General features: G+C 37.0%; 5 protein-coding genes across 12 annotated transcripts; 3 read left to right on the top strand and 2 right to left on the bottom strand.

Moving 5' to 3' along the window:
* Positions 1-2,658: 2,658 nt before the first annotated feature.
* rasgrf2a (Ras protein-specific guanine nucleotide-releasing factor 2a) lies at positions 2,659-40,094 on the top strand. 2 transcript variants are annotated; one of them, XM_079599123.1, is made up of 28 exons: positions 2,659-3,254; positions 11,010-11,116; positions 12,916-13,063; positions 13,534-13,623; positions 13,919-14,172; positions 15,635-15,714; positions 16,408-16,601; positions 16,748-16,857; positions 17,590-17,708; positions 18,779-18,939; positions 20,041-20,107; positions 20,987-21,123; positions 22,845-22,927; positions 23,687-23,935; positions 24,935-25,027; positions 26,022-26,404; positions 27,252-27,371; positions 28,995-29,084; positions 29,160-29,266; positions 32,471-32,583; positions 34,086-34,146; positions 34,214-34,317; positions 34,401-34,485; positions 36,369-36,566; positions 36,652-36,731; positions 37,544-37,661; positions 37,767-37,835; positions 39,475-40,094. In XM_079599123.1, exons 1-28 carry the CDS (start codon positions 2,976-2,978, stop codon positions 39,571-39,573), a joined length of 3,798 nt encoding a protein of 1,265 aa, XP_079455249.1. In that variant the 5' UTR covers positions 2,659-2,975; the 3' UTR covers positions 39,574-40,094. The 2 variants fall into 2 exon arrangements, with proteins under 2 accessions (XP_079455249.1, XP_079455250.1); XM_079599124.1 differs by lacking the exon at positions 24,935-25,027 and having other exon boundaries at positions 2,691-3,254.
* Positions 40,095-43,276: 3,182 nt separating this feature from the next.
* ckmt2a (creatine kinase, mitochondrial 2a (sarcomeric)) lies at positions 43,277-50,737 on the top strand. 4 transcript variants are annotated; one of them, XM_079599157.1, is made up of 10 exons: positions 43,277-43,463; positions 44,809-44,992; positions 47,569-47,767; positions 48,107-48,202; positions 48,291-48,512; positions 49,391-49,476; positions 49,796-49,919; positions 50,057-50,191; positions 50,286-50,411; positions 50,494-50,737. In XM_079599157.1, exons 2-10 carry the CDS (start codon positions 44,850-44,852, stop codon positions 50,608-50,610), a joined length of 1,248 nt encoding a protein of 415 aa, XP_079455283.1. In that variant the 5' UTR covers positions 43,277-43,463; positions 44,809-44,849; the 3' UTR covers positions 50,611-50,737. The 4 variants fall into 4 exon arrangements, with proteins under 4 accessions (XP_079455283.1, XP_079455285.1, XP_079455284.1 ...); XM_079599159.1 differs by lacking the exon at positions 49,391-49,476 and adding an exon at positions 49,157-49,242 and having other exon boundaries at positions 43,280-43,463; XM_079599158.1 differs by having other exon boundaries at positions 43,412-43,549.
* A 1,585-nt stretch (positions 50,738-52,322) lies between these two features.
* ube2l3a (ubiquitin-conjugating enzyme E2L 3a) lies at positions 52,323-58,644 on the bottom strand. Its single transcript, XM_079599172.1, has 4 exons — positions 58,566-58,644; positions 57,564-57,659; positions 57,207-57,393; positions 52,323-53,595 (listed from the first exon to the last, which is right to left on the bottom strand). The coding sequence occupies exons 1-4, from the start codon at positions 58,590-58,592 to the stop codon at positions 53,441-53,443; spliced, it is 465 nt and encodes a 154-aa protein (XP_079455298.1). The 5' UTR covers positions 58,593-58,644; the 3' UTR covers positions 52,323-53,440.
* A 2,769-nt stretch (positions 58,645-61,413) lies between these two features.
* On the top strand, positions 61,414-72,268 carry hic2 (hypermethylated in cancer 2). The gene is made up of 2 exons (XM_079599152.1): positions 61,414-62,036; positions 67,576-72,268. The coding sequence occupies exon 2, from the start codon at positions 67,607-67,609 to the stop codon at positions 69,290-69,292; it is 1,686 nt and encodes a 561-aa protein (XP_079455278.1). The 5' UTR covers positions 61,414-62,036; positions 67,576-67,606; the 3' UTR covers positions 69,293-72,268.
* Positions 72,269-82,635: 10,367 nt separating this feature from the next.
* Positions 82,636-121,566, bottom strand: pi4kaa (phosphatidylinositol 4-kinase, catalytic, alpha a). 4 transcript variants are annotated; one of them, XM_079599119.1, is made up of 55 exons: positions 121,373-121,566; positions 119,916-120,032; positions 118,787-118,880; positions 118,617-118,705; positions 118,153-118,225; positions 117,059-117,321; positions 113,796-113,892; positions 113,530-113,681; positions 113,350-113,415; positions 113,165-113,261; positions 111,972-112,163; positions 111,765-111,865; positions 111,520-111,649; positions 110,739-110,868; positions 110,228-110,323; positions 109,305-109,488; positions 109,115-109,215; positions 107,959-108,127; positions 107,571-107,621; positions 106,939-107,047; positions 105,700-105,836; positions 104,837-104,970; positions 104,665-104,747; positions 103,812-103,882; positions 103,567-103,691; positions 103,258-103,339; positions 103,060-103,143; positions 102,424-102,513; positions 102,207-102,326; positions 102,012-102,104; positions 101,769-101,925; positions 100,969-101,096; positions 100,621-100,779; positions 99,719-99,870; positions 98,266-98,373; positions 97,855-98,075; positions 96,484-96,642; positions 95,924-96,003; positions 95,643-95,842; positions 94,726-94,816; positions 94,472-94,639; positions 93,467-93,520; positions 93,231-93,351; positions 92,244-92,373; positions 90,878-90,948; positions 90,696-90,768; positions 90,505-90,575; positions 90,316-90,425; positions 89,337-89,441; positions 89,122-89,247; positions 88,660-88,780; positions 86,788-86,947; positions 85,730-85,819; positions 85,556-85,639; positions 82,636-84,764 (listed from the first exon to the last, which is right to left on the bottom strand). In XM_079599119.1, exons 1-55 carry the CDS (start codon positions 121,466-121,468, stop codon positions 84,713-84,715), a joined length of 6,417 nt encoding a protein of 2,138 aa, XP_079455245.1. In that variant the 5' UTR covers positions 121,469-121,566; the 3' UTR covers positions 82,636-84,712. The 4 variants fall into 4 exon arrangements, with proteins under 4 accessions (XP_079455245.1, XP_079455247.1, XP_079455246.1 ...); XM_079599121.1 differs by having other exon boundaries at positions 97,948-98,075; XM_079599120.1 differs by having other exon boundaries at positions 113,826-113,892.
* Between the last annotated feature and the right edge of the window lie 1,668 nt (positions 121,567-123,234).

Genomic DNA, 123,234 nt, shown 5'->3' with positions numbered 1-123,234 from the left:
AATAATACCCAAAACAGAACACATGCATAGGCTCTGCTTGATTTATGTTCACTCTTAAAAATTAAGGGTCTTTATGGTCGGCATTGATGGTTCCATGAAGAACCTTTAATGGAAACTTTCCATTCCACAAAATGTTCTTTAGATTGTTAAAATGTTCTTAACTAAATATATATATATTTTAAGAACTGAAAGGTTTTTTACCTAGGACATTTTGGTAGCTTTATTTTGTTATAGTGTTGTTATTTGTTCTTGTATTCAACCTCTTTCAGACAGTTTTCACATGTCTAACATGTGTAAATATATATAGCCTATATATATATATATATATTTTTTTTTTTTTACAACATGTATATTTATGTTCTTGTTCCAATTGATGTTTACACAATTTTTGGATTAATGGAACGCAATTTACCTCATATTATCAACAAGCAACCAACAGGCCTTTATTATTTATATAATAATTTACATTAACGTGTTATTTATTAAAATCATGTCACATAGTTTTTATGAAATTGCATTTTTTTTATTCAAAATTACTTGTTAGATGACGTATTCAAATATCACAAACTCACTTAAATTTTGTTCAGATATTACACTCTCACTTTATGTTTAAGAGTGAGTTTGTAAGATTTGTTAGTATTGTCGATTATTTTCTCATCCAAATGCTTTCCCTTGCCTCTTCAATGTAATGTTGGCTTACACTAAATATGTCAAATCATGAGTATGAGGCGTTTCATTCTCGCTCCGTGTCCTAGTTCTGCCTTTGGCCTCTGGATGAAGCGCAATTTATCCCTGTTTTGCAGATCATGAGGCTTTTTGCGGCTTGTTGAGATGTTTAGGATGGATTTTCACTTTGTGACCATCACACACACCCATATGTTTGAAGATTAAGAGTTGAGGATATGCAATAATAGCAGCAAATATTAATGGTGCACTTTCAGCATGTTCCCAAGTAAGCCTCAAAGCATGCTGGGTAAGATCTTAATGTGGTTTCCCGCTCTGTTATGGGCCCTGCAGAGGTTGTGTTCAGGTGGGCGTCTGGTATCGCGGGCTCTTCCTCCGTGAGACACAAGTTCATAGCTTTGTAGGAGTGAAGTCAGCTATACAGCCAGGAGGAGGAGATGAAATTAGAACCGGTGTGAGTTTGCCCTTTTTTTCACGAGCACAAGCTTTCACGAAATATGAGTTTCTGGGCACAGACTTCTTATGAAACATTGGCTCTATTCCAAAACTCAGTTAGGTAATTTTTAAGGCATCAAATTGATCCTTTACAGAGAAGACAATCCCAGAATGCATCACTAGCTCGGTCAATTATTTATGCACAGCAACCAAATAATCATATTATTTATATGTAGGTCTATGTGTATATATTTAGTGCTCTGATCATAACAAGAGGTGATGTGTCAAATTTTGTACATTCGCCACCAGGGGGCGTAATTCACAATATTCGTACAGTGGTGGATCCAACTTTAAATTTAAAGTCCCCCTGTAGTCAATAATTGTATCCCTTAATACTAATCTTTGATCACCAAAAGGTTATATTTAACCATTTTTTCCTTGAATTTTTTTAAATTCATGACTTATAGCTTGAATGTAACTCTACACCCTTGCCTCATTTAGTATACGCGGTTCTATGAATATGCAAATGAGCCCCGCCTCCACTCACTCACTCACTCAGCTCAGAGATCCACTCGTTGACGATCACACGTTGATCTGATTGGATACAAGGTAGTTTGTGACGTCAGAAACACCAGCGATTTCAAACTGTGTTTTTGAGACTGTCTTTGGTTCACTGCCGTTTTAAGCAGAAAATACTCAGCAATGCTATTGACTTATGAATTTACACATGGTTTGTCTTAAAGCATATTAAAAACACGACAGACATATAAACAACATTAAGCTTGATATTCACCGCAGGAAAATGTATCTTGTTACAATCATTTCACATTAGGCCTACATAGTGGATGAAGCTTAAAAACTTAGAGCTATTGTAATAAAGTTTTAGGGGATTGAGGGGGATTGAGATCACCTGAATAAACCTGTATGAGCTTTTTATGATTTATAATCTTATTTTTTATGAAAAGTTGGATCAGTTTGAAAAGTCAGAACAACCCGAGTCAGAACAGTGTGAAGGTCTGAGCCGAGTTTGCTGGTTAGGTTGAAAGCTCAGGAGGAGATCTGTTTACATGTTGGCTCAGAAGTAGTAGTTTAAATAGTAGATCAGTACTTTTTCAAGCAAACATAACTAATACAATTAGAGAACACACTAATTTGTATAAATAAAAAACTGCAGTATTTAAATATTTTGATGCAAATGTGGGCAGCGAATCAAATACATTTTAAACCCCCGAACGCTATTGAGGGAGATTATAGGAAAACTTGTTTTTTGTTATTATCTTAGAGGAAAGCGTGTATTGTTTACCTCAGCTGACTTAACACATAACACAATAGCGGTGTAGTAGCACACCTCATTTTAAAGAAAAAAAAGCTCTTTGGAAAAAATACACTATTTTTCTTTCATGCTTCTGAACAAAGAGTTACATTCGTTCTAGCATCTGCAGTGTTTCCGATAAAAGCGTGAGAAAGATACCAGAGTGAGTCTCGTGACAGTGAGGTAAATAGAGACTGAGAGGGTAAATAGTTCTGTCTCTTTAAGTTGGTGTCAAAGCCGATTAGCGCTGATCTCGGTCGTGATTCTGTTGTGCCGTCTGCTCACTCTATTTATTTTTGGTTTTACGTCCCTCCGCGCAGTTTAGACCATATTTTATTAATATTTGTAAACTCTTTTAGTGTATTTTCGCCTTTTTTCCCCTACACGCGCATTCCTTATACAGCTGTGTGCGTAATTACGCGTTACGCGCGTCTGGATTCTCCTTTACGCGCTTTTGGCTGGACTTTCGATCATCATCTTTGGCTGCTGTGTGTGAGGATGAAGAAGATGATGATGGGCTCGGTGTGACAATCAGGACTTTAAGATGCAGAAGAGCGTGCGTTATAATGAAGGACACGCGCTCTTTCTGTCCATGGTCGCGCGTAAAGAGGGAATTAAACGTGGACTCTTGAGTAAAAAAGCCGCAGAAAACAACCGCTGGAACGAGAAGTACTTCGCGCTTTACCAGAACGTGCTTTTCTACTTTGAGAACGAGCAGAGCACCAGACCATCTGGGATTTATTTGCTGGAGGGATGCTCCTGCGAGAGGATTCCGGCTCCAAAAGTGTCCACCGTTGGGAAAGAGAGCTCGGATAAACAGCAGGTATGATCTGACCTCACATTCACTCTACATCGCATCTACTGCGGTCTAATTACTCGGGTTTACGGTTAAAGCCACATTTGTGGTGTGCATGTGCCAGCTGGGAGGAAGTTGGTTTCTACACACACACACACACACACACCACGTGTTTGTGTCTGTTTATCAGTGTTTGTGTGTCATTGGACACAGTTGTCAGTTTTTTACGCTGATGAAAGTTTCAAGGTCTTGTTTTTTACAAGTCAGCTTCTGTGTAGACTCAAAATGTATGAAATATAAATGTGTTTTGAGGACAAAAACATACGGTTAGTGTGATTCTATCGTGTTCAACAAATGTTACATAAACATAATGATATTAGAATGTTAGTTTGAAGGGCTGATTTTAAAAACAAAACAATATTTGTTTAAAAATATATAAAAGTAACATAAAAACTTGAAGGGCACAATTCACACACAAAAAAAAAACATTTTAAACTAGATTTGTGAAACCAAGAACACACAAAACCACTGCTCCAGTTATTCTAAACATTCCATTCCATTTTGCAAACGTTACTTTTGAACGTTCTTTGAACATTCTATAACAAGTGTTAATATTTAAATGAACAGTTAGATGAACCAGAGTTATTATCATTGTCTAAAACTATTAAAAACATTTATGTTCATTTATGGAAAGACACCCCAGGTGAATAGGGTAAAAACAAATGCTAATAAATATCACCATACTTAAGTTGATTGATTAAAATTGCAAACTTTTTTTTGTATTACAAGTTTTCTGAAATGTTTGTTTGTATGTTGAAATATGCAAATGAGGCATTATCTAATTAAATATGCACTTATTTGCATACATTTCTAGAACACAAATCTGAACATTGGATAAAGCATGTTCAAAATACTTGTTTAATATTTTTTTACATATTAGAGTAAAAGGTTTTTACAGAGGGGATTTTAAAATATATATTTTTTTATCAGAAAATACTGTCAACAATCTGAAAAAATGTTGTATAAAATCAGTAAAAAATTATATCAGAAAAAGTATGTCATATTTTAAACCTATGTAAAAAATTATATATGAACAAATCCCTCTGTAAAAAGCTTCAGAATATAGATAGGAATAAAACTGTAAAGTTTAGTGTATAAACTGAAGTGAAGATTTCTGGGCCTTTAAAGATATGCAGACGCAAATATGAAGTGCTACAGTATAAAAGTGCATTGTGGATGTTTTCTTTCCACTAGTCTGAAAAAACACTATCTCTAAATCTAAAAATCTAAAAAATAATCTAAAAACTGAAAGATGCATGAAAAAACAAAGTTTTTGCCTGTAGTGTCTCACTTTAAATAAAGCTGAAATAAAATAAAATTATTGGTTGAAAAACTTAAACTAATTGAAAATTAGAAATGTTGCCTCGACAATAAACTGAAGTAAGTGTGAGTTGAAGGATTAATTTATTAACTGGAAATGAATAAAAACTAAACTTAAACTGAAATAAAAATAAATTATAAGAAAAATGACAACTCGTGTGACAACTAGCCCCGGCCTTTCCTTTGTGTTGGTGAAATATGTTAAAACCAACAATAACAGCCCATATATTACAATGAAATATGTAAGCTTTTAAAGTAAATGTCTGTGCACTCATGTTACGCCTTCAAAATAGTATTTTATAAATGCAGTTTTTACTTAGGTCTTCATCAGAAAAAAAATAAATACAATGAAAATATACAAAATACAATTGTGGACCAATAATATTAGTGTACAGACATGGACATTTCTACCGTGAATAAGCAATTTTTTAGTTCTGCTCAGCTCTAAAACATTTCATTAAATTGTATAAAATCTTTATTAGTCTCAGACTGGTTTATTGAGAAAGTCTTTAGTTGACTGATATTTGTCTATTTGGACATCTTGAGCTGCTCATAACTCAGCTTGGCTGATTAACAAAGGTTTCTTCCCTTTCTGTACATATTGCATATTTGTGCTGTTATCATATCAAGGTCGAGGTAGCATTTATTGTCTCCCTTAGGAGAAATGTGTTTTAGATTAGGGAATGCCACATCAAGACATAACACATATAAACTACAACATAAAAAATGAAAATAAAAAGTAAAACACATTTCAAATCCCAAAATCCTACATCATAAAAACATTACATCATACATCATAACACAGCCGCCTCTTGTACCCTCTATTGCATTATTTATCTTCCTGCTGCAGTTTCTCATTAATTAATTTAATAGACAGTGGTAAAAATGTATATTTATATCGGTTATACTTGCATAATGTAACCCTGTATCTCCGACCAGAGTTCATCAGCATATACTCAAGATGCGAAGAGTCTAATATTGTACTAAATATTGTGTTATATTTGTTGATATTATATTGGAGAGAAACCCTGCCAATCCATGAATCACTGAAAAGTCTTGGAAATTGACTGGTCAAGAGGAGTGGGATGTAATATTTGAGGATATTGTCCGGGCCTGAAAACAAGCCTGCACATGTGCGCCGCTGGTGTTAAGCATCTCGCAGATTAATCACTCATCTTCTGCATATGAAGCATATATTCTGATCCCCGGGCGTTTGTTGGGACCACACGAGCCTTGAAAGGCCCTCATCAGTCCACATTAAACCTCAGAGTTTCCTGACACAGTTTTGTATGTGATTTCTTCTTTTATAACCCAAATCTCAAATTCAAATTATCCACTAAAATATAAGGGGTACAATTTATTTATTTTAATTCTAAAATATTTATTTATATGCTTTGATAGTGTACTACCTTTAAATTTGTGCTAATTAAAAAATAAAAATAAATCATTGTTTTAGGGTTTACTATATAAAATACGTTTACAGTATACGTTAAGCGGCACCCCCTTTTTTTAATAGAAAAATGCACAAAAATGCACATTCAGAACTTAAATGGTTGTAATTCAAGAATGCTTTGGAATATAGATGTAGATGTTTTAAAGAAGACATTTGGCAGATTTTTGTAGAAGTGAAATAAATTGAGAAAGTTAAAGAGAAAAAAAGTTATAGAAGTTTGAGTTTATGAAAATGTACAATGTTAAAAATTTAATTATTCATATTTTATATAAAATATATATTTTCAAAACCTGGTGGACTCTAAAAATGCACAAAAAAAATCAAAGCCAAAAATCTGAACAAGTTGTGTTTCAAATTTTAGGTTGATATCTCAAAAAATCAGCGTTCAGTGAGATTTAGTTTGCGCGCAGTGCCACACTTCTCCACTAGTGGACATTACTGCCCATATAAGGCCGCCTCCATTTCCATATGTGGTTTGAGTGATTATTTTTACAATTTTCATACAATTTATGAAGTAGACATCCTATTCAGAAGTAGTCTTGGAAGTTTGGCAGATTTTGAAATGAATTCACGTGACGTCACACACTTATGAGAGCAAAACAAGGCTTTCCTCAAACAAGGCTGCCTGTCAGGTACTTTACCAGGTCTGTACTAATGTAGTAAAAGTGCAAATTCAATATACACCTTATTAATGATAAATACAAAAAAAAGCAGATGAACCCAGAATATTATTGCAATACGCACTTTTTTTGTGAAGCGTTTTTGAAAAACTTTATAAAGAAACCATTAATGTTCATATTCTGGGCTCATCTGCTCGTCTGTATATAGTATGAATCCTCAATAAGGTTTAAATTGAAGACTTAGATCTTTTAATATCACTGTTTTAGTGCATTAAGGAACTTTAGGTGTTTTTCACGTTAAGTGTTGTTGTGATTCCCGCTGGTTTTAGAGACTGAAATACTGGTGCTGTTTATTCAATCAGAAAACTCACATTTTGTTCACATATTTGTATTCTTTTAAGATGGAAAATTGCAGTTGGATGTTTTGCCTGCAGGTCTCCCCGTGAAACTATGAATTAAGAATAGTGACAACTAAACAAATTCAGAAGTTAGTTAATTCATCAGTTAAATAAAAGGTGCAACACTCACTCTTGAAGAAAAAAGCAGGACTTTATTAGTTTAAAACAAGTAACGTTTGGCCAATGTCAGGCCTTCATCAAACATTAAACAGCGGTCACTGTAACTGTGGGATTGGCTTTATAACAAGATTAGAGTCATCAATAGAATATACCATATCTATTTCCTGATTAAGCTGTTTGGGAAACAATGTGTCTAAAGTAAAAATCCCATAATTCCTCGGGATTAATGACTCGCATCAATATCTCCTCCTTGGCCTAATAGTTGTGAATAACTGTCATGAAAATTAAAGTGTAAATTATAATTACTATAGCATAACCATTATACACGATATATATATATATAATAATTTTTTAGCATTTTTAAAATAATACTGAAAGAAATCTGTATTTATAAATTTTTCCAGTTAAGGACATCCTCTAAAGAGAAGTGTTGTCATATTTCGCTAAGCAAACCCATATGCACACACAATCTCTTCTGTTATATTATAGCAGATGTTGTCTACACACACACACACACACACACACACACACACACACACACACACACACACACACACACACACACACACACACGGATTATCAGCTGTTGGCTAAAACACACTCTGTGTGTGTGTGTGTGTGTGTGTGTGTGTGTGTGGGGATGCCCTCTGCACCACTGAATGTTTGACCTCTAAAGTGCAACATGCCTTATTATTATTTTTTGTTATGTGTAATTTTTTTCTTCTCGTTATTGCATCATGATAATTTACTTTGCATGGTATTCATTGTGCAATATTTTTATCTACACCCACTTGCATAATTCTTTCTGCTCTTTTATCGTTGCCCATCACCAGTCTGTATGAAATGATGGGTGTGTGTTGACGTTGAGTGTGTGTGTGTGGTTTTGCTGGCATAAAGCAGAAGGCATTTCGAACCGCGTCAGCATCAGAGAGCTTTCGTACACAAGTGCTGATTGAGCTTTGATTTCTGGGCCAACTCAATTAAACCAGCTTTTGTGATAAGCAAACTAACCTGGATATTTCTAAAACGTCATTTATTAATGGAAAAAAATAAATATTGGCTTGAAATGGCTGCTTTTAGTTTAAAATAACATTATAATTGATTATGGTAATGTTTTTAATGTGATTCCACTAAGTAGTTTGCTCATTGGCCGATTGGCCGATGTTTACTCTCGCTCTCCACTAGTAAGTTTATCTCCCGTTTAAACATGTACATGATTAAGATTCAGATGCAAATTAAATAAGCTTGAAACAAAGTGACTTGTGTTACCATGGAAATGGGGTTTGATGTCAATCATGTTGAAGTGCCACTGTATTGCAGCACTTACACAGGAGTGAGTTCGGTTCCCATTAAAGTCAACATTACAATGAAAACTCACGATTTATTTTATTGACCGCTCACTCCCTTGAAAAAAAGTACTCAAGTCTGCCTGCCAACACTCAGACTTTTAATATCATTAAATAAACTACTGTTCAAAAGTCCCTTCTGCCCACCAAGGCTGCATTTATTTGACCAAAAATACAGTCATTTTGTAAAAAATTATTACATTTTGAATGTATATTTAAATATATTTGAAATATATAATTTATTCTCCAGTCTTCAGTGTCACATGATCCTTCAGAAATCATTCTAATATTATTATCGATCAGTGCTGCTTCATATTTATGTGGAAACATGATGCATTTTTTTCTTTTCTCAATTAAAAAAAACAGCATTTATTGGAAATAAAAATATTACTTTACTATAACTTTTAATTGAATGCATCCTTGTTGAATAAAAGTTTAAATTTGTTTTTAAAAAAGTGCAAACGGTGGTGTTTATATGAATGTTTATGTCATTACTGTAAAAAAGTGGCTACCTTCATTTTTAAGTACAATCAACTTGATTGTTTAAGTCATTTCAACTTAAATTACATATAAAAAATTAGTTGAATTTTGTATAACTTATAATAAACTTAAAAAACTATAACTTAAAAATAAAAAAGTTGCTTATTTTGATGAGATAAAGCATATGTTAAAACACATAATTTGTCATAACTTATTGATAATATAATTGTTTATGTTGTGCTTTTATACTTATTAATCACTGTAAGTCAGTAGTTTTATACATTTTATATTTGTGTCGATAGTTATAAATTGTACTGATTTGATAATAGCGATATGTTAACCACTATGTAGGAATCAAGCTGCCATTCCCGCCGTTTTTAAATCTTTTTAAAAAATATAAAATATAAAAAAAAATATATATATTAAAATGAGTTGTGAATGCCATTGCATGTTGATTATATGATTTTCTGTATTCTTGCAGATGTAGTCAGTCTGTTTCATGAGCTCACACATGCGCGCACACACACACACACACACACACACACACACACACACACACACACACATGCGAGTGTCCTTTTATTGCACACACTGGGTTGCCTTTCTAAGAATAGTAGCCCTTCTGGCGGTGTGTTTCTCTCAGACATGGCTATTTCAATGAAAGTCTTCGGAAGGGCAATCTGTGTACCGTAGCCTACATGCATATAGAGATGCTAGAAGAAATTATGCAAACACGTCAGAAATGAATGTGAAATCTGACCCGTGAAGCATTGTTACTGTAATGTGACAGAGCAGATGCATATAAGTGGGGTTCAGTGGGAGATGATAGTTCTGTGGGTCAGTGAAAGTGAAACAGAATACAGTGTATTTGTGGGCCGGTCGAGTCTATTGTTATCGCTCGGTTTAAACAAGGCCTGAGGCTCAGGACAGCACATTAAAGACAGAGGAGAAGCTCTGCCGGTTACATAACCACACACACACACACACACACACACACACACACACACACACACACACACACACACACACACACACACACACACACACACACACACACACACACACACACACACACACACACCAGCCATGCATCATGAGAACACAAACGACCCTTAAGCGAGCCTACGTCCTATAAAACACTCACAGTCTCTCGCTCTTTCACTCCATCACTTATATGAGGGTAAACCTGTCAAGAACATGTGCAGGTCAGAAAATTAACACCTTTTTCTCTTATAGACGTGATCTAGGTGACCGATTATTATGACCAAAGTTTTTGTGCTCTACTAGAATAAGTTTTTCATGCTTGAATGTTGATTATTTTCCTCATATTCTCCATTGTTGCGGCTCCTCTCTTCCCAGTCTGTCAGTAACGCTCTGTTTACTTCCTGTCTCTATGAAGCCCCTCCTTCTGAGAGCACACTGTGCTCTGATTGGTCGGCTGGATCAGTGTGCTGTGATTGGTCAACCGTTACGAGAGTGTTTGGGAAATGTCCCGCCCCTTAACCGCCAGTTTAACACACTACTAACTAACTCAACCAGGCCCCGCCCCTTTATTCTGCGTATTAATTATTTAAATGAGGAATATTGTGACGTGTTCGTTCCCTGATGAAACTCAATGGAGGCGTTTCAGGAGTTCAGAAACACTGACACTGAATAACTCCCCCACAGCAACATTACACACTAAAGAAAGCTGAAAATGTTAAAAAGCATAATAGGTATAATATTTTTTTTCACTGTGTGTTGGCTCGATGTTTTGTTATTTTATCTTCTTCTTTTCACATGCTGCTTCATGATTTAGGGCAAAATTACTCCGTAACACGTCTACTGTCATTTCCGTTTAACGAGTGCATGCGAGTTCAAGCCAGTGGCCGCTGGAAGCGTCTCTATTTAGGTCAGAACTCGTGTAAAGCTGCCCACCGTGGACCAAATGCAATGCTGAACGTGTGGCGTTCACTCTCTGGTGTTTCATTTCTCATCTTTCCCAGCATTACTTCCTGGTGATCTTCGGCCACGATGGGCAGAAACCTTTGGAGCTGCGGACAGAAGAGGACTCTGATTGTAATGAGTGGCTGGAGGCCATTCAACAGGCCAGGTACAAACACACACACACACACACACACACACTCTCTCGAGTCTTTTCAGAACAAAAGTGATTTTGCTGAGCTGGTTAGCATCTGAAAATAACTTAATTGATTCTTCTAGATAGCAATGCACACGGAGACTTTTGCTTCTTTTTTGAGTCTTGAGAACAAATAGGCTACTTATATAATTTCACACTCATTTCAATAAGGCTACAAACTATGCTCAAATTTGACAAGATATTACAATTTATAATTGAAAGTCACAGATCTCAATATGAACCAAATTATCTGAGCTGCTATCCACATTAATGTCAAAAATTACGTCTGTTTTTATTCATCCAAAGGGATTTTAGGAGAAACATCTGAGATGAAGTTATTTAAATAAAAAATAACTTAAAGGATAACTCTCGTCAAAATTGAACCTAGGCTCTTTTTGTTAATCTACCATTCGTGTAAAAGTATAATTAGAATGGAAACGCCACTTTTAAGATTGACCGTATTTTCGTTTTAGTTCAAAATGCCTTTTGAATGGGAGTGCATGGGGCACTACTGTGATAGCATCAAAATCGCTATTTTTAAATCACTAATGCGGCTCGACACAACATGAAACTGTGTTCGAAGTGTCACCAGCGGCTATACACATAAACTCCAGCTTTGACTACATTGTTTGTGTACATAGAGTTTACTAAAAAGAAAGGTTTTGTACGAGTACGACTGAGTTTATCAGTTAGTGTTTCCGGTGGCTGGAATTTTGTCAGTCAAAAGTAGTCGATCTCCGAATGCAACATAACATGAGGAGAGTAAAGATGGAAAGCGCCTAAAGCTTGTTTCCATATAAATTCTAAGTGTCTAAGTTATCATGCTTTTCATCATTGGAATTACAAGTTCATGACATTTCCTCATATGGAGTCAGTTCATTACGTTGCATTCGGAGATCGACTACTTTTGACTGACAAAATTCCAGCCACCGGAAACACTGATAAAGTGAGTCGTACTCGTACAAAACCTTTCTTTTTACTAAACTTTGTGCACACAAACAATGGAGTCAATGCTGGAGTTCATGTGTAGAGCCGCTGGTGACACTTCGAACACAGTTTCATGTTGTGTCGAGCCGCATTAGTGTTTTAAAAATAGCGATTTTGATGCTATCACAGAAGTGCCCCATGCACTCCCATTCAAAAGGCATTTTGAACTAAAACGAAAATACGGTCAATCTTAAAAGTGGCGTTTCCATTCTAATTATGCTTTTACACGAATGTTTGACTCGGGTAGATTAACAAAAATAGCCTAGGTTAAATTTTGGCGACAGTTCCCCTTTAAGAACTCCACTGGTTTTCTTCTGGATTGGGTTTCAAAACAATCCCATGCAAAACGATACATAATATATAGACATAGACATGACATGATTGTAGCTCTTCTTTTATCCGTCAGCTCAATAAATGATTAGTTTGAGGCTTGTCAAGCAGTTTTGTTCAAAAGTCTGAAACCACTGAAAATGCATTCATTTTCTTTGCATTATTTTCAAATTTATTTATTTTTTAATTGAAAAAAATTATGCTGTATTTTAACAATACATCATTCATCACTTGGTAAATTTGATCAAATCAGACAGATGTAACATGGGCAGGTTGTGTGACATACCCTGATTCTCAAAAAAACATAAACATAACTACATAAGGTAAAAGAAGTTTGTTTGTATGAGTCTTTTAAAAGGCTCAAGTGGCTCATTCATTTATTTAGCTCTCTTTAAATAGCGTTTTCTCTTTAAAAATGTTTCTAACCAGCTTTGTTGTTCTGCTGTCGCTGGCAGTTATTCAGACCTGATCATCGAGCGGGAAGTTCTCATGCAGAAATACATCCATCTGGTGCAGATCATGGAGACGGAAAAAGTGGCGGCAAACCAACTGCGGACACAACTGGAAGACCAGGATACAGAGATCGAGAGACTGAAGACAGAGGTCAGTCCATCATCATGTGCATTCAACAGTTTACACTAAATGGTAAACAATAAATAATAAACGCCCTCATGAATAATTGTAACCACACCTTTAGAAAGTATAAAACACGACAAACTACCAATTTCAGATGTAACCAGGAATCTGTGAATATAATGCATTTTAACTTAAAATATATAATGCATTATGGTGTACGTTATGAATATGGTGCATTATAGTTAAAAGCTTTAAAGAAAGCGTTATTGTATTTTTTATGTTTTTTAAAGAAGGCTCACCAAGGCTGCATTTATTTGATTACAAATACAATAATTTTGTGAAAAAAATATTAAAATAACTCTTTTTCTATTTGAATATATTTTAAAATGTAATTTATTCCTGTGATGCAATGCTGAATTTTTAGCATTATTACTCTTCAGTGTCACATGATCCTTCAGAAATCATTCTAATATGATTTTCTGCATTATCTGATTTAGATTGTTGTTCTGAATAAAACGAAAGAGCGAATGTTGCCCTATCAGTCCAATCAAGAGGAAGAAGATCCAGATATCAAGAAAATCAAGAAGGTATATATGATTGTATACTGGCGAAATGCAAAAATTTTTGAATATCGTGCAAAAGTTCATTTATTTTAGTAATTCAACTTAAAAGGTGAAACCAATATATTATATAGACTCATTACAAGCAAAGTGAGATATTTCAAGCCTTTATTTGTTATAATTTTGATGATTATGGCTTCGGCTTATGAAAACCCCAAATTCAAAATTAGAATATTGTGAAAAGGTTTTCATAAGCTGTAAGCCATAATCATCAAAATTTTAACAAATAAAGGCTTGAAATATCTCACGTGTTTCCTCGCAGGTGCAAAGCTTCATGCGTGGTTGGCTGTGCAGGAGGAAGTGGAAGATTATCGTGCAGGACTACATCTGCTCACCTCACGCTGAGAGCATGAGGAAGAGAAACCAGATCGTCTTCAACATGGTGGAAGCTGAGACGGAGTACGTGCTCCAGCTCTCCATCCTGGTCAACTGTTTCCTGAGGCCGCTCCGGATGGCGGCCAGCTCCAAAAAACCCCCTATTAGTCACGACGATGTCAGCAGTGTCTTCCTCAATAGGTATATATGCACTTAACGGGCTCCTGTTGTGCTTTTCCTTTACAGCTGTTTGTGAATGTAAAAGGTATGCAAAGATCAATACGACAAATAAAGTTATTGTCTCCTAAAAGAAAGAATTGATTCTGAACTGCAGAAATGAGTCGCCAGCAATTCCAGTCTCACTTCCTGCTTATATATAACACATTTGCATAATGCCAGCCTATGGTCTTCATTGGCTGCCCGTGAACATCGTCTACTTTGCCCCGCCCTCAAATACTAGTTGTAGCTGAGACCGGATTGGATCTGTGTTGTCAACATGTCAAGTAGGCGCTGTTTTCGAATCCAGTCTGCATACACTTCAAAATGAGGACTTACACTGATGCTGAGGAAGCCTCTGGAGCTGAAGTTCAGATATAGAAGTTTTGTTTCCAATGCGTGATAGACCAATCACAACAGACCTGGCCATCTGACCAATCAGAGCAGAGTAGACCAATCACAACAGACTGGGTCATCTGACCAATCAGAGCAGAGTAGACCAATCACAACAGACTGGGCCATCTGACCAATCAGAGCAGAGTAGACCAATCACAACAGACTGGGCCATCTGACCAATCAGAGCAGAGTAGACCAATCACAACAGACTGGGCCATCTGACCAATCAGGGCAGAGTAGACCAATCACAACAGACTGGGTCATCTGACCAATCAGAGCAGAGTAGACCAATCACAACAGACTGGGTCATCTGACCAATCAGAGCAGAGTAGACCAATCACAACAGACTGGGCCATCTGACCAATCAGAGCAGAGTAGACCAATCACAACAGACTGGGCCATCTGACCAATCAGAGCAGAGTAGACCAATCACAACAGACTGGGTCATCTGACCAATCAGAGCAGAGTAGACCAATCACAACAGACTGGGTCATCTGACCAATCAGAGCAGAGTAGACCAATCACAACAGACTGGGCCATCTGACCAATCAGAGCAGAGTAGACCAATCACAACAGACTGGGCCATCTGACCAATCAGAGCAGAGTAGACCAATCACAACAGACTGGGTCATCTGACCAATCAGAGCAGAGTAGACCAATCACAACAGACAGGGCCATCTGACCAATCAGAGCAGAGTAGACCAATCACAACAGACTGGGTCATTGACCAATCAGAGCAGAGTAGTTTTGCAGAATGGCAGGGTTTAGAGAGACTGAATCTTCAAACAAACCATTTTCAGACTCTTTGAGAAATGAGGTGATGTGCAGTGTATGAGTAAACCTTGGATGCATGTAAACCTGTTGTAGGAAACTCCAAAATAAAATCTTTAAAATAGCATAATAGGGGCAGTTTAAAACAATTCAGCAATTCTGTTCTTTATTTAAAATTTGGGCACACCATTTTTTATTAATGCTGTTTTGAAAGTATAATATCTGTTTTGAAACTGATGCACTATGCATTTCTCTTCTTTGTTTTTTCTTTATTGTTAAGCGAGACGATAATGTTTCTCCATGAGATATTCCACCAAGGCTTGAAGGCTCGGATAGCCAACTGGCCAACCTTAGTTTTAGGTGAGTTTGTTCAAGCTGCATATTTTTATTCCATTCAAATTGACACATTTTTTATTATATTTAATTGTCAGACACAACCATAGTACGACGTGCAGTGAAGCGCTTCTCGACGCACACATAGAATAAAAATGAACATAATAACCAAAAAAAAAATGACAGTCAGATTTTCTTCCAGTGGCCATGACCATATATCACAGTTTTCTCTGACACATTTCACATATGTGACCCTGGACCACAAAACCAGTCACATGCGTCAATTAATGGAGATTTATACATCATATGAAAGCTGAATAAATAAGATTACAATTGATGTGTGGTTTGTTATATGACAATATTTGGTCGAGATACGACTATTTGAAAATCTGGAATCTGAGGATGCAAATAATCGAAACATTGAGAAAATCTCCTTTAAAGTTGTGCATTTATGTTCACGATTGTGCTGCATTCACTCACAAAAATACATGTTTTATATATTTACGGTAGGAAATCTACAAAATATCTTCATGGAACATGATCTTTACTTAATATCCTCATGATTTTTGGCATAAAAGAAAAATCAATAATTTTGACCCATACAATGTATTTGTCACAGATATACCCGTGCGACTCGTGACTGGGTTTGTGATCCAGGGTCACATATATTATATATATATATGTAATGCAAATGTCTAAAACCCAACTGTCATGTTTCAGCGGATCTCTTCGACATCTTGCTGCCGATGCTGAACATTTATCAGGAGTTTGTGCGAAACCACCAGTACAGTTTGCAGGTTCTGGCCAACTGTAAACAGAACCGGGACTTTGACAAGCTTCTGAAGCAGTATGAAGCAAACGCAGCCTGTGAGGGACGGATGCTGGAAACCTTCCTCACGTACCCCATGTTCCAGGTCCACCTTTGACCTTTCAGCAATGCCAGCTAATAAACAGTAGCAATTCTAGAGTACTGCATGTTGCATTTCTTTTAACCGTGGTTGATTGTGTAAAAATGAGTGTTTTTGCATTTTTAATTGTTGATTATTACCTTTATTATTAGATCCCACGATACATCATCACCCTTCACGAGCTCCTCGCACACACACCTCATGAACACGTCGAGCGCAAGAGTCTGGAATTTGCCAAATCCAAACTTGAGGAACTGTCCAAGTGAGTAAAAGCTTTTTAAACAAATCATGCCCTGTAGAGAAGGGTATAATATTCATTTGATTATATATGATTATTATTCATTTTATTATTATTATTTATTATCTTCAGATCAGTGTATTGACTTTTAAATGTTCTTTAAAGGACCAGATTATAGAACTAGAGAATTAAACGTTCTTTATGGCGTTCTTCTGTAAAAACTTTGTTTGTTCTAATTGGAATCTTTATTTTTGTGAAGAGTGAAGATTCTAAATGTTCTAAATTCAAATTTTTTTCTGTTTGTATCAGTTCAAATCAAAATGATACAAAATGACCAATATTTTTTAATTTTAAAATACAAATTATTTGTTTAAAATAAATATGAATTATTTATTTTACAATAATATTCTTTTTTAAATTATATATATTTTTCTATAATATTTTGTTCTTTTCTAATTTATATATGTATAAAATTAAAATATTGTTTTAAAATAATTAAAATATATATCATCTACTAAATTCTATTTGTTATGTCATTCTAACTCTGTGGAAAAAGGGATTCTTTTAATGCAAACTTTTGAATTTTATTTTGAACATTCATGTGATCACACTTGACTTGCTTCAATATTGTCCAATTCACATTTACATTGACTACCTTTCTGCCAAACAAACACCTAACTTTATAAGTATATATATTTTATACATTTAAATCTGTTTGATATGTATATTGAGATGTGTTTGCATGTTTCTTCTCAGAATGATGCATGATGAAGTGAGTGACACAGAAAACATCCGTAAGAACCTGGCGATCGAGCGGATGATCGTGGAGGGCTGTGATATTCTGCTGGACACCAGTCAGACGTTTATACGGCAGGGTGAGCCGGCTCATTATGGGTGTGAGCGGAGATGTCTTGATTTCAGGACACATCCTTCTCAAATAACTCATTTCCACCCCAATCCTCGATGAGTGCTTTCCATCCTGTGTGTTCTGATGTGCATCCGGGCTCTACCAGCTGAGCCATAGTAACTGTTTGTTTATTTATTTATTTTTTGATAGTTTGATTATTTAAATGAATAAATATAAGGAAAGTATTTTTTATGGGTCAGATGTTCAGTTTTATTAGATATTAATTATTTCTCTTTTTAAATAAACACACACACACACACACACACACACACACACACACACATATATATATTTTTTCAAATAAAAATGTAAAATAAGGTATTATTTAAATATAATAATATAATATAATAAAATATGTATTATTTATTTATTTTAAATATATAATATTTTTTCAATAATATTTAAAAGTATTGAAATGTATGTATATTATAAAAACAGACATAATATTTTATTTATTTTAAATGTAAAATTTATGTAAAATAAATATGTAATATTTATGTATTTAGAATTTGTATAAAAAAAATGTTTGTTTAATATTAATATTCTTTAAGAATATCATATTCTTTATATATACCGTATATATTTTTTTGTTGTTTTAATGTTTTTTTTTTATAAATATGTATTCATTTTAAATGAACATTATTATATATGTTATACATAATAACAATATATGTATTTATAAAAAATATAAATATGAATTTATTTGTTTTAAAATAAAAAATAAATTTATTTCAAATACGTATTATTGATATATTTTAAATGAATATATATATATTTTTTTATCAAAAGTTGAACAGCTGAACTGGAGTCAGTCAGTAGTTTTGTATGAATATCAGTGTATGCTTGTTTCAGCTTCACCCAAACACTGATCTCATTCAGCGGCTCCCACTGACAGGAAGCTGTGAATCTGCTCTAATGAGACCTAATGTGCCATTTCAGTGCATCATGTCTCGTAGAGAAGCTTTTCTCGATGAGACAGCGCTGCCCTCTCTCCCTGAAACGCTGTCTTTAATGTGTGTGTGTGTGTGTTTCCTGTAGGCTCTCTGATTCAGCTGCCCTCTGTGGAGAAGGGTAAACTGAGTAAGGTGCGTCTGGGCTCGCTGACGCTCAGGAAAGAAGCTGAACGCCAGTGTTTTCTGTTCACTAAACACTTCCTCATCTGCACACGTACATCCGGCGGCAAACTGCACCTGCTCAAAGTGAGTCGACTCTGAATAGCTCAGCAATTCAACGAATCAAAGTGAAGTTCACCCTAAAATATTAATTTACTCGCCCTCATGTTGTCCCTATCCCAAATATTGTCTTATTTATATTGTAAGTCTGTCCACCTTCATTGAAAAGATCAATTCAGGGTTAACTATTACTGTAACCAGGGCTTGACATTAACTTTTTTGCTCTCCAGCCACTGTGGCTAGTGGTTTTCCAAAGTTACTAGCCACTCAGCATTTTCACTGGCCACAATTTTGACATCGATACCATGGGGGAAAACGGCCATAAAGATATTTTTTATATTATCTCTTAATTTGGCAGCAGGAATATTAGGCTGCTGTCACTTTAAGACCTTACACACAGATCCATTATACTATTACATGCGCTTTCTTTCTCTACTGTTTACGTTCACTTACAACATAACTGTTTACGTGAATACTCGCCAAGAATGGCATTTTGACATTATTTGTGTTTATTTGACTTTTTAAGTGCAATAAGCAGCTAAAATTAACTAAATGTAGCACTGAGAGGTGGCTTTATGTGAACACACTTTGGGCTTGAGCACAAAATCTGTGGGAATGAGTAAAAATATGCGCAATACGTGCAATCCCACGCTGAAATTCAAGCCCTGTATCAGCAACAATATTCACCCGGTGCAAATGAAGCGATTGAGTGAGGAGAGGCGGGTTTGTGTGTCACTCGTTGACGGAGAGAGAGAGAGAGAGAGAGAGAGAGAGAGAGAGAGAGAGAGAGAGAGAGATATGAGAGAGAAAGAAAGAAAGTGCAACTGGTATTGTGTGTCTATTCTGCGAAAAATGTGTATTTAAAGTGTTTCAGATATTTCAGTATCGATATGTATCGAAAAAAATATTTTTTTGGACAACACTACATTGCACTAGTTGATAATTTTAGATGCCTTAAAAGAGTACAATTGGAAACTGTATAAATTATATGTAAAATTCAACCCGCCAAAATGGCTAGTAGGAGTAACACCCCACTGCTGAATACACCCGGTGTTAATGTCAAGCCCTGACTGTGACCGTTTCATGCAAAAGCATAAAATAACTGAGTACCTTTCCTCAAAACCACAGCAAGGAGGAACGTTGTCTCTGATAGAGTGTACGCTTATCGAGGATCTGGACGCCAGTGATGAAGACTGTAAGTGTGACGTCAGACCCAACAGTCAATCTTAAAGGAGCACTCCACTTTTTTTAGAAATAGGCTCATTTTCCAGCTCCCCGAGAGTTAAACAGTTTTACCGTTTTCGAATCCATTCAGCCGATCTCCGGGTCTGGCGCTAGCACTTTTAGCATAGCTTAGCATAGATCATTGAATCTGATTAGACCGTTAGCATCTCTCTCAAAAAAATGAGCAAAGAGTTTAGATATTTTTCCTATTTAAAACGTGACTCTTCTGTAGTTACATCGTGTACTAAGACCGACAGAAAATAAAAAGTTGTGATTTTCTAGGCCAATATGACTAGGAACTATACTCTCATTCCTGCGTAATAATCCAGGATCTGCTGCCGTACCAGCAGCGCAGTGATATTACACACTTAGTGCCGGTCACGTTGGAAGTTACTGAGCTGAGGACTATTTTCAGGCGCTGTCTAATATCATTGTGTCATATTGGCCTAGAAAATCGCAACTTTTCATTTTCTTAGTACATGTCTTAGTACACGATGTAACTACAGAAGAGTCAAGTTTTAAATAGGAAAAATATCGAAAATCTTTGCTCATTTTTTTGGAGAGAGATGCTAACGGTCCAATCAGATTCAATGATCTATGCTAAGCTATGCTAAAAGTGCTACCGCCAGACCCGGAGATCTGTAAAACTGTTAAAGTAAAACTGTTTTACTCTAGGGGAGCTGGAAAATGAGCCTATTTCCAACTAAAGTCAAGTGGAGTGTTCCTTTAATATAAACCATAGCAATACCAACAACCCGAAGCAAGCACAATATCCAAGATAAACCTTATATTAATGTGCACATTTATAAAGGAAGTAACTAGAGTTAATTTTGCTTCCGTATCTCCTCAGATAATGCGGCTGGTCAGGGATTCAATCGTCTGGAGTTTAAAATAGTGGTTGAACCTCCTGATGGTCCGTCGTTTTCTGTGGTTCTGCTCGCTCCGTCTCGGCAGGAGAAAGCTGCCTGGACCAGTGACATGAGCCAGGTACGATCCACACGCTACATGCGGGGAGTCCGTATGAAATGCATGCTATAGATCATATTGTGAACTATTCATCTGTGTATCCGTGTGTGATTATTCTTCAACCTCGTAATGTTTAAAGTAGACTTGGAGTGGATGTTGCAATAGACTTTTCTTCCCTATTGTGATGTATGTCCGAGTGAAACGGCTTCTGGAACAAGAACAAATGTGGGCGGGGCTTGATTGTGTCTGTGGGGAATTGATTGGATGGTTGTGGATCTCATGTGAGTGACAGGTTGCCCCACCCTCGTCATCAGAGAAGAGAAGAGATGTTATTTTGATTAAAGATTACGAGGTACATGAATTTGTGTACATTTAAATTATTTAAAATAGACATTGCAGTATTTCATAAAAAAAAAAAATTCCGATTTGATTTCATGGTGACTTTAAATGGTTAGGACACCCAACATTTTTAATTCTGTCATTAATTCCTCACCCTCATGTCGTTCCAAACCCGTAAGACTTTTGTTCATCTTCAGATCTTTTTGATGAAATCTGAGAGATTTCTGTCCCTCTATTGATTTAAAGGCCCATAAAGTTTTTTTCTCATAAATTAATTATGTTTTTTTTCCCCCCACGTCACTTCATAATATTAAAGGTTAAACCACTGGAGTCACATGGATTACTTTAATGATGTCTTTACTACCTTTCTGGACCTTGAAAGCGGTACAGTAGTTGCTTAGGCTGTCAATGGAGGGACAGAAATCTCTCAGATTTCATCAGAAAGATCTGAAGATGAACGAAAGTCTTACGGGTTTGGGACGACATGAGGGTGAGGAACTAATGACATAAATTTACATTTTTGGGTCAACTAACCCTTTAATCAAAATATCATATAGACCTTATGTGAAATTACAGACTTCTCTCTAGTGATGTATGCAGGATTTCTCCAATCATTTAGTGCGTTTAAACTCCGCCCCTGCAAGCTTGCTTTCATCTGCCACACCCACATCTCAACATCCAATCAGCAACTGATGCACAGAGCCATGCAACCCCACCCTACATTTATCTTTTTTTTTTTTTTATCCGTTATATTCGGATGTACGGTACGTCACAATACAGAAGAAAAGATCTGTTGCTTCTTCCATTTTATCATGACTTTAACTCTCTCTTTTAGACCTTTCACAATATGTACATCTATAGAACAAGCTGCAGATAATGATCTAAGAATATTACAACTTATTAGAAACATGAAAATGCATGGACAATAATTTGTATTAATTGAAGTGGAGAAATCATACAGAGATTCAGTCAAACCCAGTTTACACACAGCAGGGTGTTGTTCTCTAGCTAGAAAGCAACTCGAGTGAGAAGTTTCCATTATATTTGCATTGACACAAATAGTTTCACTGACTTGACGGTTTTTGCATATTATATTTAGCAAGAGCTGTCTGTTATACACTTTGCCCTAGAGATGAACCAGTATACAAATTTTAGATCTATTTATTTGTCTACAATTTTACATGCTTCAGATGAACTGTTTAATTTAAAAGAGTTTGAATTGGAAAAATAAGCCCTAATATGATCCGCTTTCAATATCTGCCTACAGACAGCTGATAACTGATCACGATTGTTTACTGCTCCTGTAGTTTGTTCATGTTGACTCCTATGACAGATGCTAGTGCATGAGAGTGAAGTCACTCCATACTGATGTATTTCTCTCCATTTTTATGATTTTTACACAGTGCATTGACAACATCCGCTGCAATGGCTTGATGACCAGCGTGTTTGAGGACAACTCCAAAGTCACCGTGCCTCACATGATCAAGTAAAACACAATCAGTCCAGTGGTATTTTAGTACATTTATATTTCACATGTATTCATTTAGTAGTAGTATTTATTGCGTTTATCAATTTTTTATTAATTTATTATTTTATTTTTATATTTTAATTTTATTAGCTTTTGTCATGTTTAGTAGTTAGTTTTTTTTGTTGCAAATATATCTTTTTAGCTTTCATTTATTTTTATATCGGTTTTTAGTCTTGTTAGTACTTCAACTTATTTTATTTCTGTTAGTTGCTAAGGCAACATTTCAAATTCTTGATGAAATTTAAGTTTTTCATCTAATAATTATATTTTGTTTTATTTTAGCATAATTTTTATTACCTAAAATGATAGATAGATAGACAGACAGACAGATAGATAGATAGATAGATAGATAGATAGATAGACAGATAGATAGATAGATAGATAGATAGATAGATAGATAGATAGATAGATAGATAGATAGATAGATAGATAGATAGATAGATAGATAGATGTAATAAACAGGTTGTTTTTTGCTACTGTACCTTTAAGATTTCTATATGTAAATGAAGCAGGGTTTTATTTTAAGGTTAATGTGTGCTTTTAAACATAAAATTGTATTTCTAGAGGGCAAGATCATCCAATAGTGTCCGTTTAAGCTAAAAATAACAACACTTAATCAGTCCAGATGAATTGACTGTAAATAGTTGGTTCAACTCAATTAGTTTGTTCTCGCGTCACTTTAAAATACAGGTGCTCATCCGCATCTCTGATCCACAGGTCTGACGCCCGCCTGCACAAAGACGACGTGGACATCTGCTTCAGTAAGACGCTGAACTCCTGCAAGGTGCCTCAGATCCGTTACGCCAGCGTGGAGAGACTCCTGGAAAGACTGACCGACCTGCGCTTTCTGTCCATCGACTTCCTCAACACCTTCCTCCACACCTACCGAATCTTCACCACTGCCGCTGTGGTGATGGACAAACTGGCCGACATCTACAAGAAACCCTTCACCTCCATCCCGGTCAGGTTAGGGTTCCTGTCACTCAGCAGTTTTTCTCAGTTTAAATGTGTTCTCCAATGCAAAGGAACGCGAAAAAATCCAATTCATTTCTGTATGTTTTTCTCACATTCAAAACATGTTCTTCATCCTTGTCTGAATGCCAATCATTATTGTGATGATTGTGATACCCTTAGATTGAAGTTCATTTTTATTGTGTACAGTACCGTTCAAAAGAATCACTGAATTTTTTTAAAAGAAATTGGTACTTTTATTCAGCATGGATGCATTAAACTGATTAATTTATAATTTAGTCAGTTTAGTTATTTATAATGTTTTCTAATAATAATAATGATCAAATAATTACCATTTCTATTTCAAACTGGAGTAATGGCTGCTGAAAATGGAGCTTTGCCATGACAGAAAATATTTAAAATGTTTTATATCGTAATATAGAAAACAGTCCTTTTAAATTGTAATAATATTTCATTAAATTACTTTTATTAAAAATATATAATTATCAAATAAATGGAGCCTTGGTGATAAGATTCTTCTTCCAAAGACGTACTGATCAAAAGCTTTTAAACGATTATTAATTAATTGAATATTAGTGCTGCAACTAAGAATTACTTTGATAAATTAATCCTTTAATTATTTATTTGATTTATCAGTTTTCAATTGGCTGCAAATACAAATTTGATAAAACATAAAACAAAAAAACTATTATTCAATGATATGCCAAATTCTATCTTCAAACATGCAAACTGAAGGCAGTAATAATAAGAAAAGATTTAAACATTATAATGTAAAATGCAAATAAATGCTCTGAATAACTGGTCTTGCTCAGTTTTTGTAATGTGTTTTCTCCTGTAAAGTGACGTCACTGATAAAAGTTCCTCATTTCGAAGCACACAAACCTGTGTTGATAATTGCTAATGATTGTAATTGATCAGTACAGTACACTTAAACGTCAGAAGTACTCACTCTTTCCCACAATCCTCCTGTTCCTGCCTCACTGTCACTCGCAGGGTTCAGTATCATTCCTCCGACCGCCTGTCCATCTCCTCCATCTGTCCAGACTACAGCCTGAAGATCACAAGGCTTGCGCTGGACCAGTCCAAGTAACTCATCCCTCGTCTCTCCCTTTTTCTCTTTTTGTTTTACATGTTTGTGAACATATCAGTCAAGGTTTCTTGTCATAATTTAGTTTTTCATGATCATTTCCCACTCTCTTTCTGACCCTTATAGTTAAACAGGTTGTTTTTGCTACTGTACCTTTAAGGCTTCTATATGTAGATTTTTATTTTGGATGGATGGATGGATGGATAGACAGACATACAGACAGACAGACAGATAGACAGACAGACAGATAGACAGACAGATAGATAGATAGATAGATAGATAGATAGACAGACAGATAGATAGATAGATAGACAGACAGATAGATAGATAGATAGATAGATAGATAGATAGACAGACAGACAGACAGACAGACAGACAGACAGACAGACAGACAGATAGATAGATAGATAGATAGATAGATAGATAGATAGATAGATAGATAGATAGATAGATAGATAGATAGATGGATAGATGGATAGACGGATGGACAGACAGATAGATAGATAGATAGATAGATAGATAGATAGATAGATAGATAGATAGATAGATAGATAGATAGATAGATAGATGGATGGATGGATGGATGGATGGATGGATGGATGGATGGATGGATGGATAGATAGGTAGATGGATAGATAGATAAATAAATAGATAGATAGATAGATGGATGGATGGATGGATGGATGGATGGATGGATGGATGGATGGATGGATGGATGGATGGATGGATGGATGGATGGATGGATAGGTAGATGGATGGATGGATGACAGACAGACAGATAGATAGATAGATAGATAGATAGATAGAGATAGAGATAGATGTAATAAACAGCTTGTTTTTGCTACTGTACCTTTAAGACTTCTATATGTAAATGACCTCCATTGTGAAGCAGGGTTTTATTTTAATATAAACATAAACTGGTATTTGTATAAGACATGTTCTGGTTGTGAGATGCATTTATTCACTTGTTTCCATCTCACGGTGATGCTTTAGGTCCCTCGAGCTCTTCTTCGCCACCAACCAAGGCCCCTGGAGCGGAGAGCACCTGAACAACAAATCCCCTCGTCTCTGTCGCAAGTTCTCCTCTCCTCCGCCCGTCTCCATCCCCTCACGCACCTCTTCCCCCATCCACTCCCGAAAGCTGTCCCTCAGCTCTCCTGTGAGCTTCAAGAGCGGCGCCTTGGACCTGTCGACGGCAAGCAGCCCGACGTCTACGTTTAACCCCGTCCTGTGCTCTCCTCCCCACACCTGCACTAAAGCCCCTCTGGACCTCAGCCGGGGCCCCGGCTCCCCCGAGCTCAGTCCCTCCACCCCGGAGGAGGAGATGCCACGTTTGGATGCGTTCTGTGGGAAGCTGCGGCGGAGCATTCGACGAGGTGAGCGCTGGTGTGGGTCCTCTATCGTTCAGCCTCAAATTCTCCCCATATGTGACCCTGGACCACAAAACCAGTCACATGCGTCAATTATTTTAAATGGAGATGTATGCATCATATGAAAGCTGAATAAATAAGCTTTCCATTGACATATGGTTTGTTATGATAGGACAATATTTGGCCGAGATACAACTATTTGAATATTGGAATCTGAGGATGCCAAAAAATCAAAACATTGAGAAAATCGTCTTTAAAGTTGTCCAATTATATTGCCGATTGTGCTGCACTCACTCACAAAAATACATGTTTTATATATTTATGGTAGGAAATGTATAAAACATCTTCATAGATCATGATCTTACTTAATATCCTAATGATTCTTGGCAAGAAAAGTCTATAATTTTGACCCATACAATGTATTGTTGGCTATTGCCACAGATATACCCGTGCGTCTCGTGGCTGGTTTTGTGATCCAGGGTCACATTTATGATTGGAGAACAGCTCGTCTGAAAGCCAGTGCGACATGATAACGTGTTTACTCGATGCTTAGAAGGATATTAAACATGGAACTGATTAAACATGGACGGCTCTTGTTGAGATCTTATGTGGTTTCCTCTCAGGGCTCTCGAGAGCAATTTTAGAGATAGATAGATAGATAGATAGATAGATAGATAGATAGATAGATAGATAGATAGATAGATAGATAGATAGATAGATAGATAGATAGACGGATAGATAGACGGATAGATAGACGGATAGATAGATAGAATTGTAAATGCTCTGTTTTCTTTGTTTATCAATGATAATAATCCCACATCACATGACTGTGGTTGTATGATGTTCCTGACAGCTGTTCTGGAGTCAGTGTCGATGGACAAGTTCATTCCTGAGACGCCCAGTGATTCTGCAGACATGTCTCCGTGCCGCTCGCCATCCACACCACGACACCTTCGCTACAGACAGCCTGCAGGTATCCTCAAACACACCGATCCTACGCGCGTCCCCTGAAGGTCACATGTTAGTCAATGTTTCTTAGAACAAATACAGCATCTAGTTTTAGTGCAAATTTAACATTGTTTTTTTCATACTTTACATTTAAAACATCTAATCTACCAGTCAAACTGTTGGACACAATTGACCGTTCGCAAAACCCCGCCCTCTAACGGTTCTCGTCCAATCCTAGCTCAGCAACTGTAACTAAGGAGAAGGACCTCCGTCAAACATTCCGATTCCAGCAGATAGTGCAACGATGCGCCTATGGCAGTGAGGTCTGCACGGGCTTAAAACTTGCTGTATTTTATGATTGCTTGCAACTATTATTTAAAAAAATAGGCTACATGTACAAACACCGTTTCACTGCGGCCCTCATCAGTCAGCAAACAAGAGGAAAAAAGAGAAAAAGCACGGACTTACTAATTACGAAACTTTGATGTGGTTTAACAGGTACAGTCACAAATTCCTCTGGAACTCTCAAACATTAAACTTCAAAACAAAGTTCGCGCAGTTGCACAACTATTCACACAAATATATCCTTCTCAGTCGGCTGAGTTATGAATGAAGAGAACATCACCGAGAGTTGATGGTTCAGCGCGTCCTCTGATTGCCGTGTTGTGAAATAGCGCGCGCGGGAGCACATGCGCAAAACAGTTTTGTAAAATGATATATGATCAAATAAAAATGATTAATATATAATTTTACAAAACTGTTTTGTGCATGTGCTCCCGTGCGCTATTCTGTCTATATATTTCTGTCGTGCCCTGGAGGATACTGCTGCATTACTCCAAAACCACTCACTTATGGATCTCAACCCAGCCATTGCTATGGTTCTCAATTGTTTGACGGGCGTAGTAACAATAACTAAGGGGCGTGGCTTTTGTGAACGGTCAATTGGCTGAATATGTTACTCATTTTCTCGTGACAAAAAATATTTATTTTAATTTAAATTTGTTTCTATTTAATTGGTTTATTAAACCCAGTGTCCAGCATACATGTGAACTTCTTCAATACGGTTTAAAAAGTGTCCCAGACTGCACATTATCTTAAAGTGTTAGTTCACCCAAAAATGAAAATAATGTCATTAATGACTCACCCTCATGTCGTTCTAAGCCCGTAAGACCTCCGTTCATCTTCGGAACACAGTTTAAGATATTTTAGATTTAGTCCGAGAGCTTTCTGTCCGTCCATTGAAGCTGTATATACAGTATACTGTCCATGTCCATAAAGGTAATAAAGACATCATCAAAGTAGTCCATGTGACATCAGTGGGTTAGTTAGAAGTTTTTGAAGCATCGAAAATACTTTTTGGTCCAAAAATAACACAAAATAAGACTTTATTCAGCATTGTATTCTCTCCCGGGTTAAATCAAATATCTCGCTTCTGTTAAATCAAATATCTCGCTTGGCATTGAACTTTGAGCTTTATAATTGTACAGGTATTATTTATGCTCTAACAGCAACATTACACACTAGCTAAAGTAAAAAAAATGGGATCACAAAGAACAGGACCTTTAATTTCAATGCATGATCTGCATGGATTGGGAAAAATGATTGGAGTTGTTGTTGACCAGTGCTTTCTCCCGCTGTGTCCTCACAGGTCAGTGTCCCGAGAGCTCCCGCTGTGCCGTGTCCCCCGCGTCCGCCTTCGCCATCGCCACGGCCGCCGCCGGACACAGCAGCCCACAGGGTTAGACACACTGACACTGATCTCCCAGTTCTCTCTCATCACGCTCACACACTTCTCCTGCTGTCTCTCGTTCAGGATTCACCAGCCCAGAGAAAGCGTACGATAAAGAGTTCCTCATCCGCAGGGCCGCCACCAACCGAGTGCTCAACGTTCTGCGCCACTGGGTTTCCAAACACTCGCAGGTTTGTGGGACTTTCACCATTTCCAGCCTGCCAGTTTCAGTTCCTTGAGCCATTTATCATTCAGACTTAAAAAGAGGACTACAGGTGAAGAGGGTATACATCTAAAACAGACACTTTACCCTGTTGATTAATCACAGTACAGTGCAGGTGAAACTGGGAAAATTAGAATATGGTGCAAAAGTTCATTTATTTCAGTAATTCAACTTAAAAGGTGAAACTAATATATTATATAGACTCATTACATGCAAAGTGAGATATTTCAAGCCTTTATTTGTTATAATTTTGATGATTATGGCTTACAGCTTATGAAAACCTCTTCACAATATTCTAATTTTGAATTTGTGGTTTTCATAAGCTGTAAGCCATAATCATCAAAATTATAACAAATAAAGGCTTGAAATATCTCACTTTGCATGTAATGAGTCTATATAATATATTAGTTTCACCTTTTAAGTTGAATTACTGAAATAAATGAACTTTTGCATGATATTCTTACATTAAGACAATTGTTTTGTATATCAAATTTGTTTTAATATCAAAATTGTGGAAGCACTTTATTTTACAGTCCTGTTCCACGTGTACATACTCTGTTCTCATTACAGTAATTATAATAACTGGGTTAGCTACTAACCCTAAACATAACCTTAACCCATGCAGTTACCTTATATTACCCAGTATTTTCTTAGACAAGAACACTGTGAGTACACATACTGTAAAATAAAGTGCAATTCAAATTGTTTATTGTAATAAAGCAATGGGTTTAACCTCAGACGTAAAATATTTACTTGAACCAACCTCTGAGATTTTATGTTAATATTTCAATAATTTAATGATAATATTGCATATTTGGGTGTAATGCATTACTAAGTAATTAATTATGTAATTTAATCACTTTACCCTTGAAAAAGTAAAGTAAGGCATTACTCCCTTTCCAATTTTCCTGTAATTGAACTACTTACTTCTGATATCATTGCATTAAACAGGATGGACTAGGACAATTATATATAAAACAAGTAGATGTAACATTAAATTTACCTCTAATGTTAAAATGTATGTTTTTAATGTGAGCTTCTATTATTTATTTCAAATAACTAAAAGCGCACTTTCATGTCTCTGAACTGGTATTCTTTAGAGAAAGTATTTGTATTTAATTATAATGAAATGCACAGCATGCTTCACTCTGAAACTATACAGTTGTTGAAATTGCACTATTTGATTTGATAATTATATTGCAAATATCACGGAACCCCGTTTATTTATTTTAATTTTACATTCAATATAACGAATTATTAACTTTTCATCAACTCAACAATCTATCTATCTATCTATCTATCTATCTATCTATCTATCTATCTATCTATCTATCTATCTATCTATCTATCTATCTATCTATCTATCTATCTATCTATCTATCTATCTATCTATCTCAACAAACCCTCTTTTTAAAAAGTTAACGAAATGTCATTAAACTCAAAACAGTAGATTATATTGTACCTGTGCATGATTATATGATTTATTAGTTGCATTTTCTGATGAGCGTTGAGCATGTGACTCTGTCAGGACCGGTCCGCTGTGACGTGTCCTCACACCTCAGTGTCAGTCCTGCTTTGCTCTTTGCTCTTGCGCTGAATGTCAGCGGACCCCCGAGGGCCCCGCGCTGTTAACATGCGTCCAGTCAAATCTATTGCATCCTTTAGCGTGGAGTGCATTTGAAGGAAGCTGGTGGTGATTTATCATATGTACCATACGTCTGGCTCACAGATGTTTGAGTAAGCAGGCAGTTATTTAGAAGATGCTTATCTAGTGATATATGAATAGTGCGTATTTGAATGACTGACGCTGGTATGATGTAACACCGATAAACTCAATCCCGTACTTTACAAACTAAGAGGTGATTATTTTTCAAGCTGCTTTGAATTATTACGTATATATTGTGAAAAGCACTATTCAAATAATACTGTCTTGGATATTTACTCAAATTCACTTGAAAATTGAAAACTGATTTTTTTTTTCTATTTAAATACACTACTTTTAAATAGTTTGGGGCCAGTGTTTTTTTATTTTTTAAGATATTAATACTTTTATTCAACAAAAATTATTATGGAAAGCTTGTTTCCACCATGGAATTAAACAAATTGAAAAGATAATTTGTCTCACAATTCAGATTTTTTTTACTTGGAATTGTGAGTTCATATCTTTTTACAACTTTTTACGAGTTTAAATCCCGTACATCCCTTTCTTCTCATAATTGCGAGTTATAAAGTGCAGTTCAGAGGAAAAGTGACCTCATAATTCTGATATTTTCTTACAATTATGAGTTTATATCTTGCAATTCTGTCTTTATAACTGCGATTGTATAATTGCGAGAGAAAAAAAATCTGATTGTGAGATAAAAGTCACGATTAACTTTTTTATTTGTTATTCAGTGGCAGAAACCAGCTTTCATATAATGTTGATCAAATTTGACAGTAGACATTTGTAATGGCGATCTGATGCATGAATACATAACTTGTCTTGTAAACTTAACTTTTTCGTTGTCAGGTTACATATGAAAAAGATTATACACTTATTCACGTTCCAATAACATCATTTTCACGGTCAAAATACTGTCTAGCACCAACCCTTTCTTCTTCCTTATTCTTCTTACACGTACGTAGCACGTAAACTAGTCAAAATCTCGCAATACCGTACAAATAACAAAAAATCTGCATTTATCAAAAAACATAATCACTAAGGTAAAATATTACAAAATTATTAATGTAGTCATGGCTCTAACAGTCGACATATAATGTTACAAAAGATTCTATTTCAAATAAATGCTGTTCTTTTGAACTTTCTATTCATCAAATAATCCAGATTTTTTTATTTATTCTAGAATACAAAAATGGTTTCTAGAAAAATATAAAACACAGCACAACTGTTTTCAACATTGATAATAATCAGAAATGTTTCTTTAGCAGCACCAGCATATTAGAATGATTTCTGAAGGATCCCGTGCAGACACTATTTTTGTGTTAAATTTGTAAAAATGCATCAGTAACGGTTGGGTTGGTTCTGAGTTCAGGTTTTATGACCATAAATGCATAAAGTACAGGAAACATCCAGCCTGGAGCAAAAGGCTCAACAGTGACTCTCAAGACTCACGAGTTTCGAACGGCGCTGAACGCTAGCATCATAAGTCCATGTGTTTGTCTGTGTGTGCAGGACTTCGAGATGAACATGGACCTGACGACGGCTGTGGTCGCTCTGCTGGAGGAGGTTCTGCGAGATCCAGATCTTCTGCCACAGGAGAGGAAGGCTGCCGCTAACATACTGAGGTGATGCTTGGAGGAATCCTTACAAATCTGAGAGTCTCTATGATAGATGGGTGGGATAATTCACCAAAAATATTAAAGGGTTAGTTCACCCAAAAATGAAAACTGTCAGTAATTACACACCATCATGTTGTTCAACCCCGTAAGACTTTCCTTCATCTTTGGAACACAAATGAAGATATTTTTGATGAAATCTGAGAGCTGGCTCCCTCCTTCATGGGCTTCTATTGTAATTGAAATCTGCCATCCAAGAAAAGTTAGGACTATTAACGATGTCTTTACTAACTGTTCTGGGATGGCAGATTTCAATACAATAGAAGCCTATGGAGCCGATTTAATAAAAAATATCGTAATTTGTGTTTCGAAGATGAACGAATGTCTTACGGGGTTGAACAACATGAGGGAGAGTAATTACTGACAGAGTTTCACATTTGAGTGAACTAACCCTTTAATAAACTACTCACCTTATGTTAGTTGAAGCGTGTACACTAGTGTTTAAAAGTCTGTAAGATTTTTCAAAGAATACAAAATACAGTAAAAATTGTGAAATATTATTACGATTTTTAAAAAATAGTTTTTTATGTGAATATATTTTCAAATGTTATTTATTCGTGTGATCAGTTTAATTTTCAGTGTCACATGATCCTTCAGATTTGCTGCTCAAGAAAGATTTCTGATTATCATTAGTGTTGAGAACAGTTGTGCTGGTTCATATTTTTGCAGACATGTGTTTTTTTTCCAGGATCTATACAAAGTTCAAAAGAACAGCATTTATTTGAAATTGAAATCTTTTCTTCTTGTCATTTTTTATCAATTTAATGGATCATTGCTCAATAAAAAGTACTTAAAGGTGCTGTATGGAGTTTTCAGCGGCATCTAGCGGTGATGTTTCAGATTGCAACCAATACGTTTACAAGCGAGTGCTCGTGCGCGTGCTTTCTTTTGTTTTTTATTATTATGTGGAGTTTGTGTTGGAGTCTGTGTTGTGCTGGTCGTTTCATAGTATTAGCAGACTCCATGTCATAAAGTTGCAGTGTCGTCGCTGTTGAGTGCAAAGTCAGTAGACGAGGCGAGAGGCGAGAGGCGAGACGCTCGGGAGCGCGCATGCAGGTCTCAGTCACGGCACTGGATTTCGCGGCAAATCCGACCCGGAGCATCACATAGAAATAGGAATACTTGCTTTCAGAGGTAATAGCAAAACCCGCCAAGACAAGTGGATCATTTTATTGTGAGATTACAACCCCTTCACACACAGGTAATAAAAAATGGATTCATTTAAGTAGAAAAACTCTATACAGCACCTTTAAAAAATAATTATTTTGTTTTGTTTTTATCGTAATGACCCCAAAATTTTGAATGGTAGTGTATGTGGAAGACAAGACTTGGGAGGAATTCTATGGGATTTTGTGAACTTGATTTAAATGATAAAATATATGTTTTATGGGGAGCAAGCATGGGTTGGATAAATAATGTGAATTGATTTGATCTTCTCCTTTACTCTTTAGTGCACTTTCTCAAGAAGAGCCAGATGATTCACAGTTGAAGATTGAGGATATCGTCCAAATGGTTAGTGTCACTGAAGTGTGTAGATGTTTCTCTTTCATCCTTGTGTAATTTTGCGCTTGTTTTCTAGTCCGAGTGTCCGAGGGTTGAATGCTTTGAGTCGCTGTCGGCGATGGAGCTGGCGGAACAAATTACTCTACTGGACCATATTGTGTTCCGGAATATTCCATACGAGTGAGTATTTCATCTCTGATTCATAAATTGTTGGTGATTTACTCTATAGTAGTGTTTGATAAAGATGTTGGATGTGTTTCTAGGGAGTTTCTTGGTCAAGGCTGGATGAAAAAGGACAAAAGTGAAAGGACTCCGTACATTATGAAGACCAGTCAGCACTTCAATGATGTGGGCAAAAATTATAATCTATAAACATTAAAAGATCAGACACACACCCTCAGATTTTAAAATAACAATGACAGAATGTGTTTGCGCAATTAAGATTAGTCTCCAAAGCTATTTTTTAGTCATTTAAGCATGAGCTTTTAGAATAAAATCACTCTAAAAAATGCTGGGTTGTTTTAACCCAATTTTAGGTCAAATATGGACAAACCCAAACGGTTAAAGGATAATTCCGGTATTTAACACCTTGAGTCTATATTGTAGTTTGTTTTGGATGAACAAGAGTGGTGGACAACATTTTTTTGACAATGGTTCCTCTCTCGAGTTTTTGACTATAAAAGAATTGGCCATGGACCCATTTAACATTGGAGTCAATGTGCATGTCCGAAAATGTAATTAAAACAACCTTTAACATTATTTTTCAAAACTGTGCAACTCACTGAGTGATTAGTGATGTTAGTTGATGTTCCAGAAACAAAAAGTGTTGCGAAATACAGTTTCTGTCGTGTTTTATTCGTCATTTTGTAAAATCCCATTGTTGAAAAAATAGTTCCACTATAGCAAAATAAACGGATTGGAATCATATATTGCGACGATATATTGTTTATAATCATCAACGAACACCACTAACCACTCGGTGAGTTTAACAGTTTTGTAAACGAACATTATTGGCTGTTTTAATGACATTTTCGGACATGCCCATTGACTCCAATGTTAAATGGGTTCATGGCCAATTCTATTATAGTCAAAAACTCGAGAGAGGAACCATTGTCAAAAAAATGTTGTCCACCACTCTTGTTCATCCAAAACAAACTACAATATAGACTCAAGGTGTTAAATACCGGAATTATCCTTTAAAGACTTTTGACAGGTTATAGTTGAAGTAAAAAAAAAAGAATAAAGTAATAGAGGTTTTAGTTTAGGAAAATGATTTATGAACATTATTTTATATAAATATATATATTTTATAAAACATGTTGAACTCAAAAACTGCAAGAAAATTTAAAGCCATAAATCTAAAAAAAGATTTTGATGCAGTACCAAACTTTTCCATTAGATCCCAGTAAAGCTCCAATGGTGGGTTTTGTGATATGTAATACAGTAGAATTTTTCTCTCTCAAATATCACACACACACACACACACACACACACACACACACACACACACAGTGTTTTGCTACCCTTGTGAGGACATTCCATAGGCGTAATGGTTTTTATACTGTACAAAATGTATATTCTATCCCCTTACACTGCCCCTATCCCTAAACCTACCCATCACAGGAGACATTCTGCATTTTTACATTTTCAAAAAAATATAATTTAGTATGTTCATTAACCCATACACACACACACACACACACACACACACACACACACACACACACAGAGTATATACAGTATATATATATATATATCTCAGTAAAGCTCCCAACAGCGCTGGGATTTGATATGTAATACAGTAGAATTTTTCGCACTCAAATAGCACACACACACACACACACGAGCTAGTATTTGCTTTATAGGCCAAGTCTGAGAAAATAGAAAATGGCACCATCCTTTGAAAAAAAAAATTTGTCCAATTTTTAATTTTGAAACCTCGCCAACAGAACGAAAGCCTATGAACAAAGACTGCCTTTAATGTCCTAAGTCTGACTATTTTGTGTTTCTAGTGTAAAATAGATATAGTAAAGAAAATGAAGGTAAAATAGCAAAATTCCAATAAAAATACACACTTTTGGCAAAATGTATTAACACAGGCAAAATGATCCCACAAACAAAACTGAAAAAGACAAAAAGTCCTTTAGGATGCACAAGGATGATGCCATTTTCCTTCATGTGATGTGTATCAGAGCAAGTCAACACGACTGAATGATCATTTGTGTCTATAGATGAGTAATCTGGTGGCGTCTCAGATCATGGCTCAATGCGACGTGAGCTCCAGAGCCAACTCGATCGAGAAGTGGCTGGCCGTGGCGGATATATGCCGCTGTCTCAACAACTACAACGGCGTCTTGGAGATCACGTCCGCTCTGAACCGCAGCGCCATCTTCAGGTTAAAGAAAACATGGGTCAAGGTCTGCAAACAGGTGGGTTGAGAACGCCTCAGACAGGACTGTAAGCATTAGACAAACACAGTATTAGTGCATTTTAACCGTGCATGTTTATCGTCAGACCAAAGCTCTCATGGACCGGCTGCAGAAGATAGTTTCATCTGAAGGGAGGTTTAAGAACCTGAGGGAAACTCTGAAAAAGTAAGTTTGTGTACACTGTAAAAAATGAAACCGTGATTTTTACGGTAAAAAAAACGGTAGCTGTGGTTGCCAGAACTTTACCGTCAAAAATAAGGTAGCAACGTTATTGGTTTTACAGACTTAACTTAAAATTTACAGTATTAAACCGTATTTTATTATCTGATATAATGTGAATTCACCGTCCTATTGAAGTATTAATATCTGTTTTGTACCTTTGTAATACACTGATAACCACCAATCACAGCAGTGATGAGAGTCACATGATCATTCAAAGCTCATCACAAGTAGCTTTTCCACAAGATAGTTAATACTAATATACAGAAGCTGCACATTAAACATTAAACAACATCATGGTAACACATGAAATTTAAAAAGTGCAATAAACATTAATTAACATAACAACATTAAATGTAACATAAATTAAGATTAGAAAAAACTAAGAAAACTATGAAGAAACACTTATTTCAACAAAAATACATCAAATGTGAAGTGGAATTGTGGGAATTGTGGGAATGTCAATTTCCTTTTTTCACCATAAATTATACAATGAGTTGTTCTTTTTCACTTTCAAAAACTGTAAATTTAACAGTATTTTACAGTAAAATTACATACCATTAGATATATCATAGTTATTTACCGTATATAGTACGGAAACTTTCTGTTAACCAATTAACAGTTTTTCACTGTCTGTTTTCACTGACATTTTACCGTCTTTTACCGTTAAAATCACGATAATTTTTTACAGTGGTTAGCTTTACACTGAATATAAACGCATACAGTGTCAAGTATATGGTGTGGTGTTTAATCCACAGCTGTAACCCTCCGTGTGTGCCCTATCTGGGCATGTACCTGACGGATTTGGCGTTCATCGAGGAAGGAACGCCCAACCTCACTGAGGAGGGGCTGGTCAACTTCTCTAAAATGAGGATGGTAAATGCTCACATTACTCTAGATGCTGTCAGGATTTTGAAAGACAACAGTTCACATTTTGTAGTCATCATCAGTAAAGAGCTGTGCTGTTGTTGTACTTCACAGATCTCACACATAATACGAGAGATCCGACAGTTTCAGCAGGCGCCCTACAGGATAGATCTGCAGCCCAAGGTACCTTATGGAAGATGTACAGATCAAACTGGAAAAAAATATCGTGCAAAAGTTCATTTATTTCAGTAATTCAACTTAATAGGTGAAACTTACACATATTATATTTTTTTACTTCTACTTTTTACGTTTTATACTTTTTACTTCTATTTCGTTTTACTTCTTCCTACTCCTTTTCGCATATGAGATAGAAGTATGTTCACACAGGAAAGTAAGATACTTTGTTTGCTGCTTTTTATATTTTTTTCTTTTCTTTCTTATTGTTTTGGACATTATTGTATCTTATTTTATATATTTTTTCTTCTCTCATGTTCAAAATAAAGATTTCAATCAAAAAAAGATATACTCATTACACGCAAAGTGAGATATTTCAAGCTTTTATTTGTTATAATTTTGATGATTATGGCTTACAGCTTATGAAAACCTTTTCACAATATTCTAATTTTGAATTTGGGGTTTTCATAAGCTGTAAGCCATCAAAATTATAACAAATAAAGGCTTGAAATGTCTCACTTTGCATGTAATGAGTCTATATAATATATTAGTTTCACCTTTTAAGTTGAATTACTGAAATAAATAAACTTTTGCACAATATTAAAATTTTTCGAGTTCCACCCGTATTATACAGAATTGTTTTTAGGTCAAGTACACACTCAATTGCTCATGCACACTTTTAACCCTGCACTGCCTGACTTATGAAAGAAGTCAGTATGTTTTCTGAAATTGAACTGTTTATTGAACCCTTAGACAAAAAAAAGTTTGCATGCATGTTTTTTTGTTTAGATTCATATTTTATGCATCAGGCTTTTATAGCTTATATAGTATGATATAGTGAAAATATGGAGGGAAAACAGCTAAATTTTATTCAGAGGCCAAAACTTAGCAAAAATATGCAATGCGGTGCCGATGCTGATATTTTATGGCCAGATAGTGAGATGAAATTCTTTATAACACAGTATAGACTACTTACATAAAATGCAATTGATATCAGTTCATATTAATATCAGTCGTCTCTCTATGTAATATGATATTTAAATGCTTAGTTTTATGATCAAATCTCTATTTTTATAATGCAATGCAACGATGATTGAGAGATGAACAAATACGTAAACATTCCTCAAAAGCCTGATGATCATATTTGATACTTACATTTTAACATGATTTTTCTAAAAAATAAATAAAAATAAGATGCATTTAGAATCAAGTAAACCTAAGTTACTTAAATCCAGTAAATATTCATCTTGAAATATTGCTAACAATATTGTTATTTGTATGTTTACTTAATAAAAATCAGTGAAGATTTCACAGCAAAAACTCACAAGCTGTTATTTTTTATACAATTACTTTTACTTTTAAAAAAGGCTTTTACTTGCTAAAAAGTATAAAGTGTCAATCAGACGCCAGAAGGCATGTAGTAGATTGTGTACAACAGCGTTTTTAACGTATTGATCATGTTAATAATTACAGGCCTTAGAAATTTGCGTGTGAAATATGATGCAATAGACTTTATAAGGTTAAAAACTTGGTTTTCAATTTATGCAACATATCGCTGACTAGACTTAAAACATGAAAGGAAGTGAGCTTGAGTCTGGTTGCTGAACCAAGTGTGTAATCCTGTTGTGATTGACTGTTCTTCTCTCAGGTTACACAGTTCCTCCTTGATAAGACTCTAGTTATGGATGAGGACACACTTTATGAACTATCTCTGAAGATTGAGCCAAGAATCCCTCCTGCCAACTAAACGTGACGATAATGTTTACACCAGACGCAGATTTCAAGTAAGAAGCTTTTGTGGGAATCTATACTTCCGTCTGAACTAAAGTCTGTCCATTATAGAAACGACAATCTATCCATTTATTTACTGCATTGCATTGAATTTCGTATTGTGAATTGTAAACTCAGGTATAAATGTGCCTTTTTTTAAATATGATGTACAGTTATAATATTCCGGAGTGCATATTTCTAGCATGATACATTTTAATATAAATTTGATAATCTCTTGAAATGTTTTTACCTGAATGCAAAATATCAGTTCCATTTTAAATGTCAGATCATTCCTTTAGTAAAGTATAATGAGACTCATTTTTGTATGTGTAGAAATATCTGTTCAGATATCAATAAATTACATCACAAGTGTGTGATTAATGTTCGCTGGTCCTATTTTGACAAGTAAGTTTCTTAATCGCTCCTCCATTAAAATCCGCCAGTATGAATGACAGACATGAAATGTCAAAGCTCAAACTATCACTGTTACTGTTCACCAAAAGAAATATCTGTCATTTGTTAATGTTAGGTGTCATTCGTTTACACAGCAGGTCAGCTGCATTTTCTCATTTAGCATGTTTTTGTTCCTAGAAATATTTGATATTTTTGGCATGTGTTTGCATGAATCTGTATTTAATATTTTTTTCAAAAATACTAAATTAATTTTCATTATATTTTAAAATGTTTTCTTCATCTTATGGATAAACAATAGCAGTTTCTATTGTTCGAAGCATTGTTCTACACTTAACTCTTGCGTTTTTTTCACTCTTTCCCCGCCGGCTTTCCAAGTTTTCACTGTTATACGGTAGGGGGCGCTATTACACATCTTCTGAAAGAGTACTGAATCTCCTGATCAAACCACAGGCGAAGAAGAAGAAGCAGAAACTAGCGATATCATATGCAGATCCATGTGTAAAAGAATCAGCAACATTAAACGGCATATAAATCAAAACTGCCTACGTTACTAAATGAAATGTCGACCCAGGATGAGATATAGGAGTGTGAAGCTTTAGGGGTGTTGATGTAGTCGATCTACTCCATCTTTGTTTTGATCATTGTTTTAATCCTATCTGGATTCTTTGACAAAAATGTGATTTTCTCAGCTTTTTGCTCCAAATGTTGTTTTTTTAATCAAACTTACCAAACTTAATAAAAAGAAAGCATGAAGCTAGAATAAAACAGGCACAGAGCAGAGGCTCTGTTCTTTATTTTGATATATTCCATATTCAAATATGAAAATTTTGTGAAGATGATCAAAATGCTGGTGGTGGCTCGCAACTTTTTTTTAAAACGCTGGTGAGGAAAGAGTTAAACAAAGTTGCCAGCCAGCGCTAAGATTTTTGATAATTTTCACAAAATGTTCATGGCCACCAGAATATTTAGTTGTAGTATCAATATCTGAACTCGCAATATATCAAAAGAAAAGAACAGAGCCTCTCTTTTAAACTACAACAAAAACATTGTATTCTAGCTTCGTGTATTCTTTTTATCAACACTTAAATGTGGATGGGTTTAAGCAACATTTTGAACAAAGAGCTGAGAAAATCGTCTACAGATGGAGTAGATCAAGTCCATAAACACCCACAAAGCTTCACAGCCGTTTCCACTTCATGGGTTCGACATGTCATTTAATAATGATATTCAGGTTTGATGATCACGTTAGCTTACATGTGTGAAACATCTCTTGTTTCTGCTTCTTCTTCGCTTGTTTTTGGAAACCATTTCATAAGATGTGTAATAGCGCCCCCTACCGCAGGTTCTTAAAGCTGCAGTCGGCAAGTCTGGCAGATTGAAGGGACTTAGGCCCAATCCCAATTCTACCCCTTTCCCCTTCGTCTACCCCTAACCCTTCGCCTTCCCCTTCCCCTTGACCCTTGAAACAGAGTGGCAAGGCGTAGGGGTGAAAATATTCCCCTAAGAAATGGGACACCACTACTACACCGTTACACGTCATTATACGTCGTCGCCTACGTCACAGGAGATGCGCCGATGTTTATCACAAACTTCCAAGATGCACAGGACTTGTTTTCTGTGGTGTTGTATTAACACGTTGGAGGTACAGACCTATGTTTGTCCTATTTTGACCTATTTATTTATTTACTGTGTGAAACTGTGTGAAATACCACATTGTGTGGCGTTCATGTGCGTTCAGCTCATAAATACGATCTTTACGAGATGACTTGAACGTACTAATAGCTTGTGTGCTTTGTTCGGGGGAGAAGAGATTTTTTTACAAACGTTTCTTTGAAGGAACTGACAGTAAATATGAACACAAGATTGAATGTAACATAAAGCAAATCATTATTTGTCGTTAAAATACTTATTAAAGTCAACAATTCTTACATTTATGGTCTAATTTTTTGCTTGGGCAGCCATTTTGCGTCTGTAGCCGGTGTATGCAGTGACACTTCTCATACCCCTTCGTTTGAAGTGTGGTCCCGAAAAATCTTCGTTTGAAGGGCTATCTGGCCCTTCCCCCTAGCCCTTCCCCTCCAACCAAAAGAGAATCGAGACAGCCCTACCCCTCCACGTGCACGAGCAAAACAGAGGGGAAGGGGTAAGTGAAGGGGTAAGGGGTAGAATTGGGATTGGCCCTTAGCCAACATTTTGAATGTTTACAACTCTAATGCCCCTCTCCCGACTACCACCGAGCACCCTCCCATCGAGTTCGTGCTCACCAGATTTTCTGTGAACGCACCCGTCTCTTCAGCATCGAACACTAAGTGTCTTCTTTTCCTTGGTTGTTTTGGACCTCCTATCTCTGTTTGTTAACCGAGGAATTGGAAGCTTGTTAGTAGATTTTCTCTCCGCCATCACGCTTCGTACAATCCAACACACCTGCGAACTTCAGGCGTGTGCATGTGATATTGTAACGTGTGCGAGGGGGTAGGGGGGATCTGTGGCGTGGTCCCGAACTGTGATTGACAGTCAGATCTCACACAGCCCTGCGCTGATTGGACCAGAAGAATCGGAAGCGGTGGATTTTTCCAAAACAAATAACAAGCTCTAGGTGGAGGTAGAAGCGCGGGTTTTTTTCTGAAACCGGCTGATTTATGTTGTTCTGTCGGAGCAAAGTGTCGGTTTCATTTAATATGATCAAAAAAATCTTGCCGACTGCAGCTTTAACTCTGGCCCTCGAGGTCCACTTTCCTGCAGAGTTTTCCTCAAACCTAATCAAACACACCCGAACAAGCTAATCAATAATAGTTTCAGAAGAATATGTGCAGTGCCCTGTCTATTTAATTGGTTATATATGCGTTTATTTTAACTTCTACCTGAAAAACAGTCCTTATGGAGAACTTTAAGCTGCCTGCGTTGTTGTTCTTATTTAAACAATATTTTTGACTCATGCACACTTCCTGAAGGAGTGTCTTTACCTCTTTTCATATATGAATTCACATACATGTCTTTTACATAAATGTACACCTATCCATTATGTAACTGTACATTTTGAAATAAAACTGTTTTGTCTTATCTCCTATATGCTTGTTTTCTATTATGCATTCAAAAGATCAATTAGATATATCAGTCTATCTATAATTCTAGCTGTCTTGTGCATCTACACGTTGTGATTGTGATTTCAAAAAAGGATTGTAGACGTCCACTTTTTCCAGGTAAGACTAAGAAGTTTTAAAGAGGTGATAGTGGTTCTATTTAAGAGGTTGCGTACAGTGCAAAATGCTGGACCATGGCGGCATGTCTCAAGGACAAGCCGGACGCCAGACATGGGTTATGACCTGGCAATTACGTGGAAGAGGATTGGCCATCAGGTCGGCTTCTAATCCCATATCCTGGGAGGAGCGCCAGCTTCACCCACAGACTGTGTGCTTTCTGACACAGCCTACTGTAACACAGGAGACTCTACAGGTAAAAATCTCTTCTACTTTATCATTACGAATCTTTATCCAGAGAGAACTAAAGCTAAGTTTGAGAATAAGGAATTCCATTGACTGGTAAGAAATAGTTTTCATTGATTTAGTTTTTTTTGCTTGGGAATTTACAAAGTGCACTACCGTGTATATTTAATCAATGGTTTTCATTCATTTTAAACCTTGACTGTAAAATGCATTGCAGATACCCATCCGGCACAGGTTACTTTTTCAACAAGAAGCATTTAGTGGACACACTGTGCCAGCTTTAAGGACATTATAGTGTAGTTCAAGCATCTTACATGTATGCATTTAGCAGATGCTTTTATCCAAAGCGACTTACAAAAGCAATTCACCAAAGAGCCAACAATATTTGTAAAGTACAATGTCAGGTTTTTCAGACAACTAGATTATACCATAACCCAGCTATAGCTATCAAACCCTAACAGCTAGATTATTATTTAATGGTGTTCTCCAAACATTTAGACTAATCCTTGAGTTAAAAGCCTAATAATCCCCCACAACTCCGCCAAAAGATAGACTTTAAAGCATAGTGGAGAGCTGATGGGCCACCTGTTCAGAAGTATCACAGAGTGTACTTGGTTTTGCTGTTTTATGAAGATCTGAGTTCAGGCTGCCAGATTTTAGTCGGGTCTTGTGTACACTTGTGTGACCGGTTCAGAATGTCACGGCTGAGCACGAGGACTCAGGATAGACCGACGCCAGTTGGGGCTTCGTTCCAAACATGTAGTGTGCTATAGTCTATAAATAACACTTTCACTTTCCCAGTAGTGTCAACGGGGTTGGATATGTCAAGTATGTCACCAAATGTTCTTAAAGTTTAAGAATATCTCTTAGATAGATAAACCTATATAGATTGACCAATGCTCTAAATATTTGAGGGATTGTCTTTAGTGTGGCTTGGTTCTCTTTTACAACATATGACACAATCATAGTTGGCTTGACTACTAAACTATGCCCTGTATTTAAGAAAATTCTCGGGAACATTATAAAACAATTTTTTTTTTTTTAAATGAACTGTCCATAACCTAAATTTTAACTCCATATCTGTCCTTTAGTAATGGATGAGTCTTTAAGATGTAACCAATGCAACCACCTATGCTAAATAGATGTAAGCATATTCAGGAAGTATTAATAAATCAGTCTCTTAATAAGGTAACCAGTCACAAACAAGTAAGCTGCCATATTAAATCAGGTGAAACTTTTCACCTTAGGGCACCATCGGTTAACTAACACAACATTTGTTTGATGATGGCTATAATCTGAAATTTAATATTCATTTCTATGATCATTTTGTAAACCTTGCCACTCTGTTCTTCCAGTGCTGACCCATCTGAACTTTTACACAAGAAACGTTGTGAAGATGGCAAGCTCATTCGCCAAGATGATGTCGAGCCGTGGCTTGTTCATGGCGAGCATTGGAGCCGGTGCGGTGGCAAGCGGTTATCTATTGAGTGACGGTGCTGCCATCTCGGCAGAACAGAGGAGGAAACTATATCCTCCCAGGTAAGCACTAGGAGTGGTGAATTCAATTATATCCCATTGATACTGCATGGACTATAGCAAGTCATTGTATAATGAATATCTTCTCTTGCTTGCTTTATTTGTCCCTTAACACATTGCTAATCATGTCTGAATAAAATGCACGAGAAGCTAATATGTTTTTAACTTTCATCAAGTGCACCCAGAAGGGTGCGGTACGTTTCTATTCCATCAGAGTTAACTTGCACCTGTTCTGTGATGGAAACAAATATGATATGACGTAGAGGTCATGATGTACTTTGTGATGAAGTGCCAATCGCTAACTAAGTGAAAGGTAAATGGGTGGGAACATGACACTTAAGCAGCTTATGTCCTTTTCCACACATCACACTCCTCCACGCTAATAGATGCCAAAGGTCAAATCAGATCAGCAGACCAAGACTGAAGTCTCTTGAAGGAACCTACTGTGAACCGAGTTGATCTTTTAGGTTGATCCAACACCCTGATTCATACCTTAACCTTCAACTGAGAAACTACATTAACTGATTCTGATTAGTCTTATGCCTTAAGCCTTATGTAGTCCTGCTCCTTTTCAGTGCTGTGCTCGTTGTGTTCTGTCTTTCGGCTTGTATTTCCACAATATAAAGATTATAAAGAACTTACAGATTTATGAATGAACTGTTCATTTAAAAAAATTCCAGGTCCACTGACATCTTTTATGTCATCCTCTTCAAACTACATAGCAATGCTCATATGATAACTTCTGTTAACTCTACGATAAGTAAATCCACTTCACCAGCTAATTACTCTTTGACAGTGATGCCATAGAAGTATACAAAATGGAGGTTCAAACATACAATTCTAAAGATGGCTGCACGCTTTCCAGCAAGCAATTTGACGTTTAAAAGACGTCTAATAGCCGTCCAAACACAGCACAGACGTCTAGGCTAATACAAGGCAAAATTTGGGCTATCAGCAAAAATTTTATAGACTTTTAAACCATCCCCCAAGAATAGACAAATCATCAATTAGAGCAGTGGTTCCCTATGTTTATGCACAAATAATAGCCTATAATATTGAAAATACAACAACAAAAACACCAGTAGGCCCTTTGTAATTTAAAAACGTAAATTGGCCCTATTTGAAATGTAATAACAAAAATATTCACACTGGTGTGTAGGTAAAAAAAATAAATGGCTATTGCTAAATGACTGCTGTCTGGTGCCTCAATACTTGTATGTTATTTGTGAGGCTTTATTTTTGAGGCTTTTGGCGCTATAGCGAGCGATAATAAACTTGCGTTTATAACAGAATAATGCGTCTTTCTGAAGAACATTGTAGCCGGAACTACTTCTCTCTGTGTGCGTCTATGACGAGTCACGCAGGTCCTGGGCTACTCCGCAGCGATCCGAACCAAAATAGTCCCAATGTAAACACTTATTATAGGTGTACCATAGTGATTCAGGATAAGACAAAAACACGGATTGGAAAATGGATTCATGATGAACTCGCTCATTATATACATTTTGTACATTTTGAACAGAAAAAAGTTAAGGACTTTTATTTAATGCTCATTGCTCAAAACTTTTCAAAATATGTCGCGACCCCCCACAGAGCTAGCTGAGGCCCCCTTGTGGGCCGCGACCCCCCGGTTGGGAACCGCTGAATTAGATAACAAAGAAATGAAACCAAACACCTTGTAATCACTGTTTACTTTGCTTACATGATTGGAATATCGTACATAACGCAAGTTATTTTTTGACATATAACCAAATTCAAGGTTATTTTGTCTAGAAGTGGGTTACTCATAGCTAGACTATTTCGGGTCTATAGTAAACCTAGACGATGAAATGACGGCTATTGCTTGCTGGGTTGTTTCTCTGGCATATAAGGGCTGTATATTTTGAATTTAGGCCCAGTTCACAAGGAGTCCATTTGCCCCAAATGCCACTCTCAGACTTTGCGATCCTCTAAGTCCACACTGACATAATCCTGGATATACTTTCGGGCAGTAATCCCACTATAAAGTCTACACTAGTGTAGTCTCGTGATATGACTGAATTATCATCAAGTGTGCCATTTGAGCCAGGGCCAATGGTTAGGGGTGTGCCTGAAGCCTAAATTCGTATTCGGAAAGGCACGGAAAATTAATAACGCGTTCTACGGAGCCCCTAGAGGGACATGGTTAGGCTTGCTGTGGTAGCCTGTTACAGAACATCAGATTTCACTTACCACATGAAGAGCGTAAGGAGAGATGACTGATAGGACGATGACAAATGATTTGCAGATCCTGAGCGCCACTGACAAATATATAATCTTACTGGTAATTACTGCCACTCCCTATTCACAGAGTACGTGTGATCGCGTATCTCGAAAGTGAAAGTAAAAAGCTGGTGTGCATTCAAAAGTGATTTCAATACCCCACATATTAATAGCGGCTCCCTGATGCCCGCCAACAAGATTGATTCACAACAAACTCCTAATTTCTACAAGAATGCCATGGCTGCCAACAACTTGGACATCATTTTCCTCTCAGTCACTTTTTCCGCAGGGTCAAAGACAGAACATGACTCAAGATGTGACATTGTGTTCCTCAACAGTGCTGACTTCCCTGACCTTCGCAAACACAACAACTGTATGTCCAGTGCACTGACCCCTGCCATCTATGCCAAGCTGAGGGACAAGATTACCCCAAACAACTGGACTCTTGACCAGTGCATTCAGACTGGTGTGGACAACCCCGGTCATCCCTTCATCAAGACAGTCGGCATGGTTGCTGGTGATGAGGAGAGCTATGAGGTACAGCAATACATTCAAAATACCTAAATGCATAAAATATCCAACTTCTCTTCTCAAGAAAGTTTTGTTCAACCCTTGATGAAAAGACCAGCTGGTCAACAGCATGCATTGTATTTGGGATGCTGGCTTCTTAAGTTTTGCTGGTGAATGTTATGACCATGTTGGTCTGCTATCTAGACCAAGCACCAAACCACTCCTAAACAACATAAACAAGCATGGCCAAGTCAAATTCATTATTGTATAAACTGGTCTTTTCTACAAGATCTGATTTTGCCTCTCCTGTCTTAATGTCTTGCAAACTAATTAGGAGAGACAACCCCCTTGACTTCTCTGTTGCAGGTGTTTGCTGAAATCTTTGATCCTGTAATCAAAGATAGGCACAATGGCTATGACCCAAAGACTATGAAGCATCCCACTGACCTGGATGCCTCCAAGGTGCATATCTGTTTTTATCTCATCATGTAAAATGAGTTCCTCAGAGTTACAGTTGATTCTATTTTCTTCCTGGTTGTTTATCTTGCAGATCCATTCGGCTGTATTTGACGAACAATACGTCCTGTCCTCCCGCGTGCGCACGGGCCGCAGCATCCGTGGCCTCAGCCTTCCCCCTGCCTGCAGCCGCTCTGAGCGACGTGAAGTGGAAAGAGTGACTGTCCAGGCCTTGGCTGGCTTAAAAGGAGACCTCTCTGGACGTTACTACAGCCTGACTGAAATGAGTGATGTTGAGCAGCAGAGACTTATCGATGTGAGTTGCTTCCATAAAGTTCTTTCTGTCATGGGATATTTTGGTTCCGACTGGGTTCTAGGTTGGGTTATAATAATAATACGTTTTATTTATATAGCGGCTTTCCAGGGCTCAAGGACGCTTTACAATAAACAAACAACAATAAAGGCAATTGACAAAAACAACAGACAAAACAACAGTAGGTAGATGAGAGTGTAAGTACAGTAAATGAGAATTAGGTAGATAGGGCGGCACCTAGCAGAATACAAACAGACAATGACTTTTTTACCTTTTTTTTTGGGAGAGAGTTCCACATTTTGGGTGCAACAACACTGAATGATCTGCCCCCCCCCCCCCCCCCCCCCCCCCCCCCATTGAAGCGATGCCGAGGGACGACGAGAAGGCTAGAGTCAGAGGATCGTAAAGTGCGAGTCGGGGTGTAGGGGAGGAGCAGGTTAAAGAGATAGGGGGGAGCCAAGCCGTGCAGAGATTTAAAAGTGAGGAGGAGAATATTTTATTTGATACGGTAAGCCACAGGAAGCCAGTGAAGATCATGCAGAATTGGGGTGATATGTGCATTGTGGTTGATAATGTGATTGGGTTTAATGGAGTTGCTTCCACACATCATGATGCTGAACTCTTCCTTTCATGCTGGCATGGCTTAGGAGCATTTTCTCTTTGACAAGCCAGTGTCTCCATTGCTCACTGCATCTGGGATGGCCAGGGATTGGCCAGATGCTCGTGGGATCTGGTAAGGCTAGAGTGAGAGAGAATAAGCCATGGTAGCACATCCCTAACAGTCCCCACTCTTCCAAGTTTTTTATAGGTTGCATTTTCCCCTTATTCTGCTCTACTTCTCCAGTTCCACCTACCTTTGTCTACCTTTCATCCTTCTGTAGGACCACTTCCTGTTTGACAAACCTGTGTCCCCCTTGTTGACTTGTGCCTTTATGGCCCGTGACTGGCCAGATGCGAGAGGCATCTGGTATGGCTTTACGAAGTTCTTAGCATGACTTGATCACCATTTGTGTAGCTAACAAGATTAGTCACATAAGATATATATAAAAATTCTCACTTTTGCCTGCAAGTAAAGAATTGTCTTCAGATAAACCGAAGCTTAAATTCAATGTAAGATTAAATGCATGTCATGGAACACTATTGCAAAATGCTCTTGACTTCATAAAGCATGAATGACTTACTGGCATGACTGATAGTACAGTAAAATTGCAATATATGGTTCCTACATGACATTTTGGTTTTGAGCAAGCTCCTTCTTGTCTCTTAAACATCCAATCATTTGCTAGGCATAACAATGAGAAGACCTTCTTAATATGGGTCAATGAGGAAGACCACACCCGTGTCATCTCCATGGAGAAGGGTGGCAACATGAAAAGGGTGTTTGAGAGGTTCTGCAGAGGACTCAAACAGGTAAAACCACACCACATGTACACTTTCACCATTAACCATGCTGACTGCACAAGAACGTGTCCAGAGCTGTATATTTGATAGTCTCATCTGTAAAATTGTACAATCTTTCATCCGTTGACTGCTTCTCTGTTGAACAGGTGGAACATTTGATTCAGGAGCGAGGCTGGGAGTTCATGTGGAATGAACGTCTTGGTTACGTACTGACCTGCCCATCTAACCTGGGCACTGGCCTCAGGGCTGGAGTACACGTCCGCTTGCCAAAGCTCAGCAAGGTAACAGTAATTAGCTTTATCTTATAGTGAAAGCTTTGGGAAAGAAGGGGTATTGAATGGCGGAAACCTGTCTAATTAAAACAATTGCCTGTAGGACCCTCGTTTTGGCAAGATCCTGGATAACTTGCGGCTGCAGAAGCGTGGCACTGGAGGTGTGGACACAGCTGCGGTTGGCGACACTTTCGACATCTCAAACAATGACCGCCTGGGAAAATCCGAGGTAGGTCATTCAAGCCAGTGGGTTAACAACATGGAGATTTACATGCATAAGATTCTGGTGTAACTCTGCTTTTCTTTACCAGGTGGAACTGGTGCAGCTGGTCGTCGATGGTGTCAACTACCTTATCGAGTGTGAGAAGAAGCTGGAGAAGGGCCAGGATATCAAGATCCCCGCCCCCATCCAACATTTTAAGAAGTGAGCAACAATCTTCTGATGAAGGTTGGATCCAGTACAGCAAAGAGAAACATGGACACTCCTTCCACCAATCACAGACCTGAAGGTCTTATATGTATAGAAAGCTCAATAAAATTAACCCTAAAACTATACATTTTTTCTTATCTCTTATCTCAACCACTAACATCATGTGCACACAGCAAGCAATTGCTACAACTCTGCTATTACAATCAACAAAGACGATTTACTTGGTAGCGGCATAGACTGTTAGTTGCTTGCTTTGTAGTGTAGACTGACTCATCTTATATTGCTGCCAGAAGCTCTTTACTCAGTATTTAGCAGCAGGATGTTACTAACAAAGTGAACACAGTTGCTCTGCTATCACAGACATGGGTATATCATAACAACACTGAGCTAAGATTCTAGGAACCCAGGGCCTCATTTATAAATTGTTGGGTAGAAACCGTCTTACATTTGATCTTACAATCATTTCTCAAATGCACGTACGTGTGATTTAGAGAACATTTAGCGTACATGCGTAGCACTCTCTTCCAGGTGTGAAATCTTTAAATCGCAAATGAACTTGAAATTGTGCGCAGCTGAATGGTTTCAGATCTCCGCCTTGTAAACAGCACCGAATTAATACAATTAACATGTAATTAGTATAATTAACATGCACCAGTCAACATCCAAATCCAAAAAATGGCGAGCGGCAAGAATTGTTTTGATTTTCAAATACCTGCAGTACTCAGACTTTCTGCCACAAAGAAAGTGCGTACGTCTGCACAGACCCTGACGTGGTGCTTATCACATCAAAGACCGTTTTTATAAATATGAATGTTAGCGTGGATTTTAGCATATGCACACTTTAAGATTAAATCTTAAACATTTTATAAATGATGCCCCCAGTGTCCCGGCACATGCGCAACACTGATCAAACCAAGACTCTTTTCTTGAAGATTTCTTAATAAGTCTGGGGTCTGACTTAATACAACGTCACCTCTTCAAAGTGTATTTATTCATCTGAGGCATTGATGCAATTAAAAATAATCATCTTTATATATGTGTAAACAGTGTTTGTCCAAACATAGTCTTTCGTCATTAGTAAAATGCTGAAAAATCCATTTGGTCAGAACCCTCTTTACATGGTTTAAACTAATTAATTGAACACCAGACACTGGCCTCTCGTTAGACTAATCCAGTGTGGCTAACTTCTCCACTTAGAGCTGCTTAGTGACGTATCTAATCATGCTAATCTTGGTTCTATACTTAAGAGAAAAGCGGGTTAGGGGTGAATGTGTGTGTGTGCACTTCTACAAAATGGTTTGTTGGCTGTAGAGGCCACTAAAAAAAAAGAGGGGTATTTTTACCTTCATTCTTCATGCAACCAAACCCCATATGTAGCCAATGATGAAAGTAATACATATAAAAATCATCACTGTACTTTGAAACCACTTTTTGTTTGAGCAGGAGAATGTAAACCATATACAAACTTGTTAATTTGTAAAAATTCAGTCAGGTTAAATTATCTAATCCCAGCACTTATAATATGCACTTAGGAACACAAGTGTTCACACAACTTCTTGTTCTGTAGTCTATGAAAATAAATATGTTGTAAAGGAATTTGTTCAAATTGACCCATTTACCTTGAAATTCTTAATCCAATATTTTAATCAGATCTTCTCCACAGTGGTTTGGCGGTTTATTTCAGCAAACACGTCTTCCTCGTTGGTTCAACCCATTCAAACGCACCAAATGGCGCCGCCTAATGGTCATTATGATGAAGCGCTTTATCGTTAGATGTACATGACGTTTTGAATTTTGCATGAACTGTAGAAATGGAAAATAGGGTAATTTTTTTTAATAAACAAACAAAAACACTAAATTAATTTTCATATTAACTCCATAACACTTTGATCTGAGAAAAAAAAAAGATGCTTCCTTAAAGATTGCTTTAACACGGTAAAGTGATTTTATTACAATATTCATTGCTTACAAAAAAAAACACTAAATAGTAAGTTAACCTTTGCCTAAGTTAACTAGTGAAAAGAGGTATTTCTATTCCTATGATTTCCTGACAAGTAGTCAGGAAGCATCAAACTTGTTTAGTTTCCTGAAATTTTAAAGGACAATCTTACTTGAAATGTTTGCGTCCCAGAAAGGTCTAGATATATATGAGGTTCAGTCAGACACAAAGTAATTTTTGCTTGACTTTTTATGACATCATAAACATTATATTGGTGACAGTGACTAGTTTGTGATTGAATGAGTTACAAACTGAGATTATGACGAACATGAAATCTTATTCCACAGAAAACAGTGCAACCTAAGAAAAAAAATAAAAAAAATTACAGAGATGAGAAATATAAAAGAAACATTTGCCACACACCTTTGACATATTATGTGTTTCCATTCAATGAACTATTGAGTTTGATTTCTTCAACGTCATAAATGTGAAAGTGAAAGACTTAACATTATACTCTGGTTCACCATTGTATTCTGCTATGAAAACGGTCAAGATTTATCACACAGCAGATTACATGACCTGAACACATCTCTGTGCAATTTAAGAACAAATTAAAAGGAACAACCTATCCTTCCCCACCCCCAAATCTCACCACTTTTATCAAGTTCTTATTCGCACATTCCCCTGATCACAATTTCAACACACTTCGACACCCAGAGGCTGAGAAGTCACGGGTCTTTCTGCCGAAGGTGAACTGCGTCTGGGATTCTGGATGCTGGATCCACGGGTGACCGAGAGTGAGGGCGGGCTGGCGGGGACTCGGATTGGGGGGGAAACGGTTTTGGAGGAGTGGGCAAAGCAGAAACATGGGAAACACACCCATGCGGTATCAGTCCACTGGCCGCTTCTCGCCGTGTTTCTTTGTAAACTCTTCTGCATTCTTAAAGAACTTTTTACGGTCTTTTGAATATTCCTCCGCTAGGTCGGCCCTCAGAGGGTGTTCTGGTTGGGGGTCATTGACGAGGGCGATGAGAGACTGGATTACTGGTGAAAGAGAGCAAAAAATTTATTTAATGACAATACGATGAGTAGGGGTGGACGGTATACCGGTAGAAATTTGTCAACCGGTGGAGATTTTGGACTATCATCTCTACCTCGTGACATTGCTGTGCGCCACGGCCATGAAAGTTTCCAAGCATTTTTAAGCTTTTTTTAAAGGGGTCATGACATGAGAAACCAAATTTGCCTTGATCTTTTGGTATATAAGAGGTCTTTGTACCATTAAAACGTCCTGCAAGTTTCATAGCTTAAGACGTCCTCCCCATTATAAACGAATCATTTATTTAATCAAGCTCTAAATACAGCTCGTTCTGGATCCATGGTAAGAAGTGACGTCACGGTACGAAGTGACGTACCAGCGTTTGCATATAGACCGCCTCCGGCAAAAGACAACTACGCTTAAAGCGCAAGACAACTACGCTCATTTCGTATCGTTGTCGCGCCCGCGCGCCGCGCGCCTCACAAGTGTTCAGTCGACGGACAGCGAGTGGGTCTGTGTACAGGGAAAGTACGATGCCGCAGATGTGCTGTTCCTGGCTGTGGACAAACAACATCTTTGAATACGCTGCAGAAAGATCCAGTCGTCAGGGAAAAATGGATGCACTTTATTTTTTACGGACGTCTCAGTCACGGCAGTGTTAGTTTAAGCGTTTGTTCTGTACATTTTAAGGATGACTGTTTTGAGCTTTGCCAGAAAACTGTTGCTCAAAGATAAGTCCGTGCCGACTATTCTGGGCTTAACATCGACGACGCAAACTGTAAGTAATGTATTTAAAACTTTAAACTACTTTTTAAATACGCTGAAAGATCCAGTCGTCAGGGAAAAATGGATGCACTTTATTTTTTGCGGACGTCCCAGTCACGGCAGTGTTCTATACATTTGAGGATGACTGTTTTGAGGAAAAAATCCCAATATGATGCTTGGCTTTGCCAGAAAACTGTTGCTCAAAGATAAGTCCGTGCTGACTATTCTGGGCTCAATAACGACGACGCAAACTTACTTTTTACCATGGCTAATATAAACACATTTGTATAAGAGAATCTTGAAAATATGTCGCCTTTCTAGTAGGCCTACATGTGATAGAAAATTAAAAATGTTGCCTTTATCAATGCTGCATCTTCAAAGATGGCCTGTCTGTGCATGCATTTTTGTCCGTGGTACACTCTATCATTTCATTGGAATTAGTTAAATAATGTTAAACTCTTAGCAAATTAAGCTATAGGATAATTATGCAACAATAATCCGTTTTCAAGTGTCTCGGGTTAATTTTTTTTTATTCATTTAAAATAGTTTCACTTTCCATGTGGACACGGGCTGATCCAGTCTTCGTTGTTGTGGTGATGGTTCATTTTCCGCTGATTCCGGCTTAAACATAATAAGGTTTTATCATTGCAAGAGCCATCGCTTCGCATGCATCACCCGCTATTAAACAGTTGCGCCGAATCCGCAAATGTTCTGGCTGGGGGCGTTAATAATTGATGCATAGGCACTGACGTTAGCCAATCATAACAGTGGGCGTTAACACTGAACTCTTAAAGGGGAAACACCCCCAAAACAGACTGTTTGAATCAGAGGATGAGAAACAGGGTGGGAAAAGGTCATAAATCACTACATTTTTAAAGTTTTTTGTAAAAAAAACTATAGTAATACTATAATTGCACCTAAGGGAACATAATAATAAAATAAAAAAACCCATGTCATGACCCCTTTAAGATTTGAAAAAAATATAAAGCACTCATAAAGCACTTGAGAACTGAACTGAGTGTTTTTTTGCTGCCTAATTGACCGTTCTCAAAGACCCGCCCCCCTAGTTACTGTCGCTATGTCCGACAAGCTACGCCGCTCTCACAAACACACCATGTTGTCACACAGTGAAAAATACATCACGGAGCAGAGAGGACTGACAACGCGCTGACAGACAGGACAGACCAGCTTGCTTTTGATATTAAACGTATTAAACAAAGTCTCACCTTTCAAATTTGGTCATTTTTTTAAAGAAATTAAAAAAAAAAAAAATACCGTTTTGTGGCTCTTTAATGTGTGTGACAGATCGCTGTAGAGCCTCAGTTAAAGCTGCTCGTGAACCGATCATCTCTTCCTTCTAGTTCATTTATAGCATCAAATAAACATGAATGAACATCAGAAGGAATGTTGTTTTAACCGCGGAAAGGAGTCAGTACACTCCGCTTCTCAAGTTCAAATCCTCCAATGTTAATCTACTAACTCTCCTGACTGCTTTGTCGGACAAAATGGCGGATGGCGAAGTATGATTGATCAGATCACCTGTCAATCAAGCTCCCTGCGAGGGGTCAATTGAGCTTGAATGGTTAAATTCACATACTTCTGTGTCCATGTATTTGCAAATAAACAGTCATTTATGTCATTAGTGAACAAAAAGTTGAGAAAGAAAACGCACAAGTATATTGGATCAGTGCAGTCGGCCTTAAAGAGAGAGCATCCAAATGTACCTGCTGTCGTTATTAAGTGCATCAAACAAAAAGAGAAAATCTCTTGACTGAGTCACTTTTGTAACTTTAACAAGGATAAATGTAAATTTAATTTACAGTGAAGACTATGCAGTTTTTTGTAAACATCTGATTATACAGTTTATGTAGTATATCTTAAGTTTTTCAGGTGGGTTTATTTCATTTGTGTCTTTGTTCTATTGTAGTTTCTTTTCCTATATACTTGTAATTAGTTTCTTTATTACTGTTACTTGTCTTCAGTAAGCTTGAGGTTTTTATTTTATTTTACTCAGGCTAGTATTAGTTTGTGATATTGAAAATAGTGATAATTATGAAATTTAAACACCTTATTTAAAGTAAAAATAACTATTTTGTTATATATAATTATTGTGAAATAAAATGACTCATATATCGTGATTTAAGATTTTGGTCAGACCACCCACCCCTAAAGGTGAGTGTAAATGCTGATTAGGGCTGCACGATATGAGGAAAAGCTGCGATGTGCGATAACATTGTTTAATATTGCGATGACGATATGACTTGCGATAAATGTGATTGTTAACTATACTGTTCCCATGTCTTAGTGCTTTAATAGGTTCTTTGCGTGATAGGTCAAACGTTTATTACCTGCCTGGTTCAAAATACACGATTTTAGCGCGATTTTGGCACGATCCGTTTGACGTATGGGTGTCGTGGAGATTCGTAATAACGACAACGGGCGAATATGTGAGCGAGGCGAGACTTGAGTGAGTGCAACAGTGAGTGTGTGTGTGCGCCAGTGAGCGTATGTGTGCGTGCGTGTGTGAGTGAGCGAGTGAGTGAGCGAGCGAGGGACAGTGTGTGTGTCTGTGCGTGCGAGTGAATGTTTGCGAGTGAATGTGTGTGTGTGACGGCACGCGATGACTGGTCGGAAAGCAACGTGTAGTCTGACATGTTTCTTGTCCACGACAAGATTTTAGGAGTCAAAAACGTGTAAGTTAGTGCTAATCTGAACCAGGCATTATTCATCGTGTCAGGCTGTCTGTTGCGATGTGTTCATCGCGGGAGTTCATATCGCGATGACGATGAAAATTCGATGTATCGTTCAGCCCTAATGCTGATCAAACAGCTTCGAGAGACGCATGCCGTACCTTGATCAGTTTTGGTTGCAGGTTTCCAGTTCTCAGCACTTATAACCGGCAGGCACACCTGACCTTTCTCATCAATGTTTGGGTGATAGATCTTTGTTTTAAATGTGATCTTCGGAGGTTTAAAAGGGTATTCTGCAGGGAATGTGATCTCAATCCGGAATGCACCTTTATCGTATGGAGGGTTGTCCTGAAAAACAAAACAGGGCACATGCAAAATGGATCAAAACAAAGAGCTTTTCAGATTGGCTTCTAAAGGAAAGCGAATGGTGAAAGTTAAATGCATGCAATTAATGCAAAAAAACACCTTTAGTGATATTAGAGAAACACATTAGCATTAATAAATGCCTTCAAACTTACAGGAACAATGAGTCCTTGCCAGGTCAGAATGTTCGACTCATCCACCTGAATGTTGCGGAAATTTTTCATCCCAGACTTGCGGATTTCATCAAGTTCCTGTAAAACAGAGATTATGATCCACTAGTGGTGACACTGTGAGGAAACCTGACACTTCTCGAATCGTTGAGAGATTTGAGAAACCATAAAGTGAGAACAAGACACTTTCGGTTTCACTGTGGTGGTCATGTGCACAATTGTAATAAACTCTATAGTCACATTTACATTATAAAAATTGAAGTTATTTTAATTAAAATGGCAGGGATTCAGGCAAAACGCTGAGAATTTTTCTTTTTTTATGTGTTTAACATTTAACAGGCTGCAAAGCCTTAGAGTTTGAAATATGACAATAATCATTAAAACTGAAAGAATTCCTTTATTTATCAAAGTGTCCTTAATCTCAAGAATATTTTGTAAATAAATTATAAACGATTTAAACAAAGACAACAGACATACTTCCTGTTTCTCTTTCTCATCATTACATCATAAACTAAATTACACATTTAGACCGCCCGGAAAACTCCCATCTGTCAAATTAAACGATTTATTTATCGCTATATTCTCATTGAATCATAATTCGAGGCTTGTTCTTAGTTGGTACACTTGCGGATACGGAAGTTTCTGTCTTATCTTTGGAACTAACATCGTCTGTCAACGAAACACTCATTAATAGACGAGCTAAAGTTTATTCTGATCCACATAATAAATTAGGCTCATCCAGAACACCGTTTACTTTATTTGCGCTTTATTTGACTGTTTATTTCAATTTTTTGTGTGTATTCGAACTACAGCTAAGCTCGTTAGCTTCTTCCTCATCATCCTCATCACATTTCCCACCAGAGTGCTCTAAAGTTTCAGGTTTCCGACCAACAGCGATTCAAGTCCGCGATACTTCTTTTTACTTAAGTAAAACTAGTAAAATCTGTATTTAGTAAGCATAAAAGTAGATTTTTTTGGAATATTTACCTTATGCAGTCGCCTGCTCGCTGCCATCTTGGATTTGCTTGTACCCACAATGCAAAGCGCGTTGAATTCACTTCAGTCAGTTCAAAGAAATAATAAAATATATGTTAAATAAATAATAATTATTAAATAAATAATTATCAATATATGTTGCAAATGATTTAGAGAGTTTTAAGGATTTCCTCTTTTCCCAGTTGCTTTAAGAATTGAAATGAAACTAGAGGCCGCTTTAAGAAATCTTCATTTAATAATGTATGAATAAACAGTTGTTGTTTTTTCATTAGGCTTACTCCCTCAAGTTGGTTACAATTGAATTCGTTTTATAAGCATGTTAATGTTATCTCATCTGACATACACTCGACAGTACAACGGCACAATTGATATATACACAATCAAATCAAATAAAACTCTTCTTCAACACTATCATCGCCTAATGAAACCGCAGACGTCAGGTGGTACAGCGGTCACGTGGTACACGTAGGAGTTCTCAGAAAACTCCTAGTTTACCAGTTGTAATTACGAGAATACTTCAACACTTTTAACAAGAAGTTACAGAACAATTAACAATTATGTTAATTGAATGGACAAATTAAAAATACAACGTTTTTCAGATGACAACGATTCTATCTTTTATATTATTACCTCTCTCTATATATACTATGTTATATAGAGAGAGATATATTGTGTATATTCTATATAAAAGAGAATATATAAAGAATATAAAAGAAAAGAAAAGAGTCCACTAGGGGGTGTAAGAGCACTTCGCTAGTGCTGCACATTCAGACCCAAACAAACACAAACTTCTACATGTGTGACAGAACATAATCACTCGAATCTTTAATTTTAGGTTGTTTATTGAAGTAGGCCTATATGTTGTGGGAAAACTGCAATGTGAAGGACAAAATAGATAGTAAAGAGGATTTTTAGCCAGATACATACAGTTGTGGTCAGAATTATTGGCACCCTGTTAAATTTGATCAATTATGGCTGTACAAATAAATCTGACTTGTTTATACTTTTGATCTTTCATTTTTTTTTAAATCCCTTTTTTTGGGGGGGGGGGAATCACATTGAGAAAACAAGTTGTCCACAATTATTTGCACCCTTTTATTAAATACATTTTGCAACCTCCCTTTGCCAAGACAACAGCTCTGAGTCTTCACCATGGGTCAGTTCAGCCCATTCATCTTCTGGGTTCAGGTCAGGGGACTGGGACGGCCATGACAGAAGCTTCATTTTGTGCTCAGTGACACATTTTTGTGTTGATTTTGATGTTTGTTTTGGATCAGAGGCCGTCAGGTTTTGATTTTTTATCTGTCGGCATTTGCTAGAATCCATGATGCCATGTATCCAGGTGATGTCCAGGACCTCCAGCAAAAAACAAATAGGCCCTCAACATTAAAGATCCAGCAGTATATTTAACCGTAGACATGGGTTACTTTTATCCCTGTTTGTACCAAAACACATCTAGTGGGTTTGCTGCCAAAAAGCTATTCTGTTTTGTTTAATTTGACAATTTGAAGTTCCAGTCGTGTCTGAAAACTGAGTTTGTTTTTGGATGAGGATTTTTCTTCTCCCCTCCCAAACTACATGTGTTGATGTTGGGGTTGTTTGATATATATATATTTTTAAGGCTTTCTGACCCCCAAGACTGCACTAATCTCTGTAATTCTCCATCTGTGATCCTTGGAGAGTCTTTGGCCACTCAAACTCTCCTCCTCACCGTGCATTAGGACGATATAGACACACGTCCTCTTCCTGGCAGATTCATAACATCTTTAGTTGATTGGATTATTGCCCTGATGGTCAAAATGGGGATTTGCAATTCTTTAGCTTTTTTCTTACAGCCACTTTCTATTTTGTGAAGCTCAACAATCTTTTGCTGCGCATCAGAACTATATTCTTTGGTTTTACTTATTGTGATGGATCATTAAGGGTATTTGTGTTTCTTCATATAATTTAAACTCCTGTGAAACAAGAAGTCATGGCTGGACAATTTCATGTTCCTAGATCAATGTTCCTAAATATGAATGGGAATAGATTTTTTACTCATAAAAAATTATACATGCGCAACTATACATGCGTATTTCCTTTTCTATAGATCTACACTTCCCTTTTCTATACTTTCCATAGTTTAACCTATAGTTTCACTTCTATGTTGTAACACCAGGGAACATGTTAACATATAGTCAGCATAAGTTTCTTTACAAACGCCTGCTGTTTTTGTTGGTCTCTCAAAAGCAGCAGAAGTATCAACACACAAAATAAGACAAAAAGTTTTGAAAATAATTCAAGCATAATCAACTGATTAAAAACAGGATGAATAAAAAAATTATTATTATTCTAATTAATTATTCTCTCACTAGAATCTAATCATAATTTGTATGATATTTTGAAAGATATTTTAAGGATATTTCTATGTAAGATGCACTTAATATATCACAATATTATACAACAATGATGTTATTGAATAACTTTTTCATTTTGAAATTGCAATTGTATGTCAATAGTTTATTGCTCCCTAAATATAACTTCTGTAGGTTTAAAAGTCTTTAATATATGAATTACATATTTTTCCTTGCAATAATTCCTCCCCATACACAAGACATAGCCTATGAAGATTGGTATAGCTGACAAATCATATTATTATGTTGTTTTCAGCATTAATATTTTAGGCTACAATTTATATAAATCAGTGTTGTCAAATCACATAATGGCATCTAACATAAACGTTTTTGTTTACAATATAGGCTATGTGTGTGTTTTATGTGTGTTATATATATATATATATATATATATATATATATATATATATATATATATATATACACACACACACACACACACACACACACACACACACACACACACACACACACACACACACACACACATATGCATACTGTATATGGGTCTGTGTGTGTGTATACACACATGTGTTACTATATAAACAAAAACTTTTTATGTTAGATTTGTCAGCAATAAACCTATATGTACATGGGTAAATGTGTGTTATAGATGCTGTAGCTGCACATTTTAAATGCTCTTCAGTTCACTTAGTACTACAGTGTAAAAAAAGCATTAGTCAAAATACAAATATCCCATTTAGTAAAATGCATGTATAATTATTAGAACTATAATAATCGATTACAGCAGCCCTACAACATGAAGATGCGCGTGCCAGAGTCACACGGGAGCATTTGGATTGCAAATGTGGCAGCAGCAGTGGCAGGTCATGGCACGTTACACCATTTCAGCAGCAGCCCTGGGCTGTTTAGGCAAATGAGAGTGTGTGGCTGGCAGAGGCAGGGCATTTACCCTCTCTCCCCCCTCTCTTTACTGCTTCTTATTCAAATTTGGGTCAGGGGTGAGGATTTCTCACGTCACACAAGCTTGCAGGCAAGATGGCGCTCGGAAAGCTGTGAGATGTGAAAACAGAATGACTGTTTGAAGAGCTTCTGTCGATGCTTTAAGGTACAGATACTTTATTATTACATACGCGTTTGTTTTTGTTGTTGTGAGGGGAACATGACTGCGATTTAACGGGGTTTGAGAGGGGTTTCTTATATTTTTTTTAAAGAAACACAGATTCTTCTAACATACTGCTCTTATCGCGTGCCCACTGGGCTTTTAATGCACACACCGCGCGAGCGCAGCCTGGCAGGGGCAGATATGTGTGTTTTATCCAAAAGCCCTATACCTGTTTCAGCATTGCTCATGCTATAACCAAATGCAATCTTTAAGACATGATTTAGGTGTATAGTGCATCTTTATACTGTGTACAAATGATCCGTCGTTACCTTAATGGCAATACCCGATCAGTGGCCCTTTATGTGGACAGCATTCCTGTTTCACCCCTCCCTCAGTCACTGTTTTAGCTTTTAACATGTATAATGTTCATAAGGGATATTGTGTTTTTTTTTTTTTTTTTTTGCATTGTTAATGCATGCATTAAACTATCGCTTTTTACATTTATAATGCTCTTATGTAATGTGTTCATTGTTAATGCATGCATTTAGATGAAGACTTCGGGTTACTAATGTTTGATTATTTAAATTGATAATTGCAATATCGCAATTTATGAGTGGAAAAAAGGGAAACCTAATTTATGGTGGTATCTGTCGAGTCTTGCCTGCTGTGTTTGTGTGCTTGTTCATTCGGATCATCATGAATGTGTGTAATAATAACCTAATGAGAATGAAGAAACGCTGGTGAAGTGATTGAGTTTGTTGTGAGACATATATATATAAGCCATACAGACATTAAGATGGATAACTTTTTACCCAGCATTTTATGTCACAGTTCATATGTAAATTCTAAGTGTTGTGACAGGTCACCATTGCCCCGTCTCTGTAGTTTTGCTTTGATACTGCATGCAATCAGATATTCCAGTGAAGATTTCAGGTTCTTATTTTTTGTTTCTTGTAATGCATGTATATGTGCATTTATTAAGGAAATAAATGTTAGGTGCTTTGTTGTTGCATTATAAAGTGCATCTGATAGTCTAAAGTGCTTGTGTGGTTCTTGGGATTTATTGTTATTTCAGTGATGCATGAATTTTATATTAAATTATTTTACTTCTATATCTTGAGGAGTGCTTGAAGGACCCTTTTAATCTCATCCATTTTAATGGGCTGGGGGAAGGGGCTTGTTTTACAGTGGTTGGTGGGTTTAGATCAGTGCCACACCATAAAGTAACTCCCTTTCTGGGTGACAGTTTGCTTGAATGAGCCATGCAAGAATTTTTAACTGATGTTATTGTGATTTTTGTACAAAACGGGCACATGAAACAGCCTGTTATGCCTCTTGTCCATGCTGTCGTGATGAATGTTTTCAAGGTAAGCAAACCTGCAGATGCATGCTTTGCTTTCCTTTGGGAATGAGGCGCTGTGATGTTTAGGTCCATGGTCCAGTGAGCCTTATCTTCAAATTGTAGAGCTTGCGTCCAGACGCTTCTCTGCGAGCTCAAACTGGCCCTGTCTGTCATAATTGTTTTGTTGTCCTCTACAAAGGTCAGAGAAAGCGAGAATAAAATATGTGTTTAACAGATGTAGTGGCATTCATGTTAACATCTAATCAATACTCGTATGAAAGGCAGCCCTCGGTTTCTTTCTGCTTTGAATAATGCAGATGATCAGATCTATTGAGTGGATGGGGCGGGAACGACGCTTGAAGACAGTTTATTTAGAGCCATTATCATTGAGAAGATCGTTAGTATTTGTGTTGTGGGTTTGCATTTTTATTGAATTCTTATTTGTTTGTTTGTTTTATTTTGTCTTTCAAAGGAAAACAATCTTCATGAAATTGACCATGTTTTTGACAGCTTATCTGTTCATCTAGTCATGTGTCTTGTCTGGTTGGGTGAGTAATAATGATGAAGTATGTTTGACTTATTCCTCAAATTCCCCTCATGGTAAATGAACTGTGGCTGTAAACATTGTTTGTTGGTTGATTGAAATGATTCGACTCGACTCGATTCTTCATCAGAATATAGGTTAGCCTCTTAATTGTTTAGTTTGAACCTTTTAGGCCAGTTAGATGTTCATACATATACCGTATGTCAATGCATGCATGGTGTGTATGTTGCGTAAGGCATCACCCTATGTCTGAATTCTCACCTAACATGCTTGGCATGTTTAATGACTAGATCCTTTTAACCTGGAACCTTTTAACCAGTTCTTGGGCAAAATAGCAGACATGATTGAGTAGATGTTGACGAATATGAATGTGATTTATCTATTGAGGGTTATTCCAGGGTTGCCCAATCTGGTTGAGTGGTTGGTTTTGCCCCAGATTCCCTAATTCTTGGTTTCCATCACAGATAAATAGTCTCTCTATGTTATATCGAACATTTCATGTGTTGTAATCTTCGGTAGGCTATAAGTAAAATTGTGAAACGCACATAAGTTTTGTGTAGAGTACATTTGAAACAGGTTTGTGAGAATGTGGTTGTTTGCTGTCCTCTCACAATTTTCGTCGGTTGGTAGTGAGTCCAGTTTCTCAGGTATTCCACAAATTTTTAGCCCAGCAGTGTATCCAGAAGCACTTTCACATGCCAAGAAATGCAAGATCGTTCAGCAGTTTTCAAGCATTATTCAAAATGATCATTGGTGTAATCACAGTGCAAGTGGTCTCTTTGTAAGAACTGTTTAAATACACATTATTGTCTTATCGTGCATGATTCATTGCAGCACGTTATTCCACATAAAAATCCTAATTGTATGCTCCACTTGTCAAGTAGCTTTCCTTCTCAAGCTATTTTGTTTAATATCCATTATGACATATATGTATGTTTACAGACCTAAAAATAGTTGACCGGCAGCAGCTAGTTGTTTTGTCATCATCATTGGGAAGGTTTTATGCATTTTGTTTGGGTTGGAAATCTTTTTTTGTAGCTCAAATAGCTTGTAACATTGAATAAAATGCACACAGACAGTGGATGAAGGCCTTGAATTCTTCAGATAAAGGATATTGTGTTATCTCTAAGTTGAGGTCATTCATCAGATTATTTGGATCGGGTTTGCTTGGCTTCCAGGTTGGCCCGGGTCTCTCGAGGCTGGTGGTTAGTTACAGTAAGCACTTCGGTATTAAAGTCTGTAGGCATCTATGAAAGTGTCTCTTATTAAGTTAACCCACCTGATATTTTTAAAACTAAACGTGCATCAATATTCTTGGAGATCCTAATGTTTTAGAAATTTTAGTTACCTTGAATCCTCACTGAAAGTTTCTGGCACTTTTGTTTATGGTTGTTTCTTGTTCTAGAACATTTGCTGTAGGGTAGGTATTATATCTGTGGATGCATCTCATGAATAATGTTTTGATTCGCGACGCAAATGCACGCTTTCATAAGAGCAAAAGTGCTTTCTGTGTTTTTATGGCATTAAGACAATAAAATCAGGGCCCCAGGGGTCCGTGCCACCGGATAAGCTTGTTTATGAGGTTAAAGCGCAGTCCTTGCCAGACTTGTTTACCCGTGTTGTTACTGGCCTCTTTTGCACTTTGACTTTTTTCAGGCAGCAATCTCTCTGATTAGAGTAGTTGTTTCATCTCTGGGACAGGACAGGACTGCTGGTCTTTGAGGAGAGGTCGGAATGTCTGCAAAGCAATTGAAATACCAGCAGCATCTTATCAAGAATTGTGTGCAACTTCTAGATAAATGTGTTTCTCAAAAGTCTTTTGTTTTTTTGGACAGTGGGTTTTGGGTGCTATCAAAGTTTTCCCCTAACTGTTGTGGTTTATTGTTATCTAGGCAGTTCTTTAACTGTACCACTGTACTTGTCTTGAGGCCTATAAATAAGCTGAGAGAGGGTATTGGTATCAGGCAAATAGGGTTTAGTTGTATGTCTGGGCATACTGGTTTTTATGTGACAAGTAACTGGAGATATGAGAGAAGCCATTTAGGGTTCAGACTTTGTTCAGATTGTAAACATGAAATAGTATAACAAATATTCAGTCTGTTATCCCTTTATAATGAAGTATGAAATGGCTGAATACTTAACAATTTGTCCCTTTATTTTTTGTGCATTCTTGAGTTTTTTTAAATTCATATTTAATTTAGTCATTCAAAGATGTTGCATTACAATTTTTTGCCCTTTTAGTGTACTACATTGGTGGGAATTAAATATCTTGTGAAGTTCACTTCATATTTATTTGATCAAAATTTCCTGAGTAATCATTAGTTTGCTTTAAACAGTCTTGAACTCTGCTGACTGGTTTCCTGTCTCCATTATTGGTTTTGTCTTGGTTGTACATTGCCATCATGAATTACCTATAAATAGTTAATCTGTGTAAGACTGACTTCACTGGAACAACTGATAAATATTCAGCATGGTTTGTAAACGCGTACAAAAGTAGGCTTAGTTATTTTTAGGCTTTCATTTAAATCTGTACCATTATGGATTCTGTTGACTCAAATATGCAAGGGAAACTTTTACAATAATAAAAGTTTTCAATTGGGTGTTGTTCAGGGGCGGGTACTCTAGGGTGCTAATTTATGTCGTCAATTGTTCTTGAAGAAGGCATTGAATATTCACAATGTTGTGAAATGTGAAAATGTGTTTGGGCATTGTGCAAAGATAATTGACACGCCAGTCTCGGTTGGTCTGAGTGCCAGAAACCTTCTTTGCCGCATTACAAAGATTCTGCTGCAAGCTGAGGCCTGTTCGTCCTGTGGAAAGGGTGCTGGTTTACCTGTTTCCCACCACACCCTTGGTGATATCCCAGCTCAGGTTTCAAGCTGTCTGTCACACAGGCCCGTCGTTGACGTTCACTAGCCTTTTTCACCCAACCCCCATATCACAACAAAGGGAATGACCCTGGAGGCTGGCATTAATGACTGCTGGCAGGGACGTTAAGCCGTAGTGGACGCCCTTAGAAGAAAAGAAATTGTGTTACTGTTCAAGCCTTTTATCCCATCACTGCTTTTAGCTGAAAGTTCAGAAATGTTAAAATTGTAAACACTTGAAGAATAACATGCCAGCTAACTTATGCATACTATCATACTATATGCTTTCTCCACAAGCATGCTGACAGCAGATACCATAGTTGCCATGGTCTGGATTTGTGCTCAAAAGTTTGAATTAAGAGCACAGAATTTCTAGACTTTATTTATGTGGATTGGATTGGTCATAAGAGTTTCGTGGCTTCACTTAATCTATATACTAGTGTTCTGAAACATTGACCATTTACTTTTAGCAGCTATACACACGTAATCTATACAATTATTCTTTGTTTGTAAAGTTAACCAAAAATATGTGTCCAAGAAATGTTGTCCAATCAGATCCTCCCCCTGCGACTGACCAGAAAGCTGTGATGTAACTATTGACTGTTTAAAATTAAGGGACGGGTGCTTCTGTATACCACACCCAATTGCAAATATGTCAACATGGGTCAGAAAACTAACAGAGTGTCAGAAACAAACATGTTTTTGCTACAAGTGTTTGCTGTAAAACTGAATGCCCCCCCCCCCCCCCCCCTTGACCATAACTTTTTTTTTTTTTTTTTTCTGTTTTAGGTTTCATAAGGTGAAGAAAAAGTTGGAGGAAATGGAATTGCCAAATCATGCCAAACAATTGCTGCTGCAGCTAAACCAACAAAGAGCCAAAGGTTATCTGTGTGATGTGATCATAGTAGTAGAAAATGCCCTTTTTCGGGCACACAAGAACATTCTGGCAGCCAGCAGTATCTATTTCAAATCCCTTATCCTTCATGACAACTTGATTAACCTCGATACAGACATGGTCAACCCGTCGGTTTTCCGGCAGGTTCTAGACTTCATTTACACTGGCAAGCTTTTGTCATCTGATCAGTTCAGTGACCAAAATTTCAATGCCCTTCTAACGGCAGCAAGCTACCTCCAACTTCATGACTTAGCTGCTCTCTGCAGGAAGAAGCTCAAGCGTAATGGGAGATCCCTTCTTAATAAACCCACCACGCCTACCAATGGAAGAACTTCTAGGAACCAAAGGCTATCCTCTACACCTGTAACTCCAAACCAAATGTCAGGGTTAAAAGACAGTGAGAAGACAAAGAGGCATGAGGAGCTACTCAAAGATGACTTGTCTGAGGACGAGATGTTTGCGAGAAATGCCCACTGTGCCACCTCTGTGAATTCGCTCAGTCCCTCAACGAGTAAGAACGGAAGCAACGGCAGTTGTGGCATGCAGGAACTTGGCCTAGACCTTTCCAAGAAAAGCCCCTCAGGGAGCACAGCCACTGAAGAAGTCAGTCCCAGCAGCATCCCACAAGAATCACCTCAATCTGCCTCAGAATCCACAGCCAACAGTGCCTCATTTGATGAGAACACCAACACGCCAAACCTCACCGCTGGAGAGCCCATGGAGCTGGGTGGAGGAGAATGTGAAGAAAGCCAACCACCTCCAGAAGTTGACCTGCATAAAAGCTCCCGGCAGGTTACCCGGCAGAGGCGGCAACCCAAAAGTGAAGGCAAAAAGGTTGAAGATGCAAAACTTAAAACTTTACCCAACGGAGTCGCCAAAAGATTGAAAGTGGCTGGAGAGAGGCTCCCTGGTGGAGGAAATGGCAAAACCAAAGCATCCTACCAGTGTAAAGATGAAGAGGAAGATTTAGAGAATGGACAGGAGCAAAGTGAAGAGAGCGGACAGAGCGAGAGCGAAGGTGGCCGGAATAGCGCCAATTACGTCTACCGCCAGGAAGGCTTTGAGCCTGCACTCGGTGACAACCTTTACGTTTGCATTCCCTGTGGTAAAGGCTTCCCGAGCTCTGAGGAGCTGAACGCCCATGTGGAGACCCACACAGAGGAAGAGTTGTACATCAAAGAGGAGGAGGATGATTCTTATCCAAAGGAAGATGAAGTAGAAGCAGAAGACTTGTCTTCGCAAATAACCCATATCCACGGCACAGAGTCACGTCGCTTTAGCTGCTCGGTCTGCAACAAGAGCTATAAAGATCCAGCCACTCTTCGTCAACATGAAAAGACCCACTGGCTCACCCGTCCCTTCCCCTGCAACATCTGCGGCAAGATGTTCACCCAACGTGGCACCATGACGCGCCACATGCGTAGCCACCTGGGCCTGAAGCCCTTTGCCTGTGAGGAGTGCGGCATGCGCTTTACCCGCCAGTACCGGCTCACGGAGCACATGCGGGTTCACTCAGGTGAGAAGCCGTACGAATGTCAGCTATGTGGGGGCAAATTTACTCAGCAGCGTAACCTCATTAGCCACCTACGAATGCATACCTCCCCGACATAAGCCAAAGACACCTTGAACAGGAGACCCTCAGCAAAAAGAGTCAATGCACACCTCTTCCTTTTTAAGTACACTGCAAGGAGCCGATAACCCAAAGCAGGATTCTCTTCTGCTGTAAATTACAGGAGGAGCCTTTCAAACAATGAGCCCCAATAATGGAAAGAATAAACCAACCGGTATGAGTTTATGGGCTTATGATTTTTTTTTTTTTTTTTTTTTGAATATTGCTGTGAATGTAAAAATTGGGTACCAATGTTGTTGTATGATTTCTTGGGATATTTTGACCACTCTCAACCACTGCTTTTGCTTTTACGATATATCTGGAGTCCATGTTGGCTGTCTGATTGTTTTTCTTGGTATCCCAGAAATATTCCTTCTTTCCAGTCTTGGTCCTTGTTAAAGTATCACTCTCTCGAGTTCTGGTGGTACAGTCCATGTAAAACTCTCAGCAAGGTTTGGGCTTGTAATGACCAGGTTATTCTATAAAGAAAGGTTAAATTCTTTGAAGTGTCTCCTAAGGGTCTCAAAGATATTGTTGTCAGACATGCAAGATGGCTTGTCTGTCATCATTTATGTGGTGTTTCATAAAAGCTTTGTGCATCCAACCAAACATATCCCAGTATACCTACTCTGCATCACATCCATTGGCTTTATTCTAGGTGTAGCTGGAATACAGGGTGTTTGATAAGTTTTGTACTACTGTGGTTGATTCAGTTATCAGATTTAGGATGGAAATACCATAATGTACCCTGCTCCTACATCTGGACGCAAGCCAATGGCAAAGTGGTGACGAGAGGCCGTGGGTGTCCTTTGTCGTTTACTCATATTAGCATATAGGGGTTTACTCTCAAAGAAAAGCCAAACTTAAAGGTACTTGTTTTTAGATTTCTTTAGATAACTTATTGATATGCCTCTGAATGTTTTAACTGGAAATTATTTCTTTTGGGATCAGAGAGGGTTGGTTTGGGTGATGGGTTGGGCAGGGTTCATTTTAGTGATGTTGAACTTCATAATTCTGTCGGTACTATTGTTTTTCACTTTTCTTTTAATTACATTTTTTCCCTTCACTGAACAAGGCGAGCCCGTATGGACTTGTCTCATTGCTACCTCTTAATTAAGAACAATACATTCATTGGAACTATGGAGGTCTCTGAATATAGATGTATAAAGTTTGCTGAGGCTTTCAAAGTAGTTGTCACCTGCCCATCAACAAAGTTTTTTTCTTTTTTAAAGCGTTAATGTAGAGAATAGCTTCTTTGGGCGCATGTATTTAAGGTATTGAGAGTTTTATGTCAGAGAAATCCAAAGATAAATTTAATATTGGGGAGAATGGCTTACCAACAAATGTTTCCTGTAGAATATCCCTACCAAAGGTTTTAGATTGCATTGCAGGAGGTAAGGATGTACTTTTGTCTTTTAGTTCTTGACAAAGAGCAATGTAGTGGGATGTTAGTTTGTACTTGACATTTTACTAAAAACCAATGAACTTCTGTCTTCTGGTGGATGGCGGGACGCTGGCTTTCCGTTTTTTAAAGTTTACAGTTAGTTTCTCAAGAGTGTCTTTTGGTTTCTTACTTTGTCTGCAGAGAGTCTTTGAAGAAGGACTAATTTGTTTTAGTTCGGAGCAAAAAAAAAAAAAAAACGTACGAGAGCATTACGAGTGTTGTAGGTTTTTGTTACATGTCGACCATACTTTGAAAGCTTACTGAGTGAGGAGGAATTGATGCACTGGATTGCTTATTAGTCATCAGCCCCAAAATAAAACCTTGTTCTATAACGAACGATGCTAAGTTATGTGGTGTCGCGTAAAAACCATTATCATCTATTCATTCGAGGTATATGTATTATGTAAAGTGTGCATGTTAAAAAGAATTTATGGTTATTCAAAATGCTGTCGAGTGAATGTTACATGGTCAGTGTTGGGTAAACGCTGATGGATGTATAGTTCAGTGCTGAATTCTTCGCTGCCATCTTCATTTCATAACTCTGTTACAGATAAATTATTTCGCCAATCCCAGTGTATCACATTCCATGGGTAATTCTTAGCCTTCTTAATGTAAAAGTCTTAATGGCATTCCTTTTTTTTTTTTTTTTTGTTCTTTCTCCAAAGGCTTGTGTTTGCTAACGATGAACTTTGGGGTGCAGCTATAGTCGTGTTAACGGAGCAATGTTTACAGACATCTTTTTCCTGGAATCCCATTGGTCTTTAATTTGCCTGCTCAAGCTTACTCAAGTTTAATTTGGAAGTGTCTCCATTAGTTATTCAAATTCAATACATTGGAGACATTTATAATAACTCATTCAGTTTACACTCAATATTCATGTCTTTGCAGCATTAACACCAAAGCTAACCCCAATAGCCAGTTATATATAACTTTTAACTGAATGCAAGACCGTCACCAAAAAGTCTAATTTTCAAAGTTGTGCATTTCTTGGATGTTTAAAACATTTTTGTTACAGTATAAGTGTGCTCTGGTGTTGATACGCATCTCAACTCAGGGAGACTTTTAAAATATTTTTGATGTTGCTGATGTCAGTTGTACTGATCCGGATTCCAGGAAAAAGTTCCCACTGATATCTCACTAATTTACAAGCTCTTCATTTGATTACCATCAAAGAACCAATGTCTTGGGTGATGCTGGGCTCTGTTGTCCATCCCAGCGTTCGAGACTATAGCTGAGAGAACTGGGAGAGCAGAAAAAGGATGACAAAAAGTTTCAAACTGTGACAATAATATTTCTACTTCAAATCTTCAGGGATAGTTCTGCATATTTTGAAATGCAGAGCTTTCGACTACATTTGTAAGACTGTGTCAATACTGTGTCAATTTCTGTATTTTATTGATGATGAAAAACAAAACGCTAGTTTCCTACGATATAGATTTTACGAGTGTGTTCCCATTTCAAAACGCCTTCAATTAAACGAAACAAAAACAAAGCCAGAGATGTTTTACCTTTAAGTTCCAGAGTGTTTTTGAACAAAAAAAAGAAAAAAGAAAAAGAAAAAAAAAGCATTCTAGTAAGCGCAAAATGTATAAACTAATAAGATAAAAGCTCATACCCAAATTTTCAGACTATTTTCTAAACCAAAGCACATTTTGAATGATTGATCGACATTAAAGATACTTGTGTATAATATCTCATTGTTTACATAAACTCTTTACAGTCATAGACCTCAGGTGAGGGGAGGCCAGTTTGATCCTGCTTCTGTGTAGGTCACCGCTTTAAACGAAAGCAAACCGACTCGTAACCGTGTGTCTTACCCTGTGAACGTAGCCACATGCTTTTGATTTCGGTGGGCTTCTACATTTATTGATTTGCGATTTGGCCCTTTAAGACGTGCCGAGACATCCCTTATGAAAATCATATTGTCGTTGACATGATTATTTTTATAAATCGCTGCTTTTTTTTAAAATATGTAAATACGCATGAAATAAAACTACATACACATTTACCTCAAAGTAACTTTTTAGGACTTGCTGCATATCTATCTATATATATATATAAATATAAATAAATATATTTTATTTTTTACGTTTTTTTTTAAAATCATCTCTTTTTTTGTTTATTTTAGTCTATTGTTTTAAACATGTGTTGTTTGTATTCTGAGCTGCCTGTTTTTTTCTTCAATTTTATTTAATTTTTGTCCACAAAAGAAGCAACTTAAAAACCGACTGGCCTCTCCTCCGTCTACATTGGTGCAAACACTTACTGACAGTGTTCACTTTTTTTATCAAATGTCTATTGTCAGTGATGAATGTATTTATTTGTTTGATCCTGTTTTCACTTTTAAGCGTTCACTTTGGGTGAGACGACGTGTCTTCAGGGTCTTGACTTTATTCTGTTGTAGTAAGCTGAGAGGTCGATTTAAAAAAAGAAAAGAAAAAAAGACACGACAGATCATTTTCAAAACCTGTGAAGACGTAGACATGAGGAATGTATTTCTCCATGAAGTGTCCATCATAAAGGATGTATCCCACATCGTTTTTGTAATTCTTATCTCACTCAAAGCATGCACGTGCTCTGGATCATGTGTTTTCTGTCACGGACACTTGAAGGCTGTTTGTCGATTTTGAATGTTCTCTGTCTGTACGCCTCTGCCCACTGATACAGGAAGGGACCCTTTAGAATTGTGTCAAAGGCATTCAAGGTTGTGTTTTGTGTACTGAAAGCTGCCATGTTGTCGCACGCTGTGATTCAAGGCTACCGGTCGATTCCGCTTTTTATTATTTGCAAGTGCCCAACAGAGCCAAAGGTTTTTCCTAAGAAATCTCTTCACTTTCTCATTTAATAGCGAACAGAATGCATTACTGTAAGATCTCATATCTTTTTAAGCTTTATAAAATGCACTTTCTAAGTTCTCACTGAGGTCCTTTACGCGAGATCTAGGCGATTACATCTTATCAGTTATTTACATATCGCAAACTTTTAGACCATTTTTATCTCACACTATTTTGCTGCTAATGTGTAGTTTTGTCCAATTCTACATATCCCAGATAGTATTATGTTTTTTTTTCTTGTTTTTTTCTGTCAACATAACTGGTAAGTGTTCGTAGGGACCTCAAGAAACCAAACCAACCCAAACAAACTAAACCAAAGCCAGATTTACAAGCATGTGCATAGCAGGTGGGCATGTTTCCCATATGTTTTCGCTTAAACGCCATATCACTTTTTAATGCTATAGCGTTAGTCATCCTAGCCTGTCCACTCCACCTTCATAAGCATTCCAATAACTTTATATGCTGATTAATATTTATTTTCAGTTTGAATGGAAGCAGGATGTCAGATTAGAGAGGAATTTGGGGAGAGAAAAAAAAAAAAAAGAAGAGTTTGGCACACTTGCGAAGGAAAACAAGTTGCGATTATTAGTTGGAATTACTGTTTTCGGTCAGCCTTGAACACGGTCCGCGAACAACACGGCGGTTTCGCCTTCCTCAGAGAGCTTGTATTCAGGTCAGAGCTTCATGCAGCTCGAATTCTGTCTCATGTGAATAAAACACGGTGTACAGAGCTCATCTCACGCTCACAGTCTTAATGTACAGCTACCAGAAGTCATTTTAGAATCTTTTCATTAAAATCTTGATCAAAAAAAGTCTGGTGTCCTGGTGTTTGAATTCTTCCCTGTTTGTTTGTTTTTGTCACTTGCAATGGAAGTAAATGCAGTAAACGTCACTTTTTGACCATGTCTGTGCAAAGATATACACTGATATTTCAACTATCTTGACTCTAGCTTTAATATGAACCATGCAATGCAGGAAAATAACTTTTTACATAAATCCAAACATTGGAATTAAATGAATAAATAAAGTTCATCTGCCTAGAAAAGTAGTCAGGGTTAGTTCACCCAAAAATGTAAATCATCCCATAGTTTGACACATGACGTAGGAGTAGTGTAAGCTTTAGACTCCTCTCGCGATTCAAACAAAATATCCTCTGCGCTTCCGCGTTCATCAATACGTCATGTGTGGGGTCAGAGGTCACCGGATCTTACCGGAAGCCAGTGATTATAGTTTATAAAGTTATACATATGGATATTTGTCTAACAAGATGCATGGCTTCGCTTCAGAAGGTCTTTATTAACCAATTGGAGCCGTATGGATGGGTGGATGCACTTTTTTTGGGCTAACAAAACTCAGGATATTATTTATTATAACTCAGTGTTCGTCTGAAAGAAGAAAGTCAAATACACCGAGGATGGTTTCAGAGTAAATTATGGGATAATATTATTTTTGTGAGAACTAACCATGATGTGGACAATTTTATGGCTCAAATTTTTTAAATGCTTAAACAAAAATGTCATACCTCGACTTTGTGTGCCCTAAAAGCGTTTTATTTAGAATTGCTTTAAAGGAAGAATCCATGTAAGTGCTTCTGCAATAATATATGGTAGTATTGTATGGCCTTAAAATGCCCCAATTTACATTCGTTGTAACTTTAATGCATTGCTGTATATTTATTATTGATTGAACTTGATTTTCTTGGAACATTCATTCCAAGTTCATTTAAGTCAACTCTACTTTCCAGTCCTGAACGCATTCAAACTGCACTTGAGTTTCTACGGCATCCGCAGCCGAACGCTGCGTCAGTGAGCCCGGGGGTCAGCGATGATTAATGACGATCCGGGCCCCTCCCCCAGACGGGCTCTTAACCGGCCGTGGCACAAGGGGTCCGTCTGCCATCTGGGAGTCCCTCTCAGAGCTTCACCAATCAGAGTTGGCGGCTTGCTCCTTCACCACTGCTTTTCTTTCTCTTTTGCTCTGCGTTTTTCGTGGCAGTTTAGACCGGCCCTCCTTTTGTTCCCTCCCCCCCCCTCCCTCCCTCCTCCAGGCTTGCCAGTGTATGTCAAGAGGCCAGCGTGCACCTCCCTACCCCAAGGGAAAAGAGGGTTGGCATTTTTATGGTCCTAGTGTGGCTGATTCTACAGGGCCATTAAGCCCCGCCTCAAGTGGTGTCACATGCCAAATGACCCTGAATGGGGTCAGTTTCAGGCACAATGAGTTGTATGTTGATGCCGCCTCCCCCCGCTCGCCCCGTCTGCTAAGTATAGATTAACTATAGACACATCTGCGAGGAGGCAAAATCACATGCAGATCTTGCAGGAAGCCCTTAAATGCATGAAAGGCCTTTCAGCGTCCCGTGCCCGTGGTCGTGGCATCTGCTGCGTGATGCACATTTGCATCCTGAAAATGTTGATGTTGGTTAAGGCAAGCTATTGCTGGTGGTTTGAACAAACTCCAGCACTTCATGAGCCATATCTAGACTTGTGACTGTAAGAAACCAACTAGGGAAAAAAAGTGCATCGCAACAGGCTGATAAGCAGTCCTAACACATATAGCATTAGGCAAGTGCTAATTGAAAAAATCCTGCATAGAGTTTTTTTTGTGCCTCTTGTGATATTCTCAAAGACGTTGCATGTCATTTATTTGGATGCAAAGTCCTCAAATGTTTGCCAAACACCTTCGGTTGGGCCTTTTCTCTCCGCGGTTTGCATAAGAAGTGTTGCACCAGGTGTCGGCCTCACCAGTACAGCAGCTGCCCCTCGAACCCTGGATTAATGCAGGAGGGGGGGTGGGGGGGAATACATGCGAGCCCGTCCGGCAGAATCGAGTCTATTCTTCTCTTTATTTCTTTCACTCTTTCTTTCACTGGGCTGAATGTAATGGCACAGACTGCCAGGCTGACAGTGCAACGGCCCAAAAGAAACGACCCTACAGGTGGTGGGCACTGCGAGAGTTTAGCATATTGATCCTTTCACATGGAATAGTACAGCAGCCTCTCAGAGAGAGAGAGAGAGAGAGAGAGAGAGGGAGAGAGAGAGGGAGAAAGACCGTCCCCCTGCTCTCTATTTACACTGTGCCATGGCGCTTTACAAAACAGGCTTTAGGGCAACACATAATGGGCTCTTTTGCCTGAGCTTGAAGGGCCACAAAGGAGAGGGAGAAGAAAAAAAAGGTTTAATGTGAAATTCTGATGCCTTTTTTCCCCTTTTTCTTTGTTCTTCGTTGCACATGATGATGCTGGACTGGGTAATTCAAAGGTACAGTTGATTTTTGAAAGATGCAGGATGCTGAGATTGCTGCTATACCTGGAAGAACGTTTTTGAATCATATGGTGTATTAATGTGGTGTATACACTTTATTTTAAGTTGGCGTAGTTACATTGTACTTGCTCAAATAAGTACTGAGTAATATTCATTAATAACTACAGGTGAAACTGGAAAAATGAGAATATTGTGCAAAAGTTTATTTATTTCAGTAATTCAACTTAAAAGGTGAAACTAATATATTATATAGACTCATTACATGCAAAGTGAGATATTTCAAGCCTTTATTTGTTATAATTTTGATGATTATGGCTTACAGCTTATGAAAACCCCAAATTCTAAATTGTAATATTGTGAAAAGGTTTTCATAAGTTGTAAGCCATAATCATCAAAATTATAACAAATAAAGGCTTGAAATATCTCACTTTGCATGTAATGAGTCTATATAATATATTAGTTTCATCTTTTAAGTTAAATTACTGAAATAAATGAACTTCTACATGATATTAAATTTTTTCGAGTTTCACTTGTACATGTACTTATAGAGTTACGGTTAGGGTTAGTTAATTGTAATTATGCATAATTTACTGTTATTACTACAGTAAGTGTGTAGTAATGTGTAACTACGTCACCTTAAAATAAATGTTTCATGTGAGGTTTGCAGATTTGATTAACTGGATTCACAAACCAACATTATGAATGTGTAAGAAGATTATGAAAATGTACAATAAGTCTTGGCAACAATGTAAATTAACTACAATTTTTGCAATAACAGAAAAGCAAAAAGTATAGCAGTATGTAATAATTTCCAGTCATACTACTGTTTAAAAGTTTTAGTTCAGTAATCTTTTTTTTTTAATATGCATACAAAAATATGAAGCAGCACAACTGTTTTTAACATTGATAATAATCAGAAATGAATCTTGAGCAGCAAATCATCATATTAGAATGATTTCTGAAGGATCATGTGACACTGAAGACTGCGTAATTATGTTGTAAATTCATCTTTGATCACAGGAATAAATTAGCCTACATTTTACAATTTAATACAATAGGAAAAGTTAAGATTTGTAATAATATTTCACAATATTTTTTTTTTTATCAAATAAACGTAGACTTTAAAAAAATCTTACCAACCCCAAACTTTTTGTTTAGTTTATTCTTCCTCATAATGGACCATAGACAGAATCATTAAGGAATCCGAATCATTATTATATTCCTCCTGATTACAGTGTGTTTATGTGCGGTGGACTCGAACCCTGGCTGTTTTACATGCAACGAATGTCCCTGCTCCAGTGAAGCCTGGCCTCTAGAACAACATTTTTAATCAGGAACTGTCAAGCCCGTTTGATTAACATTAATGGGTCACATGGGCCGAGACCCCCGCTGACTGTATGCAGATTCACTGAGGGTCCGACAGCACGAGCACGAGCACGTGCATCAGCGCGCTCTCGGCCCATTCATCACTGTCATGTTGCGTTAGTTTCGTGTGTGTGTGTGTGTGTGTTTGTGTGTCGGAGAGAGCAGAGGGTGTGTGATCAAGATCACGCTTACGGCCTCGTCTACGGTGAGTAGCAGCAGCGACTAATACTACAGTAATACTGGGATCTTTACTCACCATGACCTGTATTTTTCTCAAGCCGCAGGAAGAAATGTCTTGTGTCTTGGATGCAGAATGCCGTTGAGATTGCATTTTACTAAATATTTTACTAAATGGTGCGATTATGAACTTTGACATGTTTGGATTAGGTGACCAGACATGCACAAGCTGTCACGATGTACTTGAACTACAAGTGTGACCATTAAAGGCAGAGTAGGCGATCTCAAGAGCGAGCTAGCTTTGAAAGCATGAGATCCCAGCCTTCCTTCAGTGCGTTTACAAAGTGCTCCTTTAAACATGAATGCATCACGAGAGGAGAGAGCCATTAAACTATCGTGTCTCAAAGCACATAACATTACAATAATAATGAACATAAACCACTTATAGAGCTCGGACTTGTACCAGCTGACTGCAGTAAAGAGTTTCAACCATATAACAAAGTGTTTATAAAACAAATAGCCTATCTACCTTTAAAAGTGGGCGTTTCATATCTGAGCGGAGTCATGTGATTGGAGGAGAGGTATTGAAAAATGAGACTGGTTGATGTCAGCAGTGTTTTTTTTTATACAGTGCATGCAGAATTATTTGGAAAGTTGATTTTCTGATCATATTTTTTTTTTTCAGGCACATTTGACCAATTCCAAACCACATTAAAGGGACTAACCACCACAGACTAAAGGGTTCCTGGTGGGTTCACACTTAATTCTTCACCTTAATTCTTAAATATTTTGCAGTTAACGTGTCATTTCTTCTCCACCTGTTTTTGTCTGACCCTGCAATGAGCATTTCTGTCCAATATTGCTTTAGTATTGCATCCTACTCATGGGCATTTAATAATCAAAATATTTTAAATTTCAGATTTTTCAGTCTGTGTTAAATCTCTTTTTTTGGCTCATTTTATCTTTAAAATAAAATGTGCATAATAATTATGCACACCTGAATATAAAGCGATTTTCATTTTCAGCCTTCATGAACAATATTATATATCACTTATAAAGGATCAAATACAAAATTAATTGTAGTTATTAAGATGAATGTGGTTTGGAATTGGTCAAATGTGCCTGAAAAAAAAAAAGATCAGAAAAACAACTTGCCTAATAATTCTGCACGCACTGTATATATATTTTCTGTTTTCATTTAAATTAACGTTTTTTTTTTTTTCTCTGTATTTTATCATTGTTATTATTGTTAAAATGTGTCTGTATATTGTTTAAGTTGTAGTTTTAGTTAATTTACTTCAACTTAAACTAAATGAAAATGAGAACTTTTCCCTTGTCAACTAACTGAGATAAAATAAGTTTAATTTTTATTTATTTAATTTCAGCTGTTTATTTTATTTCAAATAATTTATTCTATTTTAATGAGGTATAATAATAACCCTGATGTCTGAAGTTGTTTCAGAAGTGGAGCAGGTTATTTTGATGAATAATTATGACAAACATTTACTTTTTTTAACATTTCATTTTTTAACGTCAGAGTAACGTCACTGATGAATCATTCAAAAAATAAAACCAGGAAGATTTATTAGAAAAGTAAGTTAAATTTGTTTACACTTCTGCGGTATAATTAGCTTTAGCATTGCAAAAGAATTGGTCATTAACTGAATTCTATGTCTACAGTAAATCAGTGTGCAATATTTCATGTCACATGAACAAACAAATTTTTTGACAGCAGCTCCATCACAAACTGTAAGTAATGTATTTCACAATGCTATGTCTGTAAATTATGGTTTTATATGGATCATGTTTTCAATAGCAAGTGAGTGTTGATACTGTTTCCTATGCATTGACGTTAGCCAATCAGAACAGTGTCTGTTACTGACACGCCTTAAAGGAGCCGCGCCTTAAAAACTGATCATTCCAGACAGAGGCTCAGAATAAAAGTTTTTTTTTGTGCAAAAAAAATTTATTAACATTGCAAGTGAACCTTAAGGAACACATAAAAAAATAATTGTAAAAATTCCATGTCATGACAAAATAGAACAATATCGTGCGTTGGTGTGAACGCTAATATAGTAATCGTTATCGTTATGGTTCTTGGTGTGACCAGGGCTTTAGTTTAAAGTATTCTTGGCACGTTGTCATGACGAGCAGCTACACATTAAAGCCCATAATCTCTAAGCTCATTAAAAATGAGAGTATCAGTAGGCTACTGGAGAGCTCGTGCCCAGGGCAATCCCATCATTCAGGACATCCCTCCTCTAAACACAGTGTAGTACACACACACACACACACACACACACACACACAGGATTCTGCTCACTTCACTGTGATGTTCAAGAAGTGCAGGTAATGCGCTTGATTCTGCTCATGAGTTGCAGAATCCTCTGTGGTCTCTGCGCCAAACCTGCAATGTAGCACACTGAGTGTTTTCTCCCCCGGACAGAAGGGAGGGCTTCAGTCGCGCTCGCTGAAAATTGCCCTGTCGAGAATAAATGGGCATGTTTCAGGAGACGGGAGAAATCAGTGGCAACACCTTTTTATTGCGGCCCACTCCCACCTCCCCCCTCCCCCACCCCTGAGTGCTGAGGGAACCGTTGCCGTGGCAACCCAGTATTTCCACTAATGTATGGATGTGGAAGTGGAATTCCTGGAGACAGTTGAGGCTTCTTGAGCTACAGTTCTCTTACAAAGCAGATCCAGCTCTCAGATCTCTCTCTCTCTCTCTCTCTCTGTTTAACTTACAGAAAACTACAGTAGTATGAACTGCTATTGGCCTATTTAAAGTCAAAGAATTGAAATCAAGGAATATACCGGTAAATAGTAAAAATACAGAAATATTGTATTACTATCTCTCAATACTATACTATAATTTAAAATTGTAATATTGTGAAAAGGTTTTCATAAGCTGTAAGCCATAATCATCATAATTATAACAAATAAAGGCTTGAAATATCTCACTTTGCATGTAATGAGTCTATATATTATATTAGTTTCACCTTTTAAGTCGAATTACTGAAATACATGAACTTTTGCACGATATTCAAATTTTTTACACACACACACACACACTGTAAAAAAAATTGCTGCGATTATTCAGCACAACTTAAAATCCAACATTGTTTCAACTTTAAAAAGTATGTTTTCAAGCTTGACTTAAAATATTAAGTTTAGTTTGGTTAAAGGTGGGGTATGTAATTCTCTTTTTTGGCCATTTTTTCAAAATCACTGAAAATCGTATTCCTAACCCACTTACAGCCACGGAGTTAGAAGCACTGAAAAAAAAATAAAGCAATTTAATCATCTGTGGAACGGGCAGGACTCGAAAAACTCCAGCCAATCATTTCCAAGACCACCTAGAATCATTGGACAGTAAGTGTGTCAATCAATCGGTCGTACCATCCCCCCTCCCCCCATCCATGTCCATGTTCTTTGAATGGGTGGAGTCAAAGGAAAGAAGGTAGGACCATTTGAGTTGTGTATTTTCAAAATCTGCCAGCCGTTTTGCAAATCACTTACCCCACCTTTAAGTTGGATATTTAAGTTATCTCAACAAATTTTAACTAATCGCAGCCACATTTTTTACAGTGCACACACACTTCCAACATTCATAATAAATCATCATATTATACTGATTTCTGAAGGATCATGTGACACTGAAGACTGGAGTAATGATACTGAAAATTCAGCTTTGATCACAGGAAAAAAATACATATTAAAGTATATTAAATATATACATAAGAGACTCCAAAAACACTAAATATGTTTCCAAACTTTTGACCGGTACTGTACATATACTGCATGAATATATGTACACACACACATATATTATGAACTTTTATGTTAGATGCGAAATATATATATATAGGACGTTTATGCCAATAAAACTGTAAACAATAAAACTGAACATTATGTCTTCATCATATTGCTAATCTGCATTACAGTTGTACAAGTAAGGAATTATCTTATACATTACGCAAAGACTCTTGTGGCTTATTGTTTTATTTTACAGTGTTAACGTGATATTTGAAGGGTTTAATAAGGAGTTTGTAAGTGTTGCATGAGTAAGCTTCATAAATGTGATGGTCACTCTTAGCTCAGCAGTTCTGCGGCCGGCTACAGCAAGCTATTCAATATTAATGTCTTCAGGACTCAGGAGTCATAGCATCGACAGCGTCCTCTAGGTGTAACACACACACACACACACACACACGGGTCAGGTTCCAGTGTCTACGATGAATAATGGAACGCACAAGAACATTTTTGTCCAAGTGTTTATATTTTAATAGGTCATTTCAGGTCCATTTCTCTTCACAAATACATTTGATTGATTACACTGACAGCAATGAAATGTTAAAAGTGCAAATGTGGACAAACGGCGTAAATCAGTAGCGGCGGCTTTTCGGGACGCCTCTCTCAAACGTGAATATTTCATGATTGAATTGCAAATGGATGTACACAGGACACAATTCAACAAGCAACATGATTGTCAATGATGCTAATGGTGATGCAAATCAATTAAAACACCAATTAAACAGATGAAACTTTAACAGACAGAGAAATAAAGTCTTTTCCGGCATATTTCTTATTGTCACAAATATCAGACGCACATATATATATATATATATATATACATACAGATGAACTGGAGTATAGCTTCTAGAGTCTATTGTTGCTAAAATAAGCTCTTATCTTTGAGTAACATTGAACGAAAAGTATTCATAGGACTAAAGCTTTTATCTCTAATGTGTAGAGATTATTTTATATCTATTCACTGACAGCGAGTAAAAAAACAGCAGAACTACGACAGCATTTGAGGAATAGCAACTATACAGCAAATCTCTCATCGACGAAATGAACAGAACACTCGCAGGTCCCTATTTAAACCACTATGAAATTAGATCTTTTTTTAAGAAAAGTACATGCCAAATGACACACGTAATGATCACCAGATATTCTGTAAGGTCAGTAAACGACATTTTCTTTTTGGGTTGAAGATCCCTGTTAGGAGTAAACGCACAAACAACATCCGAGTGAATCTCACGAAAACAGCAAGACTTCACCCTGAAAGCTGATTAACATGAAGAAAGGCCTATTTTCAGGAGCATTAAGATATCTTGCATTTGTTTTATTATTTGTATTAATTGCATTCTTATTTTTATTCCCTGTAATGCATTCAGACAGTGTACTAGTTTTTTTGTTGTTGTAATTCTCATTCTCTCAATCCGGATTCTCAGTACAATACAGTAAATATTTTTAGTATTATAGTAAAAAAAAATAAAACTGTAATTTTTCTTTATTTAAATCAACACAGGTGTGTGTGTGTGTGGCATAACAATTAAAGGCATAACATCATAACATAAATATTAATAAGTGACATTTTGCATTATATTGATAAAAAAAAATTGTGGTTAAAAATGTGCTATGCACAGTCACAATGCAATACAAAAACTTAACAGTCCAAAAAATAGACAATTTTCTAGAAAATCTCTAATTTCTATCATTTTCAGACCTCTTCCTGACAAGTTTCGTGAGATTCACCCATTCATCACTGCAAAAATATATATTTTCTTACTCATTGTCTTGTTTTCCAGCACAAATATGTATGTAATCAGGATGCATTTACTTGAGAAGCAAATTTTTTTTATAAACATTAAGTTTTTGCTTAAAACAAGAAAAAATATCTCCCAGTGGGGTCAGCAAGAACTGGTTTACTGACCCCACTGGCAGGTTTGGTTTCTTGTTTTTGGCATAGACTCACTTAACGTTCATCAAACTAGTCTCGAGTCATCGGCTTCTCCAGCTAACGTGTCTTGTTTGAAGAATGTTTCGATATTTTTTCTGGGAAAACGAGACAAAAATCATCTTTTGCAGTGCAGTGCCGAACACAACGTACAGACGAAACACAACGCACAAACACTGATGTATTGCATAACACAGGTCATTTGCTGACGGCACACAATCTACAGTGCAATTCGTGCCATAGTCTTAGAAATGGCTTCCTGGGTGACGCAACTGAACCCAGTACAGATTCAAGTAGAGTTAAAGGATGTATTCATACGCATGGAATGTCAGAACTCACGCACAAACCGTCATGGCGGATGCCTTAAAGGGAGATAAGAGGACATACATGCAGCTTTTGGAGTACAGCGGATCACTAGAGAGGCCCTGAGGACGCCGGACAGGAAGTGACGCACCTGGACGCTGCCATCTGAGCCAATCAGAGTGGGTGAATTATTCAGATCTATAAAGTGCTCATCATAAAGGATTGTAATAGACTGATAGTGACTACTGATCTCAATCTGAGGCCGGTGAAGAGAAGTGGGATGTGTGAGTCCGGTCTCAGTATGGGATCTGGTTCTGGTAGTATTGCAGCATGTCGTAGGTTTTGCTCCTGTATGGGAGAAACACAGGATTTCGGTACAATAAGGTTTGATTTGTTAACATGATCTAAAAATGAAAGATACCTCTTCTAACGCATTTATTATTTTAGTAAATGTTCAGTTTAACACTTCAATCAAAAGTGCTGTCTGTTCATTTCATGGAGCCACAGTAGTGGTCAAAAGTGATGTGCGGAGGGGATATTTGGTTTTAATGACTATGATTAAATGATTAAACCACCAAAAAATGAGGAAAATATTTGATATGTTTTAAATATTTTATATATGTGGGAAGATCAAAACACTAAACTTGGTTAAAGTATTTATCTGAGAAATTATTTGGCAAAAAAAAGGCAGACTACAGGTTTTATTTCACTATATAAAAAGACAAATATAGAAAAACAAAAAGCTCATACTGACCACAACATAATCAGTTATTAATATTTAATTGGTTCTCTCTTGTGTTTGCATGCGTTCATAATTTCTTTGTATGACAGCCTGGCCAACTATTTGTCATGTTTCATTGCATTATTATTACAAATAAAACAATCGACTTCAAGCACAACTATACTCATTTTAAAAATATTTTAATAAAAAGTGAAGATGTCAATTTTCCTAGGCCGGACACCACTTTTGGCCACAACTGTAACTTGAACTAACAATGAACATTTGGTTTAATCATTGAACTAATGTTAACAAAACAAATGTATTTCTCAATGTTAGGTAAAATGCAATAACCAATGTTGACTAAGAGTGTTACTACATTCACAATTAAAGATCATGTGACAAAAGTGATGTTTGTTACCTGCTACTGAGGAAGCAGCGCTCGATGACTTTAATCATGAAGGCCGCAGCTTCCTTCTCGCTCATATTGGGGTTGAACCTTTGCCTGCCGAACACAAGGAACGACGATCAGTGTTTCAGAGGAATAAATGACAGATGCGAGCATTAAATTATGATTTAATATTAAGTAATATACTTCAGGAGTTTGATAGTCTGTCCTCTGAAGCACGGCAACCCCGTGTCCAGCATCAACGTCACCAATGACACGACAGCATCCATATACGGCCTGAGATAAACCATTAAAACACAGACCGTCAAGTCACCTTTATTTCTATAGCGCTTTATACAATATAGATCGTTTCAAAGCAGTTTTAATTCAATAATAAAGCGGCTCTACACAAGATAATAGTGTCATTATTCAGCTCAATTTAGTTCAGGTTTTGTTCTCATCTAAAAGTGTCATTAAAGTCAAATTTAGAATATTAATGAATATCAAGAAGAGTATTTTATAAAAAATAATTGCAAAAACAGGCATGAAATGTACAATCTAATAATTATAAACCAGCTAATGATATAAAATATTCGATCATTAAAGTTGACCTATTACGCCTTTTTCAAAGTCTTGATATTTTTGGGCTCTACTAGAACAGGTTTTCCTGCTTGAATGTTGATTATTTTCCCCATATTCTCCATTGTTGCGGCTCCTCTCTTCCCAGTCTGTCAGTAACGCTCTGTTTACTTCCTGTCTCTATGAAGCCCCTCCTTCTGAAAAGCACACTGTGCTCTGATTGGTCGGCTGGATCAGTGTGTTGTGATTGGTCAAGAGCTTCGATTGTGTTGGGGAAATATCCCGCCCCTTACCATAACTGCCAGTTTAACACACTACTAACTAACTCAACCAGGCCCCGCCCCTTTATTCTGCGTATTAATTATTTAAATGAGGAATATTGTGACGTGTTCGTTCCCGGAAGAAACTCAAGACTATAATGGAGGCGTTTCAGGAGTTCAGAAACACTGATATATAGAGAAGAACTCCCGCTAGAGGGACTTTGTGCTTTAGAGATTTTTTATACTCAAACAGCAACATTACACATTTAAAGAAAGATGAACATAGAAAAAAGCAGAATAGGACCCTTTAAAATATTCGGGTGGTTTGCAGCCGAAATCCTTCCCAGACACACTCAAGTGTCAACACGTCTGACCTAATCTATCATCTCTGAGGATTCTGAAATATTGAACAGCGGCCCGTCTCACCTTACGGCCAGGTATCCGCGCACACACATCTCCATGAACCATTTAAAGGGTGTGGCCTCCATCTTGCCGCCCATGATCATCACCATCTCGTCCGTCAGCTTGATGTCGGGCTCCCAGCCCAGATTCCCACCCGGAGAACTCTCAAACATGAAGCCGAAGTCTACAAGATGAATAAATAAATAAATATATAAAACACAAACTCAGTCATTTCATCTTGTTTTTTTGTGTTTTTTTATAAATCAAATATATATATATTTTTAAATATATTATATGGAATGATTAAAATTTTATGAAATAAAAAATTGAATAATGATTGAGCTTATATAATGAAAATGTTTTTGTTTGATGTACTATAGATATAATATTAAAAAAATAATAATATGTAGTAGCTCCCAGGGATATTATCAAACTGTTAAAAACATTTTTGTTAATTGCTAAAATAAAACTAAATAAATATTAGAACTTAGAAAGGTTGCCTTGACAGTAAGTTGAAGCTCTAAATGGCAAACTGGAAATAAATGAAAGCAAAACCTGAACTGAAAAACAAAAACTAAAAAAGATACCTAATAAATAGAAAGCTTTTGTAACAAGCATAACCGTTTAAAAGTTAGGGATAGGGATCAGTATTTTTTTATTTTTTTATAAAATTTTAAAATAAAATATCTTTATTCAGCAATAATGCATTAAATTGATCAAAAGTGACAGTAAAGACATTTATGATGTTCAATTTCATTTCAAATAAATGCTGTTCTTTTGAACTTTCTATTCATCAAAGAATCCTGAAAAAAAAAAAAAAGTTTTCAACTGATAATAATAATAATCATAAATGTTTCTTGAGCATCAAATCCTCATATTATACTGATTTCTGAAGGATCATGTGACACTGAAGACTGGAGTAATGATGCTGAAAATTCAGTTATCAGTTATTCAGTTCAGTTATACAGTTATATAAAATTGTACAAATATTTCACAATATTGCTGTTTTTACTGTATTTTGATCAAATAAATGGAGCCTTGGTGAGCAGAAAGAGACTTCTTTCAAAAACATAAATAAATCGTACCGATCTAAACCTTTTAAACGGCAGTGTAAATATTAAAAATCCAATTCAAAATATTAATACTTTAACAGACTATAATAGAAAATAAATAATACTTAATTAACACTGGTAGGCTAGTTAGCCAATCATAAGAGGTCATATACATATCTTGACGCAGTGAGTTTGTTTACACCTGGTTGGCAGAGGTTATTTACATTAATCCACCCACCAATGTCTATTGAGCCTGACAAAATTACAAAAGAAATCCCACTTGTAACAAGAATAAGGCAGGTGGCATTAGCGTTTGACCCAAGTTTAAATCCGCCTTTTACCAAATTTGCTCTTCTCCCTTTTCCCATCGCATATCAGTTTATTTTAAATAAAAATATTTGAAAAGTGGAAATAAACGGGTATTTAATAGAAGGAATAAAGTGTTTATCAGGTAGTGTTAGGGCTAGGTGCAGGAGAGGTCTTTAGGGACAGGGACAAGTAATGTCTCAATAAGGATGCATCAAATTATTATGATTTTAATAAATATAATCATATGTACTGAATAATTTGTTATTATTGCATACTGTTTTATAATGTACAACAAAACACTGAGGTGCAAATAGTATCTGCCACTACTTGTACGATGTATAAACAGCATCTAACAGTAGCAAAAACAGTGTGTTTAACTTTGAATATAATGCTAAAAGAGCGAGAGGACAAGAGTCAAATGATGGTGCAAGAAACCATGACTAACATTATAAGTGGAATTTTTTTGGGGGGTTATAAAATGCTACAAAATAACGTAGCTTTTTTGAGTTAGCTAGTGTGGTTTAACCCGACTGACCGATGTGGATAAGATGGCCTTTGCTGTCCAGCATGATGTTGCCATTGTGTCTGTCTTTGATTTGTAACAGGAAGAGCAGCAGACTGTACGCGGCCATGCTGCGGATGAAGTTATATCGAGCCTTTAAAAGAGAGAAACGACAAAAGATGCATTAAAAATAAACCATCAGATGCATATGAAACTAATAAAAACACATTAGCTTCAGCAAAACCGGAAGAAAAGTATGATAATGATATTATTATCTCAAGTGTGAGTTTTTCATACACATCAGATGTTCATGTTCATGATCTGTGTACACACTTTTGATAAACACATTGATTTGAGGTCTATATGATGGTGCAGATTCACAGCTGTGCACTTGTGTGTATATATATATATATATATATGTGTGTGTGGAAGGATGGTTATATAGACGAAATAAAATATTAAGCTATGACATTTCCTGAAGCAAATGGTTGTCACCTTCTGGTAGGCCAGCGTGGACTCGTCCCCGTACTGGTTTCTGAAGTAGTCGTACATGCCGAAGTCGGTCTGCCGGCCGAGCTGGTCACGGGACTTGCAGTCGGGAATGCATTCGATCACGCCACACTGAAAACAATCAAACATGGAGTCCAGGTGAGCAGAACTTCAGCAGGATAGCAACATGAAGTCTCACAGGAAGCTCAAGGGTCACTCACTCCAGGAGCCGTGGCCACCACTCTGTACGGGAACACGAACAGGTCCAAACCCACGAGCTGAAAGATGTTCTTGAAGAGACCAATGATCTGAAGAGCGAGCATGTCCTGATACAAGAGAAACAAAATCAATCAATCTATTTGTTTGGGTGAATTTCATGAAAACCCATTTAGGTCACATTTTATCCCAAAATGCATTTGATATGCTTTTAACTAACAGTGCATTCATAGTATACATCATGACAATTACCAGTAAATATATTCTCAATTGTAATTTGTCCAAATGTTTTACTTTTACTTGTAATATATAGAAACATATACACACTACCATTCGAAGGTTTGGTGTCGGAACGTTTTTTTTTATGTTTTTGAAAGAAGTATTTTATGCTCACCAAGGCTGCATTTATTTAATCAAAATTTGTAATGTTGTAATATTGTGGATTTTTTTAAATATATTGATATATTTAAAAATGTAATTTATTCCTGTGATAAAAGCTGAATTTTCAGCATCAGTCTTCAGTGTCACATGATCCTTCAGAAATCACTCTAATATGATGCTCAAGAAACATTTATTATAATTATTATCAATGTTGAAAAAAGTTGTGCTGCATGATGAATAGTAATTTAAAAAGAACATCATTAATTTCAAATATAAATCTTTTGTAACATTATAAATGTTTTTACTGTCACTTTTTGTTGCATCATTCCTGAATAAAAGTATTAATTGCATTTTAAAAAAACATACTGACCCCCAAACTTTTAAAATGGTAGTGTATATATATAAAATAGTTATTATTATTTAATATTTTATAAATTATACATTTACTTTTTTTTTTCATCATTACAGTAATTGCGGGGTTTTTTCTGCAATACACTAATGATATTTTTAGGGGAAAATGTAAACCATCATTCGTGAGATTCACTCATTTACATTTAAATGTGTCCCAAAAAATAACTGATGCATGCTTCCCATGATACTGACCTGTCTGCAATCATCGCCCACTTTAAAGATGGCCGCCTGCCAGCAGACCTTTTGAGCCATCTCTGAACCCTCTTCCCCTTCATCTGGAGAGTCTGATGGGCAGCGCAGACCTGCAGACAGACAATGGGCCGCTCAGGAGGATGATGCAGAAACTGCATGTACATTACCATCACTGCATGTGTGACTCACCCTCTTTTTCAAGCTCGCTAACTCCACACCTCTTAACTTTGAATTTTGCCAGATAAGGGGCTTTGGCAGCACTGTAAAAACAAGCTAATGTTAACGACCTCATAAATCACATGTGCAATGTAAACACATGTTGTCAATACTGCAGATAGCATGTGAACAAAAGAACCAGTGTACATGGTGAGCTGGGATACCTCTGCATAGGTGTTCCTGACTTGTAGTCGATATCGAGGACGATGGCTTCTGGATTGCTTGGCAAATAGCATCCTGATAACAGTGTTAGCAGAGTTATGAACAGATCAATGAAAAATACCGAAGTAATATAAGAGCAATTAGTCTTATCACAAGTAACTATTCAGATATATTGTCAAATGACCTGGCTGAACTTTGATTTCTGACAGCGCCTTCAGACACGCTCTCTTCCTCTCATCTCCTTTTGGAACAGGCCTGGAAAACAAGAACAGCATTATTTAATTTCTATTCTATTTACACAGTGCATTATTCTTATAGGCATATTTTGCATAAAGAAAAGTATGCCTATTTTAAATTAAGGCCCATTCAACACAAGGACTATAACGATAAAGATATAACTGTAAAACATTTTTTTCTATAACGCTAATGACATGTCGTTGGAATCACTTTCAGAATTATTTTTTCCAGCTGATGAATGATAAAAACATTGACAGCCAATCAGCAATTTAAGTGATATTTCCCAATTCCCACGATACTGATCTGTCTGCAATCATGATTTGCAACAGGCTTGGAAAATAAGAACAGTTTCCAAAAATAAATCGCCGCCTAGCTAGACAACATTTTTAGGCATTATAAGCATCCTATGTAAAAGCTCTTTCAAACAGCAAATTTATAGTATCCTATAACAGGGATACACAATATTTTGGTAGGACTTTATTTTACAGTCCTGTTACATATTATCTACTTATTATAGTAATTGCAATAACTATGTAATAACTAGGCACTAACCCTGAACCTACCCCTAAACCTAACCCTAAGCCATGTAGTTACCTTACATTACCCAGTACTTTGTCAGGTAAGAGCACTGTAAGTACAGGTAAGTGCATGTACTGTAAAATAAAGTGCAACCAATTTTGTATCATCTAAACCTCTTTGAGCAAATTGTAAAATAGTGGTTGTACTTTATTGTACAGTACATGATCTTTCCATGTACTTACAGACTATAGAGTACTTGTCCACAAAAGTACTGGGTAATATAAGGTAACTACATGAGTTAAAGTCAGGGGAAGGTACAGGGTTTGTACCTAGTTATTACCCAGTTATTGTCATTCCTAAATAAGTACATAGCATGTACATGCCAAACAGGTCTGTCAAATAAAGTAAAGTGATGCCAAAATAATAAGTAAAACACTGACTTTAAGTACTCCCTTTGATTTTAAGTTAATATTTTAAGCATTTAACAACACATTTGTATTTTTATGCTTTTCTGTTGACATGCAAACCTTTTTTTAGTGTTTCATTTTAATTGTTTTTATTTTCGAAATTAAAATTATTATTAATTATTAGTTTTTTATCAACTTACAAACTGATTTTAATCTTAAGGCATCATCGTATGCATCCTTTAGGCATAACACAACCCCCATAATGCACTGTGATGAAATCAGTAAATAAATGATAGCAGATGGAGTTGAAAGAAATATAACCATTCTATGTTTTTAATCGGTTCCATCGCAGGCAGTAGTGTGACAGTTCATATGTGGTGAGCGTACTTGATAATGGCAGAGACGTTGGTGATCTTGTTGAAGAAGTCAAACTCGCGCTGGTAGAAGTCTTTAGCGGGGCCCGACAGAGAGTGTGTCATCTCTTCCACCATCTGCTCCAGAAGCTCACCGATGTCCGCTGCACCACAACACAAACCCAGCACTCAATAAATACACATCAACCTGTAAATCTGAGCATGTGTTCACACTTGCAGTTCGGTTCTCTTCGTTCAAAAAACTTAAATTATACATTTAGTCCTGTTTCCTGTGTCATTTTTAACACCGAGCCTAAAGATCCGAAGCCATGCGGTGTGTGGGCGCACATAAAATCTTATTTTTACTAGCTGAGAACTCATTAAGAGTTTAAATAATGTGTAAATGAGTCAAAACAGCAGTTTGAATTCCTCTGTTGCACACAAACAAAGATCTACTGAAAGGAGAAGTGGTCCTGACGCCTGTACTGAACTGTAATGGGCAACGTAGATCATGTGACAAGAGGTATGCTTGAGCATTCTGTCCTTTTTAGGGTTGCAGCTTGTGACAAAGTCCTGTTTTTGGTTCATTTAAATGTATTTGGTTCGTGTTACGTTCATATTTCAGTCAAACTGCATCAGAGTTCGTTTGGAAATGTGGGTCTCGGTCCGCTTGTTTGGTGCGCATCAGGGTTTGGATGGCAGCGTTCACACTTATTCAAATGAACCGCACTAACAGAGCAACTTTTAATTGAACCAAACCAGCAAAGTGTGAACACACCCTTAGACCCTAACATCTTATGTCATTTTAAACCTAATGTGCTACTATAAATATTAAAAATGTATGTATTTTCTGTATGAGTTGCTATGTGAACGAAAAAAATGCCTCCCAGTTTCTGATTGGCTAATGCATGAATCATGCTCAGATGCATTTCATTTTTGAATGGTAGTGTATGTAAATTTGAATTAATCTGCCCAATAACAGCAAGTAACTGGACACATTCAGACTGAACAGTTTACGTACGGTCTTTCTGATGGCCTTCCTCGTCCAGATAGATGTTGGTCTTCATGTTCCATATGAACTGATGAGCGAGGAGCTGGGACTTCTGCGCGGCCCACAGGATGTACTCACGCACATATCCCATCTATCAAAAATGGCAGGTAAGATGTTAATAACAGCCCAGGGGTGAATGAAATGACTGCTTTTGTTAACAAAAGGCAGAGGTAGCTCAGGAAAGGTCACAGTTCACTCTTTCTCACCTTGTCATAGCGCAGCGCTTGAACGATTTGAGGAATGTAAAACAAAATGGCGTCCTGTAAGAGAAACGCAAGAACATAACAATTTCAATCTGTTCCTCACACAAGAAATAAAGTGACATAAGGACCAATTTTATGACACGTTTGTGGTGTTTAAACATGAACACCCTTTAAAACATCTCATTTTGTGCTCCACAGAAGACAGTCAGTCATACGGGTTTGGAAAGACAAGTGTGTCTCATTTTTACAATGATCAAAGGGCTATATATACACATCAATGGAAACTGTAGCTAAAGCACAGCTATCAAATCACTGATATTGATAGAGAGCAAAAAAATTGCTGAGCATAATAACTAGGGTCACTTTGTTTATTAGTTCAGGTTGTTTTATGTGATATATCGAACACTTTCTTTGTCATCCAAACCCAGTTGAGCTAATTGTAAAATACTAAAACACTTTTGATCAGTTGAATGCATTCATGCTGAATAAAAGTATTAATTTATAATAATAATGATAATACAACAATTTAAAAGCTGTGATTGCTACTGGAAAAGTTATGGGAATTAATATTAAAAATATTAAATGAATAAAAATCAAGTAATTTTTTTTAATGAATATAATTTTTCTAGTTATGTGAAACTCATATAATCAAACTCGTATAATCAACTAAAATATTGTATTAGATATAAACTTTTATTTGTGAGTTTAAAAACCCTGTAATCACAAATCACTAGAAAAGTCAAGAAAATGAATTAGGGAAAAATATATATACCGTATATTATTTACAATTGTATAATATTTACTTAAATATTTAAATAAAAATATTATTATATTAATATTATATTATTAAATTAAACTAATTTAAATGCCACTCATAGTTTACGTAAATAAAATACGAGCAGCTTTGTCATAACAGCAGAAGACCAGAAATATCTTCAATATTGCATTTGACAATTGAGTCAGAGAGGTTGAGAACCATTGCTCTAGCGCCGCCCTGCTGGTACCTACAGGAGGGAAGGAGCGAAGGACTTTGACTCCATACTGAGCGGTGAGCGGATGAGGAGGGTACATGCTGGAGAAGTACGAGAGGCCGGTGGGAGGATCCGCAGGAGCCCAGCACAGAATATGGCTCAGTTCTGGAGAATCGGCATCAATGGTGTGCCATGTCACCAGGAACTATGGGAAAAACACATGCCACATTGAGAGTGATTTTTACCACACTGGCAGTTTATGTCCGGTGGTGGCAGAATGGCAGCTCTAACCTTCACTGCCTCCGGCACATCGCTAACAGCACCAGGATCCAGTCGAACCAGACGGGTCACTTCAGCCACGATGGCGTCTGCGTTTTTGAACCTACAAAAGCAAGAAAAGAGGTCATACGTTGACATCAAAACATGAGCACTGTAATAAAACCGTCTAGGCAGCATCCTGAACTGAAAAGAAACCTCATTTTGCTAATCAAATGACGCAACACAAAAATGCATTAGTAAAAAGTTTAAAACACAAATAATATGGTCCATTTTTAATTAGGCGACGCAGAGCTATTTTAAGCAACAATTATCAGTATTGAATGAATTATGTACATACAAGTGTATATGAATATACATTCATTTAAAATTACACTGACAGATTGCATTCTCCACAAATTATATACATTCCTGAAAAACTCTTTTGAGTTTACATTTGTAATTCTCAATATTCTTTAATTGATGATTCTCATTCGATTTTCAATAACAATCATATTGCAAATCTTTAAAATCATTCCAGATTTTATTTGGCAATTTATACGCAAAAGTTTCTTTATGTGTAAAAGTGTGAGGGCACTTTTTAATAATATAATATAATATAATATATAATATATAATATAATATAATATAATATAATATAATATAATATAATATAATATAATATAATATAATATAATATAATATAATATAATATAATATAATATAGTTCTGGAACAATGTGCATTACTGTCATTAAAAATAGGTTTCATTAATTCTGCCATTTAAAATATTTTTTTCCATCTGAATTGGACAGTACATTCTGGGATCATATTTTGCTCAAAGGATGCATGCCTGAAACATTGCTACAGTTGGTCAAAATGAGATGAAAGTGAAGATCAACACCAAGATGCCTTAAACGCTCACTAGAGTTTGGGACAGAGCTAATAGTGTACCTGGCTGGAAGCTGCATGGCCAGGTACGGAGCGATACTCCAGGCCAAATTAACATTGTCCTTCCATTGTTTCTCACTCAGGTTGATGTATTTGGATCTCCAGTTAGAGATGCTGGTTTCTACCGACTGCTCGGTGGCGATGGCCAGCTCCTGTGTTGATAGCGGGTTGTACCATGTGGTCAGTCGCTCGATCTCACTGGCCTGTTGAGAAAGCAGAGGCGCTCAAGATTTGTTTATCAGGAACTGAGGCTAAAATCAGGCTGGGGAAAAGGCGTCTCATACCAGTAAGGCCAACAGTAGCGTCCTGCGTTTCATGTAGTACTTGTGCAACTGGGTGCCTCTGTTGCTCTTTTTAGACAAGCCTATAGTGTACGGAAACAACAGAAGACATAGTACCAGATCTGAATAAAAGCCTAAACTCAATCATGTTCATCATATAAAGCGATTGTGTCTCTTCAGAAGATTTGGACTAAATATGGGTTAGTTTTACGATCTCTTTATTAACTTTTTGAAGCGTCAAAGTAGTTGCTTAGCTGTCAATGGAAGGACAGAAATCCCTCAAATTTCATAAAAAATATCTTCATTTGTGTTCTGAAAATAAATGAAAGTCTTACGGAAACCAAAAGACTCTTTAAAATGCAATGTTCATAATGCATGATGCTAAAAAAATAAAGAGTAATCAGTGAAACAATGGCCACTTGTTTGTTTCCAGTAGCTCAGAAAGCACTTATTGCTCATCTAAGTGTCCTGCTGACTCTTAACAATCAGGGAGATCATAGCATTAGCAGGTAGACATTGGCTAAGCAGATTAAACTATTAAAACGAATCTGGATGAGCGATACCTGATTTCTTAGAGGTGGTGGACATCCCGCTGGACAGGGGGTAGGTGTTAATCCAGCCCTGAGCGCTCTGCTGCCGGGAACCCATAGCCATGTCCATGTTATTCCTGGGGTCAGTGGCGTTCATCACCGACAAACTGTTCAGGGACGGATCCTGGTTGTCTGTGAAAGGAAACGTCGTCAAGCCAAGGACTTTGGAGAATTTGATTCTCCTTTCTGGTGCCAAACACCTAAACTATTAAGGGTGAATCTCATGAAGAGCATGTGCACATCATATTTCTCACTAAAATCACAAGAAAAAAAAAGTTATTATATTTAGCATAAAGAAAATGAGGCCAATTTATTTATCATTCATATTTGTATTGCATTGTGACATTATTTTTTGAAACATTTAAGCACATTTTCCCAAATTCTCATTACTTTCAATGATGAATCTCATTAGATTTTCATTTACATATTGCAATGACAATCATTTCAGATTTTATTTGGACTCGATTTAAACGATTTTACACATTTTTCAAATACTTTTTAAATACATATTTTAAGCAATTTCTTTGTGTAAAAAATGTTTGTTTTTTTACACATTTTTACGGAAAAATTAGTGTATAATATAATATAATATAATAATATAATATTTTGGTGCTAGTTTTGTTTTGGGAGAATGTGCATAATTGTCAAAAAAGAAATTTCACTGCAAAAATGGCCCTAAAATGGATTTCATATTTATTTCTTCTGATTTAGATGTGAAATATGACCTAGATATGTTCTTGACAGGTTCTGTGAAATTCACCCTTTAAGTGATTTGTAAATTAAACTAATTATTTTACCCCATTTCAACTTTCTTTCCCTTTTACTATTTGGTTGTTCCATCATTCCAGCACTTTTTCTCCTCTCCTATTTCCATTTTCTTTAATGAATTATTAACAACACAGCATTTCGAGGAAGTGAAGCCTGCAAATTATACATTCGACGAGTAAATACCAAGCGAAGCAGCTGATTTGTGGTGATGTCTGGCGATGTAGCACATCACACGATGGAGAGGCTTTAAGGGACGAATGAAGTCTCAATTAGTTCTCTGGTATTGAAATGATCATGCATTTTACATGAAAGCGCTAATGTTCTGATGAGATCATGTTTTCTACGATGGATAGAGAAGGGTGGTGGCGGTAAGGGAGTGGGGAGAGGGGGGGGGGTGTAGACGGGATGGATGCATTTGTCAATTTGCGCTTAGCAAACAAATTGATAAATTTGGACGTCTGGATGATTGCCGTGCATTTTTAGTATTGGTTTCAAATTTGCAGCCATGCAAATTCGAACCTCATAAACAAGCTCCTGCTGCACTGTAGTTGCACAGTTGTAGCAAGAGAGGCTTACTTAATATCGATAGCGGAGAAGTGCTGGAAACGATAAGCGATCCGAAAATCCCAGCAGATAGGGAGCTTTGAGGGGGATTGGAGCCAAGCTCACCAGGTGGCACGAGCTGACTAGCAGTTAGGTACTTCTTATCGGAGAGGATGTTGGCGTAGAAGCGGATCATTATGCTGATGTCCTCGCGCAGACGTTTGTCTCCCTGCGTGGGGAACTTCGATGCGACGCTGAAAAAAAAAAAAGATACATATAATTAAGATTCAATTAATTTACTAAAGAAGGACACAAGCAGACAAATACATAAATTAGCTTAACAGAGCGCTAACTTTTCCAGCAGCTCTGGTTCTGGAAGTATTTTCCCCATTTTCTCAACAAGCATTTATCATATCAAAAACTCCAATATTTTCTTTCCAGTACCTGAAATAATCAAAGGCGGTGGAGTAAATCTTTTCCCGCAGGACGTTACGGATGGTGGAGTTGGTCACTACGTCAGAATGCAGGAGGGCGAGACCGAGCGTCAGCAGCCTAAGTGCAGAGAAATGTTGTTAAAAAATGTTTTCTTGGTGTCAACTACAACAAAAAAGAAAAGTGTAAATGTAATGAACTACACTGAAAAAAAACTTATTGATGAAAACTTATATGAATACTTCTTTTTTTATTGGGGTTCTGAGAACTTCATCTTTGATCTAAAGTTTGACCGCCAAATAAATTCAGTTGTTAAAACTTGTTTTTATCAACTTTGTTTACTAGCAAAAGTTAAGCCGTTTGTTTCCTTTAAAGACCTTGAGAAATTAATTCACGTTTTTATTTCATCAAGGCTAGATTATTGCAACTCATTATATTTAGGAATCAATCAGCATACATTAGCTCGCTTGCAGTATGTACAGAATGCTACGGCACGCTTTTTGTGCGGCATAAAAAAAAAGGGAGCACATTACCCCTATTCTCCGCTCATTACATTGGCTACCAGTGCGGTTCAGAGTAGAATTCAAAGTACTTCTATTAGTCTATAAATCTTTAAATAACTTAGCACCAACTTATCTCTCTGAAATTATTACCGAATATAAACCGGCAAGATCACTCCGATCAAATAATCAGGCTCTGCTATCTAGCCCAAAATCGAGGCTCAAGTGTAGGGGAGACCGAGCTTTTCCCGTCGCTGCTCCAAGGCTTTGGAATACTTTACCTATTAGTTTAAGACAAGCTCAATCCCTGTTTACTTTTAAATCCAGACTTAAAACTTTTTTATTTTCAAAAGCCTTCGACAAATGTTTGTGATTCTATGTGCTTTTAAATTATTAAATTTTTTTGTGTGTTTCTGATGTTGTATACTTAAGTGAATTTTATGTGATTCAATGGTATGAAGATTATATGTGGAAAGCACATTGGTCAACAACTGTTGTTTTTAATTGTGCTATACAAATAAATTGTCATTGTCATTGTCATTAAAATCACAGGTTAAAATGTAAACTTATATATAAAGCTCAATATATAATATATTGTATATATAGTATACTTTTATTGCATACATACAGTACACTCACATAAAGTAATATAGCAAATTTCAACTTGATTTTTTTATTGGTCACTATGTCAGAAGGAGGGCAAGTTCGAGCATCAATCGACTGAATGTTTTACTACAAACTACCAAAAAAAAAAAAAACGGGTGTAAATGTAATGAAATACAATGAAAAAAAAAAATGGTGTAGGATTTCTGTACTTTGAATTTTCAGTCAGAAATCGACAAATAATGACAAAGAAAAGGCAAGTAACACACTGAATTAAACCAAGTAGGAAGACTCAAGTACTATTTAAGTAAAACATACTCCAATCATTTTTATTTAAATAAAAGTATAGTCTTCTTGCTAACCTGAAGCGAGGTCCAATGGCCGCCACATGGCGGTTCAAGCTGCTTTTTGGGCCACCAACATTGAGAGAGATAGACCTCTGCAAAAGACTGCCGAAAATCTCCACCTGATCCGCACTGCTGTACTTGGCGATCTCAAAGCGCTGGACCAGAAACTATACAAATAGGAAAAAAGACAATTAACTTGATGAAATAAATGCTATTTATGCCTTTATGCTTCCACTTTTTTAAACCCATCCCTGTTATAGCTTGTATGTACTATTCTGGACAATTTATGCTAGCCCTTCATATCTTATTGCCTCCTTAAAGTTGCCCTATCATGCTTTTTCGAATATGACCTTTCATGCAGTGTGCAATATAGCTGTTTGTAAATGTAAAAGGTCTGCAAAGTGCAAGACAAATAAAGTTAAAGAACCGGAGCACACAACGTTTTAAATGATTTTTATTAGTGCAAAACGACTAACGTTTCGACGCCCATGCGTCTTCTTCAGAGTCGCTCTGAACATTAGTCGTTTTGCACTAATAAAAATTATTTAAAACGTTGTGTGTTCCGGTTCTGCTCCTTGGTCCTAGCTAGACCTCGGGTCTCCTTGGTACATTTAAATGTAAATAAAATGTTTGTCATTTTGGGAAACAACAAAAAAAAAAATCAATCAACAAATTAAACAGAGCAAACTGTTTGCTCAGAGCAATTTTGTAGCAAAATGAAGTAAAAAGTTTACTGATGTAATTACACAACGGTCCTAGTTTAAGACCGACCCCATCACAATAGAGGAGAGTGAGATTTCCTCGCAAGGATTCTTCAAGCTATTTCTGGTGTGTATCATAAGAAGCTTTTGGGTGGGGTAAATCTACAGCTGTGGAAATGCCTGTAAGCTTGGACGGATAAACAAGGTAACAGTAACCTCAATCCAGATGTAGTGTGGCGAGACGTCGGGCGGGCAGGGGATGGGTTGGCTTTCCTCTGAGGCCGCCAGGGGATCCGCCTCCACCTGGGCGTCAGAGAACAGCCCCATCTTCAGCTCGACGGTCATCTGCCATGCACCAGCCATCTCCCGCATGAACTGAACACAGAATGCAGGGAAGACTTGGCAAAAAGCATTTTGTAATATAACATTTTGTAAGCTAAAATATGCACATAATATGGAACTATCTTCATCTAATATAACAGCAGTGATTTATAATTTTTTTATTGGACTTGGTATTGATATAATGAAATATTGGACAATGCTGCGTATACATGCGTGTCTTACCGGGACTTCAACACCTGTCCTTCCAGCCAGGAGCCATTCCCAGCAGGCTACAGCCGTTTCCATGCCGTTCTCCGTAAACATCTTTAATGGAGACCAGCACAGTTGATGCAGAAGCTGAGGGTCCCATTCTACACAATAAATACAACAATCAATACTCTATTTACTTTCTTAAAAGGGGTCCTATTATGCTTTTTACATGTTCAACTTTCTTTAGTGTGTAATGTTCCATGAAAAAGGCCTGCAAAGATACGAAGCACAAAGTCACTATTCTCTATATCAGTGTTTCTGAACTCCTGAAACGCCTCCATTGCAGTCTTGAGTTTCTTCCGGGAACGAACACGTCACAATATTCCTCATTTAAATAATTAATACGCAGAATAAAGGGGCGGGGCCTGGTTGAGTTAGTTAGTAGTGTGTTAAACATAATTGGTTATGGTAAGGAGTTTTTTTTTAGTAACACGCTCGAAACGCTTGACCAATCACAACACAATGTTCCAGCCGACCAATCAGAACACATTTTGCTTTTCAGAAGGAGGGGCTTCATAGAGACAGGAACTAAACAGAGCGTTACTGACAGACTGGGAAGAGAGGAGCCGCAACAATGGAGAATATGGGGAAAATTATGTTTTTTTCAACATTCAAGCATGAAAACTTATTCTAATAGACCCCAAAAAACTAAATCAGGACTTGTGAAATTTAACACAGTTTGTAGTATACTATAACAGTTAATTATGAAATGTACATTTTTGTTGTTATTGAAGATATACTGTTGGCGTATAGCTTGCAATGAAGTGACATGCCTTTGGAGCTGATCAACAGCGCAGCCATTTTGAACATGGCTTCAGTGAAGGCTTCAGGCTGGCCTCCGTCCAGAGCTTCATTCATCTGACGGATCATCAGCTTATTCAGGTCCGACGTGCTCCGTGTGGCCTCTGAGAAATGGATCATCCCTGCCACCTGCATACGAGACATGTGAGGAGTTAAGACTCTGATGCTTCTTTCATAAAATACCCAACAGCCTCTGCTTTATTATTTAGCACTACCTCTCCAGCATAGCGGTTTCTAAGGTTAAGGGAGGCCATGAAGTTAGAGTAGTCTTTCTTCACGCATGTTGGTCTCTCTGTGAGCTGAGTGGTCTGAAATGAGAGAAAACATACTTTCTGGTTATATAATCACTGAGGAACTATTTCATATCTCTTTAGCATGAACTAAAACACAACACAAGTCGTTCATCTTACACCCAGACTGGTGCTCTGGCGATTGTATCCGGCAAAGTGCAGGATACTCTCAGTGGCCATCGCCAGACCCGTGTGCTGAGACAGACCCGACACCCAGTTCTGATGCTTATTCAGGTATTCCTGTGGACAATACATAAATGATGTTACAAATCATTGCAGAGGATGATACTGTTGAAGTCAAATCTCTAATGTTGTTTTTTTTAATGGGAATCCAAACCTGTAGGTGAGATTTGGTGACCGATGGCGCCCATTTCATGGCCTCTTTAAGGATTTCTCCACAGCGGGCAGCGAAGTCTTTCACTATGCTCTACACGTGACATATGACATCCCAAATGTATCACTAACACATATGCAATAGCATGCTTTTTCATAAAAAGCCAAATTTCTATGCTTTTATGAGCACGTTTTTTTTAAGTAACAAAAAAAATCAAAGCAGATTTACATTTATTAATTATAAATGAATAAATAAATGTAAATATCACATAAATAAATATTGTTACAAGTACAGTACCGGTCAAACGTTTTGGAAACATGACTATTTTTAATGTTTTTGAAAGTCTCTCATGGTCATCAAGCCTGCATTTTTTTAATCAAAAATACAGAAAAAAACAGTAATATTGTGAAATATTACAATCTAAAATAATGTTTAACTATTTTAATTTGGAAACAGTTATGCTGCTTAATATTACTGTTTTTTCTGTATTATTGATCAAATAAAAGCAGGCTTGATGAGCATAAGACATCTTTTAAAAACATTAAAAACAGTAATGTTTCCAAACTTTTGAGTGGGAACTGTACATAATCCTGTGATTTAAATAAGTGTAAAATAAATAAATAAGTGAAGTAAACGTACCTCTCTGGCCTCGTATGTATCCGGCACTGTGATGCGATACGGGGTGTCCGGTATGTCATAATATGGCTGGTCTTTGTGGATGTCCTGAAGAACAGTTCAAGATTTTAAAATCAATAATGTATCATAAACATCTCCTGTAACAAACCCCCAAATGAGGAAACACATTAACTTGATCTGAGCAAAGGAAGAAGCACATACAGCGCTGAGTGAAAGAGACAGGGTCTGTAATATATCCAGCATGGTCCTCAGGACACGACCGCTCCACAACAAGTGTGGAAAACTAGAAGAAAAACAAAGAGACAAGGTTCCAACGTTCAAGAAATCAACCGAAGACACTTTTCTACTGTTTGTGAGATGACCGATAATCAACCAACCCACATAAAAACACCAACTCTACCAGTTCAAAGTTTAAAATTATTCTTAATCATATCAAAACAACATCTCAAGAGAATACGGTTTAATATATTCTGGAATCATTTTCTGTGATTGTAATGGAAAAGCACCCACGTCTCAGCGAGTCCTGACAGATATTTGTCAGCCACTCTTCGGATTCTCTTGTGAATGTGGTTGAAGTTGACCAACAGGAACTGAGCATGACTTTCTAACTCCTCCTCATGGGCTTTGGTCTTATCCTAGGGGGAAAAAAAATCTAATATTAGAGGACAACAACGAGTGGTTCATGTCCTTAATTTGAGTCTAGTTAGGAAGAGATGCTAAAGCTGTTCGCGTTAAGCACTTCAATTTTCATTTACCTTGTCAGCCATCATCTGAAGAAAGACATCAAAGACCTTGTCACCCACTGCAATGACACACTGCATCATTCCTGAGAGGAAATAACGAAGACATAATCACATCAAAGCTGTCAAATGAATAGATTTGCTAACTTGAATCTTTAGGCAAGACGCCACAGGTGAATAGCGCAAGTTTTAACTAAAATACACTTCCCCAATTGATCAATCACAGTACATTAAGGCATTTCATTTTATATTACAATTTCTCTGAAATGCTATATTTAATAGGCATAAATGTTTAATAAATGCATTATAGATGCATTCATTTACATAGATTGCCAGAACCGAAATCTGAAAATTGGATAAAGGCTCAAAATTGAAAATTGTTTATTTTTGTTGCTGACAGCTTTTTTGATTTCTTTTTATCTCTCCCTAAATCAGAAAATACTTTCAACAGCCAGACAAAAATAAATTCAGCATGTTTTCAGCAATAAAATGTAATATAAATGTGAGGTGAATGATATATGAACAAACCCCTCAGTAAAACCCTTCAGAATATAGATAGGAATAAAACTGTAAAGTTTGGTGTAAGTGCTGCTTAAGTGAAGAAAAATCTCACAGCCTTTAAAGACATGTATAATAACTGAAATCTACAGACAAAAATAGATAAAGTGTAATAAAATAGACATAAAACACTTGTATGTGTATTTTGAATGTTCCCACTAGCTTGAAAGAAGACATGTTATGGAAGCAAAATAGCCCGAAATCTCAAAACTGACCAGTGCATTAAAACACACATGGTTTTGACTGTAGTGAATAAACAGAGATTACAAAATATTCCTTAAATTGTCTAGAAACAGAAGGTCTAGCCCACCTGATTTATCCTTTTGGATAGCTCGGTCTTCAAAATAACGAAACATCACTTGGAAACGATCAGATTCCAGTGAGCGTAACACCCTGAGAAGTTACAAGAGGTCATGTGACTGTTCGCACAAAAAACAAATCATCAGACACAATAAGTCTAATAGCCTGGCGTTCCCTCGTACCTCATGTATTCCAGCCGGTAGACGGACAGGAGGTAGGTGGACATCGCAAAGTCCAGTTTATTGATGAGCGCAGCGACCTCAGGAGGAGGATCCAGGAGATTAATGATGGTCCCCCTCAAATCATTCAACTCGGCCTAGAAACACATACAGTTTGACAGGGTGAATCACGACAGAACTCAGTGTTATTTTACTATCATTGATATGATACTATAGATTTTGTATAAATATGTCTACATAGTTTAAGTTTTAGCTTTTTCTTTTAGTTGATTTATTTTTAGTTATTTATATGCGAGAGGTCCCGGTTTCAAATCCCGGACGAGCCCCCACATTTGTCACGACCGGCTCAAAGCTGTAGAAAATGAATGGAGGACATCAATGAACTTCTTATTACAAAACACATTTGCTGCTATTGAGGTGTGATACAGGTACGGTTAGGCACGGGTTTAGTGGCATGGGTAAGGTTAAGGGTGGGTTAAAGTGTAAGGGAAGTGAAATTATAGGTGTTATTTCAGAAATTAATCAAATCAAAGTTTATTTATAGAGCACTTTAAAAAAAAAAATTTTTTTTTTGCAGTGCTGTACAAGCATAATTACAGCTGTAAGTACATACAGGTAATTTGAAATAAAAGTACAATGTATAAAACATGTACAGTATGTACACAATAAATGCATTGTATCAAATTATTAATTAAAATAGTAGTTAAAGACACTTAATATAAAGGGGGTCCGAAAATGCTTTTATGGCTTTACTTTTAGTCAATGATAATAAGCCTGGTGATAATGTCGGAATTGACCAAAATGATCAGTCTGATTTGGCGATATTGGAACAATCTGAGATTTAATAACAAGAAATAAAGCAGTACCGGAGTGACAGTATCGTTCTTCAGGGCGGAGTTATACTGCAGTTCTGAGCGCAGCGGTTCTCCGCTGGGGAACGTCAGCAGGGGGGATTTGGTTGCGATCTCACACACTCCCTCATACCACTCCTCCGGCCACAAACCTGAAGAAGATTTCTCAAAATCAGCTGAAGACATCATCAATATTCGGACCAAAAAAATTGGACTCAATTCATTAATATTGGAGTATTATAAACACTGCATTAAGTAGCAGTATTATTACAAGGCTTCCTTCAAGGCCCAGATATACTTCAGGTGAAATCAAAGGATGAACTGGTGTGACGTCATTTCGAACTAAATCTGGCTAAAACGAAGTTCATTTCTGGAGTTCGAAGTAGCTCACCAAAGCAAACTTTAGGCTGGTAAACACCTTTAAATGAATGATGTAATAGGTGGGTGTGGCTCTGAGGCTCCGCCTTATTTGACATGGAATTTTCTCTGGTTCACTTCTGTTCAGTCCGTCAAGGTGAGAAACGAGTAATGCTGCGTTCACGCCATGTTGTAAATACCGAAATTTAGAGATGAGCCGTTGGACTGGGAATTATGCGTGCAATTATGGTACAAGTAGGAGCTCTCAGAAAATTCCCAGCCTACAAGTTGCATTAACAAGCTCTACGAGGACTTGAACGCTTTGTACAAGTTGAAATCTCACAATTACGGTAATTAAGACATGGCGTGTACGCACATTAAAAACTTGAACACACTGGAGAGCTGCTTAATAGTAAAATATTTAAGGTGAAATTCTAATTGAAAGTGACACTGACACTGTTTTTTATGTTTAATACTGTAAAGCTGCTTGCTTTGAAGCAATCTATTGTTTAAGGAGGTCCGAATTGCAGAGCTGGTGGAAATATATCCACATCGCTATGATCAGAAGCTTTCTCAAGTGCTGTCTCAATTTTTGTTGTGTTTATTTTGCAACAAATATTTACATATTCATCTAAACACCGCTCGCAGCAGTGTGGGCGGAGTCAGGATGTTTGCTAACAGTATAATCGCTCCAAAGGTTTTTCTAACGTCTTTTTATCCCTAAAGGAAGAACAAAAAAGATCTTCGCCGTGAGTATATCGGGGCCTTCGGTTATTTTTACTTGGTAATAATTTTATCACAAGTAATAGTATATTGTTTAATCTTCAACATATAAACAGAGAAAATAAACAGCTACAAATATATGTTGGCTTATATAAGTGATATAAGTGATCTGACCTGAGCCCTCAACAGCGAAGCCCATCACAACCGAATATAGCCAGAAATCTCTGAACAGCTTTTGAAGTCTAGGTTTGGCCTCTTTTATGGCCGGCAAACGTTTGGTCAGCTATAAGATAAAAAAACAGACGGATTAAATTATGAACAAAGTGACACAATCAGGATTTAACCAAAATAATTAAATGTGCAGACTGTGGGGAACCAAAGTAAAATACAGTGTGTTCATTTTATCAAATTTTGCAACAAATACAGTCTGATTTACCCCAAGTAAGCACTTTAAAAAAATTTAGAAATCGCAATTTTTATCATAATATTCAAGTTTGATTTATATAACTTTATGGTTCAACAGAACAACTGTTGGGTAAAAACAGTGACTTAAGTATAAATGCATCTTTTATTCTTTTTTAATAAATGTGATTGACTTAAATCTAATGTAAATAACAACCAAATATTCAATTCTAAATCATCAACTGGACATTAAAAAAACTGATCTGTGACATCAAGACCAATAGTGACCAATAGTGAGCGACTAAAATGTCAAAATATATGTAGCGTACTGCAATCTGCTGCTATTACACGCTTTGTAGACTGTACACAATTGTGTCACATTAGCAGAAATCCCATTCTCTTACCACAGCAATGACAGGAATGAGAACTCCTAAATTCCCAGCGCTGCTGGATGCCTGAGGAAAAATTAACATAAGATATATTATATATAAGCAGAAACACTACTTTACTCAAATAATCCATAAATATTTCATGACTTTTCATCAGTCACCTGTGAATACTAGGGACTAATCCTATTACAGCATTAACACTAATGATCTGAATTAAAACAATCCTTACTGTAGCAGACCACACTGCATTTCTACATTCCCTCTTTTATTATCATGTAACATTCAGAAAGTCTTCATTGACAACAGCAGTCCAATATAAAGAATGCAAGACATGCTACACATGCTTGTCCTACAATGAAGTAGAGAAATAACAATAAAGGACTTTAATCTGAAGACCCGATACCTTGAGGGCCGGGCCCTTCTCGCTGGCTCTCTCACTGGCTCGTTTCCCCTCCAGTCCCAGCTGCACAAACAACTCCAGCAGATTCACCAGCAGCTCATCCACCATCTGTTCTGTCTGCAGGTTCGCTGCGATGTTGGCCAGAGCGTTGATCACGGCCAGAGAACAGTGCCTGCACCAAACACGACAATACTGAGATAACTGACATGTTAAAGATGCACTTGGTAAATATGAAAAGCATTTATGTGCTGTGATGCGCTAGTGTCATCCTTACTATTATTGTCAGTACTTTTCATGTGCATGTCTATATATATATATATATATATATATATATATATATTCATGTCTTTATCTTAATTTATCACAAGTTTGAAATCATCATTTGATTAAGATTTTTTTTCTCTTATATTTAAAAATACAGTTAAAAAAGCAATATTGTGATGTTATTAAAATTTTAAATAACTGTTTTCTAAATTAATTTATCTTAAATATATTAATATTTAATATAATATTTATTCCTGTAAAGCTGAGTTTACAGCATCATTACTCCAGTCTTCAGTGTCACATGATCCTTCAGAAATCATTATAATATGAGGATTTGCTGCTCAATGTTGGAAAAAGTTGTGCTGCCTCATATTTTTGTAGAAACCATGTTTTCAGGATATTCTTATGATTAATTTAATGCGTCCTATTTAAAAAATATTTTTTTTAATCTGATAATTATGAATTGCAGTGTACCATGGTTTCAACAAATGCATGAAGCTTAAGCACTAAATCATCATATTATAATGATTTCTGAAGGATCATGTGACACTGAAGACTGGAGTAATGATGCTCACACACACGTATACAGTATATGTATATATATATATATATATATATATATATATATTTTTTTTTTTTTTAATTGAGCCAGAATTTGTTATTATTATTATTTATTTATATTGTTTGTTGCTGACACAGTGTTAGTTATTACTTCATCACTTGGGACAAGTTTTTTACTTTGTATTAAAGAAAACGTGAAAAAAAACTATGGAGAATACAGAATATTCAGGACAATTTAGGGCACAACTTGATATTATCTATTGATATGATTTTTCTCCATCCACACGCCCTTGGTAACGCCAAAAAACCGAAGAAATCCCAAGGGAATAATCACCTGTATCCATGATCCTTATAGTCTTTGGTGGAGTAAACCATCGAGCTGGCCTTCACACTTATCTGCTGGAACAAGTTCCAAACTTCCTGATAAATGTATTGCTGCCGGAGACAAACAGATATAAGGAGACGTTAGCACTAGTAGACTGACCGAAACACTCCCTATGACAGAAGACAGAACTGCGGCGTACGTTTCCGGTGATGACCATACAGCCCAGCTGATCTATGATGAGCACGTCCAGCTGGGACGGCGGCTGGCAGAACTTCTGCTGGAGGATCTGGAGGATGGGCTCCATCACACGGGGAGTGTCTCTCAGAGCCACGGCGATGTGCCCTAATGCTCGGATGGTGTGATCTGGGATGAGGTGGGCTTCCCTGCGGGAGAGAGAGACACACAATGTTTTTCTCACTTTTATACATTATGGAATATGCAGTATATATTTTAAATGATTTATCCGTGCACATCAATATATATTTTTTAATTCATGTGCCTCATAATCTTAGATCAGAATAACTTCCCCCTCCCTCTTGCAGTAACTCTTCTCTTCTCTGATGATGAGGGCGGGGCAACCCAACATTTTTTCTCCTTTCAGGAAGCCATTTCACTTCTTGAAAAATTAGAATATCGTGCAAAAGTTAATTTATTTCAACTTAAAAGGTGAAACTAATATATTATATAGACTCATTACAGCTGGCAACACACTTATGAAAACCCCAAATTCAAAATTAGAGTATTGTGAAAAGTTTTCATAAGCTGTAAGCCATAATCATCAAAATGATAACAAATAAAGGCTTGAAATATCTCACTTCGCATGTAATGAGTCTATATAATATATTAGTTTCACCTTTTAAGTTGAATTACTGAAATAAATGAACTTTTGCACCATATTCAAATTTTTTGAGTTTCACCTCTACGTCACAATACTAGGGAAGAAGAGACTATTGACTGTCTACTTCTGTTTCATGCCGACTTTAAAGACTACTTTAGATACTTTAGGCTACTTTTAGATGAGAGCTTCTGAAAACAATGATTTAAAAGACTAACTATTTAATGAACAATAAGAAAGAAAGTTGGATTAAGATGAATGAGATTTGATTCACTGTCAGAACATACTTGTCATTTTCCTGCGAGATGTACAGACGATTGGAAAGACTGGCAAGGAAAGCCTCAACGATGACCGAGTCCATGGACAACCCTGCTTTTAAACACCTGGATTAACAAAAATAGTTACTTATTAGTGTTCAGAGGTTGAATTGAAATAGAAATCTTGTGTAACATCAGATATGTCTTAAATTACACTTTTAAACAGTTTAATCGTTGATGTATAAAAGCATTAATTTCTTTAAAATAATAATTACTGACCCCACATTTTTAAACAGTAGCATGTCATAATCATAAAATTGTATGTCACAATTAAAGTCATAAAATTGCAAATGCTAAATTGCACAATGCAATCCAAAAGGAATTGTTGGCAATATTAGCAAAAAAACACACAAAAAAACATGCACAGATGCTCACTTTGAAAATCACAATAACTTTGCTTTCCGGACATCTTTGGCATACTATGATTTGGAACGCATAACTTTCATCTGAAAATATTTTCAAAAGTATAGAGGAGGTTTACCTGCAAATATTGTCGATGGAGATGTCTCGGAGCTGCTCGTACATGGACGGCTGAGTCTTCCTACTGGCGTGAGAACTGAAGGTGGACTGGGAATGCTCATTGGTCACATGGATCTTGATCTCACCTGTTACTGTTTAGTGGGAAAGGGAGTTAGACTACTTGCACTGAGCCAACTGTTTATATTTTTTAAAGAGCACCTATTATGCTTTTTTTTTACACATTCATCTTTCTTTAGTGTGTAATGTTGGTGTTTGAGCATGAAAAAAGTCAGAAAGCACAAAGTCCCTCCAGTGGGAGTTCTTCTCTATATCAGTGTCAGTGTTTCTGAACTCCTGATCGTTTCTTCCGGGAACAAACACGTCACAATATTCCACATTTAAATAATTAATACGCAGAATAAAGGGGCGGGGCCTGGTTGAGTTAGTTAGTAGTGTGTTAAACTGGCGGTTTTGGTAAGGGGCCGGACATTTCCCAAACACGCTCGAATCGCTTGACACAACACACTGATCCTGCCGACCAATCAGAGCACAGTGTACTTTTCAGTAGGAGGGGCTTCATAGAGACAGGAACTGAACAGAGCGTTACTGACAAACTGGGAAGAGAGGAGCCGCAACAATGGAGGATATGAGGAAAAGAATGTGTTTGTTTAACATTTAAGTATGAAAACCTGTTCCAGTTGAGTCCAAAATCAAGACTTTGTAATATGGTCTCTTTAATTTATATAAAAAATCTAGACACAATAAACATGTTAATGAGAACGAAATCAAGGGGAAGATCTCACCTGTGGGGTACTGACTGTGATATTTGTAGAGCTTCACCAGCACAGGTGAAGGTACAACCAAGAAATCTCTTAGAGACATGGTGACTGAGTGAGCCACCACAGGGAAACGCTCACACAACCGTCCGAGACCCTGTTTCGAGAACACAGGTAGCACAATAATACATGAAATATCCTATTTCACCCCAAAATGTTCAAAATAATAATTTCCTTAGCGCACTGTGAGAGGAGCAAAACTCAGGATGCACCTGTAAGCAGCAGATGAGCAGAGGCATGTGAGCGATGATGACTTTACTAGACGTCTTAGACTGCAGCTTCTCAGACAGTTTGGTGCAAAGGTTCTCCGCACCTGGCAGAAACAAGCCGATAAATGAATAAGCCGATAAATGAACAGTTAGAGTGTATCATGAGATACATGCAGAAAATGATCCCAGAATACTCCCTCAGTCTCTCACCCTGTTCCTCCGTGACGGCCCAAACCATGAGGTCCACGCAGGCGGCGTTGGCCTGGCAGCGCAGTTTGAGCGGGTTCAGCTCGCTGTGCAGATACTCCACGTCATGCAGGATCCTCTGCAGCTCCGACTGACTGCTGCTGAACTGCTCCAGAACAAAGTCATGAACCTCCTTCACGTACGACACCTGCAGGTCTGAGCACACAAACACAAATCACATTAACACAAACCGTAATAAGAGTTACTGGAGTTATTGAAAGCTGCAAGTCTTAGAGATGCTAAATATTTGTGTGAAATTCCCCAAAAACTAAAACAAAAAATATATATTTTTTTTTTTTTACAAGCATTTATTTTTCTTCTATGCCATTTATCTAAACATTTATAACCCTTTTCTACTATTCATTTAAATAATTGATTTATTTTATTTGTTTGATATTTATAATATTAAATATAATAGATTATTAATAATAATAACACAAAAATATTATATATTTTAAAAGGTTAATACATTGAAAATTTTATTTGTTTGTGATTTATAAATATAGATTAATATTAAGTATAAGAAGAACATGACAAAATATTATTTGATTGTATTGGTAATAAATTGTAGTTATTTTGTTATAATAAATATTTTAAAAGAATAATAATAATAATAATAGAACAATAATAATTATTATCATTAATAATAATTAACATACTATTTCAGTTTAATAATGACACTATTGTCTTTTTAGAGTTGCTATAGACCTTATGAGCCAGGCAAACAATGGCACAGCCATCTTTAGAGTATTGTCTTTGAACTATCGTTTTTGCGGTCGCTCTGTGTATCTCTGTGGCATTGCTGTCCAGGAGTAATTAGCTTATGAAGTGGATTTACTTAATGTAAAGTTATCATGAGGATTGTAATGTTTAAAGCAGATATCTTAACAAATGTCAGTAGACCGGGAAGATTTTAAAATGAGCCGTTCATTCATAAATACGCAAGATCGCTGTGAAAATACCAACCGAAAGACAAAAGACAACGAGCGCAGCGCTGAAAAGGGGCGGAGCTACAAAAGGTCTATACAGTAGAATTGAATTCTGTTTGCATCATTGAATCATTATTGTCCTGTTTATCACTGTGAAGCTGCTTTGAAACAGTCCGTATTGTATAAAGTGCTATAGAAATAAAGGTGACTTGACTGATTCTCATTTACCTTTCATGTAGTACAAAGTGTCCCTCAGCATTTTAAAAATGGCCACATACAGCGGATCACTGAACGTCTTGTAGTTCAGATTAGCTGCCGCATTGACCTGTAACAAAGCAAAGGTCCACAAATCAACACAGTGTCTTTTGAACAGAACAAACATAAAGCAGTTGGATCTGAATCAAAGCATGTACCTCTAGAACTGCAACCATATTCTGATCCAGTGTCTTCATAAAAGATTCTGACACAAAGTGCTCAACCTATCCAAGCAGATAAAGCAACAACAAAAATATCAACAGAGTAAACATAAAAACACCAGTGGCTTACGAGTACAACATAATAAACTTAAGCTGAAGGCACAGCAGAACATTGACCATTTCCAGAAGCTGCCTCAGTAAATCCAGTGGTACATCAAACTCTTTACTGTTGCTGCCCGTGAAGAGTGGCGAGACGGAGAAACTCGAGCTTATGGTGGAGAAATAGTAGTCTGGGTCCACAGCGCTGCCGTCGGGCAAGTATGAGCCAGCTGGAGCACAAAAACAAGACCACGTCAGGACACATCAAACCAAGACAGCATTCGTGGACATCAAAACCTTGTCCAAACATGTCAATTGTATTAATAAATACTAAGTAGGCAAACCTGTAAAAACGCTGTTCTTTTTAAAGTTACCTTCAAAATAAGGAGCAGAAGGGTCAGAAGGGGAACCTGGAGGAAGTCCGACACGCTCTGGACTGGCCTATAAAACACATTACAGACACAAAATCACAATTTCAACTAATGCTACACCTATTGACTAAATCATAGGCCTGGTTTCCCAGACAAGGCTTAGATTAGGCCAGGATTAGGTCACAGTTAACTGAATGATAACTTTTTAATGCTGAACTCAGCCAAGACTGAAACTTTAATAATTGCCCCTGAGCAGAGCATCCCTCAGATAAAACAGCATATCGGTGCCTTAGGTTCGTCTGTTCAGCCAAGTCTCAGGAGCTTAGGTGTTGTTTTGTTAGGTGTCTCTGGAGAAACACTCAAAACAACTTATTAAAAGCTGTTTCTTTCAATTAAGGAACATTTCTAAGATAAGAGCCTTGGTGTCAAAAGCCGAGTTGGAGATGATCATTCATGCTTTTATCTCGTCTCGTATAGACTATTGTAACAGTCTTTTTATTTGCCTGAATTAGAAAGGATCTTTGTCGTCTCCAGACTGTCCAGAGTTCTGCTGCTAGGCTTTTAACCCACACGAGTAAAAGGGCACATATTACTCCTGTTTTAGCTTCACTTCATTGGCTACCAGTGAAATTTAGAATGCACTTCAAAATTTTGGTTCTAACTTTTAGAGCCCTACAAGGACAGGCACCACCATACATCTCTGACCTGATACAGCTGCGTACGTCCTCACGTAGTCTGAGATCAACAGGCCAGAGATTTTTAGTTGCCCCCCTTACACATTTTAAAACTAGAGGGGACCGTTCATTTCAAGTTGTGGCACCTAGGTTGTGGAACGCTTTGCCTCCTTCCATACGCTGCTTGGATTGTGTGGAAAATTTTAAAACCCAGTTGAAAACTCTTCTTTTTAAAGAGGCTTTTAACTAGACTGTAGGGTGGTTAGGCTGGTCTAATGTGTACGTCTGTCTATTTTGATTATGTGCTGTAATGTATTTGTAAGAATTGTGAACTCTTCCTTTTGTTGTGAAGCACTTTGTGATTTTTATCTGTGAAATGTGCTATACAAATAAATTTTACTTTACTTACTTTACTACAGTTCAGTTAGGACATCTAAGTAGCTTTTGTAAACCTTCCTATGAAAAAAAACATTACTTGTGTGCATCTTGAGACATATTTTTAGATATGTCAGGGCAAGTTTCTTTAAGTTAAAACAGCTAAAACATGCATTTTAGTCTGGGACTAGGCTAAAGCCTTGTCTTTAAAAAAATGAATAATATTCTAGTATTTTTTTCCCAAAGTGTGTATGTGCTACTCTAGAGTATTTGATCACACTGGTTGGCATTATATAGCTTATGTCGTGATTGCTCCAGTCTCGTTTTAAAGATCCACACACCCTCTCATGAGGGGCATTCGCACCGGAGGAACCTTTTCATAGATACTCGAACTATTGGGCGGAAGTACCCGTTTTTTGGCGTGTTCACACCGCAGGAACTAGGAACTATTTTAGTTCTAGGAACTATTTTAGTTCTAGGAACTCCTTTTGGAGAAACTAATTTATGGCGCTTTTCCACTGCATGGTACGGTACGGTTCGGTACGGCACGGCACGCTTTGGCGCTTTTCCACTGCATGGTACGGTACGGCTCGGTTCGGTACGGCTCACTTATGGCACATTTCCACTGCATAGTACGATACTAAACGTGACGTGAAAACACTGCAGATCACTGATTGGTCAGTCACTTCAGCGTCATTGTATTTGCGATACGAGACACTAAACCCGCTAGATTTAAATAGCCAGACAACAGCCAACGCAGTAGCACCTGTTTTTAGAGTATTTACTTGACAAAATAAGTAAAAAAAGAAATCAAAAAAGAAATGGCTGAATCGTGGTCAGTGGACGAGGTGTCGACGTTCCTCTCGTTGATTGCCGCCGGACCTACAAACTGTGTAGGGACAAATTAGAGGCGACAACTATTAATGATCAGTCCCACCCACTTTGAAGCGGTACTAACTGCAGTGGAAAAGCAACCGATCTAAAGCAAACCGAACCGTGCCGTACCGAGTCGAGTCGTACCACGCAGTGGAAAAGCGAAGCGAGCCGAACCGCTCCGCGCCGAGACGGACCGTACCGAGCCGTACCATGCAGTGGAAAAGCGCCATTAGCTCCTACTTCAGAGTCGGGTCTAAACCAGCACTATAGGAACTACCCGTGACACACACAGATTATAGCCTATATATTTACACCACAAAATAACTCTACGAACATGGAAAACAGTGATAGATGGGACACTTAACCTTTACGCTAAGGAGAAAATCAACCAATGCAACTTTGAGGGGACCAAGAGAAACAAGATTATGTATTTCTGCTCAGCTAGTGACACTAGACAGCAAACACACAGCAAACGCTAATACCTTTTCATATGCTGTCTACTTTCTATGTATAACAGTTCTATCTAATAACGTATTAGAAAGGACTGGTAGACAGATCTTAAACTAATGAACACGGAGAATGCGAGCACTGTTAGTTTGCTAAGGCTCTGGCGTTCTCAGCGCCGTCAAAATAAAGTCACAACAACAAGCGTGGCTTCCGTCACTTCATATTCCTACTGGCGGTGCCAATGCAACCAGGAAAACGTTCTTAAGGAAACCATTAGTTCTCGTTGGCTAGTTCGCCCGACCGCAGTCCTCCAGATCCAGGCCGTATCCGGATCTGATGAAGGACCTGCGCCTGGACACGACGACACCGCAGTCCTGAAGTGTCAACTAGCCTCTCCCCTGTGAAGGCCTCCCTCCCTTCCCTTTACCTCTGTACAGATAAAACGCTGTCGGGATCATTCTGGTTCACGTGGCTACGTGGAAGCGATAAAAAAATCTGTATTATACATTTTTCAAGGCTTGTACCTTGGAACGTTTCACTGTTTTGTGCAAATGAGCGGCCGGATCGCATTAGGGTTTTCTGTTAGAACGCTGTCATGTTAGCGGCTCCTAAGTTAACAACTAATGATGGTTGCGACGGAAGCGAATCAATCAAAACTAACTTTAGCTGGACAATACATTTATTTTAGAGCTGCTATAAAGCCAAAACAATCTCTGTATCTTTAATATCCCATTATCACTGTAAAGCTGCTTTGAAACAATCTATATTGTTAAAAGCGCTATATAAATGAAGGTGACTTGACTAGTTCTCAGAACTACCCGGTGCGAAAGCCCCTATGGTGCAGGGAGAAGATGCATTCGGTACCTGTTGTGAGATGCTGGAAACACTGCTGGTTTTACGGCGTAAAGAGTCGCTCTGGTAGACGGCGAGGAACGAGGTGGGTAGGATGGAGCGGAAATCGTTAAAGGATCGTCGTCGGGTCACCTCCGTCCCCTCTCCTGTGCCCAAGGTCTGAGGGCTGACCCGTGGGAAGAGTTTAGACAGCAGTGGCTCCTCTGTGTTGCTGTAGCGGCCAAACGCTCGCACCACTCCCAGCAGACAGGGCACAGTGTATTTACACAGGTATTCTGGGTAGGAAAATCAGAAGAGAGGGTATTATTACTTCACCATTCAAAGTCAACATGAAATCAAAATTGACCCTATTAATTATTTAAAAGGTTTTTTATTTCATTTGAAATCATTTCTTGATTTTTAAATAAATGTATCTGGTCATTTATTTAAAAGTCTATTGTGATTATTCTAAAGAAAAAACAATAATTATATATATATATATATATATATATATATATATATATATATATATATATACATACATATATAAATTAATAATTTTATTCAGCAAGAATGCATTAAATTGGTCAAAAGTGATGTAATGTAATGCTGTTTTTTTTTTTTTTTTTTTTTTTTTGTCATTAAAAATCCTGAAATGAAATGCATCACGGTTTCCCAAAAAATATAAATGTTTTCAACAATAATTTTCAATAATAATCATAAATGTTTCTTGAGCAGCAAATCATCATATTAGAAGGATCATGTGACACTGAAGACTGGATTAATGATGCTGAAAATTCAGCTTTGATCACAGGAATAAATTACAGTTTAAAATATATAAAAACTTTTTAATTGTAATAATATTTCACAATATTATTGTTGTTACTGTATTTTTAATCAAATGCCACCTTGGTGAGCAGAAGAATCTTTCAAAAACTTCTTACACAGAAAACTTTAGTGTAATATTAACCAATGATTTGACAGTCCATGTTTCTTGATCCAATCAAATCCAAATGGATAAAATAAAATCACACTCTTCATTATTTCCAGGTGATTGCTTTGACTTCAATTTCACATGAACACCTTCATATAAGGAATGGCATTCAGGATAGGAAGAAAACACTGACCTTTATCTTGGCCTTCGATGTTCTGACACATTTCCTGTAGCACCTGCATGAGGTTCATCACAGCCTCCAAAATCTGAAAGAGATTCCTTAAATCTATTAGTTTTCTCTTTAGACCTCAATCAGGGCAGATGCACAGCATAATTCATTTGACATGAATGATAACGAGAGGCGTTGTACTGTTGTATTCACAGGTGTTAATTATTCAGTTAGTGATGTAATACAACCTATTAAACTTGTATTTGTAATATCAAATTATAACTGACATCTCTCAATATGATAATTTGTTATGTGGTGAGAAATTAAGCCTCTTTTTAAATACAATAGGATAGCAAATTAATCTAAAGCTTCTAATCAAAGAAACGCTAAAGGAAACAAGGAACTTCATATTTATGACAACGATTCTGGTTGAAAATTAATAAGATAATCATTGTAAATGACAGCAAGTTAAATCATCACGAACGCACCTGGATTCGCATGGACTCGTCCATCTGGGCAACATCTGAGAGCATCGTCACCAAACTGAAGGAGAAATTCTCCGCAATGGGGAGTGTGTCTGAAAACACCAGGACGAGAGACACGTAAGAGAAGGAACATTTGAGAATGAAATAAGGTAATGTGATAAAGAAGATTTTACCTCGTCCTTTCCTCTCTGAGCTCTCCTCGATCCATTGCACCCTGGGCAATCCCTTTAGCAAAACCAACAAGTACGGGACAATAGCGTCCCTGTGCTGAAGGAGTAAATGAACATATGATTCAGCACACAGACCAGCGTTGCTAAACAACACGACAAATGTTAAAGAACACGACAAATGAACACGACTAAATGCAAATGAGTTCGCTTTGATGAACATAAGATCCCATCAACTATCAAAATACACATCTTTTTTTTCCCGATTTTTAAATATATATATATATATTTTAAGAGATATAACCATTTAAACTAAATTTATTTTGGTTCAGTTATGACCTGGGAAGCTAACTGTGGCTTTACATATGAAATTGTTTTTGTTTTTTTTACATTTATTAATTAGATATGCAAAAATTACTTCTGAAATTATCCTCTTTCCCAAATGTCACACACTTTAAGGGCTGAATTGTATTGGTAATATGCATATGCAACTATAAACAGTAAACATATAAAAGATGTAACTGACATAAAAAAGAAACTACCATATATCTAATGAACGACCAATGCACAAAAAGCAAAGAGAGTTCTGCTGCCACCTACTGTTGATCATCTTTATCAAATGTATGCAAGTAAGATGAATATATTTTGTTTGAAAAAAAATTCCAGAGTAATATTTTTGTTGTTTTTGTGTTGTTTTGTTGGAAAAATTATACGTAGGTTTCATAAATTTAGACATTTTCCAATTCAATGAATACTGTAAAATTAAGTTTATGTGCTAACAAATTTCATATAGGCCTAATGATATATTCAAATACAATTTCTCATGAACATTTTCTTGCAGCACAGTGGATTTGCTCTAATTCTGTAATGTAATGAACATTTTCAAAGTATTTAATAAAAACGGGGGTAACTGTAGTAATAACAAAGTAAAACACGGAAACTTTTTTTTGCACATTCACTTATTAATAAGATGCTCCTGATCAGATTTAATATGATTGTTTTATAAGCTCACGTTTCACTCTGTCAAAGCTGACCCGGGATTGCGAAAGGTGTATAGGGTTAGGAGGCTTAATGTGTCCCGCTCTCCCTTATTTGAATGAAGAAAGCTGATATGTGACGGTGTTAAAACCAGTACCTGCAGCCCAGACTCCACCAGGAAGATGCCGAGAGCGATCACAGCATCTCTCCTCCGCTCATCCAGCTGGAAAACACCACGGATGTCCACGGGACACATGCATTGCAGCTTCAGGACCTGTATTATGCAAATGCATTTATAAAAAAACTCTACAATCTTCACCATGTAGAAGCTGCGAGAGCCAGTGTGCCATTTGTCTTTAATTTGTATAAATAATAACCATCATCTTTCATGTGTCAAACTAACTACAGAGTAAAACATGACACCAACAGAGTTATTATAGTTCACTAAAACTAAAACTTTTTGTTCATTTAAATAAAGAATGAAACAACATGTTTTTTTTATATCTCAACACAAAACTTCAAATAAATGAAAAAAAAAAAAACTTTAACAAAATCAAACTAAAAATTTAAATATGTGCACACAAATCATGAAAACTTCATGATGCAGTATTACAGCATGTAGAGAAGTTCACCAATGTGTAAGGAAGTTTATAACATACTTCCCTTTAAAACAGACTATTGATTAAATCACGTTATGTGGTCAAAAAGTGGCCAGAAAACCATCATACATAAAGAAGATAACATGCATAAATGAGTTTTAGGACAGCAGCATCACACACACTTGGTTTTAAAGGAGTGCACCTTTACACAGATTTACTAAGGCTCAGAAAAATGTTTTTGTTCTCAGAGTCACAAATGACTTTTCTATAGAGATCCACCCTTGCAACGCCTATCTGGTTTTTCACGTCCTGGCTGTCAGGCAGTAATAACATGTGTCAGGGTTATTATTGTATGCTTATTGTATATCTCAGTCTCTGAGCAAAAAGCTACTATAAAATGAGCAATTAAGATGAAACATCAGCCAGCACATCAGTGATATAAACTCATACTGTAAATCAATAAACAGTTATGCATCTGAACAAATATGAAATATAAAAGGTTATGCGTATTGTTTTGTGGATGTTATAAATTGATAGATTCTGCTCCTAAAAAACAAATATAACTTGTTATTGTCCATTTGAGTACTAGAGGATTGTTTATCGTTACCATTATTACTGTTGTTGTTGTTGTAAGATTAATAGTTTTATCCTGTCATTGTTGCCTTGTATTGTAACGGAGCAGTAAAGCACTTAATAAATAAACAATGATTACATTGCTTAATTAATTGAAATTGCTTTAAACTCAATATATAGATGATTACACATAGGGAATTATTCATAATGTAAATAATGTATCTTTATTTGAAGAGGGCGAACGTTAAACTAGTTACGTTAAAGCAATGGCTGTATAAAGATAACGTCAGCCGATTTGAATGAATGGTCTTCAACATTTGGATATACATGATACAAAAGGTTAAATAAATGAGAGTAAACATTAGGTACTCGATTAAACTATGGTTTGTTTTGGTCCTGTTAGCTGTTAGCTTCAGATGCTAATAGGAAGTAAAACTCTCACCTTGTCAATCGGAGCGGGTCGATGAGCAGCCAGAGAGCGCGCGAGAGACAGCACAGTATTAAAGTAAAAACCTCGCGACGTCCCTTTCGACGACATTTTTCATTTATATATTAAAACAACAAACCAATATCTACATCTTAAAATTAAATGTTCGTCCAGTGACAGCTGATGAGAGCTGCGACTACGGAAAGCCCGAGCGCACATTTGGCAAGGTCATTATCGCGATAGAATAGGGTCTGGCTGCAGACAACAGACGCAGTCTCAGCTTCACGCATGTGATATTTTCCAAGTAAGATCAAAAGTTGTATGGGTGTACTTCTGGAATCAGTGGAAAACAATCATGGCATCATACAGCAGGTCAACATGTATTCCAAACAATATAGAAATGATGAAGTAACGTTAAGAGACATCCACCCAAAAACCTCTCGATGATACGCATTCAAAGAAAAGATGGATCACCGATTCACATGAGTTTTCAATATCCAAATTGAAACGTTCAAGTAACTCCTTAACTCTCGACTCCTTAAATTATGTGTAAAACTTTAAAGGACACCTCTGTAACTTTATTATTTATAAAGAACTTATTTGTTATTGACCATACTTGCACAGCACAATATGAAAATATTTTCATATTTAGATTACCAAAACACTGTTGAACATTGCAAATAATTTCCATTTGATAAATTTCTAATGATACAAGAACAACTCCACTTGGGATTGCATCAAAGAAAATAGTATCTTAAATGTATACATTTATGAATTCTGACTATGATAAAAGCATGCCTGTTCATTAAGAAACTGACTGACAGACAGACAGACAGCACACACACACACACACACACACACACACACACACACACACACACACACACACACATACACACACACACTATGTAAGTGCATATATATAAAATAAACATTAATTTCTGCCTAATATATTTACGAAAAGAAACAGACTCATTTGTCCAGTCAGCATTATTTATTCTACATTAGAACATGAGCTGAAGGCACAATGTATTTTTTTCGTTAGCATGACAATTAATGCATATTTTAGGTCACATTTGGAATGCATTCTGATTACTTATATTACAGAAACACAAAATAAAATCCTGTTTAAACTTCGTGCCATATATCCTGGCAAAACAGTTCAGCAATGCCATACTGTTCACAAAGTCAAAGAAACACTAAGATTTGGCTGCAACATGGTTATCTTAGATACATGGCATTACAGTATATCTAAACCACGTCTTTCAACTTAGTTAAGAACCACAGGCACACATTTTTGACAGTCGGACCTCTCTGTAAATTCAAGGCAGTTACTCTCCCATAATCACACATGATGTGCGGTGAAGGCTAAATACACACTGTTTAGACAGCTGCACCCTGACCTCTGAAAGGGTTGCATACTACAAGTTCAGACATTAGTAGTCTAGGTCTGGTGTGAAATACAAGACAGTTTTGAAATACATTTATTTTTAAAATGCTGAAAAATGAACATGCATTTTTTTTTTTTTTTTTTTTACAATGTTTGTTGCATGTCATATTGTATTGATCTGAAAGATATTGAATATGCTGAATATTTCACCTCTGTTGTCAGTCTTTACAGATCTGTGAGACTGTCTGTCTTGAGGTAGGAGAGCAGAAGGGAAAAGAGGATATATAAGCACACAGAATCTTATTTAAGGCATGTACTGATCCGTGATCAGTATTTAAGAGGCTCTGGTCAGATCTGTTGACCTTTTTTAACATTATTTACAACATTCAACTACTGTTAAATAAGTAAACATTGTATTAGCATTAGAGTAACCTGGTTCTTTGGTGAAACAGCACCGTTCAGTTTTTTAAGCGATTTGTGTTAATGC

Source organism: Phoxinus phoxinus (genome assembly GCF_949152265.1).
Source record: "Phoxinus phoxinus genome assembly, chromosome: 23".
NCBI classification, from domain to species: Eukaryota; Metazoa; Chordata; class Actinopteri; order Cypriniformes; family Leuciscidae; genus Phoxinus; species Phoxinus phoxinus.
This window is presented reverse-complemented; position numbering and strand designations above follow the sequence as displayed.

Bases quoted from the DNA above. Each gene is read 5' to 3' on its own strand.
- ube2l3a (XM_079599172.1), bottom strand. From the start codon at position 58,592: ATGGCAGCGAGCAGGCGACTGCATAAG. The intron at 57,394-57,563 runs GTAAGTTTGAAG...TTTGTTTTTCAG, and splicing joins GGCAAGGACTCATTGTTCCT to GACAACCCTCCATACGATAA. The intron at 53,596-57,206 runs GTACGGCATGCG...CTCTTTCACCAG, and splicing joins TGCAACCAAAACTGATCAAG to TAATCCAGTCTCTCATCGCC.
- ckmt2a (XM_079599157.1), top strand. From the start codon at position 44,850: ATGGCAAGCTCATTCGCCAAGATGATGTCGAGCCGTGGCTTGTTCATG. The intron at 49,477-49,795 runs GTATGGCTTTAC...ATCATTTGCTAG, and splicing joins CCAGATGCGAGAGGCATCTG to GCATAACAATGAGAAGACCT. The intron at 50,192-50,285 runs GTAACAGTAATT...AATTGCCTGTAG, and splicing joins GCTTGCCAAAGCTCAGCAAG to GACCCTCGTTTTGGCAAGAT.
- rasgrf2a (XM_079599123.1), top strand. From the start codon at position 2,976: ATGCAGAAGAGCGTGCGTTATAATGAAGGACACGCGCTCTTTCTGTCC. The intron at 14,173-15,634 runs GTATATATGCAC...TTTATTGTTAAG, and splicing joins AGCAGTGTCTTCCTCAATAG to CGAGACGATAATGTTTCTCC. The intron at 37,662-37,766 runs GTAAATGCTCAC...TGTACTTCACAG, and splicing joins ACTTCTCTAAAATGAGGATG to ATCTCACACATAATACGAGA.
- hic2 (XM_079599152.1), top strand. From the start codon at position 67,607: ATGGAATTGCCAAATCATGCCAAACAATTGCTGCTGCAGCTAAACCAA.
- pi4kaa (XM_079599119.1), bottom strand. From the start codon at position 121,468: ATGTCGTCGAAAGGGACGTCGCGAGGTTTTTACTTTAATACTGTGCTG. The intron at 110,869-111,519 runs GTGAGATCTTCC...CCCACTAAACAG, and splicing joins TCACAGTCAGTACCCCACAG to TAACAGGTGAGATCAAGATC. The intron at 101,097-101,768 runs GCATGTCACTTC...TTTATTGTGTAG, and splicing joins GCTGTTGATCAGCTCCAAAG to AATGGGACCCTCAGCTTCTG.